The following is a 141861-nucleotide window of genomic DNA, read 5'->3' on the forward strand; positions in this document are numbered from 1 at the left end:
TCTTTCTATTCTCTGGATATATCCATCAATAGCCTTCAAAGGCCTAAACTTCTCTATGGAAGTTGTATGATAGCACAACTCAGACATGGGTCCGTTGGCCCTTATCATAAATCTCCTGGTCAAATTGATAGGGAACTCCAGATTCAGTTCGTTGGCTGCAGACTTCAGCAAATCTCCCAGCTCAGTAAAGTGCAGACTCTTTCAATTATTTTCTCCAGTAGATATATTTATTTCTTCTGTCTGCCACTGATACAGAGAAATCGGCCAGTGATATTGCATCACACTATTAAGTCAATGCAATACAGAATACAGATACTGTAAGAAAAGTAGTGGCAGTCAGTGGACTCAGAGAACAGTTTAAATACTTTTTTTCATATTTGCTGATGCCACTGCGCTCCACTATGCAGTAATTATTGGATATAACCGAATTAGCCTGCTGTCTCTCTTATCCAACAAATAGTACTGTGTAACTCAATGGGTGTAGCGTGGCAACAACACTGCCAGGTGCAGGGGTTCAACTCCCACATGCGACAAAAAGCCATGGTGCAGTAAAGCTGTTTGTACAAAAGCTTCAACCAAACAGAATGCATTCTAATCGTGTTGAAGCTATAGGCTACTGTACTTCAACATAAATAGCTCATAATGTCTTTTGTCATTAATAAATTATTCTCTTCTAGCGGAGGGAAGGGTTCCCTCTGTATATTTGATTAGGAGCAGAAACCTGACCTCTGCGAGACATTTGATCAACCTGCAGGCCAACATAATAACCTATCAATAACACTCTAGCTGCTCGGCGAGGTGGTATGTTATCCATGTTGTCTCAGAGTAAATATCACAGCATGTTGAATTCCTATCGACCCCCCAACAGGTTTGTCTATGGGGGAAAACCCATGTTGGCCACATTTATTTAGATAGTCCAGTGCTGCTGATCATGCTTTCAACAGGTAGTGTTTGGTTAAATAGAATGATTGAAGAAGTATGACTAAACAGTAAACACTACAAGTTGTTCACTCTGGAGGTCTTGTGCAACTGGTCATTTGCTAGTGGGCAGCTAGCTTCACTAAGTTTGTAAACTGTTGAAAATGTTGAGGATCATGGTTTTAAACAAGCTAGAGTGGTTAATTTGAGTCAGAGGTTAAGCTGCTCTTGAATCAAATGGTTGGTGCATCAACAGGGGTCAGTGTAGTCCAATTCAAGTCAAGTCCAGGGCTTTATTACCTCACAAGGGGGAAATTAGGTGCAGTCAAGACCGGACGACGACGACAACATCAACACAACCAACACATTAGAAAGACAATTAAAAAACACAATAAAGGAACAACCAACAGTAAGAAAGATTGAAAAGTAAGCCTGACAGAGGGGCAAAAACCAAACGTTATCTGAGATCTCGGAAAATGCAACTATAAGATTAATAAGAACAATGAACCTGGCTAGTACACAAAAGATGTGTAAAAAACACAAGTGCGGCAAGCATCATGTGTGCCAACTCAGCATATCGATAGCTGTAAAATGCAAAAGTTCTCCGGTGGGACATAGGTCTGGGCCGACAGCTGAGAGCTTTGTGATTGGTTCCTCATGATGATAAATGCTTACCTTATCAGATATGTATCTGTGCTCTGTTTAGGCCACAGGTCAAGACAATCATGCATGAGAGAGACCCTTCCTTTATCCTTTTGTTTTTGCTTTGTGACAAGGCCTCGGTGTTCTTATTCACACAGCCAGGTGAGCTTAAGGTCTTTTATCTTCTAAGTAATGACAACATCACATCACAGGGTTTACTATTTATTTTGAAGACATTGCTTTAGTCTGGCTCAAAACATGGTTAGATTTTGAAACTCTCATGGCAACTGACAGCCTATATCTATTATCACCAGCAATCAAGTTTGATAACAACACCCAAAGCCAAAGCTGTCTGTGCCAATGTTTCAATCTATTTTTGTTTGTTTGTTTTGGTCTACTCTCCAGCTTTTGATTTCTCTGTGATTGAAGCCAATTGTGATTTAATTACCAGCTTACAAAGAGCATTTAGAGATGAAGATAATTTACACACAGCAATTAAATGGTTACTCTCCTGTGTGGATCTTCATGTGTTTCTTCATGTTTCCTTTCTGACCAAAACGTTGACCACAGACTGAGCATTTAAATGGCATCTCTCCTGTGTGGACTAGCATGTGTGTGTGCAAGTTTCCTTTTTGACCAAAACGTTTACCACAGACTGAGCATTTAAATTGCGTCTCTCCTGTGTGCACTATCATGTGTTTCTGCAAGTCTCCTTTCTGACCAAAACCTTTACCACAGACTGAGCATTCAAATTGCCTCTCACCTGTGTGGACTATCATGTGTCTCTGCAAGTCTCCTTTACGACCAAAACCTTTACCAGACTGAGCATTTAAATTGCTTCTGTCCTGTGTGGACTAACGTGTCCCTTTAAGATGTGTTTATGACCAAAACTTTCACCACAGACTGAACAGTTAAATGTCTTCTCTCCTGTGTGGACTCTCATATTTTCATTTCATTTATTTGTTTATTTGAATAGGGACAGGTACACGTACATACAGTATAGTGTTCACAACATAAGATGTCAATAAACCTATGATGTGTTGTATCAAAGCATGTATAGCCCAGGGCTAGTTTGCAATGCCAGTCCCTAGATGTAACCAGACATTCCTGTAAAATAAAAAATAATAATACACAAAAATACAGCAAAATAACTACAATAAAAAGACACATTATCAAAGATCAGATAGGCTACTAAACGTAAAATTCAGGTCAAATTTCAGTACAGTAACAATTCAAATATCACAGTTAAGACAGTTCAAATTATGTTCAGTTTAGTTAAGAGTGTGTGCTTATTGTACACACTCCTAAGAGTGTGTACAAACCTGGTGGAGCTTCAACCAGTCTTTGACGTTTTTATTAAAACCCTTAATTTCTAGGTTTAGTTTTATTTCCTCCGGCAGTGTGTTCCACATTTGAGACCCCTTAATGGAGAACGCGGACTGTCCGAAAGAGGTTTTGCGGCGTGCAATTTTGCAGTTTCCACTAGCCGTGCCCCTGGTAACCCTGATGCCGCTTTGTCGACTGACAAATCGGCTCAGAGGCTCAGGTGCTAAATTATGTAGACATTTAAAAACCAGTTTAAGATTGGAGAATTTTAAAAAGTTATCAAAGCTTAACAGGTTATATTGTTTCAGTATGCGGCAGTGATGCCATCGCATGGTTTTTTTTGCCATTATTTTTAGAGTCTGCTTATAAAGGGTTGCAACTGGTTGAATTATGGTTTGGGAGGCTTGGCTCCACACAGTAATACAGTACGACATATGAGAAAAGACCATGGCATGCATAAACAACTGTGCTGCTTTTAGTGGTATATGATGCCTGATTATTGTAAAGCAACTTAGGTTGCGTTTAACCGACTTTGTCATCTTTTTCACATGTCTCAGCAGTCCCCACTGATCAAATATTTTACCACAAATTGAACAACTGTGTTTTTTCCCAAGAACTTCACTGTTTTTCAGTGAGTCTAAACCTGACTGAGGTTCACCAGTTTCCATCCTATCATCATCAATGTCTTCAGACACAGGTTCAGAAGAGTCTAAAGTCTTGCCAGCACTAGTTGGTTGTAAATGACTACCTGGATCTAAGTCCCCGGTTGGTTCTCCACAGTCCTCTCCATCAACTCCTATTTTCATCTGTTCAGTTGAGCTGCTGGCTAGAGGCTCTGCCTCTCTGTTCTCCTCAGTTTGGCTTTGATTAAGCTGTGAAGACTGAGGTTTCTCCTCATCATCTTCACTCTTCACAGGGACAGCAGTGAATGGGAACTCCTCCAGCCCTTGACGATGCTCCAGCCCTTGACGATGCTCTTGACTGGTCCAGAGTTCCTCCTGTTCCTCTTTTATGTGTGGGGGCTCTGGGTCCTCCTGAAGCTGCTCTCCCTCCTGACTGATACAGAGTTCCTCCTGTTCCGCTTTAATCTGACTGATGCAGAGTTCCTCCTGTTCCTCTTTAATGTGTGGGGGCTCTGGGTCCTCCTGAAGCTGTTCTCCCTCCTGACTGACCCAGAGTCCCTCCTGTTCCCCTTTAATCTGACTGATGCAGAGTTCCTCCTGTTCCTCTTTAATGTGTGGGGGCTCTGGGTCCTCCTGGTTCAGACCGGAGCTCCACTCCTACTGCTCAGGGGGAACCTCTTCTTCACAGAACGGGAGGTCTGGTGGTACGGCTGAAATACAGACACATACACACATTAAGGTAAAGTTTACCTGGTAAACTATGAATGGAAGTCTACCTAAACTTACTGTTACTTCATAATTTTAAGGAGATCCATATGTATCACCAATGGGTTTGGGGGTGGACCCGAGGGGCAACCTCCGCAGCTGAAAAAGTATTTCAAATTTTGAAAGATAAGCTTCCTCCTCATACTCTACTATCATTCTTTCAAACATCACAAATATATCTTCAGTTAGTGTGCATCACAGCTTTCAGCTTCTGGACTTTAGACATTCTCACACACAGTGACAGCAACTTTTCCTCCTCAGCTATTACTGACAAACTTTGTTGCTAGCCCACTTCAGTGTTCAGTCCGCTAGCTCAAGCTAACGTTAGCTTCAGCTAAACCATTCATCTGACGATCTGAGTCCATGAGAGAGAGAAGGCCCTTTCTTCTTCTATCCTCTTAGAAGTAAACGGCTTCAGTTACCACCCATACATAAGCTACAGAGTCTTCTGTTAGTCAAATAAAGTTGTAAACTAGGCTTGAAAAGCATTCTTGAAAGGAAAAAATCTGCAAGCATGCTTACAGGCCGCCATCTTGCGCAATTGCATGCATTACCGCCACCTACCGGACTGAATTTCCTGAGTCGCTTCTTCTTCTTCTTCTTCTGCTTCCATAATTTGCGGTGGTTTAGAGGCATTATGTGATGTTGACTGATGTGTTTTATCTACAGTAGGCTAATGTGCATTTGTTTTCCTTTGGTCTCCAAAACAGATCTTGGCTGTCCAGCAGCAGCTGCATAGTGTTTGGTCCAAGATTGAGCTAGATTAGCAACAAACAAAAAACAAACAAACAACTATTCTGCCCTATGTGAGTAATAAGCTATATCCAAAAAAGAAAAGTAATAGGCTACATTTAGATCAAGGAACTATGCATTATAGTGTTCATATACACTTTGTCCATCTTTAAATTAAACAGAATTTCATGGTTTTCCTGCTCTTATAGTTTAAACGACCCTGCCTATATTCTCTTCAATAACAGATATGAGCACGTGCGTGATTGTGCCTTCAGTCAAATGTTCCTCAGAGCTGCTTTAAAGATGCATTTATTCATTCATTCATTCATTCATTTAGACTTTTATAGAACCAATCTCTCTTTCTTTCTTTCTCTCTCTCTCTCTCTCTGCAGTGGTTTGGACCTATTTCACAGTAAACATATTTCAAATTGTGTGTGTGTGTGTGTGTGTGTGTGTGTGTGTGTGTGTGTGTGTGTGTGTGTGTGTGTGTGTGTGTGTGCGTGCGTGCGCGCGCGCGCGCGCGTGCGTGCGTGCGTGCGTGTGTGTGTGTGGTGTGCACACAGTTACTTCACAGTAAACGTTATCCAAATTGTGTGCGTACGTGGAGGGGATATGGGATTATGTACATGGGGTAGGGTACTGCGGTAGGTGCTACAGGTCTCTGCACAGGGATATTTCTGTCCCTGGTCTTGAGTGTTCAAACTGGTAAAGGGTCAAAAGTAAAGGGGCTCCAGTGTTCAGCTAATTATTCAGAAGTGACTGGCCTGTCGGTGGAAACTGTTTTTGTGTCTGGTGGTTTTGGTGTACAGTGCTCTGTAGCACCTGCCAGTGGGGAGGAGTTGGAACAGATCAGGTCCAGGGTGAGATGGGTCTGTGATGATCTTTCCTGCCCATTTCTTGACTCTGGAGGAGTACAAGTCCTGAATGGAGGGCAGGTTGGCACTGATGATTTTCTCTGCAGTCCTGACTGTCCGTTGCAGTCTGTGCCTGTCCTGTTTGGTGGCAGACCCAAACCAGTGATGGAGTTGCAAAGAGACTGGATGATGGCAGTGTAGAACTGGATCAGCAGCTGCTGAGTGTGCTTGCTAAGCTGGCGTAGGAAGTACAACCTCTGGGCCTAGGCAAGTTAAATTGCTTCTTAAAAGGCTGCAGGCCCTTTTGTGTCAAAGCTGCTCCATCTGGGCCCTTCTTGAACTAACTTCTTGAACTAACTTCTTCCTCTCTCTCTCTCTAAAAAAAATAAATCTAAACTAACCTAAACTAAACTTGTACCACTGGCCTATTCCTTACAGAAGTTGTAGTTGTCATAGACTGTGTTGCATAGTTGATTGCTCTATTGCTGACAAAAATGTGTTATTGTAAATCGCTTTGGATAAAAGCGTCTGCCAAATGACGTAATGTAATGTAAAGCTGCATCTGGCTGCAGGGTCTTTGTTCAGAAGAAGTTGTTCTTGTTGTGAATGGGGGGAGGGTAGGAAGGCCTAGTTCCAGGCCTAAACACCAACCATATGTAGCTCTGCAGAAACCTCATGAACCTCATGAACTCAGCAGTAAAAAAAAAAAAAAAAAAAAAAAAAAAAAAAAAAATCTGCAAAAGTGGGTGTAAACCTTCAAACTGTTTTTTTTTCTCAAAGATGGCTCTTCACAAAACATACATTTTAGCTCTGGAAACGTTTGGTTTGCACATACATTGGTCTTTTAACCATAGTCTCTGTCAGTGGAGTGCACAGACTCTCTAAGGCAGTGGTTCTCAAAGTGAGGACCGGGGATCCCCAGGGGTCCTTGACGGGGTTCCAGGGGGTCCCCAGCAATAGACCCTTCTCACGGGGGCCATTTTGTGTCGAGAAGCCAGGGTAAACACAGGTGCAAGCAAAACACTAATGAGGGTTTCCAAATTCCAATCATGGAAGTTGGAAACCCTCATTAGTGTTTTGCTTGCACCTGTGTTTACCCTGGCTTCTCGACACAAAATGGCCCCCGTGAGAAGGGTCTATTCTTAAGGACAAGCTAGACTTACTCCTGGTGTTGCTGCTATGCAACGCTGGGGGTACGGGGCTTGCTCTCTTACGGCCCGGCCACATCTACGCGTCGTTTGACGCGGGCTGACGCTGCTGCCCATCCACTTTGTATTGGAACATGCTGCTCGACGCCTCGCAAAGCATGCTGGGAGACCAGACGACGCGTGCAGCATGTTCCAATACAAAGTGGATGGGCAGCAGCGTCAGCCCGCGTCAAACGACGCGTAGATGTGGCCGGGCCGTTATGGGTTACGCCCACTGACACCAAACTCAATACAAAAGCCTCTCAGTTTTACTGTTGTCTTGCTTGTCACTAAATGCGCCCGACTGCTATAACATGACTTTAACCTGTTATGAATCAGTGGGGTCTGTCATATTTGGGCTAAAAACCGAAGCTCTGCAGATCACTATTCTTCCACGCATAACACAATGACCTAATGTATATGACTATTTTGGCATGATGAGTGTCATGTTCTGTAATAGCCTGTAAAACATCTAAAAGCAAAAATCTTATCAAGACCTTGTGACCCTGGGTCCATGGTCTAATTTGTGTCAGTTTAGGGGTCCTTGATGTGAAAATGTTTAAGAACCACTATTTGAGAAAGAAGGGGCACCTCACCTCACCAACCATTTTATATCAACCTGCTAAATACAATTAATTAAAAACTGACCTATAAAGGCAACATCATTTCAAATCTAAATAGATCGAATAGAATGACACAGGCCTAGAGGTCTGCTAAACATTAACAGTTAAGATCATTTTCAAATGGCACGACACTTACTACACTACTGTGAACACACACATGTGAATAGACAGACAACACATATGTATCTACAACACACACACACACACACACACACACACACACACACACACACACACACACACACATATATACACCTACACACAATTTTTGTGTTGTAGTGTATCCTCATATGCGAACAAAAAGAAAAACCAATAAAAACTTGGTCACAAAAAAATATATACACCTACACACACACCTAGCTACACACACACGCCCGCACACGCACGCACACACACACACACACACACACACACACACACACACACACACACACACACACACACACACACACACACACACACACACACACACACACACACACACACACACACACAGATACAGGGAGGCCAGGCCACTATGAAAAAAGACACCTTTGTGGTATGGGGAAGTAGGGTGGGGAAGTAGAGTGAGAACCTTTGGCTTCTTCTTACATGCTCTGGCCTAGCGCCAGTCAAGTTTGTATCGGTCCCGACCCCGTTTAGTTCTACACGGTGACAGCTCTAGCAACCGGTTGGTCACGTCACCGGTAGGATGACGTCAGAGTGATAAGGGGAATTCCGTCCCCTACTACAGACAGCCCAGCCCAGCCCGTGGACGAGCTGGAGCTCCTCAGGCTGCTGGAGGGAGGGAGACAGACAACACGCGCTGACACGTGAGGAGACCGGCCGGCGTCATTCTACACCACCATGTGTACTGCCCGCACACAGTGTTCTTCATTCAGCTGAGACGGGCTGAGACACGCTCTGCTCTGCTCTGCTCCGGACGAAGATGTGAGAAAGTCACCTAGCGGGTTTAATGGCAAAACAAAACTTAAAAGGTGTCATGCGTAAAACGCCATCCGGGTCATAAAGCCAAGATCTAAACAACACGAGCACAGCACCAGCCGAACTGCATGTAAGTGAATTTTGAATGAAAACTTTATCCATACTAGGCTACCTGCTGTAGTAGCTACTACCACTTGTTGATGGTTAGTATCATGGTGATGATATGACGGTGATATTAATTGATCAAGTAGATCCATATTGATGAATATTATAAAGGAAATGTATTTTTGTTTTGTTTTGTTAATTTAGTCTAGCTGTGGGACAGCTAGTGCACATTAATTAACATTATAATGCCAGCTAGGTAGCTAATTTCAACTGCGCTCCCCCCTGGGCAACGTGTTGATTTCCAATTAAGCTCAGTTAAGCATTATTAATAAACACTTCTAGCCATGGTGGTACGGAAGTAAGTAATAATCTACACTGTTAAAAGTTCTGCTCTTCAACACGTGCATAGCCTATCCCCCTGAATTACCTTGAACCAGAAGACAGAAATGAGGGAAAATACATTAATAAATGCCTTATTGTGTGCTCTATGACCTTTTCATAATTGGTCTGTTTGCAGTGGGAATAGGCTATTGATCATACACTGACTGACACTGACACACTGACACATAATGACAAAGTCAGCCAAAAATGCAGGTGGAAGAGCAATCATGACATCTTTATCTTTGCTAAAGTCCATCTTCCCTGAGTGAGCAGATCACTTCTTTGTGTACAGTCGTACATAAACTTATTCATTTGCTCTGCCCTCATTTAGATGTTTGGTATCAGTTTGTAAACACCAGTATTTCCACTGAATTCTGGAGCCACACCAGTTGCCAGTAAACAGTTACCTACTGTTTTTGGTCAGTGTTCTTGACTAGCAGGTGTTAAAGCAATGCCCCAGGCACCACTGGAATGCTGCATTACACAGTTTTGGGCTCTGAACAGCTCACAGCCTGATGCCAAACTTCACACGATAAAGGCAGAGAGGGTTTTGGTGTCGAAAACACAAGGTGTTTCTTTGCATTCTGTCCAAATCTGCCTTTGGTTCCCATAGCACTCCAGCAGCGCCTGCTTGTTGCGATGTGTTTTATCAGAGGAGCCTATCCTCTTATCCTCTGTTATGTTATTCTGTCCCTGAGCCTACTGAGTGCTCTGTATTGAATCTCGTCAGCGCTGGACATGCTCTCTGGACAGTGGATCCGCACCACACGCTGAGCATGGCTGACCTCTCTCTGGACAGTGGATCCGCACCACACGCTGAGCATGGCTGACCTCGTCATGGAGCTTTGCCACAGAAGGGATCAGTGACAGTGCGAGGAGGATGTAGTGCTAGCTCAAATGTCCGCTGCCTCCAAATGCTCCCAAGCTCCTGAGGTGGCCCGCCGGCGCCGGGGGTCGTCTTTAAATAGGAAAAAAGCACTTGAGTTGAATGCCAGAGAGGGGCAGCGACCTCTGACCTCTGAGCAAGGTGATCTCAAGCCTATCTGTGTCTCAGAGGGTGATTCAGCAGAAACACAAGGCTTGTTGTCCTCCAGCTGCCTGGGTAGAGGAAGAAGGAACAGATCTGTGAGGGTCAGCTGATCAGCTCAGACTGAGTTTTCAATATAGACGGTTTTCATGGGATTGTGCTGCTAGGGAACAGTTTGGAACCTAGCTTACGTCCTGTGACTGTCAGTTATTGCACTAGCAAACACTGCAACAGGAAGTAAGTTTGGGGCAATTTAGAATACACCTTTCCTAACCTAACCGTGTGTGTGTGTGTGTGTGTGTGTGTGTGTGTGTGTGTGTGTGTGTGTGTGTGTGTGTGTGTGTGTGTGTGTGTGTGTGTGTGTGTGTGTGTGTGTGTGTGTGTGTGTGTGTGTGCAAATCTCATACTATATAACTCCCAATTTCTGAGACTTTCATAACTATAGCATATAGGATTATGAAACCCTTTCAAAACCCATTGGATAATGTGGGAAAAACTGCCATGTCATCGAGCTGGGCAAAAAAAGCTTCTTAGTTCCTGAAAAGCAGATTTCACCCAACCGTGACGATACGGAAGTAGCGTTGAGGAAACATGTAACTCCTGTTTAGACCTGTCCTACAGGTCGCTCTATGCACAGTTGTCAACGTTAATTTTGGTACTAAAGCGGTTGTGTTGCTCTCTCCGCAGATTAATTTTGGTACTAAAGCGGTTGCGTTGCTCTCTCCGCAGATTAATTTTGGTACTAAAGCGGTTGCGTTGCTCTCTCCGCAGATTAATTTTGGTACTAAAGCGGTTGTGTTGCTCTCTCCGCAGATTAATTTTGGTACTAAAGCGGTTGTGTTGCTCTCTCCGCAGATTCATTTTGGTACTAAAGCGGTTGTGTTGCTCTCTCCGCAGATTCATTTTGGTACTAAAGCGGTTGTGTTGCTCTCTCTGCAGATTCATTTTGGTACTAAAGCGGTTGTGTTGCTCTCTCCGCAGATTCATTTTGGTACTAAAGCGGTTGTGTTGCTCTCTCCGCAGATTAATTTTGGTACTAAAGCGGTTGTGTTGCTCTCTCTGCAGATTAATTTTGGTACTGAAGCGGTTGTGTTGCTCTCTCCGCAGATTCATTTTGGTACTAAAGCGGTTGTGTTGCTCTCTCCGCAGATTCATTTTGGTACTAAAGCGGTTGCGTTGCTCTCTCCGCAGATTCATTTTGGTACTAAAGCGGTTGTGTTGCTCTCTCCGCAGATTCATTTTGGTACTAAAGCGGTTGTGTTGCTCTCTCCGCAGATTCATTTTGGTACTAAAGCGGTTGCGTTGCTCTCTCCGCAGATTCATTTTGGTACTAAAGCGGTTGTGTTGCTCTCTCCGCAGATTAATTTTGGTACTAAAGCGGTTGTGTTGCTCTCTCTGCAGATTAATTTTGGTACTAAAGCGGTTGTGTTGCTCTCTCCGCAGATTCATTTTGGTATTAAAGCGGTTGTGTTGCTCTCTCCGCAGATTAATTTTGGTACTAAAGCGGTTGTGTTGCTCTCTCTGCAGATTAATTTTGGTACTGAAGCGGTTGTGTTGCTCTCTCCGCAGATTCATTTTGGTACTAAAGCGGTTGTGTTGCTCTCTCCGCAGATTCATTTTGGTACTGAAGCGGTTGTGTTGCTCTCTCCGCAGATTCATTTTGGTACTAAAGCGGTTGTGTTGCTCTCTCCGCAGATTAATTTTGGTACTAAAGCGGTTGTGTTGCTCTCTCTGCAGATTAATTTTGGTACTAAAGCGGTTGTGTTGCTCTCTCCGCAGATTAATTTTGGTACTAAAGCGGTTGTGTTGCTCTCTCTGCAGATTAATTTTGGTACTGAAGCGGTTGTGTTGCTCTCTCCGCAGATTAATTTTGGTACTAAAGCGGTTGTGTTGCTCTCTCTGCAGATTCATTTTGGTACTGAAGCGGTTGTGTTGCTCTCTCCGCAGATTAGAACAGCAGCCATGTTCCCCGACGCCCTGGAAGCAGCTGGTCGGGTGGAGGGCTTGACTCTGTCCGGCCCGCAGCCCGACCTGCCCGAGCCCGAGGAAGAGGAGGCGGAAACAGGAGCGGCCAGAGGGCCGAAGAGGAGAGGCCGCTACCGACACAGCCTGCAGCTACTGAAGCCCTTCAGGATAACACACAAGTAAACCAGCAAACCATGTCACCTGTTCGTCTGGGGCGGCTGTCTGACTGACTGTCAACCAAACAGGCAGATTCACACTGCCAAAAAACAACAACTTCTTAACAAACATTTATCTCATATTCACTCTATACATCTTGTGAAACTTGTGTACTTGTGCAGTTTACATTGGAATAAGGCAGATCACTGCGTACTAGGGGTGGGAATCACCAGATGCCCACGATATGATACTAAAACGATACTTGAGTCACGATACGATAGTATTGCGATATCGCCGATATTGCGATATATTGAATATTGATCGATATATTGCGATTTCTTACTTTTTTAACTGCAAATGATGTCCCCAAAGGAAAACTTTGTCAACATCTGGTTTATATAAGAACAATTTTCCAGTCTGTACATCTGACTTCAACCATTTTATTGCAGCAACATTGTCAAGTAGACAGACCAACAACTTTCATAAAGTCATGTCATAGTTGCATGCACCTGACAAACTGAACTGTTTGTTACAGTCTACTTACAGTCCACCTTAACTGGATGTGTGTGTGGCTACTGTACTTAGGTAGTTTTTGAACAATGCAACTTCACTTCACTTGCACAAAACATCTTGTGCAGCCCATTCAGTAACTGGGGAATTTGTAAATTACTGTTATGACAAAACTGTTACTGTTAAAACAAAATGAAAATATCTTACCGTTTGTTTACTGCTGGCCTTGGAACGAACGTTTATAGCAGCCCGGTGGCATGCCATGGCCTGCAATTTTTTTTTTTTTTTTTGCAATATCGATACTTGGCGTCCAAATATCGATACAATATCGTCAGGCAAAATATCACGATACTATGGTGTATCGATTTTTCGCCCACCCCTACTGCGTACTGTCAAGAAAATGACACTTGATTCTACAAAAGACACGAAACAAGTTGCATTTGCACCACTGCAATATTCCCCCCCTTGTTTCAAGAAAGTGAAAGATTTTAGGACTCAATAATAATAAGACTGGATGACTTGTTAAGATGGATATGTTTTGCAGTGTATAGACAGATGGACAAACACACATACACACTCAAAGATACACACATACACACTCAAAGATACACACGTTGAGGCAATTCTTGCTGTAGTTGTGTTTGCTGGCCGTCTGAGGTCCTGACTGCAGCAGGACTCAGGCCATGATAAGGAAAAGGGAACTTATCCGTCGGCAGCAGACGGGCTGTTTGAACAGCGGCTGATAAAAGGCTCCTCAACTTCTTCTTTCTTCTTTCTTCTTTTTTCTTTCGCTGCTCCCTCACATTTTTGTGAAGGTCGTGCAAATTGCTGTTCAAACATCGTGGCCATGAGTCACCTTCTCGTCCACTTTGGCCAGCAAAGGCGCCGGCACTCTGCAGGGGCCTGTGGGTGCACACACTCCCAACATAGCACCTGTGTGTGTGTGTGTGTGTGTGTGTGTGTGTGTGTGTGTGTGTGTGTGTGTGTGTGTGTGTGTGTGTGTGTGTGTGTGTGTGTGTGTGTGTGTGTGTGTGTGTGTGTGTGTGTGCGTGCGTGCGGGCGGGCGTGCGTGTGCGCGTGCGCGTGCGTGTGCGTGTGCGTGCGTGTGTGCGTGTGTGTCGTGTCTTATTTCTCTGTGCTCTTCCTCATTCCAGGCACCAGCACCCAGTGGATAACGCTGGCTTCTTGTCCTTTATGACTCTGCACTGGCTCTCCCCGCTGGCACTGAAGGCCTACAAGGCGTCCAGCCTGTCTATAGACGATGTGTGGGGGCTGTCCTGCCACGAAGCCTCCCAAATCAACTGCCAGAGGTGAGCTCACCCAGGTGCTATAATAAGCTGTACCTGCTGAAAGTCACCTGTGCTGCCTGCGCAAGTGATGCTGAACTTTGGTAGTTCCTGACCAGCATATAACCCCAATATGTGTGATTCTCTCTGTTGCTCCGGTAGTGGAGAATGGCCAATTAAATTTTTCCTCTCTCCGTTCACTGCTATTGTATTGAGGAACAGGTCTGAAAATCAGATTCTGACAATATATAAAAACATGAGTACATGTTTCACCTTGAAAAAGTTAAACTGAAATTCAGTCGGAGGAAAATTATGGAAAGAAGAAAATAATATGCTGATCAGTAATTGTAAAATAAATCTAAAAGAAAAGAAAAGTGGGAGACAGGACTTGGACAAAGCAGATGATTTTCTTTGTACTGCCAAAGTTCAAGATGGAAACAGCATTTGGACAGTGTCTAACTGGGCGAAGCGAGACGTTGGGGTGGTGTATGGTGATATTGATACTGGAGCACAGGAACAGACGGGAGTCAATCTGATCAGTTAGAGATCTTAGTGATGCGTCAGCCGAGAGAAATGACGTCAGCGATATTAGTTAGTGGTCTTTCCTCGTACTGAGAGAGAGAGACATGTGATCTATATAGTGCTCAGTTAGGTCAAGGGCTCCCAAACCTTTCAGCAGCCAACCCCCAAACAGTGCCAGAGGCTCGCAAGCCTCACTATCCCCGGAGGTGGTTGAAGCATACAAACCTTCGTGTGCACATGGTGAGAATTTTGTGGACAAAAGAAGCAAAATGTAACACTCATGGTTCAAATGTGTTCTTTCTAATAATTTTCAAATTGTATTTGACACATTCTGTAGTTCATACATTATTTAGGCCAATTTCAATCATTCTGAAATAATCTTGTGACCCACCTAGGGGTGTCCCGCGACCCCCCGAGGGGTCCCGACACCCACTTTGGGAACCACCGAGTTAGGCAATGATATGCTATCTGTCAGTTAGATGACAGATAGATATTCAAATGACAAGGTTTGGCTCCTGCATGTCTCCACTTGCTTTGGTAAAATAACACAGGTTTGGTGTAACAAACCATCTGGCCGCGTCGGGTTAATACCATGAAGTAACGACTAAAAAGATGCAGTGATTTTGCACCTTTCTCTGGCATGTCTTGTTCAATTCACCTGGATTTGCGCAAGATCATGAGATCACAATCACACGACAAATCCATCTTACCACCAATCTATTGGTTTGAATCTGACACCAGGGGTTCGCACCAATCAGCATCCTATGAGGCAGTTATGGGCGGGCTTTGGTGTGGCGAGAGCGAGCCTGTGATAGACGGATGGTTCATCCAATCACCTGCCACTGCCAGGTATTTCTTCAAAGTGTCTGCCCTTTGAAACGGTTTCCCGTGTGTCTCGTTCCCAAATGGTTATTCGAAAAGAAACCATCTGGCAGCGTCGGGTTATTGTTAAATAGCGGTACGCTATAATACAGAGACTTTTTTCTAAAGGTGAAAAAGTCATTTTTTCATTTCCTCGTAACTAGCCCCAGGTGCAGATGCCCAGCTGTGCTTGCTGTGCTTGGGCCGAGGTGAAGCTGATATCATATACCACTAACCTACTGTACTTTAATCTCACTCTGTGGGTTCACAGGGATTGTTTTCCACCCATAAACAAATATTGAGGAAGCTGCTTGACTTTGCGTGCCCTGCATGTGAGCCAGATGAATGTGGGGACAACACTGTTCAAACACAGACAGCAGCAGGGAGACAGGTGTCAGGCCAAGGCCAAACGGGTTGCATTCTGGGTAATCCTAGTGTGGGAGTTTACAATGCTAAGGGTGAGATTCCCCTCTGTGTGTGTGTGTGTGTGTGTGTGTGTGTGTGTGTGTGTGTGTGTGTGTGTGTGTGTGTGTGTGTGTGCGTGTGCGTGTGCGTGTGCGTGTGTGTGTGAGACACTGTTATGGGCAAGCCTGTAACATGTTCAGTTTAAATTGGTCCTAAACAATATAGTGTTGCTTGACACAGGGGACGATTGTCGCCATTCTGAAGTAATGGAAGTCCCTCTCGCCACCTTCCTTTCAGCTGTGGTTGATGGACATTGCCTCAGTTGTACAGATGGAGAGTGAGTTAGTCCTCAGGTTCCTGAGGACTAACTCACTTAAGAGATTTTCGCCCAACTGGTTTCACGTGGACCCCTTGCGTGGTATCCTATGTACAACATCTCTTGCAAGCACATAAGCACCTCACGCGGCTGGTAGCACCACGTTGTAATGCAATACATGGCTTTTCTTTTTTCTTTTTTCGCTCCTTTTCCTGTGTCTGAGACTGTTTGATTTTGTTCTTTGTATTCCGAAAAACATTGAAAAATAAAATATTGGCGGGAAAAAACAATATAGTGTTGTATATGCTTGCCTATTAATAATAAGATTAAAACAAAGTAGCCTACAAAAGGCGAATGAAAATCAAAATAAATTAATAAAATAATAATAAATAAAATTAGGCTATTAAAGCCCAGCACAGGCAAGGACACTTGCGACTATTTTGGCTGAACAAAAAAGACAGAAAAGGTTTTGACGGTATTGAAAATCATACCGTCGGTATTTCTAAGTACCCCGGGAATACGGTAATAATACCTTAATACCACCCAAGCCTACTTTTGTGTGTTTGTGCTTTCTATGAACTGGTTTGTTTGCACTGTGTTGCATGTGGTCTGCCCACGTGTGTGATGATTGATGAACATCCCGTCTTTATTTACCAGGACTAATGGCGGGACGGGAGGCGGCTAAGAATAGCAGGATTTAGGAGCTTACAGTGAGAGTTAGTTATGTCATTAACCCGTCTACTCAGGAGGACGCACTGTCTCGCTCTCAGTCACACGCTCATTAGCTGTCTTTGGCTCAGGCCAGGCTAGACCAGACCATAAGCCAAAAGGCATGGTGTGCCTGCTAAACTATACCCAGGGAAAGACATGGTGTGCCTGCTAAACGATACCCAGGGAAAGGCATGGTGTGCCTGCTAAACGATACCCAGGGAAAGACATGGTGTGCCTGCTAAACTATACCCAGGGAAAGACATGGTGTGCCTGCTAAACTATACCCAGGGAAAGGCATGGTGTGCCTGCTAAACTATACCCAGGGAAAGACATGGTGTGCCTGCTAAACTATACCCAGGGAAAGGCATGGTGTGCCTGCTAAACTATACCCAGTGAAAGACATGGTGTGCCTGCTAAACTATACCCAGGGAAAGGCATGGTGTGCCTGCTAAACTATACCCAGTGAAATGCCCAGTTGTAACTCAAAACCCCTTCTGGAAGTGGCTTTCATCAACGGGCTTTAATGATTGGCAAGAAGAGTGTGAGGGAGCGCTGCGGCTGCGTTGTTGAGTGCTTGCTCAAAATAGAACCAATGCTTTTTCCATTGCTCGTGCTGCAAATGAAGGCCTCATGACTTGACAGTATAGAGGAGGGGCATGTGAGAGAGTCTACTCTTGTATCTATCTAGTGACAACTGTGTTTAGTAAATGAGCAGGCCATGGCTTTGACCAGGGCTAGAAGGGAGGGATGTGCTACTAGGGGTTCACCATTCAATAAAACTACAATACGATGCAATATACAGTGGAATCCGCTTATAGTGATCACGGTTATAGTGATCAACCGCTTATATTGATCAAAAAGCGTCGTCCCGAATCATTCCTACTATACACATGCTGTTTAAATAATTTGCTTATAGTGATCAATACTCCGCTTACAGTGATCATTTTGGGCCTTGTCCCACCTGAGAACAATGGAAGAAATGTTTAAAACAGTAATTTTTCTTTTTTTTTTACTCAACAACTGCCAAAAATGAGCCAACGAGATACAGCAGCGAATCGCGATACTTGATGCATGTCTGTATGAGGAGAGATCACGGCATCTCTGTCTGTGGAGAGATGGCGGTGTCTCCGTCTATGCGAGACCGCATAGACGGGCTGGAGGCCTAACTTACTGTATGGATTTTTAAAGTCAATAACATTACTTTACTTTATATGTACAGTATTCATGGAACACATATACAAATGTCAATTAGATGGTGATCTGCGTGAGAAATAAAGACATTTTTGTTTGTTTGTTATAATGATCATCTGCTTAGCCTATAGTATTTTTATTTATTTATCTTTGATTATAATTTGACCCGTCCAAAGGTAATCACTATAAGACGAGTGCACTGTAGAACATTTCAGTATTGCTGTACAGAATTGTGTTTATTTCTGAGGCAGAAATATTTTTAGCAATGGTATTGGCTTGCTGGAATGTACAGTAAACAACAATTAAAACATGTCACGTGTGGAGAAGCACATGAGGAAAGCATCAAAGGGGCTCAAAAGTCTGAAGTTGGCTGGCTGATATTGTGGTATAATGGCTGGTATGCGTGAGCTGAGTAGCTGCGGTGGAGGGGGGGGGGGGGGGGGGGGGGGGGCTTTGCTTTGTGTTTACATAGCAAGAACAGTTATGCAACGGCGATGCACAGCCCAGACGATAGCGAGCGGGGAATGGGAGAAGCGCCCTGGGAGAGTTGACACTTGACGGTGCTCAGTGAGGTGCGAACACACTCTTGGAACATCACCTTCTTTTGCCATCTATCAAACTCGGAGATGGCTGTTATGAACGTTTCAGGCATATCTGAAAGCAAATCATTTCTCTTGCGGACTGCTGTGGTTCCCAGGTGATCTGTGCACGTGCGCACACACACACACACACACACACACACACACAATTCTGGCCCCCACATATTGCCATTTTTGTGAGTCTTTGTTGTTGCTTGTATTTATTGTTGCTAATGGTACACGTGTCCTCTGACTTTACAACTGTGCGTCCTGGTGGCTCGCCTCATAGCACGTGTACCACGGAGGCTCGGTCCTTCGCGTGGTCGACGCGGGTTTGAATCCGACCCGAGGTCCCATGCCGCATGTCATCCCCTCTCTCTCTCCTGACCTTTCCTGTCTGCCTACTGTCCTATCTAATAAAGGCAAAAAATGTAAAAAAAAATAATTAAACAAAAAACAAAAACTTTACCTTGGCTGGACATGCTGTGTAAATATATGCTATAGTTCAGATGCATGTTAATATGGGAGATTCTTATTTAGTTCTGGCTACTTTTCAGTAAATTGCTCACGGTGTTTCGCATTGACAGACTTCTGCAACATGTCAGAAAGACGTCCATTTATTGCTCACTCTTGAAGCCTCGTTAGCAGTCAATCAAGCTGTGTACTGTGTGCAGGAAGCTATTCGTTGTAACTTCTCAGCTGGATTCAGCACCATTTCACTTCAAGTAGTGTTAATTATCAAGCTATGTGAGAATCTAGTTGGTTTAATGCTCTTTCTATCTCTGATACGTTTTTAATAAAGCCATTAAAGCGTAAATTAGTTCCTGCAGCTGCTGCTGCTGCTGCTGCTTTACCGAGTCATTAGCAACAATGCATTTAGCCAACAAGATATTTGACCCTCGTCACATTATACAGCGATAAGAGTACGTTAGCAGATCTTTAACATGTTTGGTAGTTTTCTAATTAGGTAATGCATCGTTCGTTAAAAAATATTGTACGTTTGTAGGTCACCTTTAAAGTACTAATTATCTCCACGATGACTCATTACATCATGTATCCACATTATCAGCCTACCTGCTGCTTTCATTGTATTTTGTGCTTCTCGGCTGTCTTGATTGCCAGCCTGTTTTTCTCCTACTGTTCTTGTATCATCTTCACTTCCCTCTGGACTTGAAAGACTGATTAATTGGCGGTTTCTGTGGAGTGCTGTAGTGTTTAATTACCAGATTTACGGAAAAGTAACAAGTACAAGAAGTATTTTTATAACTTGTAATTTTGCCCGTCGCAAATGCTCATTTCCATGCACAGTTAATTGGTACCATGACAGCACTTTGCATAGCAGTAATGAGGGAGGGAAATAGTTGGACTAACTATTGAGTCTCAGCATTCAGGTGCATGAAGTGAAACAACAATAGAATAGAATAGAAGAGTTTCAGTGGAGTTGAATAGTTGATGAAGTGGTCATTGTCTTGTGTGCTCCTGCTCAGGCTGGAGTCTCTGTGGCACGACGAGTTGAAGAGACGAGGGCGAGAGGGGGCGTCCCTGACCAGAGTCTTCTGGAGGTTCTGCCAGACGCGCATGCTGGTGGCCATCTTCTCCCTCCTCCTCACAATGGTGGCAGGCTTCGTGGGGCCCGTGAGTACCCTCCAAATCCTCCTCTCTCTCTCTCTTTATTCTGCTGATTTGGCTAATGCGCCTTTCAGCATGGTCGCTGGCTCCCAAGTCCGGGTGTCTTTTTCTGAAAATGGCTTCATCCCGTTTCACGCTGGTCTGGGAATTGAAATGAAAACATACTGGGAGATTACAAAGCCTTAGATAGTGAAACCCTTATTAATACCACAGATTAGCTGCTTTCTACCCAGTCACGCTTTGCCTCAGAAATGTGCTGTTTTTTCCCCATCTGCCACACTTTTTGGCTTCATGTCCTAAAATGGCTTCAGCCTCAGACAATAGAGAAATACAAAGTGCAGAGATATTGCAGAACAATGTTGATGAGGCACGTTTAATAATTGATTTTAAACGGAAGGGTAATTATGTCTCCATGTCCATGTCTGTGATGTTATTGAGTGGGTTCCATTATTCCCTGCATCCTAAGCTGTTTGTTTTGATGCCATGCTATGTGCACAATACTGTATGTGCTAGCACCTACCCGCAACTAATAGCATTAGCTGGATTTAGTTGTTACACAATGACACACTTGACATTTGTCTCGCATTCCTGCTTGCTTTAGTACACTGACTGTGCACCGCCTGGTATATATTGCTCCGCAATTCATGGATTGCAATCTTACCGTATATAATTTACTTCCCGTTCCATCTTTTTCTAATTATCAGTGTTTATAATCACACAACTCTCTCTGCATTCTCAAGGTCATCCCAGTTAGGCCTTTAAATTGTCCGTTTCCGCTACCAGCCCTTCTTCTTCTATCGACCTTTTGATGCTCATTTTACTGATATGATCTCTAATCTGTTGATTCAAAATGTTCCTTTCTTCCCCTCCTTCCCTCTCATCCCCAGGCTCTGCTGGTCCGGGCTTTGCTGGAATACTCTCAGAGCCCCGAGGGCTGGCTGCTCTACGGCCTGTCTCTGGTTGCCGGGATCTTCCTCATGGAGCTGATGCGCTCCTGGTCCCTGGCTCTCATGTGGGCCGTCAACTACCGCACCGCAGCACGCCTCCGAGGGGCGGCGCTCACCTTCGCCTTCCACAAGATCCTCCGCCTGCGCAGCACTAAAGACGTCGGTCCAGGAGAGGTAGGTGGTGTCACCCCGGAGAGAGACTCTGCTCCAAATGAACTAAACCATCCGTCGCCTCAGGGAGACACATTCACGTGATTGAAATGGATTTAATTTGCACTACTGTAGCACACCCTTTCTGCCCAGAGCGCCCCAAATCCCATAGCCTGAGGGAAGGGAGGTTGTCTAAGATTAGTAATTTGAGCGGATTAGCAGGAATCATCAGTACATGGGAATGACATGTTCGCTGGTGAGATTAAGTGCTGATGTCTTAATCGGTGTTGTTCAGGGTAGATTTTGTTCTGATTTGTTAGGTGAATGTTGCGTGTCACTTTGTCTCTTTCCGCCCAGTTGATCAACATCTGCACCAGTGATGGCCAGCGGCTGTCTGAGGCGGTGTCAGTGGGCTGCCTGCTGGCCGGGGGCCCAGTGGTGGGGATACTGGGTCTGTCCTATACTGCCTACTTCCTGGGACCCACCGCACTGGTGGGGTCGGCCATTTTTATCATCTTCTACCCAGCCATGGTATGACTTCAGCTCGAACATCTCTAACATTGAGTTCAATCAAAAGAGAGCATGAAAACCTTGTTCAGATGGAGTTTGAAGGTTTTTGTGTAAAAGCTGCTCTAACACTAGTATAATAGATAAATAACAACACAAATGTGTGCATACGCACTACGCACACATACACAGAGGCACACACTTTCAGTATTTTCAGAGTTTTTAATATACTGTAAATTGTTGTCGGTACAGCGGTAAAGGAAAGCATTTTCATTACAGAATGTTCATTACGTTACAGAAAGTCCTACCAAAAGTAATGATCAGAGGCAATACGGCAATGAATGATGTTTTCCCAGTGTTTTCATTAGAGCATGTTGTAAACCTTTTATCACAAATAATGTTCAGGGACGGCGTGAGTGCAGCAGTGAAGAGCATTTTCTAAAAGTTCTCCCTAAAGTAATGACTCATTGTTCAACTTTGGGTGTGTTCAATTTGGTTCATCATTGCCAGTCAGCTTTTTAAACATGAAAAATCTGCAAGTTAATTGGAGTTGTTGCAGAGCACAACCAGTGTTTTTAGCAGCACCATATCTCTCTCTCCCAGGCCATCAATCTCTTGTCAACTTTGTTGCTGTTCCCTTCTAAATGGTGTTCAGTCTAAGCCAGAGTCTGACAGTTGGAGACCTTGATATTGATGTGAGAGACATTTATCACTCTTGCCTCCCAGACAGGCCTGCGGCGTCGCTGATGTGATTGTGTCTGCTTTCATTTCCTCTCCTGCCACTTATTTCTCTTGTCATCGTTTCCCCTCTTCCTGTCTGGACAGATGCTCGCATCGCGGCTGACGGCGTATTTCCGCAAGAAGTGTGTGGTGGTGACCGACCGCCGCGTGAGGCTGATGAACGAGATCTTGGGCTGTATAAAGTTCATCAAGATGTACTGCTGGGAGGACGCCTTCGCTCAGAACATCCACAGTGAGTGGCCGCCGTGTCGCCCGGGCGACTCTGGCGATATCATATATGCACCGCTCATTTCCTGCTTTTGGTCGGGACCAAGCGGTTCCTGGGTTCCATTTATTGCTGCTTTTTATTATGCTTATTATTATTTATTTATTTTTATTATGGTTTGGGGTTGTCTGTACGTACGTACGTCCGTACATCCATCCATCCGTCCGTCCGATGTTCGTTAACGCGATATCTGAGGAAAACCTTAACGGAATTTCATCAAATTTGCCTCAAACATCTACTTGGACTCAAGGATGAACTGATTAGATTTTGGTGGTCAAAGGCCAATGTCACTCTGACCTCTCGAATGCCATTTTCAAGCTCGTTAACGCGATATCGCAGGAACGCCTTGACGGAATTTCTTCGAATTTGCCTCAAACGTCCACTTGGACTCAAGGATGAACTGATTACATTTTGCTGGTCAAAGGCCAAAGTTCAAGGTCACTGTGACCTCACGAACGCCATTTTCAACCTCGGTAATGCCATACCTCAGTAACGCCTTGACGGAATTTCTTCGCATTTTGCTCAAACGTCAAAGTCTGGACAGACATGGATGTCGACTACTCACTTGTTGGCGGAGGCGTATATTCCCGGGGCGCTCGTTCTAGTCGCCGACTTTCTCTGAGTAAAGGGTGAGCTCATTTGGACCTAAATGAGTAATAATCATCAGTTTATCCCCTGAAATTAGGCTTATCCTCTGAGCGAACTGGCAGGATACCCCTGACCCTACATCTATTTTCATTAGCTCCCTCTGGTTAAGCCATCCACTATAATCAAGGCCAGTTTGAATCCCGCGGCTTCAAGGTTAATGTGCAAGGTGTTGAGAGCTGTTTGATACCTTGAAGGGCCTGTCAACAACGCTCTACTTAGCCACAAATTACAGATGGCCTTTTCTCTTGGCTGTATGTGGGTAAGGATACATTTCCCCCTTTAATCACACTCCAAATTAGCCAGGTGGGACTCGTTTCTACACCGCTCTTCTGTGATTACCTATTGTAATGACGATTAATTGGTATTCATCTTAACGGCCAGCGAGTCTTACAACACAGCGTCTCTCTACTTCCACCCGTATAAAACCAGTCCATTTACTTTCAATCTCCATTGTTGTTAACTGGATGATGGCGGTGTTTCTGCTGATTGGGCTGAGGCGTTTGCTTTGTTATCCGAGCAGCATGGAGGAAAACACATAGCATCCAAATAGGAATCCCCACAGGGAATGAAAGGTGTTTAGGGGGGAGGCTCGTATGTCACACACATTGCTGCCTGCGCTGAATACAAGGCCTATTTGCTTCAGTGTTTGCACCCGGTGAACTGGGTGAGCAAAGCAGCCAACACATGCATTTGGGAGATATACACAAACATGGAGCAGGGAGGGCAGGACGAGGGCACTAGACTTGGATGCTTTTCAAGCTCCCGCAGGTTTTTAAAGTCCTTTTCATGCCATGTATGGATGTGGGGCCCTTCTGTTCCCTCGAGGCTCGTGAGTCTATTTCCGTCCCCACTGTGTGTGTGTGTGTGTGTGTGTGTGTGTGTGTGTGTGTGTGTGTGTGTGTTGTTAGTGGCTCTTATGGTGGTGTTGGTTGAATGTTCACAGGGGATCCTTTGGGGAGTCACTTAAAAGTTTCTCTCTCTCTCTCTCTCTCTCTCTCTCTCTCTCTCTCGCTTTCCTTGATCTCTCTCTCTCTCTCTCTCTCGTTCTCTGTCTCCCTCCCTCTCCTCACCAGAGGTGCGATCGAAAGAGAGGGGCATCCTGGAGCGGGCTGGGGTTGTCCAGAGCCTCACAGTGGGCGTGGCTCCCATCGTCGTGGTGATAGCCTGCGTGTGCACGTTCACCCTACACATGACCTTGGGCTATGACCTCACTGCGGCCGAGGTATTGTTTTTATATGAGGAGCCGATAGTCGCCATGTCGTCTAAATATTTCCCCATGTTGGCTACACCTACTTGTAAAATGTCATGAATTACTCTTTACTTATGACTCATTTAAAGGTAATCATACGTACTAATTACTCAACAGGAGCAGTAATTAGTTGCATTACTTCTTGCAGTAAAGGCTCCTTGTTTTTCCCTGAGTTTCACAAGGCTGATAAATTGGGTGTTGTGTTTTTTGTAGTGGAAAGTGTTTTGCTGCCCACACAAAGTTTACGAGGGCCGATAAATGCTAACACTTCATTTTGATATTCCACCTACAGAGAGTCAGAATATTTGTTCTATAATATTAGTTGACATTCAACAATTATTATTATTTCTCCCCCGCTTTGTCTGTAGCTGTTTAACAGATTCTGTTTGCTTCACATTCCATACACCTGATTCTCATCACCTGGAGCTACTAAATTATTCAGAGAATATGTAGGTATGTTCATGAATTGTCACATATATACACATATTGACATATATATATATAGATCATCTGTTAAACATCTACAGACAAAGCAAATACATTTAAATTGTTGAATGTCAACTAATAACGTGTTGAAACGTTACAAATACTCTGTGGACTCCCTGTAGGCCGACTATCCGCTTACACTGACTGAAATAAATTAAAAGAAATGTGAATCCTTCAAGCTAACAACCAAACAGGGATTTATGTGAAGAAAGGAGGAAAAAGGAGAGAAAAGAAAAGGTTCATGGGCAGATGATTAAGTAATACAGTAACAGTATGTGTGTGTTACTGGGATTGGTAACTTATCCGGGATTGGATCGTGGAAGTAGCAGTTCCAGCAAACTTCCCTTTCCCGCTTAGCCAGCCCTGCCTGGGGGATCCCGAGGCATTCCCAGGCCAGGGTGGAGATATAATCTCTCCACCTAGCCCTTGGTCTGCCCTGTGGGCTCCTCTCAGCTGCACGTGCCTGGAACACCTCCTTAGGGAGGCGCCCAGGTGGCATCCTTACCAGATGCCCGAACCACCTCAACTGGCTCCTTTCTACCCAAAGGAGCAGCGGCTCTACTCCGAGTCCCTCACAGATGACTGAGCTTCTCACCTTGTCCCTAAAGGAGATGCCAGCCACCCTCCTGAGAAAACCCATTTCAGCCGCGATTTAATGACTACATTTTAAATTGTAATCCGTCACACTACGCGTTACTGAAAAAAGTGATCACATTACTGTAACTTGTTCATCACTGGAAACATACTCTGTGTTCTATTTCCCACGTTTCCTTGTTTGTTAAAGAGAGTTAACAGAAAGATAATATCTGTGTTGAGGTAATCACATTTGAGAGCTAACCAAAGGGATAATTTTTCAACAAGCAGCTGTTATGAACTTGATCAAAGAAGAGGCTGTCTCCAGCTGTGATGTGTGTGTTTCTATGTTGTGTGTGTATTTTACAAAGCGCTTCATGAATTTCTTGTTGTGTGTTAGAACTGGGCTCTCTTTTCAGTAGCTCGTACTGTTGTTTACTCAGGAGATAATTCAAAGAATAACTGCCTCCATTTCTGCGATCCCTGCCCCAGGCTTTCACTGTGGTTGCCGTTTTCAACTCCATGACTTTTGCCCTGAAAGTCACACCTTTGGCTGTGAGGTCGCTATCGGAGGGCGCTGTGGCAGTCAAAAGATTTCAGGTAGGAAATATGGACAAGTGCTGCCATTATGTTTAACGTATGGCTCAAGTTTTAGACACATGGTAAAAGTCGCACATTAGTGGGAGATTGTTTCCGAGTCAGAGAGAGAGTGAAGTCAGCAGGCCTTTCTGCCAAGGCTGGACCAAAATACTCTGTGGAATCTGTGTATAATGCATAATAAACAATACCCCATCATTTCTATGTCCACAGAGGCTCTTCATGATGGAAGAGAGAGAGGTTGTTTTGGCCAAAATGGAGGATCCTAGCAATGCGGTGGAATTTCGGGACGCCACGCTGGCATGGGAGAAAGCCCGCCCTCCAGCCGCGCTCAAACCCAACGCTCCCCCCAAGACAGCGTTTCAGAGAGGGGGCATGAAGAGGGTGCTGCGCAGAGAGAAGCTCAGCCTGTATATGATCACAGAGGAGGGCAAAGGAAACGGCCAGGGCCCCAACGGCCAGAGTCTCCTCACTAACATGGAGCAAGAGAGTCCACAAAGCACCATCTCCTCCACCCAGAGCATACGACCGCCACTGCACAAGACCCTGCACCGCATTGACCTGCGTGTTAAGAGGGTAAAAGCACGCATACACACGCACGCACGCACGCACGCACACACACACACACACACACACACACACACACACACACACACACACACACACACACACACACACACACCAAGTGGATTAAGCACAGTTTTATTCCCATAGTTGGAATCAAAAAAAGGGAAAGTTGCAACGTATGTCCTGTGACCTGACAAAACATACTCTTTTCTTGTCCGTTTGCCCAGCTGTATGTATATTTTTTGAAACATGTAAATTAATCAATCAAGATATTCTTTTTAGAGTGCGTCTTTCCCTTCTTCTTTTTTTTATTCTTGAATTTGAAATTTGAAATCAACGCACCAGAGAAGCCATATATTTTATACATCTTCTTTCCCACTATTATGAACTTTCTCGGTTATTCCCATAGTTGGACTCACATACTGTTGCACCACATTCACATAATGGTATTATTGTTTCCTTCTGTAGGGGGCGCTGGTGGGAATCTGTGGAAGTGTTGGGAGCGGAAAGAGCTCTCTACTGTCTGCTCTACTGGGCCAGGTGAGATTCTACTGGACATTCAAGTAGTTATTTTATTCAGTGTCAGTTTTCTCATGAGACAGTGCAGACATGGAGAATTGAGTTTAAAAGTGGAAAGTTAGACGATTCTATAGTATACATCTTCGACTACATCTTCTGTGGTATATGACAGCAATGAAGCGTTATCTTGTTCATTGTTCATAATGTATGGACTTATCTGGTTCTTATTTTTTATATTTACCGCTGTTTATGCATTGTCTAAATATGTCATATTTACTGCTAGTGTCTGATAAATGTTTGGAAAGAAATGTATCAACTCTCTGCCTCCAACCATCTGTGTTTGTGTTGCAGATGACTCTGCTGGAGGGGAACGTAGCAGTCAGCGGTGGTTTTGCCTACGTTTCCCAGCAGGCCTGGATCCTCAATGACTCACTGAAGGAGAACATCCTGTTCGGGAAGGAGTATGACCAAGACAAGTAAGCTCACCCAGCATGAGCACAGTGAACGAACTCAACCACCATGACCGCATTGAATGAGCTCAACCACCATGACCGCAGTGAACGAGCTCAACCACCGTCCATGACTGCAGAGAACCAGAGCCAAACGGGCTTGTGCTTTATCCGTAATGTTGCATCCCTGTTTCCTCATCAGATACAACGCTGTCCTGGAGGCCTGCTGTCTCATCCCCGACCTGCTAGAACTGCCATATGGAGACATGACTGAGGTATCTGTAGAAAACTGATTTTTCAGCAAATGCTTGGTACTTCAGTATATGTCTGTACTCTCACTTAGTGCAGCGACCTTGGATTTTGCCAAATAATGTGCACACAGGCATTTCAGTTCATGCAAATGCCGTTTCACAACTCAGTGCAACCGCAGCAAGAGACAGGTGCTTTGCTGAACGCTTGTCTTGCCTTCTCCTCCCAGATCGGGGAGAGAGGGGCCAACCTGAGCGGCGGGCAGCGTCAGAGGGTGAGCCTGGCGCGAGCCCTCTACAGCCAGCGGCCCATACTGCTCCTGGACGACCCTCTCAGTGCTGTCGATGCTCACGTGGGTTCCCACCTCTTCTACCATGCCATCCGCGGCACTGCCAAGGGCAAGACTGTGCTCTTTGTAACACACCAGCTGCAGGTAAGGGGACGTCTGGATTAGTCATGATAAGTACAGGAACTGTCCCTAATAGTTCCTCAAATGGTTACCAAATCAAATGTCCCTTTTGTGTAAGTTATCCATAAACAAACACCGCTGTTACCACCACTTGCTCTAGTTTCAGCTGTATAGAACTGGTTGCATTTCCTTGTTTCACTGCCAATCTGTTTTTCATCTCCTGTCACTTCCTCCTCTCCTGTCACTTCCTCCTCTCCTGTCACTTCCTCCTCTCCTGTCACTTCCTCCTCTCCTGTCACTTCCTCCTCTCCAGGGCACTTCTAAAAGTAACCATGATTAGACAAGATAAAAAAAATATACTGCACCAAAAGTCTCTGCAGAGTCTGTAGCATTAAATCACGCCTGTGTGTGTGTATGTGTGTGTGTGTGTGTGTGTGTGTGTGTGTGTGTGTGTGTGTGTGTGTGTGCGCGTGCTTGCGTGTGTGCGTGTTTCCCCCTAGTATCTGTCGGAGTGTGACTACGTAATTCAGATGAAGGACGGGCAGATTGCCGAGCATGGCACCCATGCTCAGCTAATGGGCAAAGAGCGAGACTATGCCACCCTATTCAACAGCGTGCAACAGGAGGTAATGCCAGGGGCACATGAGGCACCAGGCCAGCTCTTTTGTGAATAAGATTGGCTTTGCCCTCCGACACAATAACATTGTACATTACAAGCTGAATAATTCATGAGCCCAGAGAGGCAGGCCCGGCCCGGCGCCTGGGAAATGTTAATGCATACAGGCCCTTTCATTATTTATGCGGGCATTGATTTACTGGTGAGCTGCTAAAGAGCCTGTCACCGATATCTCTGTTTAAATGACTTACTGGTTATTGTTACAGCTGCCATGATTTGTGGGGGGGGGGCTGTTCTCAAAGCTGGCTAACCTCTCTCTGGCTTTCTTCCCCTCCCTCTCTGTCTCTCAGAATCTGGTGAAAAAGAATTTGAAAAACAAGCAGCAGAGAGCAGGAGAGCAGAAGACTGAGACCGCCGGTGCTGTTGCCAACGTCACAAGACCACAGGTGGAGAAGGAGAAAGGAGGTGATATACCCTACTACCCCCCCCCCCCCCCCCACCCCATGATATCTGCCATGCTACCCCCCATGCTATCTGCCATGCTACCCCCCATAGGTTGAGGCGATGTCTCGTCATAGACGCTGGGTTAGCTGGCTGGGGGCATGGTCAGGGTGGGGTAAATCCTCCCGTTCTATCCATTCAGCAAAGTTAGTATTTAGCTGCTAGCCCAGCCCAGGCAGACATGATCGGGGATTTAACCCCCGCAGTAAACGCACATCTGAACAGATGTCTGTACCTGCTCAATATCCCCAAACCTGTAGTTTAGAGCCGCAGCACCGTCCTTTGGTGAGTCAGCCCAATGAGATATATGGGCGCCGGGTGGTTTTACCCCTATCTGCCATGCTACCCACCATGCTACCCCCATGCTATCCACCATGCTACCCACCATGCTACCCCCATGCTATCCACCATGCTACCCACCATGCTACCCCCATGCTATCCACCATGCTATCCACCATGCTACCCCCATGCTATCCACCATGCTACCCACCATGCTACCCCCATGCTACCCACCATGCTACCCACCATAATAATAATAATAATAATAATGCATTTTATTTTAAAGCGCCTTTCAGGTCACTCAAGGACACCATGCTACCCACCATGCTACCCCCATGCTACCCCCATGCTATCCACCATGCTACCCACCATGCTACCCCCATGCTATCCACCATGCTACCCACCATGCTACCCCCATGCTACCCACCATGCTACCCCCATGCTATCCACCATGCTACCCACCATGCTACCCCCATGCTACCCACCATGCTACCCCCATGCTATCCACCATGCTACCCCCCATGCTATCCATCATGCTAACCCCCATGCTACCCCTGTGCTATCCACCATGCCACCCCCCGTGTTATCCACCATGCTACCCCCCATGCTATCCATCATGCTAACCCCCATGCTATCTGCCATGCTAACCCCTGTGCTATCTGCCATGCTAACCTCCATGCTGTTTCTTCCTATCTTCCTTCCTTCCTACTCTGTCTTCACTCAGAACAACTGATGAAAGCGGAAGAGAAGGGTTCTGGTGCAGTGGCCTGGTCTGTGTACGGTGCCTACATCAGAGCAGCTGGAGGTCCGATAGCCTTCATGGTCAACATGTTCCTGTTCCTCTCCACCACAGGCAGCATAGCCTTCAGTAACTGGTGGCTGAGCCACTGGATCAGGCAGGGCAGCGGGGTGAGTTTGGCTCGCTTCCTCCCTCACTATAAAAGAGGCCTCTCTTTATTCTGAAAGTGGCTCCGCCAAGAAAAATAACTACTATGCTTCACTGAATTGTGGCAGCTGACTGAACATTAATCTCAATGTGCCTGATTAAAAAAGTAACAGCACTACGGTAAACTTAATTAAAAACAAGCACGAGCAGCGAGGAAACAGATGTGCAGGAGAGCTGCCGCTGTCTGCTATTGAGAAATGTGCTTGGCATAGAAAACATCATTGAACTGACTGCTTTTCCTGTGCTTTTTGTATGCTGTTGTGTGGTTTTCTCTAATTCATTAGACAAAATCCTACTTGGAAAGCAGTGTATTTCCCCCCCATTCATAGTAATTGGTTGCTCCATCTGCCTTCAGAACACATCATTAATCTTGGTGAATGAAACGGTGCAAAGCAACAGTATGAGGCTCAACCCACACATTCAGTACTATTCCACTGTTTACGTCTCGTCCATGGGAGCTGCTTTAGTCCTGAAGACAATGAGAGGCCTGGTGTTTGTGAAGGTAAGCTCCCCCAAAAACATTTCCCCCTATTTGTCTTGAGCTCTCTTGTGCTTTGTCCACTTAATAACCACTGATGAACTTTGAAGGGAACATGAAAACTGACTATATATACTTACTAGATATACTGTTGTTGTTGTACAACTTTGCAGCACTCCTCCCTAATTGTCTATTTTGTCATTTGTTTGCACTCTTATAGTTCCAGCGCTATAATTGAAAGTGCCTGTGGGCCAAATCCATTTATCTGACTGCTGCCATGACTCACAGCTTTAGAGTGTGTACTGTGTGTGTGTGTGTGTGTGTGTGTGTGTGTGTGTGTGTGTGTGTGTGTGTGTGTGTGTGTGTGTGTGTGTGTGTGTGCGTGTGCGTGCGCTGTGTGTGTGTGCATTGACTGTGCGCTCTGTGGTACGTGCATGTCACTTTCCCTTAGGCTGTGTCCCCTTTTTCCAGCTAACCCTTTCTGACAGTGCATTGCAGAGGTTAGGTCCCCACGTTGTTGTGTGCCACTTGAAATTGCAATTCTTTTCAAAGATGCCTTTTTTTTTTTTTTTTACCCCAAGCTGTGATGAGATCTTGAATATTCCATTAATATAATGAATGTGTTCTCTGCTGTCACAAGTCATTTCTGTCCAATTGGTGAGATGTGTCTCATGCAGTAGGTTATGACCTGTGACCTTTACACCTCAGCCTCCAAGATACTCATTATGTGAGATAGACATTCAGGGGATGAACCTAGCTTACATTCTCTGCTGCTTTGCCCGCTAACATTTGTGCACGGGGTTAGAAATCATGGACGATTGAATTCAGAATTCACATTTTTTTCTTCAGGAACTATTTTATTTCTGGCTGAGGCATACATTTGTTTGTCTAGGATAGAAAGCATTTCTGAGTTCTCTAGAGAGGAAATGTGCATTCCTGTGCTATCGGATAAATCAGAAAAACGTTTTTCCCCCTATTTTAGCCAGACTAACTAACTTTTGAAAAGCAAGAAGCAGAATGCACTTGAAGATCTGTAGACTTTTCAATCAAACTTTTCAACTAAACAAAAAGAAACCCATTCAAGACCTCATGCCATGGATTAGCTACCTATCTTAAGCAAGTTTCAAGTCACTGCTAGTTGATTTTTGTACTGAACTGAAATGAATGGAAGCCTGGAAGGTGCAAAAGTGCATCCAAACAGCTAAATAAAAGGTATACCGGTATATGGTAAATGGTAAATGGTAAATGGCCTGCGCTTTTATCCAAAGCGCTTTACAGTCAGTAGGTACATTCACCCATGCTTTGGGTGCTTTGGAAATAATAATAAACAGGCTACAACATGCAATAAAACCGGTAAGGTCCTTTAACATGTAGCAAGGCCTTGACTACCCATAGCAGCATGTGGCGAGGCGGAGCTCGTAACATTCAATTGAATTCAATTTTATATTTATATAGCGCCAAATCATAACAAGCGTTATCTCAAGGCACTTCATGGCTAACAACGTATGCACGCTGCTACTATAGCTTCCCATCATTTGTTTCCGTCCAACTGTCTGTTTACCCCGAGCTGTGACTGTTTCATAAGGTTGTTTGTTGACACTGTTGTGACTCTGCCACGCTCACACACACACTGCTGTTGTGTCTGATGACAGTGCACGGTGAAAGCTGCCTCTGTGCTGCACGACAAGCTGTTCCGCAGGCTCCTCCTCAGCCCCATGCACTTCTTTGATACCACACCTCTGGGTCGCATCCTGACCCGCTTCTCCAAAGACATGGACGAGGGTGAGGCCTGATTTGTCTTGACTGCGAAAGCCCCCACCCCCCCCCCCTCCTCTCCCTAGAGAGCGCTCAGTCAGTGAAGACATAGTGTAGTGCCAAGACAGTGGGATTTGACAAAGAGACTTTTCCCTAGGGAGTCTCTCTCTGTTATCCACTTCACTTGTGTCTTTGCTTGACATCTTGATTTGTGGGTGTTGTGGGACTTGTTTGTTTGGATGCTTGGTTTTGTCCCGAGGCATGATGTTTTTATAGGGGTGCTTAGTTTATTTTTTCATCTTACCTGCACAAATTAGAATTGTACTCCTCCCTCTGTGGTTTATCATTGGGTTATATCACCTCTGATAGTTTCACTGTGCAAATAAATATAATGTCCCCATATAAGCAGACCATAATGGGACACAGTCGGGGGGGGGGGGGTCAGAAAACATAATAAAACATATGTGCAATATTTCAGTTTTTAAAGTGAAATGAAAAAGCTAGTGTTTGTGCAGGAATGTGCAAAATATTGACGAGAGAATGTGCACAGGTATAGAGAATAATGTTCACTGTACAGAGAAAAAAAAAAAAAAAAAAGATGTCCAGAAGATGTGCGTTAATGTAACGCATTGAGTCAGATGTGGAGACCATTAATGTAACTTGTAGTGTCTATGGGGGAGGGGAGAAGGTCTGTGTCAGTCATACAGTATGGATAGATCCAGGGCTGCAGTGTGTCTGATGCCGTTTGTCTCTCCTCCCCAAAGTGGACGTGCGTCTGACCATGCAGGCTGAAATGCTGCTGCAGAACCTGACCCTGGTGCTCTTTTGCTTGGGCATGGTGGGCGTCGTCTTCCCCTGGTTCCTGCTCTCCATCCTGCCCCTGGGAGCCTTCCTCTGCATTGTGAACCGCGTCTCCAGGTCAGACTTACATCAGCACTGTCATTGTTATGGCTGTGCACAATTGCTCAAGTGACATCACTGATGACATCCCTGATGATGTCACAACTACGCATCACTGATGACATCACAATTGCTCTTATGACATCACTTCTGGGATGACATCACTGATGACATCATCAATGATGTCACAATGCATAATTGCTCTTATGACATCACTTCTGGGATGACATCACTGATGACATCATCAATGATGTCACAATGCATAATTGCTCAAGTGACATCACTGATGACATCACTTCTGGGATGACATCACTGATGACATCATCACTGATGTCACAGTGCCGGGACTTTATGACATCACAGTGATGACATCATCAGTGGGACAAAAATTGAAACAAACAAACAGAGAAACATTGCCCATATGCTGCCTTTTTATATACTAGGAATCTCGCGCGCTACGCACGCTCGATTCCTACAGTAGGCTCGACCGAAACTAATGGAAGGGGAAGGGTAAACCCCCATTACTTGAACCTGGTGAAAAACGCCGATGTCCCTTGGAGAAAAGGCACACTTGTCTGTGAAGGAAAATGTTTCAAGTCAAGTTAGTAGTCAAATAGTTTGATAGTAGTTATTCATTTTTTGCAGTTACATGTTATAAATGAAATGAGACTGGCTTAGTGTTCTAAAAACAGAGCAACAGTCTTGCACTGGAATCTAAAATCTAAAATCTAAAACAATGATTGACAATACGCTTGGTAGCACAAGCCATATCACTCTAACAAGTTACTTTTAATAAAGGGTAACTATGTAATGTAACTAGTTACTTTTAAAGGCAAATGAAGCGACAGCAGAATATTGCTGTCTCAGAGGATGTAGGCTGTTAGCCGTGATGGAATTGATTTTTATCAGCCTCTGGTTTGTTGTAAATGTTGTTGGAATACCCCTGGATTATTTGATGACTCAGCTGTAGCCATTATTTAGGGTGTTGTAGCAATTGTGTAATAAAAATGGCCCACCAAGGAGAAGAACAACTTACGGGCACCGAGGGAAATAAGAACAGTATCTTATGTCCTGCATCAGAAAGTTCAAGAAAAACATGACTCTGAGTCTTATTGCTATGCTGGTGGTGCAACGTTAGAAAGTACCAAAACAAGATACCAGTACTGTACATTAAGGTTCTAAATGCCAGTACACTATACAGTTAAATTGATTCAAAATATTAGTATTAATACTTTAAAGGGCACTTGGTGTATGCAACGCAAATGAAATTAATGCTAATATTTGTGTTAAAGAGATTATTAAGTAATATTCCCTGAGTTCAGTATTCCCAAAAAGCAATGATCACCCATGATATCAGACACTTGGGAAAGGATGAAATATCTTAAAGTCACAAAGTCACTGGATTTGAATAACTCATGTATGTTACATCAAACTGCATCTCCCATTGAAATTAGCCACTTCTAAAACACTTTATTGAATTGTGAAATGAAAGTGCCCGCGGCATAAACATGTTTGTCTGGAACGGCGCCTCGGAGCGAGGAAGTGTCATGTTCTTTCCCTCTCTCTTCCCCGCTTTTATGAGAAAAGCAAAATGATTCATGGGAGACTTGTTATTCACATACGCCATCCATCCTTTCTTTGCGTCTAAAAGTAGAAAGACACCCCACCTTTGCAAATAAAGCCCTCTCTCTCACACCTCCTCGTGGACTGGGAGTCTGCTGTTCCTCCGGCTGCCCGGCGCATCGCCGTCTGCATGTGACGCTGCTCGTAATAACGGACATAAATCAGACAGTGGGAAAATGAACAGAGTTCTGTTAGGAAAAGCGGTTGCTCTCTCCGTCCCACCTGTGCTCTGCTGTCATGTCCATCTGTCTGGCACACGAATGCACCATCATTGGAGTTGATGCTTTTTCCATTCCATCATCCTTCCGTGGTGCCTCACTTCTCAGTTGTAACGTCTACACTCCTTCCAGGATCTCACAAATTGGATAAGGCGAGGAAGGCAGCGAAAGTGTGAAGTGCAGACAGTGACGTTGACCCTAAAAAAAGACCAAAGTCACCTTAAAAGTGCTACTTCTAAAAATAATAATGTAAGTTTATAAACAATATGAGGGCTTGAACCCAGGTCTACACTGCCCTAAGCGAAATTATTATTTAGCGATTATTTTATTTTAAGTTTATTTTAAGTTCCAATATTCTCCTGTCACTATTTTGTTTTCATACATACTGTGGCTCAGGAAAAGAAACGTGCAAATAAAGTAGTTTAGTCAGGACTGGAGTTTGATTGACAGACAATACCATCTACGGTACTTTAATTGAAATGAGGCAAGCCTGCTGAGAAAAGCTTTTCCAGTTCAACTGCAGCAAACTTGCCTGATTAGAGAGTTTAGTGATTGTTGTGTGCAGGGAGCCAATCAAGACCAACTTCAACTTCATTTTTGAAAAAGCAATAACTTAAAAGGATAATGCTGTTGTTGTTGTTGTTTTTAGTGTGTGAGCTACCTTCACAAGAAGCTATTTGCAGCCACTCATTCTTGTACAGTATGAAAAACAACTTCCACCGATGTGGAAATTGCCCTGCGCTAGATAATCCATCCCGGTTGACATGAAGCCTTAATTTGGTTTTGTCAAAGTTTCTGTTTTGTCCTGATTTCATTTTGCCTGAGCTGAGTGTTTTCAGATACGTGCACCCATTACGTTACTCTGAGCTCACTGTCAATCACCTGACACCCACAGGAAGAGATGGAAGTCCCCACCTGGAAATAATACCTTAAAAACATGTCTCCTTACAAACCTTATTTTCACATTCATGTCTTGCCCGCACAACAGTTTCCAGTTTCAAGTTCGATGAAGTTGACAGTGTAAAGTTTATAATTTAAAAACACTAAAAACAAGTACTGTAAATGTAAAATAATAATAATAATAATAATAATAATAATAATAATAATAATAATAAAGCTGGGTTTAACTACTTATTTTTTTTAGTAATATCTCTACTACTGTATGAATTCCTATAATAGGTCCCCCTTTAAGTTAAAGGTCCCATTCCGTGCAAAAGCTGTTTTTACTTGTAAATGCATATATACTGCTGTCAGCCCTCCCTGTAATGAGTGGTCACACGCTCAGAACTGCCACAGTTGGATTTGTCCCTATCCAGCGTCCCTCTGCAGTCTCCTCCAAGCCACACCCCCAAACGCTTCGTTTGCCCAGAGGGGAATCTGGGGGAATCGGGACGTCACTAGCTTCCTCCTGCATACTGCGCGGGTCTCTCTCACACAAGCTACCTGCACCATTTAGTCTATAGCCACAAAATTAACACTTCTAGCTGGAGCGACGCCAACTGTACGTGATCCAGCAACTGCAGAGGTGCATTCGGTAAGTCTAGGCATTTTGAGATGTCCTCTTTAGCGTAGTACCGTTTAGTTAACGATAACTCGCAACCTAGCGTGCTGGTCCACAGACGCTAATCTGATTGGCCGCTGGGAGCCTGGGGCGGGCTCTCCCTCAGCGGCCAATGGGAACTGTTAGTTCTGAATATATTATAGAAACAGGCCGTTCTTGGGAAGCACCAGAAGAGGGAGTGAGAACTCCGTCACAACAAACGGGGTTGCTATATTTTCGACAGATTAATCCAGAATCATGTTTTATGGACCAGAGACACACGTTTTTAAGAGGTTACAGCTGCACGAATTGGGACCTTTAAACACACAACATCTTCTGCATTTCCAGGGTTCTGATTCGTGAGCTGAAGCGCCTGGAGAACATCAGCCAATCACCATTCACCTCACACATCACCAGCAGTCTGCAGGGCCTCTCCACCATCCACGCCTATGGAAGAGGACAGCACTTTCTGGGCAGGTGAGGAAAGCAGTTTCTATCAGAGGCACTGTGTCCTTACCCCATTCTTACAGCTTACAGGATTCACCTATTTGCCATCTCCCTGATAGTAAGACCAGAAGATAGATGCATGTAGTAGAAAAATAGCGACCCGCCCCTCCCACTAGTTAGCTTAGCACAATGAATGGTAGTCATTGGTACTGGATAGCTTACCCCTCGTTAACATGAGCAAAAACATAAAAAAAAGAAAAGTCAAATGCTTCCATACTGCTCACCTGGCGTGATCCAAGTCTCCACAAGCCCTGAGATGCCAAGTTGACTTGAAAAGACAATTTACACCCTGTTTTTAGTTGAAACCTTCACTGTAGCCAGGTGCTGCACGATGGTGGCCGGCGCATACTGTAGCCTGTTATTTTTCTACTACACACACAGAGAAGAGAAGGCCATCTATCTTCTCCTCTTACTATCAGGAGGATGACAAATAGGCGAATCTCCCAAAATGTTGGCGTGTCCTTTTAATTACAGAGGTGTTGTGTGTGTTTTCTTTGTCCCAGTAAGTTGCTACTATTTTGCACACACCTACAGTATGCTATAATTCACACTTTCTCCCCATTCATTTCTACTTGACACATATAGTCTTGAAATTGACAGTTGCATTATGTTTATATAACCCTGTCGCTATATTGCTATATTGTTATATTTTTATTTTACACATTTTTCTTTGGCATATCCTATAACTGTTTGCTGGTGCCATGACTGTTTCCCTGCGGGGATCATTAAAGTCTCATCTCATCTCATCTCATCTTCTCTCATCTTATTTTATTTGTAGTTCACGCCTACAAATATGAGCCTACATTAGTAAACATACCAAACTTTAAACCAGAAAAATGTACAGTCAGCAAGCATGGGACAAGTTCTGCCTGTTTTTGCTGCATCTTAAAAAGAGTTTGTCTTTCTGTTCAGATATCAGGAATTGTTGGACACCAACCAGGCCTCCCACTACCTCTTCAGCTGCGCTATGCGTTGGCTGGCTGTCCGACTCGACCTCATCAGCATCGCTCTCATCACTACTGTGGCACTCCTCATTGTCTTCATGCACCAGCAGATTCCTCCAGCATATGCAGGCCTCGCCATATCCTACGCAGTGCAGGTTTGTAAACATAGTACCTAAAGGGTTGAGATGCCATATCCTACGCAGTGCAGGTTTGTAAACATAGTACCTAAAGAGTTGAGATGCCGTATCATACGCAGTGCAGGTTTGTAAACATAGTACCTAAAGGGTTGAGAGATGCCGTATCATACGCAGTGCAGGTTTGTAAACATAGTACCTAAAGGGTTGAGATGCCATATCCTACCATACGCAGTGCAGGTTTGTAAACATAGTACCTAAAGGGTTGAGATGCCGTATCATACGCAGTGCAGGTTTGTAAACATAGTACCTAAAGGGTTGAGATGCCATATCCTACGCAGTGCAGGTTTGTAAACATAGTACCTAAAGGGTTGAGATGCCGTATCATACGCAGTGCAGGTTTGTAAACATAGTACCTAAAGGGTTGAGATGCCATATCCTACGCAGTGCAGGTTTGTAAACATAGTACCTAAAGGGTTGAGATGCCGTATCATACGCAGTCCAGGTTTGTAAACATAGTACCTAAAGGGTTGAGAGGCCGTATCATACGCAGTGCAGGTTTGTAAACATAGTACCTAAAGGGTTGAGATGCCGTATCATACGCAGTGCAGGTTTGTAAACATAGTACCTAAAGGGTTGAGATGCCGTATCATACGCAGTGCAGGTTTGTAAACATAGTACCTAAAGGGTTGAGATGCCGTATCCTATCATACGCAGTGCAGGTTTGTAAACATAGTACCTAAAGGGTTGAGAGGAGGGCCTGCGATAGGAAAAGGTGGATGGGCAAAGTGAACAGTCTCTGTTCCTCAACTGCTAACATCAAGGTGGCCTTGAATGAAGCGCTTACTGGAAAAATTCACACTTGGTTGCCCTTGCTTTCAGATATTGATTTCTGATGTTCAATTAATTTGTGATGAAATGTTGTAAATTACTTTTTTGGCATACACACACTTTCTCTCAACCTACCTTGTTTACTTCTCCATCTTGCTCTCTGCCTCTTCTGGATTTCTCCCTGTGTGATTGTTGAACTAAGCTTTTGCTTTTTTATTTTGAAGGGCTGACAGCAAAACCTGATAATGTTCTAGATAGCTGAAACGTTTTTCTGCTATCTAACTACCGGTACTGTATTGTATCTGCGCCGGAAATATCTCGACTCTCGTCTATATTTGTCCAGTGATCTATGGGAATGGAAAAAATACCCCATGAGACAACAAAATAGGCCCGGAAATTCAATAAGTTTTTTTTAAGTGTTGCAAAAGTTTTGTATGAGTAGTTTGTGCTCATTGTGAGGAGGTATAATACAGGTGCTTTGGTTGCCAATGAAAATGTAGGAAAAATTAAAGAAACCCACATATAAAATAACAAGAAACTCCAAACTGAGGTTTACCTATGTAGATTTATTTACATCATGTGTCCATGGAGAAAAAAAGTGCAAATCTAAAAAGGGAAATATTGAGAAGACATTCCAGACTCATTTCTCTCCAATGAGATTCATTTCACTTTATATTTTTGCACTTTTTTGTGCAATGCTTTCATCTGTGGGTTTCTCCAACATGTCATACACATTCAAATTCAGTCTTTCTCTTCCTCGGTGGAGGTTGCATCATATTGCTGCACACAAGGGGACGCCCAGACCTTTTGTCCTTTAGAAGTGTTTGTTTGTTAAGCTCTCTGAGGTATTTTATTCCCTATTAAATTGCGCTTAGTGCGGTCATGATGGAGAAATATGAATGGAAATTGATTGACTTGACAGTGAAAGGAGCCATGTCAGCAAATCTGTGTACTGGGTTGTAAATTATAGGTTTTACTGTTCGTTCATTGTAGCACAGATTTTATTGAGAGCATTTTTATAGTAATTGGGCGTGAGGGTGTTTATCATTAACCTTCCACCTTTCTATCTCTCCCTCCCTCTCTCTCTCTCTCTCTCTCTCTCTCTCTCTCTCTCTCTCTCTCTCACCTTCAGCTGACCGGCTTGTTTCAGTTTACGGTGAGGCTGCTGGCAGAGACTGAGGCTCGGTTTACGTCAGTAGAGAGGATCAATCATTATATAAAGGTAAGAGCACCACAGCTAATGACATCAGTCTGTACCAGATGCACATTGGGAAGGTGGATCAAGTCGATGATGTACACGCACACACGCTCGGACAAAAGGCTTTTGCACACCAAGTCCGTATTTTTCGTCCGAAATTGTCGCACGATTTTCTGCGTTTTTCGCATCAGTCAATAGATTTTTGCGAGCTGGGACCCATCTGTGCTTTCAGATGACGGCTTAAAAAAAACGCATACGAAAACAATCTGACTGTGTGTGCAAAGACCTAAAGTCTGGAAACACACAGACCAGCCCAATATAACAGAGCAGTTGGATTCAGCACCATCGTGCACGCACCATCGTGCACGTACGCGCGCGTGCGTGCGTGCATGTGTGTGTGTCTCGCACGCGCACCAGATAAGCGCAGCAGGAAGCAGATGGAACACAGTGAGCCCTCTACACACTTCACAGCACATGGCAGGGCTTGTTTCACATAACAGCCATCATCAAACCATAAAGAGGCGAATACCAACTTTTTTCGCTCTGTCTCAAGTGCCAAGAAAAGCTCCTAGAGACAAAGAAATCTATGAATTACATTTCAAGTGCAGCAGGGGACTTACACCTCCGCAGAGATTAATACCAGATTTCATCACTACTTCTTATCTCAGCGTCTGGAGAGCGAAGCGCCAAGACGAAGTCCCGGGACGTCCGCTCCTGCCCTCGCCTGGCCTCAGCAGGGAAGGATCACCTTCCAGGATGTGGAGATGCGTTACCGTGATGATCTGCCACTGGTGCTCAAGAAGCTGTCCTTCAACATCCTGCCTGAAGAGACCGTCGGTATTGTCGGGCGTACAGGGTCAGGTACGAGCCTTTTTTTTTTTACCCCAGCTCTTTCACCGGGTGTAACCTGCGTTGTGTAGTCCCCCGCAGTTGGGGATCGAACCGGGAACCTCCGGTATGGGAGACGGACACTCTAGCAAGGAGGCTAAAACCCATGGGCTCTACTATCTGTCGCTAGGCTAGAGCGTCTCGTGATGTGTGGGGAAGTGAAGTTTAGTCACTGCACAGCACCACCCGCTGGCAATGCAATACAGTACAATTCATCTGCTCTCTTCTCTACCAAGAATAGATGCCTCAACAGTTCACTCTGCCAAGTCAATGTAAATTACTGGTAATTAGATGAAATTACAGTTTTGCATGAATTCTAGATTTTCAGCACAGACTGTCAGAGAAGACTTTATTTTGTTCTTTCCTTTCGCTTAGTTTCTTGTAAGTAATATTTGTATATTTATTCACACAGCATCTCTTCCCCCCCCATGTGTTTACAGGAAAGTCGTCTCTAGGCGTAGCTCTGTTCAGGCTTGTGGAGCTGACAGGAGGCTCCATTACTATTGACGGAATCAATATTGCCCAGATTGGCCTGGATGACCTGCGGAGCAAGCTAGCCATCATCCCCCAAGAGCCTGTACTCTTCATCGGCACCATCAGGTAATCCACTGATGATTAGTATTTAACTAGAACAGTAACGTATGTACTCCTCTGGCTTTAGAAAATTAGAACCCCCCTCCCTCAGCAATTACCCTTAAAGTGCACTTAAGCTCCAGTGGAGATGCTCAGAGTTCAGCAGTACAGGAATGTGGTTGAAGTTGACAGCTCCCAGGTGTATTGTTTCTATATGCATAGGGATCTCTTCTAATGCAATTACTCCCCAGGTCAATGCTACAAATAGGGATGTGCTTCCAGCTCACTTGCCTGTGTTAAGCTACAATGTGCAACTTTTTTCAACAAAAATAAATAAATACGATATCTATATATATATATATATATATATATATATATATATATATATATATATATATATATATATATATATATATATATATACATACTAATGTGTGTGTGTGTGTGTGTGTGTGTGTATGTATATATATATATATATATATATATACACACACACATTAGCAGTCTGTAACCCTATTTATACATTGATGTTTGAGATGCTTTGGGGCATATACAGTATATTTCCCTCAGGGAGGGAAATGATAGCAGCAACAACAATGGTGGAATGCAGTAAGAAATGAAAGAATATCTATCGCTAATGTGTGGCAGATAAGACCCGTTCAAAAACATGGGTGGGCATTGATTTAATTTAAATTGCAGATTGCCTGGATCCACCAGCTGCTTCTTCAATGGCTGTAATAGCTTTACAGATTACCACTGGCTACCTCTGCCCCAGGCAAGGAAGCAGACAGCTCATCAAGATGAGTGACAAGTTTTAGGGTGTGTGAACTTGACCAACAGAGGGGAGGAGGGCAGGGCTAACATTACACTTCTTGTCTTAAAGGATAATTTCTGTGTTTTTTTTCAACCTGAACCCTATTTTCTTTTCCTTTGTTTTGTTCAATAGGACCAATTTAGACCCATGGGATCAATACTCTGATTTCCAGATATGGGAAGCACTTGAGAAGACTCACATAAAAGAGATGGTAGGTGGAAAGTTGGTTAAACATTGTCAATGCTACATAGTTGCAATGCATAATTCATGAATACGCGCATTACAGCCGTTTGTCATAACTCTACTCAGGTCAGCCTGTTGCCTCACTCCCTCCACTCAGAGGTAACAGAGAACGGTGAGAACTTCTCCGTGGGAGAGCGCCAGCTGCTCTGTGTGGCCAGAGCCCTGCTGAGGCACAGTAAGGTACTGAGTGTATAATAGCCCTACATTTACACCCTGCAGAACATTGTTTTTGGATGGCTGATGATAGCTGCTTGCTGCAAGATATCATTCTCTCATAAGTGTGTGGCTGTATGGCATAACATTGCCACCCAGTGGCTTACATTGTAACTTCATCTCATGAACTGTCTGTGTCAACTGATGTGTGTATCAACAGCACATATGATGTGTGTATGTTTTGATCAAGAACTACACTAGCAGTCAAAAGTTTGGACACACCACATTTTGCTTAATTTTTTACAATTTTCCACATTTTAGAATGACTTGAAATATGGCGCGCTCATTTTGAGCGTGCCTCGCACACTTTGCATGCTCAACTGGCAGTTGAGCAATTGTGCTCCACCACAGAAAACGGCCGCCTTATTATAGTAGTGAGATATTAAAGACATCAATATATAAATTAGTATACAGTAGGCCCACTCAAGACACATTTTCTTTGGGACAGTTAATTCTCTCATCTTGTCCTTTGTTGTCTTACATTATCTAGTATATAAATTGTGGTATTATTTATATTTTGTTTATATTTTACTTTTTATATTTGATTTTATGGTTGACTTTCTGTCAAATTTGCCATTTTATAGATTCTTATATTGGACGAGGCAACGGCCGCCATTGACACTGAGACAGACCGTCTGATCCAGGAGACCATTCGCAACGCGTTTGGCGGCTGCACCACTCTCATCATTGCCCACCGTCTCAACACAGTGATGAGCTGCAGCAGGGTCCTTGTCCTGGACAGTGGCCAGGTGGGTGTTAACATGCTGCACGGTTTGGCCCCTGGGTGTAAACCCACGCCTGAATTGAAATACCCCTGATTCGCCATTTCAATTGGGTCATTTTCCAGTGGTGGGATAAGGCATTGCACATTTAACTTGTCTTGTGGCTGACTGTTCACTCAGGCAAGGACATGAAGTGCCTACCAGTGATTGTCAGTAATCGAGCACCGCAGTAATGAGTCCGGAAGTATACTTCCGGGTTTGTAAGAGGAAAAGTGAATGAGGTTTTAGAATGGGGATTTCACTTAAATGCATAAAATAAGGTCTGTGGTTAACAAAATTTATGGGAATGCGAATTTGGGTTCAGCAGGATAAACTTCACAAACATGAATAACTTTTATGACTTTTGGAACATAAATGTGTTTTTTTTAAACAGGTTTTTTAGAAAATGCTTCAAAAGGCATAAAAGTGATTAACATTTGTGAAGATTATCCTGCTGAACCCAAATTCGCGTTCCTATCAACTTTTGTTACCCACAGACCTTATTTTATACATTTAAGTGAAATCCCCATTCTAAACCCCCATAGACTTTTCCCCTGACAAGCCAAAATGGCGGTGATTTCTAGTTAAGCCTACAAAAGTATGTCATCCCTGCGGTACTCTATAGTGATTCCTATTAGCCTTGATAATATATTTGAGTCCTCATCACCAGCTGGGGATTCAGGAGTGTAGAGGGATAAGTGTAACTGGGTAGATACATCAAAATATAGCTCCATGGTGTGAACTTACTCCAACTTAGTTGTAGTAGCTCTTCTGTGTCTGATCCTAAACTTTGTAGAAAGGGGCAAGTAAAAAGAGAATTTCCATATATGGATCAATACACTATTACATTATATTATTATTAAATATACCCAGCTTTCCCATTTTAATTTGGTCCTGTGCTGGTGATGGATTGTGTTAGACAGCAAATATTAATCTTTCATGGCCAGGGGCGTCCTGCAGGCTCAGCTGGCACAGACCATGTACCTGCAACACCCTGGGTTTGAATGTAGCTCAGCACTTTTGTTGCAAGTCTGTCTGTGTGTGTGTATGTGTCTCTGTGCTATTCTTTAGTATCTTTCCACAGTAAGCTGCCCGAAAAAACTCACGATCAGTGAACATCGGTTACATAAACTTTTTTGTCATTCAGACGTTTCAATGCTAAATACGTTAAATGCCTTGATGTTCCCCCTCCCCACACACACACAAACTCATTGACCGAGCACGTGGTACTTCTGATGTTGTAACTGGTGTGCTAATGCATTTACTCATCATTTGTTTCATCCTTTTCATTCTGGCAGATCTTGGAGTTTGACAGTCCCGCTGCCTTGCTGGCAGATGAAAACTCCAGATTCAGAGCCATGATAGAAGCATCAGACACCAAACTGGATCAAAGCTGAAGTCACCGTCGTGACACGATGCAGAAAATACAGCAGAATACCCGAGTTGCACACAAAAAGGCAACAAAATCAAACCCAATTCTGCCATGGAATGAACGTGTTCTGTTGACAAATACAGAGGCTGATGCAGAGGCTGCTCTGTGTAACAAACAATCTCTGTTCATTTCAAAACCAAAGAATTGGTGAAGGTGTTTCTGAGGGGCACAAGTGAAAATGGAAAAATCTAACTATGCAAAGAAAGACATGATAGCCTCCTGTTCTTTGCTGCTGTGCTGCAGGAGTTTAGTTCTTGGAGGCCAAAGAATTATCTGCAAGAGAAATAGAGCAACGACTCTAACAATGGCACTTTATATTTCATGGAGATGCATGGAAGTGTATGTGGTGCTTATTTTCCCCGTACTGTATCTCCAGGAGGTAGGCTAATGACAATGGGACTAACATTTTTGTTTTTGTTTTCATTAACCAAGAACTGCACAGTATAGAAATGTATAAGTAGAGAATGGTGGCTTACTGCCCCATGAGTGTTCTTGACCAGATTGACGACTAAGGTTTATATTTTCTAACATTATTGATATGTTTGATTGTAAGTATTACAGTAATCAGCCAATACACCATACCTCAAAAAACTAACAAACTTAGTAACCTTTCCACTGAGGCACTGTTTGAAAAATGCAGAGTTGTTAAATGTTTTAATTGCATTTTAGTTTGATATACCTAGCTCATTCACTTTCATGGTTCAGTAGTTAGTATCCAACCGTCAACATTTACAGGTCATATAATGGTGTTTGCATTGTATTATTATAAAATTGTATTATTATCATTTTAGAATGAACCAATGTTCCCTCTAAATCCAAATGCTGGAGTTTGAAATCTGCACATTTTATATTACAGCAATGTCTGTGGTGTATAATTTTGTATGTTACAGTTTAACATAGGTGAAATGGAAGATCAGGTACGTTGAGGCTGTAAAACAAATGTTACAGTAGATTATTTAAACGAAAAGCTAAAATTGATCAACATCAACAGCTGTTTTCAAAATCTGTGCTTTTAGAAAGCTGGGAATTGTAAACATCTGCCTTATAATCATGTGCATGTTGATCGATCATGAGGAGTGCAATATCTTTCTTTTGCAATGATATTGCAATGACTTATCAAGATTGCCTTAGTTTCTACAACACTTGATTGTAATTTTGCAATATATTTTATTTGTAAATGTTTGATTTTTATTATAAAAAATCTTTTTCAATAAAGATATTTTCATACAAGCTGATGCTCACTTGTCTTAGATATTGCATGAGAAATTGTCGATGGATAATAATTTGAAATTATTTATAAGCATGCAAGCCCTTCCCGTAGACTCGGTCTAGTCTAATATACTTACAAACTTGTCACTAAGTGAAATAGGCCAGCAATTACCCCCCTGCCCCTACAATATGTGAGTAAAGCAGAAGGCAGAGATTCCTCCTGGTTTCATCACAGATCAACAGCAATGCAAAGGAGTAGTGACAGACTGTGGATTTAATTGATAACAAGCTCCCAATGACACCCACTGTACATTAACACTGTACTGCTACCAGGCCATATGTATAGTGTGTGTGTGTGTGTGTGTGTGTGTGTGTGTGTGTGTGTGTGTGTGTGTGTGTGTGTGTGTGTGTGTGTGTGAAAACTGGTCCGTTTTATGAGTCAATTGGTGAAACGCACACCTGTAGTGGTGAGGTGCCTGCTGACGAAAAACACTTAACCAAAATAATAAAAGCCACACACTCAGCTCCGATGCAAAAGTTTAATAAGGCACTAGGCCAACATTTCGGCAGCAAAACTGCCTTCATCAGGTCAGGGTTGATCAGCTTATTATTCTACAAATCAAAGTTCAGTTGACAAACTCAGTATAGGGTCGCTGTGGCTGAAGTTGGGGATGGCTGGTCTGGGTCCCCTGTAGGTTTGCTCAGCTACAGCTGCTAGGCCACAGAGAGGCTGAACCGGTGGATGCCCAGACTGGTGTAACGTCCGAGCGGATACGAACCTGGGACCTCTGACTCAGACCCCATACACTGCGCAACACTTAACCACTCGAGCTAAAGGGCCAGCCCGATAGCCCGAGTGGGAGTGAAGCTGCGCATCCGGAGCCGTGTATTTCTGACCCTTACAGTCTTATCTTTCTAGAGGCGCGTCCACGTGCCAGGATCCGCTCGCTCAGGATCGCTCACCGTCTTGGGGGGACTCCTGGGGGGACTCCTGGCGAGGACGGCCAATCTGCAAAGACTTTCCAAGGGGAGCTATTCTCCCAAAGGCACACTACAGGGAATCCCACCGCTGCCACCAATGTAACGTCCGAGCGGATACGAACCTGGGACCTTTAGCTCGAGTGGTTAAGTGTTGCGCAGTGTATGGGGTCTGAGTCAGAGGTCCCAGGTTCGTATCCGCTCGGACGTTACACTGGTACCAATTTGGAGACTGTTGAGGTAAGAGAGCTGCTGGATAGCTAGGAGCCCTGGGAGGTGGTGGCTGCAAGGTAGGGACGCCTCGACAGTGTGGGTATTGCGCTGTGATGGACTGGCCATCAGACTCATCAAAAGACAGGTGTGGAGGCTCCCAGGCTGGAATATTGGTGGCTCCTCTCTGCTGCCCATCATCATCTTTGTCCTCACTGTCATAAATCACTGCTGATCGAGATCTTTTCTTCTTCGTAGTGATAATCGAGGTGTCCATTGACCCATCCCATTCAAGCTCTTCTTTATCTCTTCTCTCACAGAGGGATGTATCCACATTCAAACTAACTCTTGGTTTCTTCTCATTTGTCCGCTCCCTGTTGGCTGGCTCTGTGCTCGGTGCCATAGCCCTAACCTCTGTGCTCGGTGCCATAGCCCTAACCCGGTGCAACTCACACTCGGCCTTCATCAATGCCTGAGCCTTCTGGGCCCTCCGCTCGATGTAGTGGTGTGTTTCCTGGTCCACGGGGGCCTCGTCATGGTTGTTGACGTCGAGAGAGAACATGAGGTCATGATCAGAGATGCCGAAAATATTCATGGTGTGGAGGTAGGCGATGTGTTCATCCAACTCAGGATCTGTCCTCCGGTATCTGGAGTGCAGGGATTGGAGCTGCATCTGGGTGGAAGAGGACCGTGTCTCCTGCAGTGTGAAAAGCACCCGCAGCTCCTCCTGGCTGAAGTAGCGGAATGGATTCTTCATGTCTCCAGTGGCCTGCCTGACGAGGGAATCTTTAAAAATTTGCCGTCTGTAGATCTTCTCCTCCACCGTTCCACAGGTGATCAGCCTGTAGATGACCACGTTTTCAGTCTGGCCTATGCGGTACGCTCTGTCAACAGCCTGAGCATCTGTGGCTGGGTTCCAGCTGGGGTCGAAGATCACAACTCTGTTTGCTGCCGTCAAGCTGAGTCCCACTCCGCCTACCTGGGTGGTCAGAAGGAAGACGGAATAGCACTTGTCTGTCTGGAAGAGCGAGATGCACCTCTCTCTCTCAGCGAGCTGAGTTATCGTACCGTCCATTTTCAATATTTGGAAGCCTCTGTTCACCAGGATGCGCTCAATGATGTTAAGAACCTTTCTGGAACGAGAAAAGACGAGCGTGCGGTGACCTTCCTGTTTGAGCCTCTCGAGAAGCGCAATCAGAAACACAAGCTTTCCAGAATCCGATATTAATGTTTCATCCGTAACCTTGGCCAAGCTATGATCATTGCCTAACTGATCATTCTTCATGCCTAACTGAGATAAAGTCGCATTGGAGAGCAGTCTTGGGTGGTCACACAACTTCTTCAGGATGTCCAATTCAGCGAAAGGTGACATGTTGGTCATCCACAGCTCCTTGATGTGGTCCAGTGAAAGAAACCACCTGTATGTGTCTTCCTGGATCTTGCTCAGGTATGTCCAGACGATTAGGTCGTTCTTCCTCGTCAGTCTTGGCATGACCGCTCCAACTTCTGGATTATTTGGGACTTGGCCATCCTTGTCTGAGTATTGTTCTTTCAACTGTGCGCTGATCATGTTCTTCTTCTGCACTTCAGCTTTTGTCCTGCGGAGGAAGTAGGGATGTATAATGGTCATCAGGTTCTCAGACATCTTGAACCCGAGAGCCTTCTCCCAATGATCTGCGTCCTTCTCCCTGGCTCGCGTGATGGGGTACTCATACTCAGTTTTGAACGTTTTAGAGGTGCCAAGGAGTGTGCCTTGGCAAGCAAAGTCAAAGAGAGCCCACATTTCTCTCAGTTTGTTCATGACTGGAGTGCCTGTTAGAAGAACACGGTTTCTGGTGGGTATGGCGTCTGCACTTTTCGCTGTTTTTGTGGATCTGTTTTTTATCTTGTGTGCTTCATCCAAGATCATGTAGTCCCATTTGAACTCTTGGCCACAGTGGGATGTCAGGAGCTGCAAGTTGTTGAAAAGCATTGTGTATGAGGTGATGATCACGCCACCCAGGCTCTGAATTTCCTCCAAATTCCTGTTCCGCTCCACTTTGCCTGTGCCATGAAACTCCTTAACCCTCATGTCAGGAGTCCACTTGGCAAACTCTTTGGTCCAGTTTGTGATTAGTGTTGTTGGCATGACAAGCAGCGTGTGTTTCACCAGCTCAGCATTGTACATGCCGGAGAGGAAGGAGATGACCTGGATGGTCTTCCCGAGGCCCATGTCATCTGCCAGGATCCCCCCCTTACGGCCGTCTCTGTACAGACTGTACAAGAAGGCTACTCCGGCTCTCTGGTGCTCATACAGATTGTCATGCAATTCCCTGAAAAGCATTAAGCCGCCGTTGTTGATGTTGACAAACTCTTCATCCTTGCTCTCTGAGCCTTGCTGTGCCATAAGCTCATCGATTCTCTTTATTTTGTTAATGTTCTCATTTGAGTGAAAGCCATCTGACTCAGGAGATTCGCTAGGTGGCGCCAATTTCCTGCACTTGGCTTCGGGATTGGAGAGTGGTGATCCCTTACTTTTTAGCATTGTTGGAGTTTGTCCTTTGTGCAGAGTCCAGTTCATGTTCCTCCGCTCCTCATCCCTCCTGAGCAACGCACCTTCGTGAAGGGGTCCTCCATTAATAGAGATTTCAGCCATGGGACAGAAGCCATCGTCTGGTTCCCACTCCTACTCGTCCTATTTATACATCAGCAGGGGAGGATTTATGACATCACTGATGATGTCACAGAATAGGTGCAGAGAAAGTTATGACATCACTGCTGATGTCACAATGATGTCACAATGCGTGAGTAGAGAGGGATTTATTCACTGATACTATGGAAGGAGATACCATCATCATCATTATCTATCCAGTAAAACGTGTTAGAAAGATTCTTGACTGGATATTGATTATAAGTGTGATTTTTGTGGACTAGAAAAAATATTGCCCATCTATTCCCATCAAGGATCCAGAGATTGATGCAACCAACTTTCTAAAAAAGAAAAAGAAGAAAAATTAAAACTAAAGGTGAATGTTGAAATAGATGGGTTATGTTTGATGTAACGTTATATTTTTGCAAAGATAATAAATAATTTTGGAAAATTCCATGTTCATCATCAGCATATAAATGGGAGCTAGGGCTCTGTCTGGGCTCTGTCTGTCTGTCTGTAACTCTGTCTGTCCCACTGTGATGTCATAAATCCCACTGTGACATCATCAGTGATGTCATAAATCCTACTCTGACATAATCAGTGATGTCATAAATCCCCGTGATGTCATAAATCCCACTGTGACATCATCAGTGATGTCATAAATCCCACTGTGACATCATCAGTGATGTCATAATTCCCACTAATGAAATCCCACTGTGACATCATCAGTGATGTCATAAATCCCACTGTGACATCATCAGTGATGTCATAAATCCCACTGTGACATCATCAGTGATGTCATAAATCCCACTGATGACATCATCAGTGATGTCATAAATCTGACATCATCAGTGATGCTGGTCTCATTGGCCACACAGCAGCCGAGCTGCGAATGCGACCTGCAGGGCCAGCTTGGCGAGCTGCAGGACGGGCGAGGCCGCGCAGCGGGCAAGCCTAGGAATCGAGCACGCATAGCGCGTGAGATCCCTTGTAACAAAAATGGTCAGGAACCAACGCTGCCCTATTAGTAGTAAGTTTGTAATTGCTCGAATGACATCACTTGTGACATCGTCTCTGATGACATCATCTGTGATTTAGGACCTCATCAGCGTGAGGAAGAAGCCCAACAAATCCACGAGAGGCCTTTTAGGAGGGCCATTCAAGCCGCTAGTGGAGCCTGCAGTACCAACACGGCCCAAGAAACATCATACCGGAATGAAATGTTGGGAGCGGGGGAGTCTGGTGCAACGCACAGGTCCTGGACCTGGTGAGATGTAGGAGGAGCCCGGACAGGAGTCAACCCACAGAGCCCAGTCCCTCCAAGTGCCAGAGCCTCCCGGTCCCGGCAGAGTAGTTCCGGAGCAGCGGATTGAGTGGCCCTGTCTTTCCCTAGAGGGCTGACCGTGGGTACTGGGACTTAAGTCGGGGCTTGATCACCTCCGGCTGGGTCACCTGGGTGAGGGTGTCTGATGTCGCAGTACCCGAAACATCCTATGACCCCAGGGTACATCACTGATGATACGTCCCAGTTGCATCCATGTGATGTTTTTTTCTATATAGTTAGTCTGGCCTAGCCAGTGACTCCTAGGAATAGACTACGTGACAACCAGGAATAGATTGGTGACCACTGGAGAGACAGTTGACAGCCGGAATGTAGACGGAACCCGGGAGCAGTATGGGTTAGCGCCCCAGCCTGCGTCTTCCGTGAGGAAGAAGCCCAACAAATCCACGAGAGGCCTTTTAGGAGGGCCATTCAAGCCGCTAGTGGAGCCTGCAGTACCAACACGGCCCAAGAAACATCATACCGGAATGAAATGTTGGGAGCGGGGGAGTCTGGTGCAACGCACAGGTCCTGGACCTGGTGAGACGTAGGAGGAGCCCGGACAGGAGTCAACCCACAGAGCCCAGTCCCTCCAAGTGCCAGAGCCTTCCGGTCCCGGCAGAGTAGTTCCGGAGCAGCGGATTGAGTGGCCCTGTCTTTCCCTAGAGGGCTGACCATGGGTAGCTACTGGGACGTAAGTCGGGGCTTGATCACCTCCGGCTGGGTCACCTGGGTGAGGGTGTCTGATGTCGCAGTACCCGAAACATCCTATGACCCCAGGGTACATCACTGATACGTCCCAGTTGCATCCATGTGATGTTTTTTTCTATCATAGCAGCGTGAGCTGTGATTGGTTTACCTAAAATATTGCTGCAGTGATATGATAGCAGCATGAGCTGTGATTTGTTTACCAGCTCGTAACCAGTTTAATCTTCACATTAAAATTTATATTTGTTTTATTACTTTTTCTTTAAAAAATATGCATACATTTGCATATAAACTGTTGTAACTATGGATTGTTCAGAATGGCAACTTATTACCAGACAACTAACAACACACAGAACACTACGCGCACTCAATTCCTAGGCTCGCCTGCAGCTCGGCTGATGTGTGGCCTTGCCTGCCCTATTGACGCGCACACAATAATGTCTCCATCTCTCCCTCAGTCTCTCTCCCTCTCCTCTCCCTCAGTCTCTGTCCCTCTCCTCTCTCCCCCTCTCCTTCAGTCTCTCTCTTTGCTCTCTCTCTCCCTCAGTCTCTCTCGTGAGCCTCAGACTGATGACATCACATCATCACTAATGACATCAGTGATGTCACTGATCAGTGTGTGTGTGTGTGTGTGTGTGTGTGTGTGTGTGTGTGTGTGTGTGTGTGTGTGTGTGTGTGTGTGTGTGTGTCTGTCTCGTGTGTGTTTGTGTGCGCATGTGTGTGCCTGTCTGTCTCTTGTTGTGTGTAGACAGAGTCCCAGCTCCCTTGCCTAAATTGCATATAATGTTGTTGTTGTTTTTTACAAAAAGTGTAATACAAAAAATATTTATTTTAATGTGACGATTAAACTGGTAGAAAGAAATTCATGAGGATATATTTGAATGGGTGGGGGGGAATCTTATATACTTATACTTATATATATTTTAAAAAATCTATTTTGGCCATTTTCGGGTTTTTCGTCCAGGATAGAGATTTTGGCACACATCCCAAGTTGTTCGCATGGGTCATATTAGTCTATAACAGTTGAGATATGCTCTCTTAAATTAAGTGCATTATGAGCCAGGTCCTAGACTAGCTGCAAACCGTAATTTAGGATTTGAGAGCTTTTACTTTGAAGTTCGAACGAGCAAAATGTGAGCGGAAGTGTGTTTCGTTGTTGTCGCTAGGTTCAAGGAAGCTGCTGCTGCCTGGAGAGAGGAAAGCCTTGGCTGTGTGTGATGCCGCTGGATGATGGCTGCTTTCGGGATCCTAAGTTACGAACACCGGCCCCTAAAGCGGCCCCGGCTCGGTCCTCCGGACGTTTATCCACAAGATCCAAAGCAAAAAGAGGTCAGGTTTTGGAATGTGCAACCTAAAACGACAATCATATATTTTGGGGGAAGGAATCTCCAAGCCAAGTCGCTATACAAGCTAGCTAGCCTGTTCAGCAAGCACTCCAGGCGATTGGGGCCTAGCAATAACAATGAACAGCACCTAACGTTAGTTGTCAGTTTGTTAGCCATCTCGCCAGCTTACTTAAAAAACAACCGGTTAGCTAGGAACCAGAGTTAGCTAGCTCATCGGCTGCTGAATGCTAGTTTGTTATACGCTGAAGCCATCATTTTGTGTTTGCGATGAAATAATATGCGTTGCCAATTGGTTCTTTCTGCCGTGCCCGGTCCGTTAGTGCGTGACTAGTTAACGTTAGTTGGCTTGATGTTGGCCCTGCGTAACGTTAACGTTACCTAGTTAACGTTAGCTAAAGTGGCAGAGCCAACCTACATCATGGGTTGCGAATGGTTGCGACCCATAACTACCTGTGTCGCAATTTTCCCATGATCTCTATGATCTCTATCTCACGTCAGAGATAACGTTAATCTGTTATTGAGTTGATGCGGTTGTCTAGATGGAAAAGACTGAAGGGCTATTCTGAAGTTGCTGTGCCAGTATTAAATGCACATTTACAATGGGATCGCACATCACTTGACTCTCCATCTACTGTACTTATCGTCACCTCCTTTATTCACCACTCTTTCTTTCTTAATTTGTTTTGAAAACAGATTGATGTGGTTTTATAGTTCAGCAATAAGACATTCTCATGAATGTTTGAATATGTTATCCATAATGAAAATTTTCATTTTCATTTCAGGATGAATTGACTGCATTGAATGTGAAGCAAGGATTCAACAATCAACCCGCTGTGTCTGGTGATGAACATGGCAGTGCAAAAAATGTCAACTTCAACCCTTCAAAGGTAATTAGTCCCTTTTTAAATCAGTTCCTCTATTAATACTGTAGGTTTTGCATTTTTGTATGAATCATTTTTGTTTCATTTAGCCACGATGTTTCACTGCAATGTTTTCCCTCAATGCTTCATAGATCAGTTCAAATTTCAGCAGCATCATCGCTGAGAAACTACGTTACAACACATTCCCAGACACAGGGAAGCGTAAGCCACAGGTCAACCAGAAGGATAACTTCTGGCTCGTCACAGCAAGGTCACAGAGCTCCATCAACAACTGGTTCACCGATTTAGCTGGGACTAAACCCCTAACACAGCTAGCAAAAAAGGTAAGACTGTGGAATAGCTCCTCCTTTACTCATGCAAATTCTCTTCACATGAGTCAAACTGGCAGTGTATCGCACAAACAAAATGAATCTGGTTTGTATGAACAAAAGGACACATTTGTCATGAAAACCAGCTCTGCAACGACTGGGATCATCCCCCCATGGACATTATCCCACTGACAATATCCTACACCCCCACCCCCCGTTACATATCACTTAAAGGACTTTTACTGGACATTTTACATGGACATTATCCCACAGGCACTATTCTATCTCCCCACCCCCCTTCCCCCATTATATGTCACTTTAAAATTAATCTTGAATCTTGAAAACAAAGTACCGCTTTGGCCACCACAGTTTTCACAGGCTTGCTGGCCAAGCTTGAGGAATTGAGGAATTCTTTGTGTTGTTTACATCTCCATGCTATCTCGCCGTCAACTCTTGAAAATAAACCGTTGTGAAGCTGGGCTTGCTGAGGTTGAGAGGACATCTGCACGTTTATGACCGATCAAGAAGCGATTGTAAAGATGGCAAATTTGTATACAATTCCTGTGGAGAAGTTGTCAAGGCTATTTCTGAATAGGCCAATTTTCACTCACAAAGTCTGAAGTCTCCCAACAAGTTGTGGATGATGATGATCCCAAATTGTGCAAGACCACTTGGCAAAATGTCTGTGCCGGTTTTGTGAAAGCCAAGAAGAGAGTGAAGGATAATAGTGGGGATGAAACGGTCGCTAAATTATACATACTCTGCCGGATCACTCAATTTGTTCAACTGCAACATGGAGACAATTTTGAAGAGGTAAGTGAAGCTCTTTTTTCACCCAGTACTGTAAGCAAGTGGCGCTTGTGCATAGATCAGCTCTATTGCTTGTCCTGTTTAGGACCGTGTAAAAAATGTGATGTAAAAACTAAAAACAGGCACTTACACAACAAATCTCATCTAATAAGTGCCAGGAAATGACTCTTGAATTTTGAATACTACAAGCTACATAAAGATATGCTTAGGCTCGCTATCCGTTCTTAACTGTGTCAATCCTCCTGTTACATTGTCGTGTGTGTTTTAGTATTTCTGTTTTGTTTCATTCTGACTGCCATAACCAATTTCTTCTTCTCGTTATACAGTTTGATGACACCGCTGAGCCTTTCTCAAAGCCAAATCTCAAATTCTTCATCTGCATCTACCTTATCTGTTGACATCATGTTTCCAGCTGTCTGCGCTGATGACTTTGTTAGCTCAGTTTTCCAAAGGCTCTTCTTCTCCATCTCATTCTGCCAATTGGTCAGACCAGGGAAGAAAAAGAAAACACCAGGAAACTGCAAAGGATCCTGACAGTCTACATTTTTGATGAGCTGAGAATATAGAGTTAAAACCTGTAGGTCTGTTTGATTGTTATGTATAGCATATAGCAGGAATCATGCGCATGCTGCCTCCAGAGCAGCGATTCCCAACCTGTGAGCCGCGGCCCTCTGGTGGTCTGCAGAGGTATTTCAAGGCCGCCATATTTTCTTTATATATATATTTTTTACATTAAACTAACCTTGCTGATGGATAGCTCATTGAAAACTGTAACATTGAAAATGCTGGAACACATTTCAAATGCTGTGTTAGTGACTGTGGAAAATAAAAAAGTGCTCTGAGAATGCAGTATTTGGCCTCCGTATTTTTTATGGGGTCGGAGGTGGGCCGCGAAAGGTTTTTGCGATTTTCAAGTGGGCCCTGAGTTGGAAAAAGTTATGAACCGCTGCTCCAGAGCATTGCTGCAAGTTTACCATCCAAAAATTAATGTTTGAAACAGAGCAGGCAGTGTTGGCAAGCAAATCCACAAGCTCAAATGTGTGTGTTTCAATTTCCTGGAACCTACTTTGCAAAACAGGAATTTCTGGAGCTGGTGTTTAGATTATTTTTTGAACTTGTATGCATTAGAGTACATTCACCCTTTTATTTATTTTTTAATTTATTTTGCACATTACAGGACAATTCCGATCTTATTTGTACACTAAAATAGTCAGCTGGTTGCAAAGGAGTGTTTTAAGACTACCATGTTATACTGCTCTTGTATCATGTGCATCAGAATGAATTATGAATACATTACTTTGAGTTAAATGTACTGTTTCTGTGTTTTTAGCTGTTTTACCATAAACACATTTCCCTGCAAATTACTTGCTAATTATGTTGCCACCTTCAGTCTATTCTTTATACAATTCTCAGTCTCAGAGCATTAGTTATTTATAGTTTGTCATGATGAGAAACAAGGGTGTAATTTTCATTTATGTTGGTTCATGCTTTTTGTGTTGTTCTGAAAGATATTCTAATGTGCACAATAATGTATGCAATGTTTCACTCATCACCGATGCTATTAAAATCTTGTTACAGGTTCCAATCTTCAGCAAAAAGGAAGAGGTTTTTGGATACTTGGCCAAGTACTCAGTCCCTGTCATGCGTTCAGCATGGATGATCAAGATGACCTGTGCATATCATGCTGCCATTACAGAAACTAAAGTGAAAAAGAGACATGTGACTGATCCCTGTGCAGGTAAGCAAACAGCATCACTGTTAACAGCCCCTTTAAGGAAACCTTAATGAACAAAAAGGTTCTATCGTCACTGCCATGGGAGGCCATGCGATTGCTTTCACTAGAAGGTGCAGCCATTCATCAGAGCACTCCGTGCCTTGAAAATACATTTGTGTGTGTGTGTGTAGAGTGGACCCAGATCATCACTAAGTACCTGTGGGAGCAGCTCCAGAAGGTGGCTGAGTTTTACAGGCAGTCTTCCAGCCAAGGCTGCAGCTCTCCCCTGCCAGCCACCCCTGCTGAGGTGGAGACAGCTATGAAGCAGTGGGAATACAACGAGAAGTTAGCCATGTTCATGTTTCAGGTGAGTTGAGTTTCCAAAGTACACTTCTGGCTGCTTCACTCACTTGAGTCCTGATCCTCCGCTTTGCTTCTCATACAAGTGCTGCTGCGCTGTTCTTGCCAGTTGGAGGAAGCTCATTTTTACATCTGTAATTGGAAACAAGTTCTGAAATGGAAATCACTACGTTAAAAATCCTGGAATACTGCAATTACTGTGGTCACTTTGTTGAAGACCAACATGATATAAAGATGTAATTGTGTTTTGTTTGTGTGTTCAGGACGGAATGCTTGACAGACATGAGTTCCTGACATGGGTGCTGGAGTGCTTTGAGAAGGTCCGACCTGGGGAAGATGAACTTCTCAGACTGCTGCTGCCTCTTTTACTACAGGTAGGCTATATCTATCTATCCATCCACTAGGGATGGGACAATATATTGTAATTCAATATATAACAGTACAAAAATGTGACAATACATATCATGGGCAGAACAATGAACTAGTCTGCTGCTCTAGTAATCACAAATGAGATGGCTGGGCATCCGGGTAGTGTAGCGGTAGATTCCTTTCCTACCAACACGAGGGTCGCAGGTTCGCACCCCCGTATTACCTCCGGCGTCCATACAGGCACGATTGGCTGGTATCTGCTGGTGGGAAACCGGATTGGTGGTATGTGGGAACTGGTGGGAATAGTGTGATCCTCCCACGTGCTACAGTGTACGTCCTGCCGGTGAAGCTCTCCCTGTCAGGGGAAAAGAAGCGGCTGGCAACTGCGCATGTGTCGGAGGCAGCATGGTGCTAGTCTCGGCTCTCCCCAGATTGGCAGAGGGTGGAGCAGCGACCGGGGCAGCAGGGGGGAAAATTGGCCAAGTACAATTTGGGAGAAAATGCGGGGGGAAATCAGAAAAATAATAATAAAATGAGATGGCTTGCCTGTCACGGCCAGTGCTTCTAGACTCTCACAATAACATTAACATCAGGTTTCGTTATCCAGGAATTTCTAGCAAACACTGGATCTGTAACACATAATCGGCTGTCACATCAAATAGAGGTGATAGCTCACCTGGTTAGCAGTCCTGAGCGGCTTGGCAGATATGTGAATATGTGAATGTGCATGTTGTTTTTCAGCAATGTTCTGCTTCACACAGTTATACATATTCATATCTGGCTGCTGCACTGCTTATAGTCTTTTACAGTCGGCCCACAGTTAACACAGGGTCTCCGCGGGGTCTTGAAAACTATCACAATCACTTTAGGGAAAATTAAGGCCCTTAAAAAGTCTTAATCGCCATTTGATGAGGTATTACACTTTGTAGCTGAGAGCTTTGTAAATGAGCATATATCTCATATCGCTTGCAGACCCCTGAATTGAATCAAAATCGTATCATGACAGACTTTGTGACATCAGCAAATATCGTATCGTTGCCCAAAGAATCTATTTAATATCATATCGCAGAGGTTTTCAAAGTGGGAGGCGGGCCTCCCCAGGGGGCTCCAAGCCATTTCAGGGGAGGCTTAGTGAATGGAAGTGAAAAAATAGTTATCAAAAGGAAATCACAGAATAGGTGTGTGATTTGGTTAAAGAGATAGTTCAGAGATACAGTTTGTGGGGGATTTGACCGTTTTTCCACTTTCCCAGAGTCAGAAACAAATAAATGCCTTCAGACAGACCTTGCCGTCTGAAGTATCTAAACGGCAATATCAGGCTGTCTTGGTTCAATTGTTGAGTGTCTATGGGATCAAATAATATGATCATGATCCCATAGGCATCCAGGAATTGAGCGAGGGGGGCGCCTTTTCCGAAGCTTTCAAGCTTTGTCTGGGGGGAGGCCCACAGTCTCAGACTTTGAAAACCTCTGTCGTATCGTGATGAAACTTGTGATTTACACCCCTGTCGCTGATGTGATGAAAGTGTGTCGCGGTCTTAAAATATATTGAAAAGGTCTTCAGAGTTATTGCAATTAACTTCAGGACTCCTGCATATACCCTGTAACAGCAGTTGAGCAGGTCAATTAGAGCAGTCCGTGTCCGTCATTGTGTACCTAGCTGTGAAGCTAACAGGTTGTAATCTTGTCAATCTTCCCACAGTACTCAGGGGAGTTTGTGCAGTCGGCCTACTTGTCTCGGAGACTGGCTTACTTCTGCACACGCCGCCTCAACCTGCTGCTAAGCGACGGGAGCCTGGGCCCTGGCACAGGAGGGCACCCCGCCCACGGGAGCCTGGGCCCTGGCACAGGAGGGCACCCGGCCCACGGCATCGGGAGCCTGGGCCCTGGCACAGGAGGGCACCCGGCCCAGCCCCCCACACCCACCTCCCAGCCTGCTGGAGGAAACCAGCCCCAGACACCCTTCACAGACTTCTACATCTGTCCCCAGCACAGGCCTCTGGTGTTTGGGCTCAGCTGCATGTTACAGGTACTGTATTACACGCCATGTAGATTTGTTTAAATACATACATTGTTGAGATTCACTGACTGTCTGATATATTATGGAACTCTCCTTGCTTTGATACATGATGAAGATGAACTTTTGAAAATGTCAAGATCGAAGTCGAGTGTTTGGCTCATTAATTCTGACATTTCTCTCCCCGCTTTGTCAATGTTCTGTTCTGGCTGCTTCAGAGCATCGTGTTGTGCTGCCCCAGTGCTCTGGTGTGGCACTACTCTCTAACAGACAGCAGGAATAAGACCGGCTCCCCTCTGGACCTCCTGCCCATCGCCCCTTCCAACTTACCAATGCCAGGGGGCAACACTGCCTTCACACAGCAGGTACCTTCCAACTTACCAATGCCAGGAGGCAACACTGCCTTCACACAGCAGGTACTGCCTTCCAACTTACCAATGCCAGGGGGCAACACTGCCTTCACACAGCAGGTACCTTCCAACTTACCAATGCCAGGGGGCAACACTGCCTTCACACAGCAGGTACCTTCCAACTTACCAATGCCAGGGGGCAACACTGCCTTCACACAGCAGGTACCTTCCAACTTACCAATGCCAGGGGGCAACACTGCCTTCACACAGCAGGTACCTTCCAACTTACCAATGCCAGGGGGCAACACTGCCTTCACACAGCAGGTACCTTCCAACTTACCAATGCCAGGGGGCAACACTGCCTTCACACAGCAGGTACCTTCCAACTTACCAATGCCAGGGGGCAACACTGCCTTCACACAGCAGGTACCTTCCAACTTACCAATGCCAGGGGGCAACACTGCCTTCACACAGCAGGTACCTTCCAACTTACCAATGCCAGGGGGCAACACTGCCTTCACACAGCAGGTACCTTCCAACTTACCAATGCCAGGGGGCAACACTGCCTTCACACAGCAGGTACCTTCCAACTTACCAATGCCAGGGGGCAACACTGCCTTCACACAGCAGGTACCTTCCAACTTACCAATGCCAGGGGGCAACACTGCCTTCACACAGCAGGTACCTTCCAACTTACCAATGCCAGGGGGCAACACTGCCTTCACACAGCAGGTACCTTCCAACTTACCAATGCCAGGGGGCAACACTGCCTTCACACAGCAGGTACCTTCCAACTTACCAATGCCAGGGGGCAACACTGCCTTCACACAGCAGGTACCTTCCAACTTACCAATGCCAGGGGGCAACACTGCCTTCACACAGCAGGTACCTTCCAACTTACCAATGCCAGGGGGCAACACTGCCTTCACACAGCAGGTACCTTCCAACTTACCAATGCCAGGGGGCAACACTGCCTTCACACAGCAGGTACCTTCCAACTTACCAATGCCAGGGGGCAACACTGCCTTCACACAGCAGGTACCTTCCAACTTACCAATGCCAGGGGGCAACACTGCCTTCACACAGCAGGTACCTTCCAACTTACCAATGCCAGGGGGCAACACTGCCTTCACACAGCAGGTACCTTCCAACTTACCAATGCCAGGGGGCAACACTGCCTTCACACAGCAGGTACCTTCCAACTTACCAATGCCAGGGGGCAACACTGCCTTCACACAGCAGGTACCTTCCAACTTACCAATGCCAGGAGGCAACACTGCCTTCACACAGCAGGTACCTTCCAACTTACCAATGCCAGGGGGCAACACTGCCTTCACACAGCAGGTACCTTCCAACTTACCAATGCCAGGGGGCAACACTGCCTTCACACAGCAGGTACCTTCCAACTTACCAATGCCAGGGGGCAACACTGCCTTCACACAGCAGGTACTGCCTTCCAACTTACCAATGCCAGGGGGCAACACTGCCTTCACACAGCAGGTACTGCTATCCTTCCAACTTACCAATGCCAGGGGGCAACACTGCCTTCACACAGCAGGTACTGCTATCCTTCCAACTTACCAATGCCAGGGGGCAACACTGCCTTCACACAGCAGGTACCTTCCAACTTACCAATGCCAGGGGGCAACACTGCCTTCACACAGCAGGTACCTTCCAACTTACCAATGCCAGGGGGCAACACTGCCTTCACACAGCAGGTACCTTCCAACTTACCAATGCCAGGGGGCAACACTGCCTTCACACAGCAGGTACCTTCCAACTTACCAATGCCAGGGGGCAACACTGCCTTCACACAGCAGGTACTGCCTTCACACAGCAGGTACTGCCTTCACACAGCAGGTACTGCTATCGCTGGTCATGTCGTTTTCCGCGTCATTTATTCCAAGACTTCCTGTAGATGTGTGAGCACAGCCTAGAAAAGATCTTGGATGTGTTCTCCTTTTTGTTGGACGTTTCTTTAATTTGTGTTTTCTTGCCAGATGATAAAGGTACCTCTTCACTTGTTCCTCCACTTCAGGTCCGTGCAAAGGTGCGAGAAATTGAGGAGCAAATCAAGGAGAGGGGGCAGGCTGTGGAGTTCAGGTGGTCGTTTGATAAGTGCCAGGAGACCACGGCAGGTCAGAAAACTCATCCGTCATCCGCGGCAGTGAACAGGTTTTTGGTATGCATAATTGGATCTATGTTTGTATCTCTGAGACAATTGTTTTCTGTGATCTGTCCGCAGGATTCACGATCGGGAGGGTTCTCCACACCCTGGAGGTCTTAGACAACCACAGCTTTGAGAAGTCTGACTTCAGCAACTCACTGGACTCTCTCTACAACCGAATATTTGGCTCAGGCCAGAGTAAAGACGGTCATGAGGTAAGGGTTGATCAAAGTGGGTTCTTGCCCTTTCCCTCTAGTCTCTCATTTGATCATGCATAAAAGGGCAAAAACTTTAAAGCTTTTACAACTTGAACATGAACAAGAGGCTTGCAAAGGTTACCCACATAATGTCAGGACTCAAGGTGTTTTTTTTTGCCAGAACCAGACTGACTCATTGGTGCATTTTAGTTCAATGTCTTAGCAACCTTTGACTGAAAAGTGGACCAAGAGAAAAACTTTCCTCATGGTACTATGTCCTTAGCTGAATGCCACATGATGAATTCCTATGATCAAATGACAGAAGGTGGAGAACATACAGATTGTCTTTTTAGCCATATTGTCTCATAACTCATGCTTGTGTCCAGATGTCACCAGATGATGATGCGGTGGTGACCCTGCTCTGTGAATGGGCAGTGTGCTGTAAGCGTTCTGGCAGACACAGGGCCATGGTGGTCGCCAAGCTACTGGAGAAGAGACAGGCTGAAATAGAGGCAGAGGTGAGAGACCCCCCCCCCCCCCCCCCCCCACCCACACACACACACGAACACACACACACAAAGGATATCAGACTCGGTGTATTGCATAGCACTTAATTTATATTTTACAAATGAACAGGTCAATGTGTGCATCAACTGAATAAGCAGTTGAGTCAGAAGTACTTGAGTGTAAAACAAAATGGTAGGCTACTGGACACACAGATGGCTACCGCTGTCAGTGAGAGCCAGGAAATATTTTTGATCACCTAGAGAGAGACTTTGGGTTTCAGGTGAGGGCAGAATGACGTCACCTCTGACCGCGAGTGGCCTACATTCTAATAGCTTAGAAAACACAAATCATTGCTTGACAGTTGGAGAAGTCTCTGAATTGGAGCAAGGACAGGAAGCACACTGGAGATTTTCAGTCGTTTTCCATATTTTACTTTGGGAACTTCATAGAGCTCAGCATGCGCTCCACAGAATTACTAGAATTACTTTCCCCCTGTTTGGGGTTAACTTCCCAACAGTTTTTGTAACTGACTAGCCTTTTCAGGCAGTAGTGGAAAGTTGGACACCGCCAGGCCAGCAGCCTACTGAAACACATCAGCCAGGCCAGCAGCCTACTGAAACACATCAGCCAGGCCAGCAGCCTACTGAAACACATCCACATGTACGCGGTAGGCCTCTCATTGGCCGGCCGGGATAGCTGCTGGCTCTCTGCTTGTCCTGACCCATGGCTCAACCCCCACATGTTGCCACACACTACTTTAGTTACTCTTTCTCTGAAGGAAAATTGTGAGTCAAAATTCCAGAGACTTGACAGTTTTTTCTTTTTCTACTGGCACAAATGTGGGAGGAAATATTTGAAAGTGGACAGTGACACTCTGCAGTGCTGTATCTTCTTGTGCTCACTCCCCCTCTGTCGCCTGCTCGCTCCTCCATCCTATACACCTAACCTCAGCTGTGCTGCTGCTAAAAAGGCCCAGGATGCCCCTCAACACTGTGATAACGTTTGGAATACTCACACTACATGATTTATAAGGCTTTTTTCCCTTGTCTTTTGTGACTTCTGTATTAACATTTCAAATAAGGGGAGATTGTAAAATCATTGCTATACAGCTAACACTCACAGACTGTTTGCTTGATCCAAGTGTTTTCACATAGGGCTGTCCCCGAATACCATTTTTGGACTTGGAAGCTTCGCTGAGAAGTATTCAAAAAGATTCTCAGCTTTGACCGAGGGGAGGGGGGGACAATGTTACGTATCTCAATGTTGCGTAATAACATTGAGAGGTGAAGGGGCGAAATGAAATGAAAATGGATACAAGATGTGCAATAATCATCACATCAAATAAATTACAGCCATAGCTCATAAAAATAATAATGTTGATGCATAATGAATAATGTTGTATTACGATTTAAAAATAAATGTAAAAAAACCAACAACGAAGCATTCGAATACTGATTTGAAAGTTGATTACAAGCATTCAGATCAGCCCTGGTTTCACACACTGGGTATGTGTGGGTGTATATCCACACAGTATATATAGATAGGTGTATGTATACACAGTATATATAGATAGGTGTATGTGTGTACAGTATACACAGTATATATAGATAGGTGAATGTGTGTGTATTTGTTTGCAGAGGTGTGGCGAGTCGGAGGTGGTGGATGAGAAGGGCTCTGTGTCGTCAGGCTCCCTCTCAGCAGCCACGCTACCAGTCTTTCAGGATGTTCTGCTACAGTTCCTCGACACTCAGGCTCCTATACTGAGTGAGGCTCTTTCTTTACATCTACTGGAGCTCCAGTTCTCTGCTATCACTTATGTGACTCTCAAAGGTGTCAAATTGTTCCTGAGTCTATATTGAAGTTACATTGAGTCCTTTTTCTTTACCACGAAATAACAGCCAGGCAGAAAAATGACTTATTTATTGTACATGAATTTGCCAGGAACAATGGAATATTTTAGTTGCTTGTAATGTTGTTAATTTAGGAAATAATAACATTTATTGTACAGTTGTACCTGCTGGGTTCCCATGGGTCCTTGAAACCCTTGAAAGTTTGTGAAATTGAAATTGAAATATAAAGATGAGGGACGGCAGACGTGCAGAGTAGAAAATCAGGGCAGATCGTGCTTTAGACACAAGTAGATGAAATCCTCTTTGTTCCCTCTGTAGCTGAGCCAGGGAACGAGAGTGAAAGAGTGGAGTTCTCCAACCTGGTGCTGCTCTTCTGCGAGCTCATCCGCCATGACGTCTTCTCCCACAACATCTACATGTGCACGCTCATCTCCCGCGGCGACCTGGCCTCCGACTCCCACCTGCCCCGCCCACGCTCGCCCAGCGACGAGCCCTCCGATGAGTCAGAGCGCAAGGAGCAGGACGCAGGCAGCAGTGTCAAGATGGAGGCATGTTGGAGGCATCTGTTACCGTTTATGTCGATGGTCATGAGTCATTATGTGGAAATAAACAACTGTGAAAAAAATGCACACCAGAGTTGGTGAGGTGCTGGCCAAGGTGGACAGCAGAGGATGTCAAAATAAAGCCCCAACGAAGTATATTACAGGGTGTCTGCGGGGTCTTAAAAAGTATTAAAAGGTGATGAATCAATTTAGTGAAAATGAAGGCCCTTAAAAAGTATACAAGTCTTAAACACCATTTTACGAGGCATTCAATTGTGTAACCTATTTGTCCAAAGAGTTTGTGATAAAGGTTTGCGTGTATTTATTTATTTTGCCCCTCCTTTATTTAGCGCATTACTGTTAACAAACCTTGCTTTTGGGTTCGTCACTCCAGTGTTTGCGGTATAGATTTTCCTTGGGTGCGTATATTTGCCGACCCATTTTAGCACTTTGTTCATTCTTTTTTATCCGTCCGAGAGAATGCCGCCATCTGCGGTTGATTATCTAGTGGATGATCTCCCCTCGCTCTACCCCTCCCGTACCGGTTTGCTCTGCTATCATGAGAATCTCTTGAGCTTTGTTCCTTCCTGTCCTGTCTGAATTCTGTTGTATTGATACAGTGTCCATAGAAGCTACCGCTAACAAAGACTGTTTAGTTTCCCAATCTCAAAATCAATGTATAAATGAAGATAAATGTGTGTCGCTGATGTGACAAATGTGGCATTGATGTCTTAAAATATATTGAATTTAACTTCAGGATTCCTGCATATACCCTGTATTATTTATTAGTTAAACACCACCGTACCCCGAATGATTTCATGTTGAAATGTTGCTTTTTAACGTTAACGTTTAAGTAATATACTGCACTTGCTTTATCAGAGCAGGAGTGTGCAGCATCTCTTAATTGTACAATAACCTTTTGGTTTAAAAAGGTAATATAAGGCCATTGTTTGCTCTTCAACAGGATACCGGCCTGTCGGAGTCAATGGAGATCGATCACAATTCCAGTGCTAATTTTGACGAGGTAGACACACTATTTACCTTAAGTACTGTCCGTTGACTTATAGACACACTATTTACCCTAAGTACTGTCCGTTGACTTATGCACTGCTGCTGAAAATGCCTGCATTGTTCTTGTGCTGTTGCCCTCAGTCATTTTAGCCGTCTTTTTGCCTGGCAGATGTTCTCTCCTCCCATGCACGAGTCTAAGGGCAGCCCGTCTCCTGAGAAGCCAGCCCCAGAGCAGGACAGCAAGGCCTCTTGCAAAGACAAGGGCATGGACCCTGCCTTCCCACAAGTGTACGAGCAACCCCGCCACATTCAATATGCCACTCACTTCCCTATCCCTCAGGTAAGCAACTCGCAGCATAGCATTTCAAAAGGAATTCCGCCGCATTTCACTTTCAGGTTGTTTGTTACCTGCAAGAGTAGACATGTTCCTAGAATTGACCAAATTCTTGGCTATTTTATGAGTTCAGATCAAAAGGGATTGCAGCCCAGGTGTCCTACACAGGTGTTGAAAGTCTGGAAGTAAAAGATCAATAAAAACTCATTTGAATCATTGGCAAGTGTGGAAAAGTTTGCTATTTGGGCAAAAAGTCTGGAAAAGAATGGAAAATTGTTCGGGCTTCACACCCGGTGGCGAATACACTGCAAAAAGACACATAATGTCTTTGTGCAGAATAATCTTCAGTTTTAGAGTGATATTGCCTTCCAATCTGAAGTTTACCAGTATTAAACATGTCCCACTTCTTTTGTTTTGTTAATATTGATTTGTTCCCTTTTTTCCCAACCCTCACAGACGATGCAGTTAATCACTTTTCCTTGCTCTTGAGAACTCGGAACTCAACACATTTGGGAAAATTATTGTAGGATATAGTTCATTCCGATGGGTTTTCCCCTGAAGCATAGCCAAGTCAGATGTGTTTTTCTTCTTCTTTTCTTTGCTTTACTCTGTGATAGTGTCTTTTCACAGTGCCTAGTTTGTCAGATCCATCCAGTTTATGAGGGTGGCCTCCTTCTCTTTTCCTAGGAGGAGAGTGCCAGTCACGAGTGCAACCAGCGCCTAGTGGTCCTCTATGGCGTAGGCAAGCAGAGAGACGAAGCACGACACGCCATCAAGAAAATTACCAAAGACATCTTGAAGGTGCTCAACCGCAAAAGCACAGCAGAGACAGGTAACCATGTCCCTCCGTTCCATCACCTTTTCACCGATGGCTTAACATCCTGCGTTTGCCATTTTCACTTCTGTTTTGCTTTCTTAATCTGAACTACAGGCTTGCAGTTTGTCTGGCAGTCAACTTAGAAATGGCTTTGGGTGAAGCCTTGATGTGTCCCCAAATGGACTGACTGTGGTTATTTTCCGACATCTCTCTCCAGAATAATCTTTATATAGCATACACAAGAGACAGTGTTTCTCTCTCCAGAATAATCTTTATATAGCATACACAAGAGACAGTGTTTCGCCAGAGAGCAGTTTGGAAAGCAGAAGCTTTGTCATGCTGGCATTTTGATTTGATTTGATTTGATCTTAATTTATCTTGAACAGATCAAACGTATAAAATCACAGTAAAGACATAAACAAATAAGTCACTCTTCATCAAAGAAAAACAAACAAGGATGAGTATGAGAAGGGGCAGAATGAAGCAGTGCTTATCTGGTCCTGTCCCCTTTCATGTGTGAAACACTGTTCAGATGCAAGCCCAGTATTTGCTTTCCCACTGTGGCTCTTCCAGCTGTTATCTGACCCTCATAAGAACTCTGCCAAGTTCAATAGTCATTAATAGTCCTCATTTATTTCCCCCTTTACTTCTTTTGCCCTTCTTTAGAGAACAACCTTCTTTTCCTTTCTTTATCGACCCTAGGGGGCGGCATCACTCAATATTCATTGCACCCAATTTCTATGCTAATAAGTGCCTGTCATCTATTCACAGCCATTTTATCTCGGATGCGTGTGACCGTATTAAGGTGATAAGTTAAAAAACAAGTTATAATTACATAGATTGAAGTGGTTTTGTGTCAGCGTAGCACATTCCTGTTAGCTGGTGATGACCTTCAAGTTCCAATTGTGTTTCACCTAAATGGAAAGGACTGTTTCCCTTTCCTTACAGTGCCTTTATAGCAGTGTCCTTTGCACCAAAGATTCAAATCGAAGGAACCTGTGAAAAAAAAAAAAAAAGACCATTGTTGGCTTAACTTGATTTCACACCTGGCGTGTTCAGCGGACTGGGAGGAAAGCCCTGAGCAGTTATGAGTTGTTGCTTCATCTTGCCCTCCCACATACGTAGGAGGAGAGGAAGGACAGAAGAGGAAGAGGAGTAAGCCTGAGGCCTTCCCCACTGCAGAGGATATCTTCTCCAAATTCCAGCACCTCTCCCACTTTGACCAGCACCAGGTCACCTCTCAGGTTAGACCACACGACCTGAGCCTTCAGTGCCCTATTTCTCGTTTCACAGCATGTAGGAATCAGTTGATTGTTTGGGACTAACCATAGGGTTTATTAATGGAAATACTTTAGCAGCCCAGAAGCATCTACCTCCCAGGGTGACTCATTTGAATCTAAATGGAATTTCAATGCAAATTGATTTTCTGCTCTGTAGTGTTTGAATACTATTTGAATAGATAATGCACTCAAGTGGCAATATACCCTGTAAAATACAGTAGAAGCTTATTCTAGATTTCTCTGTAATAGTTTGTTCAGGAGGATGATGGCGCCTAACTGAAATACACTGAAATGCGCATTCTCTGTGGATTTCAAATCTGCAATTACACCTTCAGTTGAAATGCTTTTAATTAATATAGCTGCAAGTAACGAGTCCAGGTTGCAAGGCAATGTGAGACTGTTAAAGATTTAAGACTCTGTAGAAGACAAGAGCTATGTGAGAGTGTTCAGGAAGTTGAGCCTAGTTTCATTGATTTGATTGAAGGACTACATTTTAAAAATGTGTAAACGGTTGTGAAGATATGGCCTTTAAAATGACCTTTTGATTGTAATGCCTCCATCTGTCCAGTTTGTCCCCCTCTAACAAGACAATTTGAGTGGCCGGCAAGCTGAATATGTTGGCATAACTGTATGTTTTTGCTCATTATAAATGTAGATACTAGATCGGCTGTGTTGGAGCTCTGCTGCTTGGCAGGATGATGTTCTTTTTCAGCCCATGTTTGGAGAGTCATAACCAAGACCAAAAATCATTGCTATTTTATGATATTATTAATGTGTGATATTTTGTGTGTGTGCAGGTGTCCAGGAATGTGCTGGAACAGATCACCAGCTTTGCCTTAGGGATGTCCTATCACCTGCCCCTTGTCCAGCACATACAGTTCATTTTTGACCTCATGGAGTACTCCCTCAATATTAGTGGCCTCATAGACTTTGCTATTCAGGTATGATCTTTACCACAGTTGCCATTTAATGTAGAAACTAAATCATCCATTTCTTTTTCTAGAATCGCATTCCATGATTAATCTGTCTATTTTGCAATCCTGACTGTCTTTCTCTCACTGTTATGACACTAATTTCGCCCCCCAATCAGCCTTTCAAATGAGATTCCCATTTTGTGTTGCAGCTGCTAAATGAGTTGAGCCTGGTGGAAGCGGAGCTGTTGCTGAAGTCGTCCAGCCTGGTGGGCAGCTACACCACCGGCCTGTGTCTGTGTATTGTTGCAGTGCTGAGGAGGTACCACTCTTGCCTCATCCTCAATCCTGAGCAGACGGCACAGGTCTTTGATGGGTATGTCACTTAGACATCGCTAACATTTGATGTAATACGTGTAAAAAATATTCGCTAATTAGTACCTTTGATCACCATTCCCCCACTGAATCCTGTCCACTCTCCTTTACTCTATTTACTCTCACAAAGTCCCCTCTCTCTCCTTAACTCCTATTAAGAATTTAAGCTGCTTCTACTGTTGAACTCATTGTAAATCATTCCGGATGAAAGCATCGGCGAAATGCCTTAAGTGTCATATCTAAAGATAGCTTATAATAAAGCTTCGAATTTGAATATGCTTGGTAAAATGTTTAAATGGTCATACATTAAAAACCCTCATCTAGATGAATCCTGACTGTGTGTAAACATGTTCTCAGGTTACGTATCGTGGTGAAATCGGGCGTGAACCCGGCAGACTGTTCCTCCGCAGAACGCTGTATCCTGGCTTACCTGTATGACCTCTACACCTCCTGCAGTCACCTCAAGAGCAAGTTTGGAGAGATCTTCAGGTAGATGTTTTTTTTTAAATCAATGCTTCACTATGCCACAACAAAATCACGTGGAAAATGAATAGCTGCAGTAGAAAACCCTCAAGGAGGAGAATGTGTAGAATAGTGAACTGTATTGAAATGCCAAATCTAATTTAAAATATTGCACATTCATAACATTTGAATATAGGTGTATTTGCAGTAAACTTGCTTTTAATTGCATATATCAACTAGGAAAATCCAACAATTATGTGCTCACTGAAATGTCATTTTGCATATTATACCAGATCTACTTAAGCAGGTATTGTTGCTTATAATGCCTAGTGTGAGGTTTGAATAAACAAAGTATGAGTTCATTGCCTTTCCCTTTCGTGTATGAGGATCACGTCCCCTTGCCCTCCCATTCTGAGCTCTTGAGAAATGCTTCTTTCCCCGTTTGCCTTCTCTCTCTCAGCGAGTTCTGCTCCAAAGTGAAGAACTCCATCTATTGCAACATCGACCCGTCAGACTCCAACATGCTGTGGGATCCCGTGTTCATGATGGAGGCCATCGCCAACCCTTCGGCCCACAACTTCGACCACTCCAGGGTGGGCAAGATCCTTAACGACAGCCCGGCCAACCGCTACAGCTTCGTCTGCAACGTGCTCATGGACGTGTGCGTGGACCACCGAGACCCTGAGAGGTGTGTTAGTTTTGTTCTATCGGTGTTGGTTGATTGTGGGTCTTTGGTCTCCATCAAAAGGCACCATCGATTTCTGGCTCCGATTACTACCTTTTTTTAGATGATTGTCTCATGTGATGACGTGTGTTTTCAGGGTGAACGACATCGGGATCCTGTGTGCAGAGTTGACGGCCTACTGTCGCTCCCTGAGTGCAGAGTGGCTTGGCATCCTCAAGGCCCTCTGCTGCTCCTCCAACAACGGCAACTGTGGCTTCAATGACCTGCTGTGTAATGTAGATGTAAGGGCTTTGACTTTCTATATCTCGTAGGGCTTTCACAGACTAGTCGTCTATCAAAACCACTAGTCCACACTGCATCATAGTCGGCTAATCGTTCATCTATGGTTAGAAATAAGCAATATAAATAAATTGACAAGAGATTTGTTTGTACAATCATTTTCTACATTATACCATGTTAAATAAACAGAATTGAAGGTACAGTATTTAGAGATGGAAAGACTCCTGTCTATGTAGTTACTGCAGTCAAACAGATGGTATCTCCAGCTCAGAGAAGTCACTGGGGTTTAGCGACTCAACTGCCTCTCAGAGCCAATCAGGACTCTGCTACAGTATTTCACATAGTTAACCCTTTAATGGCTGTTTTGGAGACCTTTTTGACAACACATTTTTATTGGGGGGGAGGGGCGGGGGATATCCCCTGCGACTAGTCGACTGCGACTAGTCGACTGCTTTTTGGGAGTAGACGATGACTGCTAAAATGCAATAGTCGTGAATGCCCTCATATCTAGCACATCTCTTTTGCGGACACAGTAATATTTGTTACATCTTCTCTCCATGCACCGTGGCATTGATTTTTACTATTGTTGCTTGTGTGGGTTGAATGATTTAAACGAACAAAACAAAACCGGGGACAAGGATGCTTGTCTTTATTGCGTCACACAACACATGCATGCATTTAAGCTATTCTGCTGTTGTACTCACTGTTTGTCATTCTGGATAACAGCCAAATGTGTTTACTCTCACCTACCTGATGCCAAAGCTCCACCATTTGTGAATTCTCATGTTCAGTCATGATCTCATTTGTGGACATAGTGTTCTAGTCTCACAGTAATACATCCTCAAATTGATCTCTGTGCACTGCTGTCCCTTAGGTGAGTGATTTGTCCTTCCACGATTCCCTGGCCACCTTCGTAGCCATTCTTATTGCTAGACAGTGCCTGCTCCTAGAGGACCTGGTTCGCTGTGTGGCCATCCCCTCCCTCCTCAACGCTGGTAAGGAGTGTTCATGCTCTACATTAATAAAGCCACTTCAAAATGCAGAAAAGTTTTCATATATATTTGCGATCCTCGTACAGTGCGGTGACTGATTTAATTGCCCCGATAAACCTCTCTAGTAATGCTATCATTGGAGTCGTTTCTCGCTGTGATATGGCTGTGCCATGGTTTTCCACGCCACCGTGGTTAAATCTCACAGCCCCTAGGCTTGTTATAAATGAGTTAGCAGTATATTGCAGCTTGGTCTCGTAGGTCTTTGAAGGAACACCGAGCCGTATAATGCATTACTTCTATCAAAGAGGGGAGTAAACACAGAGAACATTTGATCTGCTTCCATGAAGCCTGTGTGTGTTTTGTGCACTGGCCAGAGAAGTGCCTCGTTCTCCCCACTGTTCATCTGTTTCTCCCAGCGTGGAGACAAAGACTCATGCAGCCATACTGTCTGGTTGAGTTTGGCTCGTTTTATTACGCTGCTACATGTGCCAAATGCCAACAGCACTCTTATGTGGCAAATGCTTTGTTCTCATTCCCTCTTTCACATCAGCTCTATGAAAATGCCACTTCGTTCTGGCTGTCTAGAAGCCTATCTATCTAGGACACGGGTTTAAATTTAGATGTCACTTTGATGATGTAGATTGTGTAACTTGTGCGAAAAAAGGAAGAAGCTCAATTGTGTGATCTGAGGACACTCCACTTTGACCGTTGTGTTTGCATCCAAACTCACCTCCAGCCTGCAGTGAGCAGGACTCTGAGCCAGGAGCCAGACTCACCTGCAGGATTCTGTTGCACCTTTTCAAGACGCCCCAGCGCAACCCTGTCCCCCAAGATGGCGCCAAGTCAGGTAGCATGTAACCTCCTAAACATGTCTGTTTCTCTGTCTAATTGGCAGATTTGTCACTTTTTGTCTTATACTGATGCTATGGTATGATTTTGTGCAGATAAATCCTCAGTTGGTATCCGGTCATCGTGTGATCGCCACCTTCTTGCTGCCTCTCAAAACAGCATAGTTGTGGGAGCAGTGTTTGCTGTCCTCAAGGCTGTCTTTATGCTGGGTAAGCCTTTTTGCAGTACTATCAGGGCCTCAAATTCGGCGCAGGATTGCGGGTATTGCGCATAATTTCATCAATTCCCACAAATCTAGCACTTACAATAACAATAATAGCTATATACTTCCCGCACACATTTACAGCGATGTCTAATAATATAATGTTCAACTAACGTTTGCACCAGTGTGGAACGTGTGGAATGCGGGAGACTGGTCGGACACGCTGCATCAACGGACCGAGTCCGATTTCCTCTGACAACACACGTGGCGCGCTCCTCCCTCTACAAGCCCCCTCTGCTGTTGCAGTAGGCTCCTCCCTCTACAAACTCCCTCTGCTGTTGCAGTAGGCTCCTCCCTCTCTACAAGCCCCCTCTGCTGTTGCAGTAGGCTCCTCCCTCTCTACAAGCCCCCTCTGCTGTTGCAGTAGGCTGTCTCTACAAGGCTAGAAGCCCCCTCTGCTGTTTCTCGCAAGCATAGACTAGTTACAATCATGTGAACTTGAAAGCATGCAAACATGGACCGCTCGCTAAAACCTAAATCTCGCGCTTGCCCCTTAGTGCAAACGGCAGCAACGTTACCAGTGATGTTAACAATGTTAATCGTCCCGATCCTCAGACACGCAACGGTAGTTTTGCTCAGGTGATGCAGCAGATGAGTTTTAGAGTAACTGGCTCAGAATATATCCATGGCTTGTGAAAGTGAAAAGAGCTGCTCGATTTATAATGTGCGCTCTGCTGTGCCTTTCACCAGCTGATGTTAGAAGACGTTAACTTCGATGGCGTTTCTTTCTCATACAGCAGACCGTGAGGCAGATTCAGCAAAGACTGTGAGGTTGTGATTTTTTTTTTAACAAAGTTGTTAGGGAAAGAGATGAAGCGGAGGTGACAGAGTACACAGAAAGAATAGAGCATGGAGACAAGACAGAAGACACCAAAGACTTAAGGAGACAGAGAGAAGCAGAAAGAGACAGCCAGCTACAGCATAGTTCAGAGAACCCCTCAAATTGGAGGAGAGCTACAAAATGCATCTGAGGTAAGAATAGGACAATGTGGGCCCAGCAGTTAAGCTCACTGTTACAGTCAGTCATTCTCAACATTCTCCATATTAAGGACCTCAAATTTAGTACACATCAGGGCCACAGACCCCCATTTGATGATATTGTGCCTCTCGGACCCAGATGTAAAAATGTTTGTATTGTTAAATATGATTTTGTCCAGAATTCCCATACAAACCCCCGAAGTTTAACAATCCATAAATTTGCTGGGGACCCCGTCGAAGCCCCTTAAAGACCCCTGGTGGTCAGCGGACCCCATGTTGAGAACCTCCAGTATCCACTCCCCCCAAAGTCTATAAATCCCCCCTATCTGAAGCATTTAAAAGGGGTGTTGTAGAATTCCCTCCCAATTTGCAAGATGAATTTTAGGCCCTGAATGAGCTCAAGATGAGAACGCTGCAGTCCTTAAATCATGTCACTCCTTGTCTGGAGCATGATCTTATTGGTCTGAATAGAAGAAGGTTTTTACTGGAAATATGTCTGAAAAAGGGGTTTACCGACAAACACGTTCGCTCTCTCTCTCTCTCTCTCTTTCTCTCACTCTCTCACTCCACCTGCGTACCTGCTCTGATTCGCAGGGTGAACAGACAGGCAGACAAGGGCTGAGTTCAGCCCCTGTAAAACATAGCAAAATGTTTATTTAAAATGGAAACGGTTGTGCGTTAAACACCCTGACGTGGTAACCATGAAAACATTAGCATAATCATAAAGTTTGCAATTTCATTTAAAGCACATTGAAAATATGATTTTATTTAACGGAGACAGTAAAAAAAAAAGCTTACCTTGTTAATGTGTTTTATTATAATTTTCAAATAAAATTATTTTCTTTCTAAAAACAAGATTTGGCCTTCAAAAACTATTTCCCCCAAAAAATGAGTCTGGGTCGTCTTACAATCAGGGTTGTCTTATATTCGGAGGAATACAGTAGGTAATCCCTTGTGCTAAACACAGGATGTATACACATCTGATTTTGATCATGTGATAAGGTAACGGCCAAAGGATATTGCCCTGTATGAACCTCGGTGTCAGTTACCTCCTACATGAGACAGATGCAGATAAGCATACCGTGAAATACTCCATCATGTCGAGGACAGAAATGACTGTCTTCCCTCTCTCCATGTTGTTTTTAGGTGATGCGGAGCTAAGGGGCTCAGGACTGTCGCACCCTGCTGGCCTGGAGGACATCTCTGGGGGGCGCACCGTCTCCATAGAAACAGCCAGCCTGGATGTATATGCAAAGTATGTGCTGAAGAGCATCTGCCAGCAGGTGAGCATATCATGTCAAATTAGGTCAATGAGATGAGAACAGAAATTAAATATTCAGTTGTCCACCATCACAGGCAGCCACCATTATAGCATTTGACTTTGTTTTAGTGTGACATGGAAAAGGTTGTAAATGAAGGTGGTGAGCTAACAGAAATTGCTTTCTACTGCTTATATGCTACGTTTCTTCCTTTTTTACTGACTTTAGCAATCCTGCTTTTCTCACATACTTGTGGATGCAGCCAAAGATGCAAAAGAAGTGTGAATGTATGAGATCATTTTCAGCGGCAGATGCCACTCAGTATGTCACACACAGATACCAAGGCCAGTAGCCCAGATGGCTGGACATGGCGTCGGCTCTCAAGAGACTTCAAAAACACTTTCTCCTTAGAATGTGTTGCTGTTCTATTCCCGAGAGAGGAAAAGTGACCCTGTGCCCGCTTTTCAGCACAGCCCGCCTTTGGTTATGCTCGTTTTGCATGACTCATGAGTTTCCAAGATACTCGGGCTTAAGCTTCAGACTGAATCAGTGTCACTGGAGCCCTGTTACTTCAAACAAGATTCCATAACTCAATCCCTCATGTTAGGAACTGTTATATTCCGGACTATTTTCACATTCCCCCCTCCGCTACTTTTGCCTTTTCCTTGTTCCCTTCTCAACCCGACTGTGTTTCCCCCCCATCTGTGCTACAGGAATGGGTTGGCGAGCGCTGTCTTAAGTCTCTGTCTGAGGACAGCAGTGCCCTCCAGGACCCGGTACTGGTCAACATTCAGGCCCAGCGGCTTCTACAGCTCATTTGCTATCCACACCGCCAGCTGGACAGTGATGATGGCGACAACCCCCAGAGGCAGCGCATCAAACGCATACTACAGGTCCGGAATACTCACAAACTCACATGTTGTTTAAATTGAGCCTGAGAAGTACAAAGTACCTTTTTGTTCATTTATGTTAAGCTTGAGAAGAATCTTTTTCTTTGAATAGTTTATGGCGCAAACCTCAAACAGCTGGATTTAAGATGTGGTTAAGCCTTGGCCATTTGTGATCTTAGTTGTTTTGAAACAGTTTGATCAGTACATACCGCTTTATTGAACCCGGACTGTGAAGTATCGCTGCCCTCTGCTGGTTGAAGCAGGGGTATAGGACATGTTTATTACCAGTCACATCAAATGTGTATGGTGACGGTCACACAGCTCTCTTTTAGATAATATACGTGAATGTATGTGACTAACAGTAATCCTGTCCATTTTGTAGAACATGGACCAATGGACGATGAGACAATCATCCCTGGAGCTGCAGCTGATGATCAAGCAGAGCACCAACAATGTAAGTTCTATCACCGCTTCATTTTCAGAGCATCTAACTATCTTTTTGGCATAAGATATTTTTGACATCTGTCATTTTATGGTATTATGGACTGCAACACAGCATTGAATGCGTTTGAATGAATCTGATCATCCCTGGCCTTGATTACCCCTCGTGTCTTTTCCAATAGGAGCTCTACTCTCTGCTAGAAAACATAGCCAAGGCCACCATCGAGGTGTTCCAGAAATCAGCTGAGATGAACTCCAGTAACCCCTCAGGGAATGGAGCAATGGCTGCAGGCGGCTCTGCATCCAACAACACGGCCAACAAAATAAAGCCTATTTTAAGGTGCGTCTTTTCCCTGCACTTCTCCCTTACATTGAATGTCATCGATAGCAACACATGCACCCATGTTATTCTCACATATCTCACACATTTTGAGCTCATCAGCATATTGTCAGGTCACTATGGCTCCAACCCCTGCACTCCTTACTGTTGATTATGTGTAATTTTGGTGATGTAGAAACTTATTCTACCGTTGCCGCATTGATTGTAAGTTGGATAAGAACATCAGCTAAGTGCCTGAAACACAAAGCGTAAAATTTCATATAGGATATTTTAAGTGTGAACAGAGGTGGTGGTGTACTCAAAGGATTGATCTTGGTGTCTCAAGGAGAAAAACGTAAGTGCTCTTGAAGAATAGGGTTTAAAAACATCACTGGAGCAGAGGCAGACTTAAGGCACTCATACGTGGAGCAGAAACAAATGAGATACTTCATCAGGGCTTCAAAGCCTGATGAAGACCTTGCAGGTCGAAACCGGTCTGGTTTTTTTAAATTGTATTTTGTAACCTTTAAGTCATGATAGAATAAAGGCTTTCTAACTTTATTCCAGTATCTCACTTTTTCCTTGCTTGTATGAGTGCCTGAAGTCTGCCTCTGCTCCATTGAGGATATTTTAAGTGCCCGAATGTGAAACACCTACACCTTTTTGTCAACATAACGTTTACAATCCTTGCCTGTTTGGTTGAGCCTTAACATTTGTGTTTTTGCTGTGTGCCCAGCTCATCGGAGCGGTCGGGTGTGTGGTTGGTGGCTCCATTGATAGCCAAGCTGAACTCCTCAGTACAGGGCCATGTACTGAAAGCAGCAGGGGAGGAACTGGAGAAGGGACAGCACCTGGGCTCATCTTCACGCAAGGAGCGAGACCGGCAGAAACAGAAAAGGTACCATGCTACAACAGATCATATTTTATTTACTCTTTATTTAACCGGGTCGAGCCATCCATGCATAGAAGATACAGAAAACAACAATCAACCGTCTGAACATGATGTGTTTCTTCATCACTTCTGTTTATTCTCCACCAGTATGTCTCTGCTGAGCCAGCAGCCATTCCTGTCTCTGGTGCTGACCTGTCTGAAGGGCCAGGATGAACAGAGGGAGGGCCTGCTCACCTCGCTCTACAGCCAAGTGCAGCAGATTGTCACCAACTGGAGAGAAGACCAATACCAGGATGACTGCAAGGCGAAGCAGATGATGCATGAGGCTCTGAAACTACGACTGAATCTTGTGAGAGCCTCTCGATCACCATGATCATCTGCATAGTGACGTGTCCCTGACTACAGAAACTCCACTCCCAATCTTCATCATTATCATCATCGTTTTTATTAACTAACCATTTAAATTGACAAATTGTAGATACAGCCAGTAATGCATATTGATCCTCCTTACCTCTACCATCTGTCAAAGAGAACTAGTTGATGAATATTATTCTGAGGCCAGAAGTGTTATTAATTTCAGTAAGTAGCCAGCGTAATTAAAACACTAAAATGCTTAACAATTAGAAGTATTTGACATTGAAGAAGGCAGCCCTTGTAATGATAACCCTTCCTCTTATTACTCATCTACTAATGTCCGTTTTATATTGGATTGGATCAGACATGTTCTGAGGAGTGACAGTGTTTTTTTGTGTGCCTCTGCTAACAAGGTGGGGGGGATGTTTGACACGGTCCAGCGCAGCACCCAGCAGACCACTGAGTGGGCGGTACTACTCCTCGACATCATCAGCAGCGGCACAGTGGACATGCAGTCCAATAAGTAAGTGTCAAGGGACGAATCCATTCTAAAGTGCAATCTACACATTAGTCCTCTAACCTTGTACAGTTCAGTTATTATATTTAAGCACAAATTCTATAATGGTCACAGTCAACAGGTATCAATCACATGATCAGCCTCTTTGATTAACGTTTGTGTCTTTCCAACAGTGAGCTCTTCACCACAGTCCTGGACATGCTGAGTGTGCTGATTAATGGCACACTGGCTGCTGACATGTCCAGCATCTCTCAGGGCAGCATGGAAGAGAACAAGAGGGCCTACATGAACCTGGTCAAGAAGCTCAGGGTAAGAACAGTGCAGCTAGATGTGCTCCTAATTTTATTTGATTTTTATTTGATTTGATTTGATTTTATTTTATTTGATTTTATTTGATTTTATTTTATTTTATTTTATTTTATTTTATTTTACTGCCTCAATGAAATTGGTAAGAAATGGGCATTAGGTCATGGTAAAACAATGGCCAGCAATGTTGTAGCATCATCAGGAAAAGACACATTCAGAATGAAATGCAACCAGTTGTGTGTTCCAGTTAGAACTTCACCTGCCAAAATTGTCTGTGGACATCAAAGCAATGAAGGCTGGTCGCACAACAGGAAGAAGGTACAAAAATAATTGATTTATTTAGTCGCACAAAGCGCTTTCGGCCATCCGGCACACTGATGAAGGCCAGATGGCCGAAAGCGCTTTGTGCGACTAAATAATTACGTTTTTTTTGTACGTTCTTCCTGTTGTGTCGACCATCCGTCATTCCATGGATTTCCACATTTGATCACGCAGCAGGAGGTTCCGAGCGCAGAGGTATAAACAATCCTGTGGAAATCAAAGAAATCAGGGTAGAAAAAAAGTGAAATCATAGCACTTCCAATCTACAGTCATACAATCAAATTCTTCTACATTTAATGCAACCGAGCTAAGCTCTACAACCTAACTACCCCTGTCTTGAATAGCTGAATGATTTGTTTAAAACAAAGGTTTTAAACAGATATGCTGGTGTCGGAAAAAGGCAGTTCACCGCTTCCTTATTGAGAACAGCTAGTAATTTAATTGTTTCCCACAATGTGTCGTTTTTGCTTCACAGAAAGAGCTTGGCGACCGGCAGTCAGAAAGTTTGGAGAAAGTTCGCCAGCTACTGCCACTGCCCAAGCAGACCCGTGATGTCATTACCTGTGAACCCCAAGGCTCACTAATAGACACTAAGGGTAACAAGATTGCTGGCTTTGAGAAGGAGGTAAGGGCTTTCTCACATGCTCATGTTTCATAATGTCCACATGTAAGGCTATACTCGTTTCAGTCCAACAAACTTCGGATAAATTACATAAAAAAAACCAAGACAAGACATGCCAATCTCATTAGCAACAGCATGCCTTTCATATAAAACTATGTCTCTGTTCCACCAGGGCCTTCAAGTTTCAACCAAACAGAAGATCTCTCCCTGGGATGTGTTTGAGGGTCTGAAACACTCTGCCCCTCTCTCCTGGGGCTGGTTTGGCACAGTGCGAGTGGACCGCAAGGTCACCAAATTTGAGGAACAGCAGCGCTTCCTGCTTTATCACACCCACCTGAAGCCCAAACCTCGTAGTTATTACCTGGAGCCCCTCCCCCTGCCCCCAGAAGAGGAGGAGCCACCGACACCTGTTTCCCAGGAACCAGAAAAGAAGATGGTGGAGGCAGTTAAGCCAGAGAAGAATGTGCCCACTGTGCCGACTGATTCAAACAAGAAGAAATCCAACAAGAAGAAGAAAACTCCCTCGACCAAGACTGAGGTCAGTTATTTGGTCCACATCTGATGATTTTGGATTAGTATGATTTGACTGCCTGGCATTCTCTATACACTTTATTTTCAGGTTAGAAATTGCTACGATCAGATCATCAGAAGAAAGCAATGAAATATTTTTGTTTTTCCTGTTCTCACTAGGACTATGTGAACCGCACACCAAGCGGCGTGCCCTATGGAACAGGTATGCCACCTGAGCTGATCATAGGACAGCAGAACCACCCATATAGGATGGGCTATGGCCAGCCAGGCATATACGCACAGAACCAGCCTCTACCTCCAGGTCAGTTTCCTTTTTCTTCATCATCATCACCGTCATCACGAGCAGGAAGCATTAAGACTTGGAATGAAGAGTTTCGCTGTTTGGTTGGAGAAAAAAAGATCTTCAATGAAGTAACGGATTTGGATTGTGTTTTACATCTTTTCCCTTCCGACAGGAGGTCCAGGTTTAGATCCTCCATATAGACCGGCCCGGAACCCCCAAATGAACAAAATGATGCCCACGCGGCCCAGCTACCCGGCCATGATGCCCGGCATGCCGGGCAATATGCCTGGCATGATGGGAATGGACAAGCAATACCCAATGGGTTACAAGCCCCAGCCTACCATACCACAAGGCCAGATACTGCGCCAGCAGCTACAGGTCAGACTGGTGAGTCAGGTGAGAGCTTCACTCAGGATAGTGGCGAGTCTGTTTGATGCCTAGTTTTTGGTTTTGTGTGTCTAAGACAAGCATGCGGAGACTGTTGTTAAGTAGTAGAGTAATGTACTTGTGTAGAGAAATCAGTTTTAAGTGTCATCTTGACCTTCCCATGGAGGACAGAGGGGTTCACTGCTTTACTGACTTCCTATTGTTTTCAGAATCAGAGCATCATGGGGCAGCAGATGAGACAAATGGCACCCAACCAACCATACAGTTCCATGCAGCCATCTCAGGTAAGATGTCTATTTTTATTTGCTGCTTGTTGTTGTTGTAGTAGTAGTAGTAGTAGTAGTAGTAGTAGTAGTAGTATTTTTAAGTCTTAAAATGCAGGTGTTATCTGACACCTTTCTTTAAGTCCAGAGTCAAGAACTCCTGTGTTCACCACAGCCTACAAGCTATCTTAACACTATGCTGCAGTCTGTCACCTCTCCTTTAGACTGCCCAGTATACTCTCATATCCACTCTCACACATGCGGACGGACACACACACACACACACACACACACACACACACACACACACACACACACACACACACACACACACACACACACTCTTAATTCCCTCCCCATTTTTTTTTTCTTGATAAAATGGCTCAATGAGTGAACTACACTATCAGTATATCAATGACGGTTTCCGTCTATGTCTCAGTTTGTCTTATCCGCATCCTCTCTGTGTTTGTTCAGAACATATCTCAGGGCTATACCCACACACACACGCACATGGGGATGCAGCAGCATCCGTCCCAAGGTGGTGGTATAGGTCCTTCCTCCTATGGGAACCAGAACTTTCAGGCCGCCCATCCTGGAACCAACCCGGCCGTGGTGGACCCTCTGAGGCAAATGCAGCCCAGGCCCAGCGGCTATGTCCACCAGCAGGCCCCAGGCTACGCACACAATATGCAGAACACACAGAGGTATGCAAGGCTGATGCTTTGTTCTCATGCCTTTTTTATAAGAATGCTGAAGGTTAGTATTGTATTTGAAAATGTTGTTACAAAGTAGCACTTTGAAAGTATATTCAGGGTTTCCACGGGTCTTTGAAATCCTTCAAACTTTGTGAATTTGAGAAGAAAAATCAAGACCTTGAAAGTTTTTTAAATAGACATAAATAGATCTGGGTCATTGAAAGTGCTTGGAGTTATATATTTTGTGCAAGAATAAAAATAGAAGTTATTTTGATATATATATATATATATATATATATGTATATATATATATGTATATATACAGAGATGTTAATGTTAGTAAATCAGTTTAACACACCACAGTTGAGAACTGTTCACACATTCAAGCATCTCTCTTTAGTTTTTGTCTGTGAGTTTCTGTAAAGCTGGCTAGTTCTCATTATAATGTAATGTAATTAACCTTGATCCTTGTCTCAAATTATGCTGTGTTGGGTCCCTGAATCTGACAGAATTGGGCCTTGGAAGGTTTATGAAGGTGTGGGTACCCTGTATATTATAATGCTCCTGTAGCAGCAAGCTCAAGTGTCTCGTCAATTTAGCTTCATTCCAGTTGCTGTGGCGTTTTTGTGCTTGATTTCATATTAATGACATCCGTCCCTGACCGTGACCCCCTATCTGCCTTCGACTCCTCCAAACATTAGGTTTGCCCACCAGCCCATCCAGCAGAACCCCAACATGCATGGTGGTCTGGGCCACATGGGAGGCCAGGCGGTCCACCTGGGCATGAGGCCCAATCCGATGCTGGCAGAACAGCAGCAGCAACAAGCACAGCAGCAGCAGCAGCAGCAGTACCTCAGACAACAAGCACTCAGAGTATGTCCTTTCTCTCGCCGTCCATTTAGCCAATTCCTTGCCATTACTTCAGTTCATCAGTAACTGACTGTTTAGATGCACTGATAGTTGTAATAGCATTAGTTTAAATGTTGGCCTTTTAATCGAAAGTTTATCCTTGAAAGCTACCCACTCTGTATAGTAATAATAATAATAATAATGATAATAACGTGAATTCCACTGCGCACAGTTGCTCAACTGCGCATGCGCAAAGCCACTGCCAATACTGATAGAACATTTTCTTCGTTGAGCATTTAGTCAAGCATTGAGCATTTGGGCATAGGCTAATTAAAGCGTCATCTTATCGGCCTGTCATATCGGTAGAAATGTACGTTTCGTGCCGATGCCGATATTTTATCCATTATCAGCCGATACGATTGCGTTCCGATATCATCATTCATACCTAGTCTTAAGTGATTTAAAAGATGATACTGAATTAGTGAAGCTAGCTTCCTTGGGCAGGCTGTTACACACTGTAGGATCCCTGTGGTTTAAACATACCGGTAATTGGTAAAGAAAGAAAAAAGTCTTCACCTTCAGATATTCACCTTCATCTTCATCTCTTCTCTATGTACGCCCAACAGCAGCAACAGGCCCAACAACAAGTTCAACAACAACAACAGCAACAGCAGCAGCAGCAGCAACAACAACAACAACAACAACAGCAACAACAACAACAACAACAACAGCAGCAGCAGCAGCAGCAACAACAACAACAACAGCAGCAGCAGCAGCAGGTCCAGCCACAGCAGGTCACACCCCAGCAACAGGTCCAGCAGCAGCAGCAGCAGCAACAACAGGTAGCAGCGGCACAGCCACCAGCCCAGGCACAGAGCCAGGCCCTGGGAAGCATGCAGCCACTGCCCCCGCAGCAACCTATGGTAGGTCCCGTCCATAAGCATATTGTCAAAAGTTTACTATGACAATAGAGTACCGCAGGGATGATGTATTTTTGGAGGCTTACCCAGAAGTCCATACACTTCCTGGTTCCTACGTGTAAAAGTCAATGGGATTTTCGGATACATTTTGATGAATTTCGGTTAAATGCATGAAAAAGTAAGGTCTGTGGTTAACAAAAGTTTATGGAACAGCAAACTTTGTTCAGCAAGATAATCTTTGCAAATGAGGACCACTCTTATGACTTTTGAAGCATTTTCTGAAAATCATGTTTAAAAAAAGGCATTTACGCTTTGAAAATCATAACGGTGGTCCTCATTTGTGGTGATTATCTTGCTGGACACACATTTAGCTGTTTCATATTTTATGCATTTAACCAGAACAAAAATCCCATAGATTCTTTACATTTAGGAACCGAATTGCTAACCAGGGTACCCGTGAGGTCTTAAAAGTATTAATAAAAAAGCATTGAACTTAATATTCTCAAAATAAGGCCTTAAAAGTATTGAATTTTCTTCACAAATTCTTGAATTTTGTTTAAAAAGGTCTTAAATTTGTTTGTCTCCCTTCATAGGGATACGTTTTTTTTCATTTGGAAAATGTCAGCTGAGCCGACTGTCTCACTGGCAAACGATGCAGGCCTTTTTGAGCATGTGTGCAGTCAGAAGTGTTGCCAGATTGGGTGGGCTTCGGCCACTTGGGCTGTTTTGGGTTGCGTTGTGCAGGGGGAAATGGGCTTGGGCGGTTTTTGAACAGCCTTTAGGCTGGAAACCATCAGCTGTATCTGGCAAGATGACTCGGAGTGTGGCTTGTTGATTAAATATCCATAAAATTACTCCATAAAGCTTGTGTAGTACTGTGTAATCAGAGTAATCGTTCTATGAGTCGGGAAAAAGTAATTTGATCCATTACTTCTTGAAAATGCGAGTCGATGGGCTCCGCTTTACCAAACTAAGAGATGGAAGTTGCGTATCGCACATACAAACCTTGCACATCCACGGTGGCCTCACGAGGCTTGGTAAGTGGTGTCATGGCCACTGCTTCTAGCATTAACAGTAACATTAGCATCAGAGCTCGTCCAGGAATTTCTAGCAAAACACTGGAACTATGACACATAAATGGCTGTCACATCAAACAGTTCAACGGAGCTCACCTGGTTAGCAGTCCTGCATAGCTCGGCTGCTGTATCTCTGTTTGGCTTGTCTGGACAGCTCGGTCAAGTGTGTTGGTAGGGCTTGGCGGTGATGAGCATTACGCTGTTCGTTTATATATTTAACACACAATAAAAGGTGCCTACGAACACGTAATGTTACATGATAACAAACTAAAGAGCACGCTTGTCACAAACGACCACGTCCGTCTTCTGTATGAACCATGTGATAAGGGGGAAATAACACTACTACTGAAGCCACTTCTTCAGCTACGCCTCCCTCTGATGAACAGCAAAGTACCAAATCGTATACAAGCAGGACTGTGACAGTAGTAATTACTGTAATAGGCTATCTATTAAACACCTGTAAAGTTAATAACGACTTGTGTGTGTCTTCATTTCAGTTCCCACGACAAGGTATGCAGCAGACTCAGCAGCAGCAGCAGACTGCAGCACTGGTCAGACAACTCCAACAACAACTTTCAAGTAAGACGACAAACTTGTCATGTTTTCATTTGTGTGTAATGATACACTATGTGTGTACAGTTGTCATTGTGTATATTGATGAACAGATGCTATATTGACATGATGGTTGATTTTTTTTCTCTTCCTTTTTCAGATACAAACCCAGGACAGAGCACCAATTCATATTACTGATACTGCTTGTTTATAGTTGTGTGTGGAGAATAGAGACCCTCAGCGTGTGGGAGTGTCCCCAATCTGTAGATTGGCAGGTGAAGGTGTCCAATGCCGTGCAGGCCCTGTTTGTAGAGGTTTAAGCTGTTAGGAGGCACAAAGGGGCGACCAATGGGCGAACCAAACCCCAACTTGAGGCAACATGTTCAGAAAATATCTCTTCAGTCATGTAATTATGGAATATCCGAGGAGGGATCGTGCTGTGAAATAAACAGATCATGGAGAATAATGGAAGTTTATGTAAAAAAGTACCAGAAATTATAAGAATAATGCAATTTTTTATTTTATTTCAATTTGTACAATTTTTTCAGTTTCGTGTATTTCTCATTAAAAAAATCATGTCAGTTTTTATGCCTTGTATTTGTGTTGCTTGCCTGTATACTATCTTTTAAAACTTTCAATGAAAAAGGGGCAATCAGATGAATTACTTTATGGGTTGCATTGCATAATACTTCCTAACTTCAGTTTAAATTGCAGGGTTAAAGGTCATGATCTAATTTAAATATCTTTACACAGTCCTTTGTGTGCTCAGTAAGTTTCATAGTCCCAACCCAGACAAGATCATTGGCCACTTTAATATCTGAAGCATTCAATTCAGCCTGTGTAGACGGCAATGACGACACCTTAGCTTCATCTACATGTAGCCGTAGGTCTCTTTTTTTCAGAGCCTGGGATCTCCCTTTAGCTTAGGGACCGTTTGTTATTTAGAGGGGGGGGGGGGCGGGGTCACTGGAGGGATTTGGGGTGCTCTGAATTAAAAAGCTGTGACCCTTCTCTGACCAAAATATATTTTTCCTTGAACCTCCACAAGTGATTAGAAAAATATGATTGACACTCCCTGACAAAATGTTCTAACCAGAGATGGGAAGTAACAAAGCATTTAAGTGCACTGCACTTAAGTAGAATTTTCAGGTGTACTTTAGGGAGTATTTTTCTGACAACCTTTTACTCCCACTCCCTACATTTTAACAAAGATCTGTACTTTCTACTCCTTACATTTTCAAAACGCGTTATTTTAATCCTAATGCACGACAGGCAAAAACGATGTAACGTTTGCCTCTCGTCCGTCATACCACTACCACTCCATCTCTTCATGCACGGTCTAGCTCACTCGACTGCTCCCCCTCTCTAGCGTAGAGTCTCACATCAACAATGTCATGAGAAAGAGTAGTTGTCATTTTAAGGATTTGAATGAGATAATTGTACTCTTATGAGAAACATCACACAAACTGGTCCCATAGTCTAGAATAGATCAGTGGTTCCCAACCATTTTTGTGTTATGTACCCCTTGAGCTGTTTTACCATGCCGATAGTACCCCCTCACTCATGTGTGTCCATAATTCTCCTAAAGTTGTTATATTAAACTTATAAACTTTTAGTAGGCCTCTCTAACACATCTCATTAAATGAAAATAATTTGAATGACTCCTCTTTAGTTTTCAATTGGGAAAAAGTCACCAGTTTTTATCATTTTGGAAATACATTGTAATCCCAATCTTTCCAAGTACCCCCTGCAAGCTGCTCAAGTACCCCTGGTTGGGAATCACTGGATGTACGCATAGGGGTCCATCAGGTTAACCAAATGAGACTATTACCAGTGTGCCAAACTATTTGGAAAGTATTGTTTTCTATAATAGAACCATAGAAAGCATGAATATTTGTTCTACAAATATAAATACCAAATCGATATCACACAAAAAAAAGCAGGACGACCAACATGCAATGTATTTAATCCCTAAAACACAATCACTCCACAGGGGGGCATAGCACTGCACATAATTATTTTATCTTAATTTTGCAACCTTTTTTGGTTTTATAGGTTTTCCTTTATCTGCGTTTGGACTCTCCAGCAGACGACTAAACAGCACTCCAGAGTCTGATCCTAGCGCTCTCCCTTCAAAGGGACAGTCCATTCCCTGATACCTCGGCAGGAAGTTGAGAGCAGCCCAGCTCCTCTCGCCTCGTCGCACCCCTAACCTGGACAGGAGCTTGTTGGACATCTCTGGCACTACGGGCTGGAGGAGCGTGCCATAAATCCTCAAGCATTCGAGGGACACATGGATGATGGTGTCCAACCAGCGCTGGTCTTTACTGTCCCCTCTGTCCAACTTCCAAGGTGTGTGACGCTGAACAAACCCATTCGTCTGCCTCACACACCCGCCGACGGCCTCCAGGGCTTTGTATACATGCATGCTCTCGTAGTGCTGAGCCACCACAGCCGGGAGGCTTCTGACAGCATCCAGCATGTGGTAGTCTTCGGCCACGGCCCTGCCACTCTGGTCACTGGGGAAGGAGTCAGGGCAGAAGGAGGGGTAGACCTGGGCTGCGTTGAGAGAAGGAGCTGTGCAGCGGTTCAGAAGACCGCCCAGAGTGTCAGCCAGCTCTGCATTGAGCAGCTTGACCACTTTGTCGTCGTTGTAATCGCAGTCCGAGTCTGGGACGCCCTGACGTAGAAGGAAGTACCTCATACCATCAGTTGTGAACCTCTGCGAACGTTCGAGGGGATCAACCACGTTGCCCAAACTTTTGGACATCTTCTTGCCCCCTACTGTCCAATGAGAGTGCACATGTATCGCCTGTGGTAGCGGCAGTCCGGCCCCTAGAAGAAAAGATGGCCAATAGATGGCATGAAATTTTAAGATATCCTTTCCTACAACATGATGGGCCTCATTCCACCATTGGTCGTATTTATCTGGATATCCAGCCACTGTGAGGTAGTTGACCAGAGCATCCAGCCACACATAGATTGTTTGTTCAGGGTCGTCTGGGACCGGGATGCCCCACTGAAGACGGCTTCTCTGACGGGACACTGAGAGGTCAGGAAGGTCCTCCTGGAGCCACTGCAGCGCCACCTGGTGGAAACGCTCAGGCTGTACAGCCTTGGGATTTCCTCTCAGCCAGTCGAGCAGCTGGGGCCGAAAGTCAGACAGACGGAACATATAGTTCTCCTCCTTCATCCAGTCCGCCTATGAAAGCAGGATGGATTAGATTAGATCAGTGGAGTGAGGACAGCTTGCAGGAACTGTGAATGTTGTGTTAACTAATAACGAACATGTTTGACCACACGTGACATATTTGGATCTTGTGTGGTGTCTGCTGCTTAGACAACTTTGCATTCATTCATCTCAAATGGAAAGCACCATGGGTGGAAGTAACTAATTACATTTACTCATGTCACTGTAATTGAGTACTGTAAGGAATTGTACTTGGTTTTTGCTGAAGTATTGTACTTCGCTACATTTTAAATCACATCCATTACAGAGTGCAGAGAAATCTGGCTTTGACATTTTGACTTTTATTACTCAAGGGGATTTTTACTACTTCTACTTGGAGTAGGAAATTATAGTACTCTTTCCACCACTGGACCTCACACCTCCATGTCTGTCACTCACCCTGTGGCCACTCTCCAGAGAAATCTTGATCTGCTTCCCCGATGAGTCCAAAGCATCTCCCACCTGTGTCGGAGTCAGGAAGCTTTCATCTGGCGTGGAGTACCAGCCTTCATAACTTCCCTTGTAGATGAGCCCTCTGTCCTGCAGCACTGACCAGAATTGCTGCACGGCAAGCTGGTGTCTCTGCTCTGTGGTTCTTATAAAGTCTGTGTGTGAGATGCTGCAGCTCCTGAAGAGATGGCTGAACCTCTCCGACACTTCGGTGCAGAAGCTTTGGGGATCTTTCCCGGCAGCATCAGCAGCTTGTTGGATTTTTAGGCCATGTTCGTCTGTACCTGAAATACAATATCGCATGTATTATTAAAAATTCTCCTGGCATAGATTTGCATTTTAGACATTAAGCCAAGTCTCTCACTGTACATATTTGTTGAAATCAATTGTAGAAAGGGGTTAAATTCCTAGATTGGCAATACTACACGCTACGAAACCAAACCCCTTCATTTGACCCCTAATTTCTCATTACATAAACATTAATGATCCATTAAAAATAGGGGTATCGGGGTGTTTAAAGTGGTTTTGATGGGGTCGCCATTAATAAATAACTCCCTTAACCCATTTTAATGGGATTTTCCATGAATTAAGGGGTGAATTATATGAGGATGTACATGCAACCAATTGTAAGGAGTGAAAAGGTCAACATTCATCCCACACAGCATGCATGTGTCAATGGGAGATTTACCTGTGGCAAACTTTGAGTTGAAGCCCTGCAGCAGCTTGTACCTGTGCAAGCAGTCAGCTATCACAGCTGAATACAAATGTCCCAAATGAGGGGAAGCGTTGACATAGAAGATGGGAGTGGTGATGTAATAATTCCTTTCGTTTTTGGACAGATGTGTGCACATGCATCTCAGCATTATCCGTTGGTGATTCCATTGAGGTGAGATTGGTGTCGAAAATGCACTTCGTCGCACAGCCTTACAGTTTCTGACAATGCACAGGTATGGACTCCTCATCATTGGATAGCAGGTGATGTTCACGTGAAGTCCAATCGGAGATTATGAAAATGATTTTAATCCCAGACCATGTTTAGTCCACGGAGTGCAGTAGATTTGGTAACGCAGTCACTCATTTCCGAGAGATTTCGTTTGGCAGGCAAACAGGCAAGGATAAAATAACACACACCACTATCCTAGAATAGTCTTATTCGTTATCGATAAACATAGTATGTCATGTGCGATTTGTTTCCTTGTCAAGGTTAGGTCTTCTTCCGGTTTGTACGCGTAAGGTTTAATAGTCCAATCAAAACGCTGAACTATGAATTGGGAGGGGGTTTTACGAGTGGCAACAACCAATCATATTTCTTTCCGCTCAGTGGTTCTGAGCAGAGCTGCAGAGCAATCTGAGTGGCAGCAATGGTGGCAGCAAAAGGGTGGAAGGAAGGACCCCCCCCCCAAAAAGAAGGATAAGACATCACTCACATCACAGCGTTCGAATGTTGCATTGGGGCCAGTTAGGGCAGGCAGGGTAAACAATGGGACCATAAAACAAACAGAAGCCTGTAACCTAATATAAACGTGCTTACATTACAAGATTGCCCGGCTATATAATAAAATCATAAAATGTGATTAAACTGTTGCATTCAAAAGGACAAGGGAGTGCTGCAAATATACCTCGGTGGTTGGTTGGGTGATGTCTTATCCTTCTTTTTAAGGGTCCAGTAACCGAGGAAGTGACTAACAGCCAATCACAAATCAGCTCCTAGGCTGCAACGAAAACTTTGGCGTGACTGACAGTGACAACTAAGGTAAAAACACGGATTTCTTGTAAAATTGTAAGCAAATATAGCGTTAGCGTATTGAATTAAACTAATTTAGCTGAAGTCATCATCGAGCTTGAAAAGTGTTGCTTTTTATATCTCATGAGATATAGACACTGTCTATAGCGGTTTCACGTAGCAGCATGTCAGTCATGTGATTTGAAGGCTACTTGTTGCTAGAACACAAAAGTTCACAAACAAGCTTTGTTGCCTATATGATTCGAGATGAATACAGCACATTTGTGTCACTTTGTTTCAGATGGATGTGAACCGTAAGGATTTCTACATTGGTCTTTCTCTGGCTGTAAGCTCCAGTGTTTTTATCGGCGCAAGCTTCATCTTGAAGAAGAAAGGCCTTCTGCGATTGGCCAGCAAGGGTTCAATGCGAGCAGGTACCTTGAAGAAACAATCTACTAAACAACACGTCCTACATTTTAGAAAGTTGAACTACCGGTATACAAACATGCAACACAGAAAAAACTTTCATGTTGGAACATAATACATGTAAGGAATATAGGAGATCAACTTCACACTTCATAAACATAACAACAACTTAAGTAGTTAGATATGTATGTACTGTAGTTGTGGTAAGAGAGTTGGTGAAAGAAGGTACTGACTTTCTCACTTAAAATCAGTGAGGAAATGTGGAGTTATGGGGAAAACTGCCATCTACTTTTTGTTTCTGTCTCAGGTCAAGGCGGGTATGCTTACCTCAAGGAATGGCTATGGTGGGCAGGACTTATTTCAAGTAAGTGAATGATTTGCGATCTCATTTGGACTAAAACAGAATACTTTAGTCTGTTGCTTAACTGTGTGACCATTGACTCAGTGTGTGTGACACGGTCAACTGTGTTTGATTTGGCCGCCCCTCCCTATAACATTAAGGTCTTTGTTTTCAAAGGGAACACGAGGCTCTTGTGGGTTTGGTATTTTTTGCTGCTGGTCTTTTCAGTATAGCGCCCACAATATTCCTTTGAAGTACACATTCCTCAAAAGAGCACATTTGCACATGTGGGTTGGAAGAGAATAATTTGTCAAAACTCACCAACTGCTACTACAGCTGTGAATTTATTTTCCCCTAGTGGTGGCAGTATGTCCTAATGTTTATGGTCTGCATTTCAGTGGGAGCTGGAGAGGCTGCTAACTTTGCTGCATATGCATTTGCACCCGCCACACTTGTGACTCCGCTCGGTGCAATGAGCGTACTTGTAAGGTAATTTTCTCACAAGTTGGTTTTGAAAAGCTGACGCGTCTGCTGCAGTTTTTCACACTTGTCAGGCTGTCGTCATCTGTCATTCTCTTGGTGTGATACAGACGTGAAGAAGAATAGCACATCCAACTTCTCCATTTTTGTTTTTATAGTTTTCATCTGCAGCAGCATTTGTGAGCATGCAGCATCTGACAGGTTTGTTTCTTCTTCCAGTGCTGTGCTCTCCGCCTACTTCCTGAATGAGAGGTTGAATGTGCATGGGAAGATTGGGTGCTTGATGTGCATCTTGGGCTCCACAGTGATGGTGATCCATGCCCCGCAGGAGGAGGAGGTGGCCTCTCTCAGTGCCATGGCCGAAAAGCTGAAAGACCCAGGTAAGGATAGTGGGTGTTTACATTTAATTGAAAAAGCTCCAGAAAATGATTCCCAGATAAGAGCTGGAACTGTTTTTAAGGACACTAACTTATGTCAAATACTCCCACATAGGTTTCATTGTGTTTGCTGCGTGCGTTGTGGCAAGCAGCCTGGTTCTTATCTTTGCTGTGGCCCCACGGTATGGACAGAAAAATGTGCTGGTCTACATCCTGATCTGCTCTGTGATTGGCTCCCTGTCTGTGTCTTGTGTCAAAGGCCTGGGCATTGGCATTAAGGAGCTGTTCGCTGGGACAGCAGTCCTGAAGGAACCCCTGTTCTGGTCCCTAGTCGTCTGCCTGGTAGTCTGTGTCAGCATTCAGATCAGTTACCTGAACAAAGCCCTCGACATCTATAACACCTCCATTGTCACGCCCATCTACTATGTCTTCTTCACCACGTCGGTCATGGCCTGCTCAGCCATCCTCTTCAAGGAATGGCTGAGAATGACCACCGATGGAGTGGTGGGAACTATCAGTGGTTTTCTCACGATCATCTTGGGGATCTTCCTCCTCCATGCCTTCAAGGACATTCCCTTTACATTGGATTCCCTCCCACTGTACCTGCCGAAGGGTCTTCAGGGCTTCCCACGGGGCCACCAGCCCTATGTGGCCCTTCCCAACCATGACGGCCAAGCAGAGGATGAGGTTAAGATGCCCAGAGATGGGAGCTCGAAGGGGGGATACCCACCAGAAAGCTCCGTGAGGCGGAACAACAGCTTTGTCACTACTTAGCAATGTTTCCACTGACCCTTATGAAGCCATATTTCACTGACAAGCTTTACAATGTGACAAGTTAAAAGTGACAATTTACTAAATCTGAAGTTCCGAGTATAGACACTGGATGATGAGCAAAGTTGCTTTGAGAAGAGCATACTGTTGCTGAGCCTGTGGGATTTTATTACAACAAAAGGGTATTTTATCATCTGTCACGTTGGTAGAGCCAACTCATTTTACTGTGGTTAAAGATGGTACAGGATTATAATCTGTAGTATAATTTATTCGAATTTATCTGAATGTCTGTGAATGCCTGCTGTTACGGTGTTTAGTGTATAGTGTTATACATTTAAAAGCTTATACAAATACACAATCTTTTAAAAATATGATCATACTGTTAAATTCAAAATTGAATAGTAAGTAAGCCAAATTGTGCCTTATGTTACTCATATTACCTATGCGTATTTTTGCACTTTTTTTTTAACCTGCATCAAATATTGTACAATGTTTTTTTTACTTTATGACCAATGATAAGGCAAAAGCTTTAATTTCCCTGAATGTGTTTCAATCATTTGTTGTCCTCAGCTCTGACATATTACTGTAATACCTCAGTATTATTTACACAGGTCACTGAAGAACTTTCTTTCCTCATGTAAATGCATTCCCCTGATGTGCCAAGCTGTAACATCTTTCCATGATGTAATGGTATTTTTGTTGTTGTTGATAGTAATGTTAATTAAAGGCTAACTACAATATTACCTGACTACACTGAGAAAAAAAATAGACTGGGTTAGTTGGCATTTTCTTTATTGCATTATGTACATTTCAAAGCCTTTAGCCATAGATCATGCCTCTTGTCAATCAAGACATTGTCCTTTTATTTTGGAACAATGTGGTGAACTCCTTGTCGCTGTCAAACACAGGAGACAAGATGAATGTCCCAGATATTTGGATCTTGCCGCAGTCCCCGGCCTTGCAAGCTCCCACACTTTACCCACTAGTTACTGCAGCGGATATCAAGACACTCCAATGCAGCTTCACAATATGAGCAGGGAATAGACTTGAATTCCATGTGTATGATCCGACTTAAAACCAAACCAACATGAAGTCATTCATAGCGACCATAGACTGTTAGTCTATGATAGCAACTGACCACAATTAAAACTTCGTACACATCCGACTGAGTGAAGGACAAATCAAACCCAAGACTTGCATGACAGATGGTGTTAACCTGAGGCACTTGTATCAAAAGTAACACTTCTTGTTCCTATTTCCAGATGAATGGTCAGCTCTCATATTGCACCATACAGAAAGATGGCAGGACCGAAGGGCCTTGTCTTGGATCAGTGGCTGTGTGCTCCTGTCTTGTCAGTTCTTTCAGTGACAGAGTTTAGTCTGACATCGTCTCTGAAAACGAGCCCCTACTTCGCTGGGTCTGCTCCAGCCTGTTCAGGATGAACTGGCTGGTGTCGATAAAGCGCTCTACACAGTTAACAAAGCACACTTCTGTCCTGGAGTCCAACTTTGGCCCGGGTTTATCCATGCATTTCTCCTGGAGAGAGACCACAGATACACAAGTTAAATACAACGGTATTGCAAGCAATACATTTTGCTATTTTAACACAATAAATGTTAATAAACTGTACTTATGTATAATAAACTAAACAAAACAAAAAACTGATACCCACAATGCTACAGTAACATGATTCGCAACCTTTTTCATATCAAAGACCCTCCTGAGTTTGAGTCAGACCAATAATACTTTTTGATATGATTTGGTCCATGCCTATCTGGATTATAGGCAGAGATGAACTAATGTACAAACTATGATCAAAATAGTCATTATTGTATATAATATTTTGCAGTTGTGTTAACTTCAACTTGAACATATCGACAATTTGCCAAAGAACCCGGACCCCACATTGAGAAACAAGGCGCTCAAGGCGCTGGCTATTTGCTTTAACGTTACGCCCCAAGTTACACCACTTGCCCATCATCAATAAACCGGCTTTATGTGGCTACTACAATAATCTAAACGCGTTTCTGGAAAGTATAGCCTACTAGGACTATACAAGTAATGACAAGTAAAACGTACTAGCAAATCTACGTTAAATTAAAATATGCTGCTAGCTGACATTTACGTTATATATTATGATATACTGTGCTAGCTGGAGAGCTAACGGCAGGCTTAGCTTACCCAGCAGACCTCAGTCATCTGATGCACCAGCTGCTGAAATCTTTGTTTTTGAGACTCCACTTCGATGAACTGCTGAAGCTGCGGGTCCGCTGTCGCTCCCTGGCCGTCCATATTCCAATAGAAACAGACTGTTAATGCAGAATTGTATTTATGAATGTCTGATAGCTGACCTTCACGTGTGTGGATCGGTGTCGGGATCGGTGTGGATGGGTAGACACGACGGGAAACAGGAAGTAATTCGACCAATCAGAGAGAGCGCTGGCACTGCTTTTTGTGAAGTGTTTCTCATTGGATAGTCTGGGCACCTTTCACATAGATATATATAAAGGCTAGATAGCTTACCCGCGCTGCCGGCCAATGGAGAGCGACGTCGTCGCATGGCGGCCATCTTGCTACAGGGAGCTACTAGGAGTTATGAGCATCTGTTGTTGGGTTAGTATGGCAACATCATATGATCATAACTCCTAGGGAAATGGATGAAACTGCATGAAACTTTGTGCCTGAATCCCTCTCATGGCATAGATGCTTCGGTTTAATTTTGGTGTAATTTGGAGCCCATCAAAAAAATAGTGTTTTTAGTGGGTTTTTTTTTTTTTTTGGTCTATCTCGGGAAAGGAATATCCTTGTAATAAACCAAACCGTTTGTAAATCCGTCAAGATTTCAGCGAGTTATGAGTATTTTTGTCTGTGCAGGTCACCAGCTACCATAGAACGTACCAGAAAGGCACTGTAGCAAGATGGCGGCCGTTCAACGACGCTGCTGACTCCGCCTTAAGCCATCTAGCCTTTATATATATCTATGACCTTTCACCCCGCTTTTTGTCATGGGGGCGTAAACCCCGGAACCAGAATTAACACCGGAAAGCAGTGCGCCAAAAAACGTCTTTGTTGCCGTTAGCTTGACGTCTCTTTCCTCGATTAATTGTCTGATGCAAAGCTTCTGTATTGGCTTAAAATATGTGAGATTGTGAATCCGCAATGTTTCGAAAATAACTTCTTCAAAAACTTCGTTCGGTACGGCCATCTTTTGTTTTGTTGTTTGCCGTTCTGATACTTGTGTCAAATTGTCAAGTTAACGTAAAAGTTGACGAGCTAGAAACGCTGCCCTTCCTGTCTAGGGCGGGCTCTAGGCCGGAACCAGGTAGGGTGACAAAATCAATTGTGAACGGAAGCCAGGCTCTTCTCATTGGATGTCATTTCTGTGCACCCGCCCATGGGGTCCGGGGACCCCCAGAAGTCCTTGAGGGAGGTTCCAGGGGGTCCCCAACAAAAAAGGGAATCATTTATTTTGACTAAATTCCATACATAAGTAACACAATGACAGAATGCATGACTATTTTGGCCATGGGTTTCGTACGCTTTTTGTATAAAACATGTAAAGGCAAAAATCTTATCATATGGGGGATCCTGGGACAAAATATTATCAAATGGTGGTGCGTGGTCTAATTTGTGTCAGTTTAGGGATGTGAAAAAGTTTGAAAACCTGGCTTAGACCATAAAATACATAAGACATATGCAAAAATAATGTTCACGTCCAAAAATCCATTGGGAGTAGAGTTGCATTTCAAGACTATCAGGTGTTTTTACAGTCATTAAAGGAACACTCCGCCCATTTTCAACCAGCTTTGTATCATTAGAACATCAGTAGTATATCAGAAAACTGTAAACTGTTTTGAAGTCTGTCATTTAATTTGACAGTTATTGAGTGTTAAAGTGTGGACCAGTGACATCACTGGTCCACACTAACTCAAATTAATAACTCATTAACTCAAATCAACTCTCAATAACTGTCAAACTAGATGAATGATGAATAGTTTGACAGTTATTGAGAGTTGATTTGAGTTAATGAGTTATTTTTTTTTTTTTTTTTTTTATTCAAACAGACAAGAGAACATTGAATATTGGAACAGACATGTGCTCATTACAGAAAATAAATTAAGATGGACAAGTATGAAGGTACAAATTACAGTCGAGAATCAAGTAGCAATGACAAAAGTGAAAACAAAAACAAATTATTCCTCTTTAAATAGTTCACAATATAATTTGACAGTTTTATTACTCTTATTACCATCTATACGTTTAAGAGTCCTAATGTAATCATTAAACTCACAAAGAAACCTTATGAAATTGGGGGAAGATTTTAGCACTCTGGCCTTATGTATATGAAATTTACCATATAAAATCCACAGGTTAACAATGAATTCAATTACACTATTCTCATGATCAAAGTAGGTAATGACATGTATACATTCAATCCTGATGTTATATTTAGTTTTCCTTAGAATGTAATCCTGCATTTGAGTCCAGAACGCAAGTGAGTGCAAACAATGGTAGAATAAATGAACAAAAGTTTCAGGGTCAACACTGCAAAAATTACATTTGTTATCTACTTCTAAAAATTTTGAAAAATACAGGTTTGTTGGATACATACTGTGCAAAATTTTGATGTGTACTTCTTTAATCTTATTATTGATACAGAATCTATGTGGTAAAAGCCATGCTCTCTGCCAGTCAATGTCAGCAAAAATACTGTTCCAGTAAGCCTTCCCTCTAGGAGTAATTTTCTTTTTTTCATAGAAAGCATTACGGATATGTTTATTGTTACATTTAGCATTCAAAATGTCAATACCATTTATCTTCAAAAGGGTTTCCAATCGCAATGCTTCTTGATATTGAAGATGAGTTTTCATTAGATGGGAAAGACCGTTAGGGATGGCTTTCATCACATAGTTGAATTCCTTGCTTGTTACTGGAAAAGCTTTACGCAGGAGGAAATGCTCATAGCTAAATAATAAACCGTTTGCATCAAAAAGATCACTTACAAAAATAATATCTTTATCAATCCAGCTTTGCTTAAAGATTGATTTTTTCCTCACAAGAATGTCTCCATTATTCCATATGATGGTTTTGTGTGGGGAGAAGTTATGTACATAACATAATTTCCATGCTAGGAGGGCCTGTTGGTAAAACTTAGACAACTTTATAGGTAGTTTTGTGATGTTAAAGTTACAGGAAAGTAGAAAATAGAGACCACCAACATTTTTGAAAATCTTGTTTGGAATAAAATACCAAATAGACTCAGGGGCTTGCAGACATTGCTTAATCCATTTCACTTTAAATGTATTATTCAAATCAATAAAATCTATCAGTTCAAATCCACCCTCCTTCCTGTTTCCAGAAAGTATTTCTTTTTTTAAGTGGTGGTGTTTATTTTTCCAAGCAAAATTTGTGAGTATGCTGTTGATTTTCTTAGATGTTGAGTCTTGGACAAACAATGAAAGGGCTGGATAAACAAGTCTTGAAATACCTTCCGCCTTGGTTAAAAGAACTCTACCAAAAATAGATAGATCACGTTGAAGCCACATATTCATAATATTTTTTGTCTTTTTGATTCTAGGAAGAAAGTTTAGTTGTTGTCTAGTTAACATATCTTTAGTTACATCAATACCCAAATATTTAACTGTTTTTTTCACTGGAATGTTGGATATGCTTACCTCATCTGTATCATATAAGGTCAAGATTTCACATTTCCCTATATTAAGGTGCAACCCCGAAGCCTTCGAAAATTCTTTAATAAGTTGAATAGATGGTTGAATTTGGTGTTTATCTCTCAGAAATAAGGCCGTATCATCTGCTAGTTGTGTAATTCGAATTTCCCTCTGAAATATAGATAAACCATTTATATTGGGACTGTTCAAAATCTTTAAAGAAAGTAATTCTGTGACGATTAAAAATAAAAATGGAGAAATTGGACAACCTTGACGCACCGATCTATTAACAGAAAATCTTTTTGAGGTATTGGGATAGATCATTACACTACTATTGATGTCCTTGTATAACATTTTGACTACTGAAATAAATTTTCGCCCAAACCCAAACAAATCTAAAACCTTATATATAAATGAGTGTTCTACTGTATCAAACGCTTTATAAAAGTCAAGAAATACAATGACCGCCTGTGATTCTACATACTCTGAGTAGTCAAGTATATCCATAACCAATCTTATATTGTTACTTATATGACGATTAGCCATGAAACCCGTTTGGGTTTCATTTATAATTTCTCCAAGGTTTTTTTTCAGGCGTCTGGCAAATACAAGTGCAAATAATTTATAATCCACATTTAGAAGTGTGATCGGTCTCCAGTTTTCAATAGAAAGAGAGTCTTTGTTTGGTTTAGGAATTAAACTAATTAATCCCTGTTTCATTGTCGATGTCATTTCCTCCTTGTCAATACATTCTTTATACATTTCCATAAGTGGGGTTTCAATAACTTCCCAAAAAAACAGATAAAATTCAGTAGATAAACCATCAATCCCAGGAGATTTTCCCATCTTCATGTGTTTCAAGGCCTCCACAAATTCACAATTTAGAATTGTTTTTTCACAGTTACTTTTAAATTGTTCTGAAATTGTAGGAACATAATCTTTAACAGTTTCCAGAAATTCTTCACAGCATATGGATTCATATTTAGATTTGTATAATTCTTCATAAAATGATCTTACATGCTCTGCTATTTCTCTGGGATTAGTACTAATAGTATTGTCTATTTTCAGTGTTGAGATATTGTTCCTTTTGCAATTACGTTTTTCTAGTGCAAAGAAATAGGAGGTGTTTTTCTCACCATTTTCTAACCATTTTGCCCTGGATCGTATAAAGGCTCCTTTAGCAGCATCAACATATAGTTTATCTATTTCAATCTGGAGTTGTATTAGTTTAATTTTCTCATTTTCTAGAAGATTTTCTTTACTTAATAAGATCTTCAAATCGTCCATAATTTCCCTTTCCTTTGCATTGCTGGCTTTTTTGATGTCCTTGCTACGCTTGATAGCCATTTCTCTAATCTTAAATTTGAAGTACTCCCACTTCTGAGTATGACTCATTTCGTTTTCTTTAAAAATATTTTGTGCCAACTGTTTGACTGAGTCTTGAAAGGTTTTGTCTTTGAGTAAGTTATTATTTAGTTTCCAGTATCCACGTAGTTTGTTATTATTTTCTTTGGATCCAACTAAATGCACAGAAATCATCTTATGATCTGATAAAGGAGCATAGCAGTGTGAAATTTCAGATATGTATTGCATGCAAGATGAAGAAGTTAACCATAAGTCTATCCTAGATTGCTGTGTAAGTCTAGCATTACACCAAGTAAACTCTTTACAGCTAGGGTTGAAAAAGCGCCATGCATCTACTACTGACAACTTGTCGCTCAGAAAAGCTGTGGCTTTAAACTGAGAGTTCTGGGAACTTCTTTCTGGAATTCTATCCACCAAATCATTTGGTGCATCATTTAAGTCCCCTCCTATAATCAAAAATGCCTCTTTATATTTATCTTGTAAATCCTTAATCTTTGAGTAAATGTGAGTAAACATAGGTTTAGACTGGGCCACCACATTGTGACCATAAACATTACAGATTATGAAAAAGGAATTATCTAGTTTTGCAACAGCTAGAATCCATCTGCCATCTTCTGAACTGGAAGTTTCTAGAATATCTCCTGTAAATTTGTTAAGAAGAAGAGCCACCCCTGCAGAGTGATGAGAGGCATGTGAAAAGAATGCTTGATCCCCCCATTGTCCTTTCCAAAATTTACTGTCAGTATCACAAGAGTGAGTTTCTTGTAAAAAGATGAAGTTGGCATTAGTTTTTCTAATAAAGAGGAATATAGCCTTTCTTTTAGTACCATCTCGGAGTCCCCTAACATTCAGGGAAACAATTTTCAAAGAACTGAACTTAAAATCGGCCATTTAAAATAATAGGTGGAGCACAGTGTCTGAGAACTAAAACAAAAATAAGCCTTAGTAAGAATAGGCTAATTATATGTAAATTCCTCAAGGAATATAGTGTAGAAGAACCTCTTGAGGTTTGAGTACCATTGCAGTACCAGAACAAAGTCTTATAAACTACAAATGAACAGTGTGTTAATTAGCAAATCAACATCTCTTTATAATAGTCTCATAGAAACCAAACCAATATAGACCAACCTGATGTCTTCGGTCCATGCTAAAAGAGAACAGAATATATGGTAGGACCGTGATAGATTAGGCTACTTATGCGTCTTTAATTGTCTCTGCAGCAATTCTTTTGCCGTCGATGATTGCCTCAGGGCCGCGCCAGGTAGCTTTCTTCCCCTCCTTGCGTGCCTTGTCAACCAGTGGCCAAAGTTTGTTGCGACATTGTCTCTCCAGGTATGTTAGATCCTCTGCGAATCGAAGTTTCTTCTCCTTCATCACTGCAGCACTCATTGAAGCCCTCCAGATTTTCTGCCTGAAGGTGCGCATGGTGAACTGTATTATCACTGGACGAGCGCTCCTGTCTTCCCTCGGGCGTCCGACGCGGTGTACAGTGTCAACGAGAAAGCCAAGCTTGCCTTTCTCCTCTGGAGCGATGTGAGCAAGAATTTCAAAGACTTGTTTCCTTGCATCCTCTGCGGTTTCGTTGATAGCTTCAGGGAGGTTGAATAGCTTTAGATTCCAACGTCGACTGTAGCGTTCAGCTTCTTCAATCTTCGTATCTTGATCCACGATCCGCCGGCTCACATCAATCACCTTCTCATTTGTTATCTTCGTCTGGTGATCTATCCCTTCGACATTTTCTTTGATCGTTACGATGTCCGCCGTGTTTTTATTTATATTTTGCTCGAGGGAAGTAAATCTGCCTGACAACTCCTGGATAGCTTTCATTATGTCAGCATTGGACACATCTTCCTTTTCGCTGCTGGTGTTGACAGTCGGCATATTAGCACGGGCCTGTTCGGAGCAAGCTTTCTTGTGAATAGGGCTCGCCGTGGGAGTATCAGGTACTGGTCTGCACAATGGGCTCTTGTTATCCGCGTTTTCAAAGTCCATTAAAAGGTTCCCTCTTCTGTCCTTATTCTTCCTTGGTTGTGTCCCCATGCTGGACTTCACGTGTTCGCTAGCAAAATAGCTTGTAGCTAGCTGCTAGCTGTCACAATATTTACGGAAGGCTAATTAGCTTGTAGCAAGCTAGTTAGCTGAGCGAAGCTGTGCTGATCACAATGGTTTTTTCCGCAAATAGTGGTTCACACTGTGTTGGACAAATTCGTTTTCTCGTCGATGCTAGTCCTTTAGGTTGACATCACGTAGTTTATATCATTAGTTTATCAATTGGTACTCAAAACCCATTCGGAGCTCAGAGCAAAACAGCCGCACCGGTCGCCATCTTGTCGACCCCCCGAGTTAATGAGTTATTAATTTGAGTTAGTGTGGACCAGTGATGTCACTGGTCCACACTTTAACACTCAATAACTGTCAAATTAAATGACAGACTTCAAAACCGTTTACAGTTTTCTGATATACTACTGATGTTCTAATGATACAAAGCTGGTTGAAAATGGGCGGAGTGTTCCTTTAAGTCCCCGAGCTTGGAAAAGCCTGGTATTGTCTATTCCCCATGCACAGCCAATATTTCCCCCAATGATTCAACAACAGAGCCAGTATACATAAACATACAATACACTTTTAATTCAAACTTCTTCAATAAAATATACATGAATATATGTGAACTGACCCGAAACACCTTACGACCCCAGTCAACATCACTGATGACGCGTCCCAGCGCATGCTGAAGTATGTTTAATGTAACTATATAGCTTTGGGTTCTCTGACCAGTGACAACTAGGAATAGACTAGGTGACAACCAGGTATAGATTGGTGACAAACTGGAGAGACAGTTGACGGTCGGAGAGACGGCAACCCGGTACGGGATGGGTTAGCACCCCAGACTGGTTCTCTCGTGAGGGAGAAATCCACAAACGCTACGGATTAGTCTCCCGAAAATCTGTGTAAACATCGGCGCGGCCTGGGGTCCTCCAGGCTAGAGCGAGGTGCTCGGCGCAGCCGGATGATGTGCAGCGCACAGGCCTTCTTGAGGTTTCTTTTCCACTGGATGCCTGACAACCAGGCATATAGTCCGATGCCTGTGTTGCTGGGAGGGCCTGGTAAGACGAAGGAGGAGAGCGGCTGGGAGACAACCCACAATGGCTTAGCCTCCATGCACTGAAGGGTTTTTCAATGCTGCAGCGTAGCACTAGCTTTATTGCAGCGGATTGGGCATGATCAACCCTTCCGCGGGCAACGTTGCAGACAGAGTAGGAGGGCTGATCCGTGTGCGGCTGCTTCTGGGATGCGGGTCGCGGTCTTAATCGGCCTCGGCTGGGTCAACTGGGCGAGGGTGTATGATGTTGAACTGACCCGAAACACCTTACGACCCCAGTCAACATCACTGATGACGCGTCCCAGCGCATGCTGAAGTATGTTTAATGTAACTACACATTTTTAACACTAGAACAGCCATGGCGGTCATTTTGACCTTTTTGAAATTTATTTGGGCAATAACTTTGTTGAATTAAAAAATATTGCCCGTATCAATTACTTGTGAAGATGTACACTGTATGTTAACTCTGTGAAGCACGCAGGTACAATTACTTCTTATTAAATGTATTCATCGTTAAACTCTAAGCAGCTCATTTTTTCGCTTTGATATTCTAGTTGCCTGCTGAGTTGCTTTGGTCCACACCTTTTTGTGCGTTCCTATATGACACAAAAGGCAAAGATAATATGAGAATTTTTACTTAGAACAGCCATAGGTGGTCATTTTGATCTCACTGACTTCCCAGGGTTCTAGGCCTATTTTGTAGCCCGTCTTTCCACATGTTGGTGTTGTTTTGGTGTTGTTTAAAATATATCTTAACACAATAAATACTTTAATCTCTCAATTGGGTATTTATCATGAGAGATTATGGAGTTTGGAAACTAGCGGTCAAAATGACCGCTTACGGCCGTTCTATAGTTATGGAATTCTGGCACTTCTTTAAACTTGTTAAAATGCACATATGGCACTTCTTTAAACTTGTTAAATAAAGATTTTGGTGTTATTTGATCTTTTTAAAAGATATCTTAACACAGTAAATGCATTCATCTCTCAATTGGGTAGGCTATTTATCATGAGAGATTATAGAGTTTGGAATCTAGAGGTCAAAATGACCGCTTACGGCTGTTCTAGTATATGGAATTCTGGCTCTTCTAGTGTTAAAATGCTGCTCAACTGGGCAATAATTGTACTTCTAATAATGTGATGGATTATTCCATCCAATTAGTAAAAACATGAGAAGTAGCATAACATTCACATTACAGATAGAGAACAGTTTATGCATTCACATTACAGAGGATCTCAAAATGGCCATTCAGTCCCATGTCCAGAATGTGGAGCGAGCTTCCTGGAATTTTTGGGGATATGAGAGTCAACTGTGTGTGTGTGTGTGTGTGTGTGTGTGTGTGTGTGTGTGTGTGTGCGCGTGCGTGCGTGTCGGTCTATGGTGTGTGTGTGTGTGTGTGTGTGTGTGTGTGTGTGTGTGTGTGTGTGTGTGTGTGTGTGTGTGTGTGTGTGTGTGTGTGTGCGCGTGCGTGCGTGCGTGTCGGTCTATGGTGTGTGTGTGTGTGTGTGTGTGTGTGTGTGTGTGTGTGTGCGCGTGCACACATATTTTGAGATCTACTGGAGCTCATATAACAAATCCTGAACGGTCAATGCCAGCTCCTGGAAGGTGGGTCTCTCATCTGCCTTCTAGAAGAGCAGAAACAGGAAAAGAGGAACTGTGAGAAAAGCACTCAATAAACACCTATCATCAGTGTACACTGTATCCACTTGCACTGAGTATTTGTTTAGTGACTTCCTGCTCATGCTGTCTGTCCAAGTGTCATCGATTAGGAATTTCTCTTGTTACGGATATTTAAATAAAACCTGCAACTAAAAACACAAAACACAACAGCCACAGGTTTCTTACTCACATCAATCCAACAGCTTGTCATAATGCTGTAGACCTTGTCATTGGCCAGCTGGGGGCGGTAGAGGCGCAGGCCCCGGGACACCTGTTCCACTATCTCTGTGTTGTTCAGCCGTTCGTACGGAAGCCGTCCCAAGGTGTACACCTCCCACATTAGAACCCCTAATAAAGGACATGAGGTAACGCTATAAAAAAACACATACATGATTTACGATGTGTAAACAATGCTATAAAGCCATCGACTTTGTAAAGAAATAAAACCCATTACTCACCGTACGCCCAGATGTCTGACTTGCTGCTGAATTTACAGTAGAGCAGGACCTCAGGAGGCGACCAGCGGACTGGGAATTTGGAACCTGCTGAGCTCGTGTACTCGTCATCCAAGACGTACCTGAAACCACCGGGAGATGGGTTTCTTTCTTATAACACTGTTTAGGTGGAACCAATGTGTATTATGTGTACTTTAATTAAATATTTTACCTAGATAGTCCAAAGTCAGTCACTTTGACGGCGCCATTGTTATCTACTAAGCAGTTTCTGGCAGCCTGAGGACAAAATAAACAATACTCTTGTATCGTGTGTATAATTATTGAACATCTTGCAGCAGTTCATCATCCCCAGTGTATCTCAACATAACATGATGCGGTATTATAGGAGTGTAGTGTTGCACCATCACTGTCTCTCACCAGATCTCTGTGGATGTACTGGTAGGACTCTAGGTAGGCCATGCCCTCTGACACGTCCTTACACATCTCCAGGAGCTCGACGGTGGTCGGGTGCTGCTTCAGGCCCTCCCTCAGGTAGGTCAGCAGACAGCCGTTGGCGAGGAACTCCGTCACGATATATATGGGCCTTTGTTTGGTGCAGACCCCATACAGCTGAACCAAGTTCTCATGGCGGAGCTTCCTGGTTTCAACCGAGGAGAGAAGGCCGTCTGTGTGACTGTGACATTGTGACAAGTAAAAATGACTTTGATGTTCTAGCACAGAGAATGGTCACATGCTTACATCATGATTTTGGCTTCTTCGATGAAATCATCCTCGGACATGGAGCCCTCTTTAATCATCTTAATGGCCACGTCATGCTGGCCCTGCCACTTGCCGTACTTCACCACGCCGAACTGACCGTTGCCCAGCTCCTTGATGAAGGTGAGATGGCGGGGGTCGATCTCCCACACGCCTGGAGCATACAGCAGAGAACAGAGAGTCACTTTTCTAACTTGCTACATCCAAGAGACATGAAATCAGCATGGTGAAATGTAACAAGTATGTGCATACACATAAGAGCACATACATCATACACTCATGCAATTTTTGTTAACACATGCGCAAACAAATGAACGGCCCCACCACCACCACCACTATCCTTATTTGCCAGAAGTACCTAGTCTCTGCTCATAGCCTCTGGTGATAATTAGCCAAGATAATTTTTCTATGCAAGTTATAAATACATCCAGCTCCAAAGGGAGGCAGGCAAGTCAAATTAGTTGGCGTTAGTCATAATATTGCCATCCTCAGTCTTACCATAGCCAAGCCCTGCTGTTGATGGAGGCTGTGCCCGGTTTGACACTATGTATTTCAGTCTGCTGACCATACCTAGTGTGGGAGATAAACAAGTCATATCTTTTTGTAGATAGATAGATAGATAGATAGATAGATAGATAGATAGATAGATAGATAGATAGATAGATAGATAGATAGATAGATAGATAGATAGATAGATAGATAGATACTGTAGATAGATAGATAGATAGATAGATAGATAGATAGATAGATAGATAGATAGATAGATAGATAGATAGATAGATAGATAGATAGATTGATAGCAGAAAATTATGTGGGGATATGTATTTGAGATGTATATCCTCAGTGATAAACCTGCTGCATTGTGCTGGTGGTAGTTGATGAGATCTGGGATGCTGTTGAAGAAATGCTTCTCTGCCAGGTAAAACTGGCCTTGCTCGGTTGTGCAGACGTTGTAATGTCTGCAGCATCCACTGGTCTCCCTATAGAGAGAGAGAGGGAGAGAGAGAGAGAGAGAGAGAGAGAGAGAAAGAGCAACAGAAAGAGTGACTTACAGTAGATTAGTCAACAAGTTTAGGCTTTGATCGACACAGTATCCTGGATCCATAATGTGTAAGAAGAACGTGAATGCGTCCTTAGTGTTATCCGTAATAGCTCGCTCACCCATGATGCCATTGAAAGCTCTGCAGACAGATTAAGCCTGGTTTTGCATACAGTATATGATTACATCTTTCTCCCTCTGCAGGCTACAGTTTCCGCTTTCATTACAAATCGTTTTTCTTTTGATGTGTCCACACATGACTGGGCCTGGTGGATACAATATAGGTGGTGCGCCATGCAGTGCAGTTTAACATCAGAGAGCCTTACTCACCCGCCAACCTTGCTGAACAGAGAGACAGTGTACTTCCCAGCCAGCTTGCTTGAATCCCGTACCAAGAACCCTCCATCTTTGCTCTAAGAATGGGAAACAATGCACAAGCTTTAAAACAAGAGGACTTTTGTGTTGTACCAGAGGTATAAGAGCAGAGTACAGCAGATTCAATAGAGTATGCCAACACAAATATATCCAAGATGTCTTCTTAAAGTTGTAAGGCGTAACATTGTTGATGTCACTCATTGAATTTACCTCAGTCTTCAACAATTTTTCTGCCTGGCTGCGATTCATGTTCTTGCAGTACCAACTGTTAAAATAAGTAATACGTAAATTATAAAATAATAAATCATAAATTATCATGTTTCAGAGTGCAGGGAAGGAGGGGGAGCAGCAACAACAGATTTTGTATTTGGTTCACTGGGAGCTTTACTTTACAAAGGATTAAGATGCTTACAAAACACTTATAAATAAGCTTATAAACACTGATATAAGATACTGTCTAATGAATGTTATGACTGATTTGCAGACAAGTACAACAGAAAACATACTCACTCAAATCTTTCTAGCCCGTTTCCTGCCTCCACAACATAATTACTTGGTATATATCCTTCTTTTCTGCAAAGAACAAGACAAAAAAGGTAAAAAAAAAAAAAAAAAAAGTAAGGAAAAAGAAAGTAAGAAAAAAGTACAAACGCATACACGCAGACGCACGCACGCACGCATAGCACGCATGCGCACGTGCGCAGATACACACACACACACACACACACACACACACACACACACACACGCACATGCACACACACACACACACACACACACACACACACACACACACACACACACACACACACACACACACATAGCCTAGGGATTCCAGACCATAGTGACTGAGAACAGGTCTGAGAGCAGGTCACGTGGGGGATGGGTTTACCCAGGCTAACACACACACACTTTGCTGATCTGCACTGGACACCAAATTAATCAGTTCAAGTATCTAAGTATCAGTTCAATCTAATAAACAAATCCCTGTCATGTGAAAACCTCTTAAAGCTAATTTAAGTGATTTTCATATTTTAACCTCACTTGAAGGATCACATGGTTATCTGTGGGTTGAGAACATTTACCTTGGGCCTATGAAATCCTTTATAACCCCACTGGATGAACAAAAAAATACACAGTGGTCAAGCTAGAAACAAAAGTTTACAGGTACCACTTTACATTACAGATCCGTAACAACATGGTAATAGGGGTGTAATAGTGAATACCATGTAATTACCAAAGTAATCACCAGGTAATAGCTTGGTACTTACACAGACATTTATGTAATAGGCTAGGGTAACAGGGCCAGAAACAATTGGTAACTAGAAAAGTGCACTCAGTAGAGTAGAGTACCTGGTTATTACTTTGGTAATTACATCGTATTGCCTAATTATTAATTATTTTATTATCACACTATTACACCCTATCACCATGTTGTTACCAAGCTGTAATATAGAGTGCTACCCTATGCTCATATTTTTCCTTGTTTACATGGCACACAATATGAGGTATGAGGTTATGACTACAGCAAAATGATTTTGCTCAGATGCAGTAAAAACAGGATGTTGCAACTATCCGTGCGTAAACGAGCGCACTTGGAGAGGCGCGCTTGGACAGGCGCGCTCACGACCACAGGAGTACATCTATATGCACGCGCCCAGGCACGAGCGTCAAGAGCGCACCCAGCGCACCTTAGCAGTGACGTCAAGTCACACCTACACATGTTTTCTCAATGGACTCATTAACGGGGGGTGGGGTTTTCTATTTACTATGCTACTCAAATGATTTCTTGTCATTGACGAAAGAGAACACCACTCTCAGTCTGCCTTCTTTCAAACAAAATGATGTCTGCAAAACAGGACATTGCCTACAGATAAAACCTTGCCACTAATACCTCTGGTCTCATGGGCTGTTCATATCTAATCTTAGGTGACTGTTATAGCTATAGATCATGGGTTGTGTTCATTTTTGGGCCCCACACACAAACACGCACATGCGCATGCACGCGCGCACACACACACGCGCGCGCACACACACACACGCACGCACGCACGCACGCACGCACGCACACACACACACACACACACACACACACACACACACACACACACACACACACACACACACACACACACACACACACACACACACACACACACACACACACACACACACAGCCACAGGCAGTGATGCTGCCCTTCCTGGTAACCGCCCATCTCACCCGTATTTGTCGCGGGCCCTCCACCAGTTGGCGTCGGACATCTCGAGGATGGTGTACTCTTCGTCCTTCCTCAGCTCCAGGTCCTGGGGCGTCACGGGCGAATATTCGTACTCGGCTATGACCGTCATCCCCACGGAGCGGGCGGGCTGCTCAGGAGGCTGTGGAGGTAAAGGCCTGGGCGGCTTCTCCTGAAACAACATGAGTTCAGGGGCTGTGCTGTAACAGTTCTATCTGTTTCTGATCCATAGGTATTATTGTTCTAAAAGTGTGAATACCTCTTTTGGGGTCGGAGGAAGTGGTTTCCTAGATCCCCTTCTTCGAGATGTTTTGGATGCAAAGCCTATGAACGATATAATTTGATTTGTGAATGGACCAATTTAGTGACAGAGTGATGTTAATTTGTTGATTTTGCTGCAGATTTCAAACCATATCTCTCACCGTTCTTACGATCCAGAACCATGCATCCCATAGCTTGTTTAACTTCTTGCTGGCAACATTGCCACATGCCATCCAACCAGAAACAAGGGTGGTACTTCGGCATCAGATCCTTGTTATCGCGCACCACTATAGAATTATGGGTGCACGTACACGCATACGCACACGCAGACACACACACACACACACACACACCGCACGCACGCAGACACGCACGCAGACGTGGGCAGACATTTACATTGAATCAACATTTATATTTGCATAGCCACCCAGATCTTCCGCTGTGCAGCAGGCACTGGCTGGTCAGCGTGAAATATTTGGTTGTGATATATTCCATGATGTATACTTGATGTGTTTCGTCAATCTAGTCTAATTCTGCATAGTTATTACTGTGACTATGGCATGAAAACAAGACCTTACATCAATATAAATATTCATACTAACTTTCTTTCAACTTCTTTATCCACTCATCCCGAATATCTTCGTTCTTTGCAAAGACGTACAGCGGACCTTCATCATAAATGATCTATGGCAAAAAGAAAAGAAATGAAAAGAAACAGCCATCAACTGTTGTTGTTATAGTCACGTCATTTCAAGACATGAAGTGGCTTTCTTTCTTCAGGATATGGATACATGTGGTACCTCCTATTCCACACATACTGTATACCTGAACATATCGCTGTAAGTGTGAGAAAAATGGAAACAAAACGAAAGCAAATGGCGGGATACGATAGTTCAGCCAGCTCCAGATGGAACGTTGAAGTCTTCAAGCTCTAACTTCTGTCATGTCACCTTGTCTTTGACTTTTCAAATGTCATGCCTGCCGTGGCAACACCTGGATAGTCATCGAAAGACCCATGTTCATCTGGGTGTGAGAGATGGTTTCACTTCTTACAATGGACTTTCACAACATTAACAATGCAACGACTCAACTGTTTTGTCTGCCAGGTGAAAAATTGCCTCAGTATTTCTCAGTAAAAGCATGTTGCTTCTCACAACTTCTCAATTATTTTTTTAGAAAAGTGAGACACTGTCAAAGAAGAAACACATTCCACGTGCTGCATTATTCATCTAAAGTGGCCTAAATTGAAAATGCAATAACTGCATGAACATCTTGCTGTCACACATTCTGAGTTACAGTAACTTGGCAATATTTTGTGCTTGCTCAAAAACACCTCATGAACACCAAAGGAGGCGGGCGTGAAAGCGCGCACACATGCACACACACACACACACACACACACACACACACACACACACACACACACACACACCACATCTCGCGTATAGATCATAAACACGTGAGAAAGTAGTTTCACTGTGAGGTGTTTGTTTGATAGGTGATATACTGTAGTCCCACCCAGAATTCATTACTTCTTGCACATATTTAAAAAAGAAAAACAAGAGAAAAGAAAGCGAACAATAAATAAGAAAGGGAAAAGCAACAGTAAATAAAGAAAGAAACGAACAAAGAGAAAGGAAAACAAAAGGGCAAAAGTAGACAGTTAGACAAGTAGACAGTTAAAATGGCAGTGTGTGGTGTATGTGTGACGTCGGGGCTATGGCAGTGTGTGGTGTATGTGTGATGTGTGGGTGTATGTATGCCTCATCAGGGAGATTTCGAGTCTGGATTTGAAGGAGTTAAGAGATAGAGATGTTTTGCAATATTCATATGAGTGTTCCATAGTACAGCACCTCTGCAGCAAGTCTGTGCGCAACTTTTTATAATAAAAATATAAAAGAATATATGTTTTCATCTCCGTGGGATTTTACATAGATAAAGAAGTTAATTAAATGGTGTCTACCTGGAATGCATACAGGCGCTCTGGTGGGGTGTTTTGCTCTGGCCGGACCGACTCCACACACTTGATCTTCTCTAGGTCAACCGATCCCCTCAGTCCTTTCCGTTTCTGCTCAACAGAGGGGGGAAACGGTGAAGTACCTCAGGGGTAAACAGATGTGTGAACCTGCATTGCTCTTCAAAACCAGCCAGCAAACATCAGTCCAAGACTAAGCACTTCACAAGTCAATTGAAAGTGTGTGATGATTTTGTGTAAAATACCTATTACATGCCATTAATGTACAGTGCATGAATTCTGCAGTTGCATACAGTACGTACCCCTTTGTCGAGATCATAATCATAGTAGGCTATTTTTTCCTTTGTGAGAACAAACAATCGCTCCTTGTAGTTCAAGGGGGAGGTCTTCTTCTTCTGTTGAGATCGTTTGATGAAGATCTCTTCCAGTACATGGTCTGACATGGTTCAATCTGTATGAATCCTACATGGGAAGAAGGCATCATATTTTGTAAAGCGTAATAGTGAATTTAAAGCAAAGAGCAACAGAGCCTAGATCTCCTTACTGTTTGCGTCGTAGCACAGTTCATTAGTCAAAGACAAAGTAGTTTCTGGATTGTTGATCCAGAAACCTTTACTTTGTACAGTAGGTGCATGGAGAAAGGACTGGAAAGGTCTCCCTGACCCTGAAGAAGGTGACAAGCGCGTGGGTCTAATTAAAGTTGTTGTTCTCTTTACTACCAGTGTTGCTGGAGCTTCTGACCTCCACAGTACATTTAGTCAGCCCATTCGCACATAAACGGATCGTTTCACCTCTGCCCAGGCAATATTCACATTGCTCAGAGCAGTGACTGACTCAAGCAATAACACAATGCTTAGCCAGGGAAAGGAGCCAGCCTTGGCTAATGTTGCCCTTCACACTGCATGAATCACTTTGTTCATATCCTTTGCAAACGTTAAGTGTGGATTTAAGGCTTCTTTGACCGAATTCAGCTCAGTTACTACTTGTCTTCACTTACCCGCTCTTCATAGACTCTGAGCGATGCCACTACAACAGGTGCGAGTGTAGATCTGGAAAGAGATGACGAGTGTTAACAGGTATCAGAGTGAGATTAACAGGTTTGCATAGGCCCTCCTTTTCATGTCAATCCCAGCCTTTGTTTCCAGAGTTTCCTCCATAGGCACATCTGTTTCCTTCAGCTGTATCTTCTGTCTGCACCCTGCTCAGTGACCCACAGGCCCTGTAGGCCTGCACAATGGCTCCGGCATGGCACTAACACCGCCAGGGTTAAGAATTCAATTCCCAACGGGGCCGCCCATACTGGAAACATATGCATTTGTATTAAGTGATTTGGCTGCAATTTCATATGTATGTAGTACAATATGTAGCCCCATCACAACAAGTGATGCCATCACAGTAATTAATGACAGCAGGTACTTGCATCCAAACACATTTGCTTTTCCAAAGTTTTGCGGTGAGTTTATTAAATGCCATGAAATTGCAGATGGTCTAAGGCATTGCTTCCCAAACAGTGGGACCCCTGGTGGTCTGCGGTTTTTACATACACATTAACCCTTAGCAGTTGCCGGACTGGGCCGATTTTCAGAAATATTGCGATATTTGGGAAACATCACAATTTTTAACATTTACTTTCAGAGGCTGCAGCAGGCTCAGTTTTACTAGAAACTAGAAGAAACTAGAAGACTTAAGGAATCGATTTGCTGCTATTGCATGGTTAAATCAGCAAAGTTTATTTTATGGGGGGGGGGGGGGGTATACGCAGTGGAATTGGTCCCTGGGAAATTTGGTTTGGTACGTAGTGGTATTTGGTCAGAAAAGTTTGGGAACCCCTGGTCTAAGCGACAAATCTTTCTCTCTCACAGTGCGTACACACACACAGCATGCACGCACGCATACGCGCACACACGTATGTACGTACGCACACACACACACACACACACACACACACACACACACACACACACACACACACACACACACACACACACACACACACATTTAATTACATTGTCCTGCATTATAAAATACAGAGGCAAATGAATAACCCTATACTGTATCTCCTCTGACTTTTATGACAGGCTTACGGGAGCATGGTTTCAGTTCCTGGCACCTGTGGTATCAATAGAGGCCTCTATTGATACCACAGGTAGGTGGAAGTGTCAGAGAGTTTGGCACATAATTGTTCATGTCTGTTATACTGTATATTTAGGGATGAGGAAATACCCTCTGTGGTGTCACATTAACAGCACCCAAAGGGCCAAAACCATTGTTTACTGAGAGTAACAAAAACACACAACAAACAAACAGAAACTCTCAGGAGGCCGATCTTGTCATGTTGGATCAGATCAGTGTGTGGGGTGTGTGTGTGGGGGGAGGGGGGGGGGGGGATGCCACCATTGCAAAATGAAAAATTCAGAGTGATGTATTATAGTTTTAGCACATTCTAACCTCACATTAAGATACACCAGTGTAGAATCGGTTATTTTAACATTTAGCGAGTAAAATGGACAAATAAGAACAGCTTTAGCACTGCAACCGGCACTAATAGAGCCAAAGCCTGGGCCAAAACTAAACTAAAACGGATCAGTCATAACCACCTCTCCTATACCAACATTTGTGGAGGAAGCACTGATACTTATAGAATCACACACACACTTCCATCAAATACAACCACGCTTTAACATCTAAATAACACATAAGTCAGTGGCTTAAACTCACCCTGGTCACGCAGCTGAATCCTTATTGTCTATCTCTCTGTCAGAAGTGTTTGTAGTTCAGCTCAGCCTATTTTCAGCTTGTGAGCACTTCCTTCTATCATCTGAACTGTAACAGCAGCAGAGGCTTCAGTCACTCCCCGCTAACCAGGTCTGTGGCATTTCTTCACACTACAGTGACAATGGCTAGTTGGTTTTTGTTTTGTGCTGTCATATACGACACCAATGTTCCCCATTCCCTCAAACACTAGGTCTACTCATTCCGCATTCGCTGACATATTAAACAAAACAAACACATCGTTTTTTCACACTAGTGGTCATTAGTGGAGTAGAACTAACCCTGAGGATAATGAACATCACCCCCCCCCCCCCCCTCCCTCCCCCTCCTCTCTGCCTCTCTCTCTCTCTCTCTCTCTCTTTCCCTGACCTGGTGGTGCAAATGTCTTATCTGTCCACTATCTATAACTGCATGTATTTCCATATTCCGTTTTATCATGGCTACCAGAAGGACTGCTTTTTTATTTGAAGGGTTGTGACTCACAGCGACTGACAGAGACCATCTCATAGGGAAGTTGCATCAGTGTTGTACTGCAATATGGAGGGAGAAGAAACTCAGTGGCCCTGCAGCGCTTCAGCCTGACACTGTTATCTAGCATTTGCATGGCAAAACGTATGGATTTACGCGTGGCATTTAACAATTACATTCGACCACAACAACAAACACCAAGCTACAATGTGACATTTGATGTGCCTTTCAAGGGGAATTATGCAGGGCAATCAGGCAACTCGGTTGGGCAACAGCGCCCAGAGAGTATCCTCAACAATACATTGCTGCTTTATTAACAGCAGGAAAACCTTTTTTCATCTGAATATATGTTTTGCATCACTTGGTTGCCTGTCATTCAGTGTGTTCCCTATCTGTACGCCCCCCAATAAATAAATACATTAAAAATTGTTATATCATGTGCAAACACGACATGTTTAAATGTAAACGTCCAAAAGTCTAATATGGAAGTGTTTTATTGTTTTATGTTGGAATGCAAGTGTGTCTTGTGTCTTGCTTGCACTTTGACTACTACATGTATGCATGATACAGCAAAACTGTCCGATGAAATACTTTAGTCTAGCAGGAAACTTGTAAGATGCTCTGTTTGGACGTTTCCTGACAGATAAGTGTGTGATGTGTGTGGGCGAGTGGACAAGAGAGATGGAGAGAGAGAGAGAGAGAGACAGAGAGAGAGAGAGAGAGAGAGAGAGAGAGAGAGAGAGAGAGAGAGAGAGAGAGCAAAGTTATGGAGGACTTTAAAGGTTAAATAACCACACAGGAATACTCACCAACCATATTAAGATACCACATCAATTAAGCTTTCTACTATTCACTTATTCACCTATCAGAATACACAAAAATACACAAACAGAATAAATCACGTGCATTTTTAGAGCTATGTGCAATGAGCTATGTGCAATGAAGCCAGTTTTTTGGGGAAACTACTTCAAATGTGAAGTTAAAAACACAGTGCTGTAGACTAGATTCATGGCAGTATTAGCTACTCATTTGTATAGTGTACCATTCTGTTAAACTCTGAATTGGGCCTCTATATGAATGCTCACCTTGGATTATGGCACATGGGATACTAACAACACATCAAATATGATGAATCTTTTTAGCATTAGCATAGCATGCATAATCTGTTTGTTAAAAGTATGTTAAGCCTGTTCTAGGCCTCTACAGTTAGTCCCACAACATACCATTTGGATTTGGATGAGGGGAATACAATGAAGCCATATCCAGGTTACCACCAAATTATTTCTTTGTCAAGGTTTGCCTCAACATCAACTGAAAGTGTTTTTACTGACTGGGAACAGACAGAACACTAATGTCCAGTTTAGAGTCTATATGACTTGAGGACAATGGATTACCCATAGGTTTACAATCCTATAATTTGACAGGAAAATGAAGCTAGAATTATGGGAGGAATAGGACACAGAAATATTGTAAAACATGCAAACCCATAGGTGGCATTAATTATTAATATATTAATATTTGAATTTATATCCACCATACAACTAAACCACTGTACTACTGCAGAACATAGCTACACAAGTATTTGTAACAACTCTCCATCATTGCATAGCACAGCATAACAAACCATAGTGCATAACAAGTATCAAAACATACTGTAAGAAATATAGTAATGCCACATCAATTTGGCTTATATCAATTATCTATCTTTCTGTTTTTCAGGGGAGGGGTCCCACTAAACGTAGTATTTGCAAATTTTGCATGCAAACTTGATGCATATTGATGGACTTCCATCACACTTCAATGTCTCCACCAAATATTACAGAGCTATAAAGATTACTTTGAATTAATATATTTTGAGTGTTAGAAATAAGCCAATTGTGACTATTCAGCTAAATGCTTTGTCTTCCAAATGTATTTACTTATGAAACTGCTTCCATCACCACAAATACTAATTGACCTTTAATAGCCTTCAATCCAACAGCCTCACTACTTACCCACACACCAAAAACAGTGACCACAGATGCTGAGGGTTCAGGCGATGGCATGGACCTCTGCCTTAGTGGCTTGCCTTCCATAAAATGTGTTAGTCTGTGATGCAAGAAACTAAACCCCACCCATAGAGAGGAATTGACTCCACTTACTTCCCCTTTTTCTTCCTGCTCATTTTCATATCAGCTATCTGCAGTTTTGGTGATAACTGAAAGAGGGCTAAACATTAACACAGGAAGTTCCTAAATGTAGCCTACTTCAACTATTCCACTTTTCTTGGGGGAATTCTATTCAATCTATTGCCAAATTGAATTTTGCAGGGCCATGGCATTACTTGTAATAAAGCAGACTAGTGTGAATGCATGTGGATTAAAATGTAGACTATGGGGCAGTCCCCCATGCTCTTGTGTGCTTTAAAATAAAATAAATATACATTTGATCACATTTTCAAGTAGTCATTTAATACAAGAGATGTGTAGAGTTTTTGCTATTTTCCCCATCTAATGTTTTCATTTCGACAAGCCACTAGGGGGCAGACTATAAAAAGTGCACCACAAAAGTCGTCCGCAGAGGTCTTTATTAGACGGTTTCCGAGTTCATCCTTCCTCTTTTCCTCTGCATCGGGACGCAACCATGGTATGAGAAAATACACGAATACATTTTTACAGAATCGACCTCAATCCTAGCGATTTGAGACATTTCATTTGATTTCCTTAATCGATTTGTGTAAACCTTCTTTCGATAAACACATTCAAGGCAGTATTAGCCGCCATACGGTTAGTTTATTGCTATTTAATGTCCATGAACGATACTCATGTAGCTAGCCTAAATGTTGCTATCGTTGCTAGTGGCCTGGCCCGTGTTTAAGATTAAATACATGTCATTCACATTAGACATTATGACTAACGTAACTGCCTTCAGCGAAATAAGAAAAAATAATGGAGCTAGTGTTTACCAGTATGTTATGTCCGTTCTCACTTGGTCACTTGCTTGGCTAACAGCTAGCTTAGAGCAATTTGCCAGTCACCTGGTGAAGGATGTTTGCAATTCTCATTCACTGCATCCTGATCCTATATATTCCCCCAAACTGGGTAACATAAGTGACTTAGCTAGCTGCCATGTTGATGTATCTCTGCCTAAACGTTTCTCTTGCGTGGTTTTAAGGTGAACGTCCCGAAGACCCGCAGGACCTACTGCAAAAAGTGCAAGAAGCACCAGCCCCACAAAGTGACCCAGTACAAGAAGGGAAAGGATTCTCTTTACGCACAGGGTAAGCAAAGTCTGGTTCACTGTAGTGCTGCACGATTAATCGAATCGCGATGTCAGCACGTGCGATTACATAACCGCAAAAGTGTGCGATTATTTTATTTTTTTCACGTCTTTTTGAGTGTGTGTGTGTGTGAGAGAGCCTCCTCTAAACTAACGTTACACGTGACGCAGCAAACGCACGTTTATCTGCCATCACACTGGGCATCAATACTAGCGGGAGACTTCTCCCATGCACTCCCGCAAATAAGTAATGTTATGTGCAGCAAGGTTACATATCTACCGAGAGGGCGAGAGAGAACATCCATGATCGCTAACAGCAAGCTATGCTAATAACTAGCTAGCCGTTCGTTCAGAAACGCATGTAAACAGCCATGTGATCAGTGAGAACGTCAGTAAAATAAGGAGAGAGCTGCAGGTGCTTATGCAGAACTAGTGCGCGATTAAGTACACAGTGGGGATGACCCGCTGTGATGAAGAATATAACGAGATTAACAAGGTTGATAGCAAAACACTGTCGCAGCTGCCAGCACTGGCAGCATCACCTCCAGGCTAGCTAACTAGCCTGTCACATGACGCCTTCATGGTCCCTCGTTAAAAGTCTGCAGATGCACGTTCTCACCTCTCTCTCTCAAGAAGCGACACGTGAGTGGCGTTTAAGGCCATCTGTCGCTACAAAATAAATAAACGGGGTGTATCATTCATTAGTATTGCTGGACAGACATGTAACTAACTTTGCAACTTTGCTGAGCCATCTTCTATGTGCTGTAACACAGTGCAGTTTCTATTTGACTGGTGTTTCTTTTTTACATGTTTGGGACAGGCAAATGTCTCAAAATGTTTTATTTTTTTGTAAAGATAATTTAATTTCAAATTGTTTTATTTTTTTAGTTTTAATATATTTTAAATTGTAACGTATTTCATGTATTTTAGTCTGTGATATGTGAAACCGTGGTATTTTTGTCCAAGGTTATCATACCGTCAAAAACTCATGCCGGCACATCCCTAGATACCTCTTGTTTATTATATCGCAATCGCAATATTGTCCACCCTAATCGCACCTTTTCCCCAAATCGTGCAGCACTAGTTCACTGCCAACTTGGTATTAGCCTTTTCCACTTCCAACCCAGTTCACCCATTTTGTGTCTAAAATCCAGGAAGTAACACTGGTGCATGCAAAACAGTGACAAGGGCCCCAGCACTGGATCACCAAATTGATTGGAAATTGGAAACCTTCATTAATGTTCTGCTTGCACCTGTTACTTCCTGCCTTTTAGACACAAAATGGGTGAATTTGGTGGGAAGTGAAAAGGGCTAATTGGGTGTCGCTATAAATGAGGTGTGCCATGAATTGTGGCTAAACTATTGTTCTGCAGGTAAGAGGAGATACGACAGAAAGCAGAGTGGGTACGGTGGTCAGACCAAGCCTATTTTCCGTAAAAAGGTAAATATCTTCTGATGGTTTCTGACTTGGGTTGTCCAATATTGTACTGGTATAACGTATGTAATCTTACACCAATGCACACACTACACAGGCTAAGACTACAAAGAAGATCGTGTTGAGGCTGGAGTGTGTGGAGCCCAACTGCAGATCCAAGAGAATGCTGGCCATCAAACGGTGCAAGCACTTTGAGTTGGGTGGTGACAAGAAGAGAAAGGTAAGCCATTAATATCTGTGTATGCATTCCCACCATGTGGTCTACAGTTAAGTGGGTAATTTGTGAGTCCTCTGGTAGTTATACAGTAGATTTATTAGAGTAGGGATAGATTGAGTATCGAGGCCGCTATCCAGCATTTTTAAGATATGTATACCCCCGATGTAATACATTTCTTAGAAAAAATTGCTACTTTGGCTCTGATGCAGTCACCTCTTTCTGTCTGTATTAGATTTAGTCCACCCCAAAACTATTGAGATGGTAACAGGCAATGTACAACAGATGCGTTACGGCTGCGTTGCGTATCCGGCAAAACTGCCGGATTGACTCTCGCCCATGTTAATTGATGCACGATACATGCGGTACGAAAAAATTACGCATCTGTTCTATTTTTGTCAGATCCCGCATACGTCTGACAGATTACATGAGTGGGTCTGTTCGCAGCCGTACCACATCTGTTCGGGAGGCAGTGTACATTAGCCCTAAGAGTTGTGTCATCGCCATTCACTCCAATGGGCCATTATTATTATTTTTATCTCGCAATAGTTCTCGAAATATTGTAGTAATGGTAACATTTTAACATTAATATATGTTAAATGTTAATTCCTAAACATGAGTATAATTGCTTTAAATGAAAAACCACTGCTGAGATTTGTTCAATTCTATTCAATTCTATATAACTCAGTAAAACAAAATTTGTGCTTATCAGATTCAGTTACCGTAATCTGTTTCAGGGTGAATGGGCCATGTGTAAATACAGTAGCTTGTCAGCCTCATGGTTTACATCATTCCCTTCTGCCCATCTCACAGTGCAACACTTGCTCTAAATCTGGGTCAGACTAAGAGGGTTGAAGTAGATTCAGTTGTACTGTGGGTGGGTTTGATGGACTGTCAACCCAAGAGGTTGAAAATATTTTTTTCTCTTACTGCGGAGTTCCCATGGTCAGTCACAAAATAGTCTTTAACGTAAACTGTAAATGTCTTGCATTGCTGTTGGTAGAGCTAATGCATTCTGGGTGTTAAAATAGACTGTTCAACATTTCAATACAGATTCAATAGTTGTGGGGTTCAGTAAACAAATGTGCAGGAAACCTGTAGATTATAAAGCATATCTTACTGGTTCAGAAAGTGACATTCCATTTCAACAAGTGCTTGAATGCCATGATTTAATAATCAACCTAATTGAGGATTATAAATGTATTGCTGTTTCTTGGATGAAAGGAAATTAAAGACATGTATACTTGTAGTTCTGAGTTGAATATTTTTTAACCATGATTTTCATGTTCTCTTTCAGGGCCAGGTCATCCAGTTTTAAACTGTGGTCCACTCTTGTTGTGTTCTGTTTTCAATAAATGAGATTTGAAAGGTACTGTGGAGTTTGGTGTCACTATGCTTTTTTAGATGGACAAGACTAGAACTTGTTGGTTATATGCTAGTTTTACTTATTTTGAGATGGTATTTTCACTTTGTGCTCAATTTGGTACTAGAGCATGGTGCAGGTATGAATTTACATTTGGGACTCATGATTGGAGAAAAATGTGGCAAAATGTGGCATTCTAAATAGACATCGAACACCTGTGACATCACTTGTTGCTGGACGTTCTGCTGGGGCTGACACTGATGCAAAGTCATGGATAATGAAGAAGCTGACAGATGCCAGGGCAGACTTTAACCACATTTTGAAAGAAAAGGTGACTAGTTTGCATCTGACATCACAGGTGTACTAGTACCCCCCTACACTTTACAAAAATGAGTAAATGCAGCTGTGATTAACACCCCACCCCAAATCCCATTGCTATACTTGTATACCCCTCACATATTAATGCAATGTGTCCAACCTGCACCATGCTAAAGATTTGACACAATTTCATAGAAACAGCAAACCAGATTCAGTAGTAATTTATTCAATGATCAGCAATAACTGGTACGGTAAAGCTTTTTGGGTCCCAGTTCCCACATCAGCATGTCCAGTAACTGTAAAATAGTGGTTTAACATTATTTAAAATTCAAACATTTAATGCAAAAAAAAAGTTAAAATTACAAAAACACCTGTCAGAGTAGCTGTCCTTTCAGGCAAGACCGAACCATACAGGGAAATAAAGTGCATAACTGCAGCCACCCATGGACTACAAAACGGTGCGGTGCTTGTCTTTGACAGATGTGTCCTGCCAGTGCAGGTTGTGATGGCTGTTGAAGTTACTACTGATGGGATTGACTGTTAAAAGAACAGTGCCTGAAGGGTTTACTAGTACAACCAGTTTGCCGTGTAGAGGCTGAACACCCATCTCTTTGTATTGAGGCAGGATCTGGGTGACGTTACACTGGGGGTCGCAGACCTTCCAGCCAGGCACTGAGCTGATGGCCAGCCCTCGTGGGCCACCTATCTCCTGCTTGTTCAGCACAGCTACTGCCAGCCTTTTCTTGGACAGAGGCCTCTCCCACACTTCAAAACTATTCACCTGTGAGACAACAAAATGCTACATTACAATCAGTCATAAAATGCTTGGTATGCTACACAGCCATAATCAAGTCGATGTAGCCCATGCTTGTTTGCGTTGTAACTACATTGATCCATTTAATAAATGTTGCATCTGCATACATAATTTATATTACTAAACAAGTTCATGTAAGCCTTCCCAAGCCCATCCCACAGTATCCAGCATTTCCAAATCAGACAACCCAGTAACCTCAAGCCTACCTTGGCAGTGCGGTATCCCTGCTTGCCCAGTGGGTCCTGGCTGATGGCTATGATGTGTCTGTTCTGCAGCAGCTCCTTGGAGCGGGGGCATATGTCCCTTAGGTCATTCGACATGAGCAAAGGGGCAGCCATGATGGCCCAAAAGGCCATCTGAGACTCCTGCTGATCATGACTCAGGCCAAAGTTCCCAATCACCAGCTGGAGGGCAGAAACAAGCCAATTTCATACCAGTACCATTTAGGTTTACAGACAAACTCCTACCGTATATTTCATCAACCTCCTTGATTGAGGACTAGGCTATTTTTAATCTATGCGTTGCTGTTAATACTTTACTCACATCCATTTGCTAACACTAACTCAGAAGAACCTTAAGGAATGAATACTTCAGAGTAGCGACATCTTAAACCTAAGCTAAGCTTGATCAAAAAGGGATGGTGTCATCACAAAAGCCTGATGTAAGGTGTTGAAACCTCTCAGCTCTGTATTGTCTTCAACATTTATATTCAGTGAGCTTCCCATGACTTAACAGAAAACCCACAGTAGTGGGTAACAAAGGTTACTGCTACTGGGTTCGGTTTGCGGTCACAGTGAAGATGAGAGGGGTGTCTTGAGTAGAGCAGGGTACCATATCGGGGTCGTTCCAGCCCCCAGGTCCAGCCGAGGGGACGATGACGTCCTGATGAGAAGCAGTCCAGTCCAAGATGGACTTGACACTGCTCCAGGAGTCGTATACGTCAGCGAAGTTGCGCCAGTGGTTACACGTCTCACGGATGGCTGTGTAGTTAGGCTGGTGATGTAGAATTACTATATTATAACAGATGGTCTATGGCGACATTATGCGATTGTGATCACTTTCTATTTCTTGTTTGTGTTATGTGCTGTAGTATTATAAATCACACCCTGATAATGTGTTGTGTGTTGATTTTTTAAGCAGGTCAAAGTCATATGATCACTTACCTTATGGAAGGGCCACTCATATAATGGCCACTCACAGGAGTACAGGATACTTCTTCCTGTTCTGTTCAGTGCGTTTGACATATTCACGTAGCCTTGACCAAAACAGAAAGAAAAAGAAAAGGCCCTCATTAGACCAAGTCTAAGAGTCCACAAGGTTTCTCACTTATTATGAGAACCTGGAAATGGACATATAACATGGATGAAGATGTCTTTTAAAGGTCTGATCCAGTCAAAATCATGTTTCTAATACTTTAACATGAATTCACACTTTATTTTACCACTGGTGGCACACTATACAAAGATGTCCTTTACAAATAGTTCCAACTACAACTTCAACTACCTAGCAGTAACCAGGGGGTAAGTTAACAGCTTTTGAAGGGAGTGACATTCCCGTTAGAGAACTTACAAGCAAGCACACCCTCTGGTTATTTAGATGTAAAAGCTCACCTTCTCCCAGTAAGGTCCAGTCCATGTAGCAGCCGTCAAATTTGAGCAGATCCACACCCCAGTCGGCAAAGGTCTGAGCATCTGTCTCATAGTAGCCCAGACTGCCGGGGTAGCCAGCACAGGTCTTTTTCCCCACATCTGCATAGATACCCAGCTTCAAGCCCCTGGAATGGATCTAAACATAGCAAATTAATTAGTCAGATATTTTGCTGGGCAAGTGACACAATCTTACCACTAGATGGCGGTGTTACACAGCTGAAAAATGAATGAATGAATTCTGTCACAGGAGACAGTCTCAGCCTACCTTAGACCTTGCAGGCCTAAATATATCCCTGCCTGATATGTGCCTCCTGTATGTGAGACCTGGGTTTGAAGTCGGCCTGTCATACTGGTGTTCAGCTCAGAAAGGCCTCTTCACTGTGGGAGTCAAAGGGTTTTGTGTGTGTGTGTGTGTGTGTGTGTCTGTGTGTCTGTGTGTCTGTGTGTGTGTGTGTGTGTGTGTGTGATGGTTGGATGGCAGCATCTCCTGCCTGAGACAATATATGCCAAAAGATCTCCCTGGGCCAGAGGGTGCAGGATGTGTGTACCGGTACTCTGAGACCTGGGTTCCACAGCTGGTCCTTCACTTCATTATGCACATAGTTGCAGGTCTGTTTAGATGGGTTTCTAATAGGGATGGGCATCGAATTTTGAATTTTCGAATAATCGTTGTTATTATCAAGGTCGACTTTTATTATTGAAAGTCGAAATTCGGAAAAAAAATAATAATAATAATAATTGTGAGTGAAATGTTGCATTGTCTCCCCTGATTCTAAGTATAGTCGAATCGCTTGGTTTGAGCAAGTAAAACAATTTTTATAAGCATTTTAAGCAAGGTTTATGGAAAAATGAATGGCGGATGAAATCCCATGAAGAGGGAGAGGGGGTGACTTTGGCACCCCTTTGGCACTCAGACCTGAGCCTACTAAATATTTAATGAACCACTCATGATTGTCAAAACAGTTTTTTATTTTCAAAAATGTCAATGTCATGTAACATGTTCTTTACTTCAGTGGTGCAATGCTTGTTTGAGCTAAAAATCCACAGCAGAAGCTTTTTCTATTAAATAATAAAGCCTTAGACTTAGAATCAGGGGAGACAATGCAACATTTCACTCACCAAAAAAAAAAAAAAAATTATTTTCGAATTTCGATTAAAAGTCGACTTTGGCCAGCGAATTTCGAATAGTGTTTTTGCTAGAAATGCCCATCCCTAGTTTCTAATGAATGCAAGACCTGTGTGTGGAATCACATTTCCTTCTAGAGTTGTTAGACCAGGGGCTTCCTTTTTTGTCAAGGACCCCCTAACATATTCTGTCAATACATCTGTTGCTAGATTTGACTTGGTGCAGAATTATGTAACTATACTGTAGGTAAATGGAAATAGTGTAAACTATGAGCAAAACAGTTGCCCTTAATACATACCGGTACTCTCATTTTGGAAGTGTTATCCAAATACCCCACTTGATGAATGATGCATTTTAAAAACCAAATAAATAAGTAAGATATTATCTGAAGACTTGTCTTTTTAAACTATGCTCCCAGTCCCAGACATACAGTAGGGCATTTATTTTATGCAACTTGTCTGCTTCATATACATTTTAGAGCAAATAAAACAAAACAAAGTATTCCCTCAAGTAATTATTTTGAAAGACAGTTAAGTGTATTTAGAATACCACCTATTTAAAGTGTAACTGTAATGGAATACATTTACTCATATTTTGTATTTTAAATACTGTATTCTGAATACATGTATTGTGTTACTCCCCAACCCTGAGTATATGTAAAGCCCAGTTTACACCAAAGATTCGCAACGAGACAAAACCGTTTTAGAACACTGCAGGTGGAAAGTTGCAGTGGTGTAAACTGGCAAATCTCACCTCGACTCCAGCCGGCTGATGGCGTCGCCAGCAATTCAGCTTGTCAAGTCGCACGGGCTGGTTGCAAGTAGTCGCAAGTTGCAACTTGCCTCGTCTTGAATCTTTTGTCTAAATTGGGCTTAAGAGAGTTGCAGAGTTTTCATGCGGCTCTTCTCCCTACTCACATAGTCGGCTAGTTTCCTGATGCCTCCTGGGAATCTCTTGGGGTCGGCCTCCAGGCGGCCCTGGGCGTCTCGTTGGTGGGAGGGCCAGCAGTCATCGATGCAGATGTACTCATAGCCAGCGTCTCGCCAGCCCTCCTTCACCATCACATCTGCCATCTGCATGTACAAACGCTCACTGCCAGAGCGCAGGAGGAGACAGATGGGGGTGATAGTATCAGTTAGATGCCAGTCTTCCAATAGCCTATTTCACATCCCACCCAAATCACCCATTTTGTGTCTAAAAGGCAGGAAGTAAAGCAGGTGCAAGCAGAACACTAAATGAGGGTTTCCAACTTCCAATCCATTTAGGTGGCTCTAATGTCTTGCTTGCATCTGTTTTACTTCCTGCCTTTTAGACACACAATGGGTGATTTGGGTGGAATGTGAAATAGGCTAATGTTATGCCAAGAAGACTGCAGGACCAAATACATGTTAAAGAATGACAATTATGCAACATTTTCTTATAAACAAAATCTTAATCTTGTTTAAACATCCGGTGTCTGGTTTGTCGTTCCTGGTGTAATAATAATAATAATAAAATAATCCCCTGTGCAGAGTGCGTGTTATGGTTCACCAGCAGCAGCAATTTATTTGGATTAAATACAAGAACTGGATAGTTACGCTACTGTATATGAGCTACGATAGCCACCATGGCTATAGTCAATGGGCTTAACAGACAAGGAAGAGAGCGCCACCAAAATTAAAAAATCATCAACAGAAATAATCCAAGGAAAAACATTGCTGGAAACAGTTTGATTGACAGGTGATTTGTGGGAGGGGAGGGGAAGGGAGTGCAAAACACTTTCCATCTGCAAGTTGTTGTTATTTTATGATGTAAAACTTAAAACGCATCACTTCTTGTGCATGGTGGATGCAGGAAGTGCTCAGACACTGGATGTTTAAAACAGCAAATGTAAAAGCTTTCATGAGTACATGTTGAATCACTATTGTCTGTGATATACTAGCAAAACAACAGACGTTTATGTATTTATTATTACGTCGTTATAAGTCCCCATGGGCTTCAGTTTATTTATCATAAAGGCCAGAAAAGGACTGAATTCCCTAGTGTTTTACTCACTGATACGTCAGATTGTCCTGTATCCTTATCATCTGAACAGTGCAGTGATGTCTTTATTGTCTTAGTGCCCTGTATCGTTATCATGTGAACAGTGCAGTGGATGTCTTATTGTCTTACCTTATGCAATTATCGGGATCCGTGTCACAGTCGATATTACACATGAATCTCTCCCAGTGCAGCCAGCCCATAGTGGGTTTTAGCGCCAGACCATTGTCCAAGCCTTGAGCAACATGACTGACTAAAACGACCAGCGTAAGCACAGACACAGCTGTGTACATTTTAGCAGCAACAACAACAACAAACACGGTCTTATTAGACTATTTTAGCGCACAATAGGACCATGGCATGAGTGGAACGGTTAACGACGCTGGCACGTTAACGACTGTGTTTTTTTGAGAGGGTGATCTACTTCCTCGTGCAGGTGATCAGCCCGCCCCCTTGATGATTGACGTCCACCTGGACCACTAAAATCAAAGCGCGTCTGCAACGGTCCAATAGCGTGCCAACTGCTTTCTCATTATAAAGAAGCACCGAGGTTCATGGTTCAACCGCAAGCCAAACAGGTGAGGAAGTTAAGCACATGACACCACCACCCCCCCTATATATTGGCATATTCACCCCTGGGCTATATCATTTTATATGATAGATAGCCTACTGTAACTGTTACAGTATCTATCATGTATCCGCTCTATCAGCAAAACTAGGTTGCTGCTGGGATATTATAGTGATAAAGCAACCATAAAATAACTTTAAACTTAGGCTACTATTTTGAGATAAGTGCTTATGCAGGGTGTAGGTGGTAAATACAGAGGTAGGACTATCCAAGGTGAGTAGTTTACCCACCTAAAAGTTGTTTCCCCTCATTGGTCAATACAGTTGATCTGAAAATAGGTGAGCAAACTCTCTGCCACATTTCAAAGAGGTGGGTAAACTGTGTTTACCCTCCACTATGCCTCTGCAGTTTATGAGAATATTGTGATGAATGTACCCTTGGGTAGTGTACCATCCTCTGTTGGGACAGTGTCCAAAAGAAAGCACGTTTTTTTTTTCATATACAAGAGCATAAAGTAGAAACCAGAGATGGGGACTTGGACTTGGGACTTGGACTTGAGTCGCACTCACAGTGACTTGAGACTTGACTTGAGACTCGTCCTCAAAGACTTGAGACTTGACTTGGACTTGAGTTTTGGGACTTGTGAACCATCTTTATTTTTTATTTAAAAAAATGGTGCATTAACATTAAGGAAATCTATACTGATGTCATCCAATCAATGCTGATAATGTATGCTAATAGATAAAGGAGTGAGGATAATACAGTACATGCTTTGAATTCCTTGGTTTTAGCTATGCAGTGTTCTAAGCAGACCAGATGGCATGTAACAGATGATAGACCGCTCATCCATAAGAGACTTGAGACTTGACTTGGACTTGTGACCAAAGACTTGAGACTTGACTTGGACTTGAGCTCAAAGACTTTAGACTTGACTTAGACTTGCAAAAAATGACTTGTGAGCATCTCTGGTAGAAACCTGACAGCCTGCATTTCTTTGTACAGAAACTCACAATGCAGGAAGTGGCCTGAGGAGACTATAGCTAATCAGAAACTTCACACACGCTGTCAGCAACAATGTAGGACTATGTATCGAACCAGCTTTAAGCTGTTTATTGGCTCCGGATCCAAGCCACTAATTTGTTTGGTGCAGACTAGACATTATATGAATTAAAGATACATTTCATAATCCAGTCATACAGTAAAGGGACGCACCCTGAACCAAAATAACCCTGGACTTTCCCCCTCTCGTCAGAGATCATTCTTCTCACACAAGGAGAGTGATCAAAAGAGTTGAATTCTGCATGTATGTATTGTGATGCTATGAACTGCTACTGTTTTTGCAGACATTGCAGGGAGGACACAGTTGCAACACGTTTATTTGCCTATTGAGTCAACTGTGAGAATTTGTGCAGAGCTAGGTTAAAGTACAAAAGAACTGAAGCTTTATCCAAGGGGACACATATTTAGCAGACGGCCTGACCAAGCTCTGACTGTCTCGATATGGAGAGTACACACATGACGGAGCATTCATCGTGATTTGGCATAACCCCAGATTATGACAATAATCCTCGTCTCCGCTGTGGTCTGTATGTCAAAATGGAGCATTAATGAACACAAAAACTGACCTTTCAGAAAATGTCAAGAGTGTGTATTTCAACCCTAAACATGATCAGAGGCTTCACCCCAGGGACAGGCCTGATACAAACAATGTGTCACTTGCTGTAGTTCATATCGGTGCCAGTGAGCAAAGGCGTTGAGGCTCTAAATGTCAGATTTCAATTTGACTCACCCCCCCTCCTGATGGATGGACCAATCCAACTGACTTGGATACAAATCTAGTTTCCTCATTGTAAAAATGAGATCCCCCTCACCATTGTGATAGATACTCCTTTCTTTTCTTTTTTTCCCCAGCAGAACATGAAAGAGGGCTGTACTCTACCTCTATCTGAACAGTGGTTAATTGAGATTGTTGACAGATGGGCAGCCAATGGTTGCTGCCTGCAGCTCCTTCCTCCCCAGAGCTTTGACACCAATCCATCAACTTCCTTTCTTCGCCAGTGTCACATAATTGAAGAGAATGTCATGGCTGACTTATGCTGGCGACTTTGTTATGGAGTGGACAGGGACGAAATGAAAAAGAAAGCTGTGATATGCTGTGCCTTCTTGCCAAGAAGTTACATGATTGTATTGATCTATAGGGGCAGGTGGCCACACCATCAAATGTCATCAAACAGTTCTGCCTCTTTTAATACAGTTTCTATATGGCACAAATACCCTCAATGGTCAACCATTTAGGTGTCTTGTGGTTAGCTATCAGATGTTTGTATGATTGCCAGAGGGGAAGGTGCTGATAGACTGTAGTATTTTCATTTGGTACTTGTTGAACTGCACATCTGAAATGTCGTTGGCCTTTATAGGCCAGCTGATGACCTGTACTTCTTCTATAATATGACAAATCTTTCAGTGCACTTGCATATTGGAATATTGTTTTCCCACATTTCTCTGCCATTCAAATGGCTTGTGAAGCATTTTGCAAACAGGTAGAATATTAGGTAGAAAAGTAGAATTCTCTGGTTTCCTGATGTTACTTAACAATGTCAGATTGTTGATTTGGGTTTTGCATGTTGTTTGTGGGACCTCTTCATTCTCAGCAGGACTAATCCTTTGTTGAGGATGTCAACTTGCCATAGTAGACCTTGCTAAGGGTAGGTTATGTAACATTATTTAAGGTTTGGGTTAGTAGTAGTTGTAGTAGTGAGTTATTACTGGTGATGTGATTTGATTTTTAATGTGTTTATTTGAGAGATTGATTACATTTATTCTCACAGAGGGACCACAATGTTGCATCGATGCCAGTGTTCATAGAGCAGCCACCCATTCCAACAGATGAAGACATTCTGGACAGTGAAGAGGGACATGCATCAAATTATACAGATATGAATTCTTTATCATATATTTAGTCAGCTCTTTAGAGAGTTCAATATTTTCTCTCCATAATGATGTTCTCTCCGAGTGATGAATTCATTGACTTGACTGTACATCGCTACACATTAACATGCAGGGAATTAATTTGCTTTTTGATGTAGGAATGGGTGTCACGGTCTGTGCATCTCTGTAGCTGCCCTGCACATGTTTAGGCGCTCCACTGGAGGCAAGTCGTTTTTATCAATAAACCATTATAAATTATTCACCAAATACATCCACCGCCCGCTCGATAAAGTGTTTGATAGACAGAAGCAAGCCCTTCTCTCAAACACGCTCTCTATTCCAGCAATTGTCATTGTAGAGTTATTTATGTTATGCCGCATCCCAAAAGAGGCAGTAAAGACCGGTGCCCAGACACTGCATCAAACAGTAATTTCTAACCTGGAAATGATGTCCCTAATTACAATTTTACTCTGCCGCCAATACGAAAATGGTATTCAATAATGGTTTCCTGGTGATTACATGGGAAATATTATTAGTAATGATCTTAGGGCCAAGTACCCCAGCAGAGAGCGTTACGGGGCCTCAGCACAGGGTAGTGCAGTATATTTGGAGAAAATCCATTTTAATAGTGTAATCGATACATGATTCAGTTTGTAGTCCTTTAAGAAGTCAGGCAGTACACAAAGACTGACCTTCGCTGTGACTGTTATTACAAAAAGCTCCGTGGGGGCGGCCTGCCACAACTAATCCTGCCTTTGTGCAGACTTGACGATCCCATGTTCCCTATAATAATTAGATAGAACAGGGCATTGCCTGTTGGTGTGGCCGAGCTGGTAAACTAAGTGCATTGCAAAATCAATATGAGGCAAAGAGAAGGCAGTGCATTTTTAATGAAATCTATGATTTTTCCTGCTCAGTATGCAGGAGATTTACTCAAGGATATTTTCAGTCTGTCTACTTGGGTTCTCTTGTTTGTCATGTCTAGGCCTATAAAGTAGATGGACAATAGGGCGCCTCAAATCATATTCTGCCCGTTTTTGCTCAAAGCCTTCAAAGTCATTTATTAAAAAACTTAAGGTTATGAATATAACACAGGTTTTATGAATGATAGGAGTGAGGTGAGCATCCTGCTGCCCTATACAAAAGGCCTATATCACTACGTCAATCTTTGATTGGGTCAGAGAGTCGAATCCCTCCGCATCGCAAGGGGGCAGGTCCCTCGTATATACATTATTTTCTCCGCAGAAGAGCACCATCTCATTTTCGTTTTGTAAGGAAACCCAGCTTTTCCGACCCAATAAATGACTTGTTAAGAAAGGACATAATTTGCAGTGTACCACTTAACTGTTTATTGGAATGTCTTACAGTTACAAGCAAGGCTTTTAGCCCTCCATCCATCCATGCCACTCACTGTTCTTCACCAGTTTTGCTGCACAAGTCACAGACTGACCTTTGACCTTTGTTTAGGTGTTTGCTCGCTTACAGAGTTATTCAAATCTGCAGGTTGTTTTTGATTGCAGGTCATTTTTATAGGGTAGGGTAGAATGACAGACCTATAGGCTGGACACTGCAAGGCTTCTTCCCGTACATAAAGTCAGGATGAAGTCAACCTTTTTACCAGTTCAAACTCATCTTTCATGGTTCACATGAAATGTCAGGACTGACATTTTCACATAGAGATAAACTGTGATGCCAGTAATGCCCCCTGAAGTTTTGATAAGAGAAATTAACCACGTACCTAACAGTTTGCCAGTTGAAATCTTAGGCTTGGAGGGGGCTTCACATTCTCGCCTACCTGAATCTAAAAACCCTAAAGTTCTTATTAAAGTAAAAGGTAAAGTCCCACTGATTGTCACACAACGTGTGAAATTTGTTCTCCGCATTTGACCCATCCCCTGGGGGAGCGGTGAGCGGCAGCAGCACCGCGCTTGGGAATCATATGGTGATCTAACCCCCCAATTCCAACCCTTTTGATGCTGAGTGCCAAGCAGGGAGGCAAATGGGTCCCATTTTTATAGTCTTTGGTATGACTCGGCCAGGGATCGAACTCACAACCTCCCAGTCTCAGGGCGGACCCTCAGACCACAAGGCCACTGAGCTGGTTGATTACGTTGTTTTATAGTCAGGTACTTTCCACAAAAGAATAGAATCAATGTTGCCTTTTATGGTCTTTTCTTTAAAGATCTACTTTCTGTGTGTGTGGTTGAGATTGAAAAATAAATTCACCTCCCGTTTTCTTTGAGACATTGCCTCTGTATTACCTGAAGAGAATGTTCTGTAAAGAAGTTCATTGTCTCAGGTTACTACAGTACCAAACTGCAAATGCATTTCTCTGGGTGGGTATGCAGCCTGGAGCAGATTTTTAATTCTCTTTGCTCTGAGAGGGAAACAAATAATGTCAGACACGGCTGTTCTTCTTTGTTATCACATCAAATATACGTATACCCCTCTATGGTTTATATTTATATTGCTCTATTTGGTGATGGAAACAGGTGATAGCCTAAGGGGAGCAGGTTATCAAGCCAAATCCCCTCTGGTTACGTACAGTATGCAGAAGGGAAAGCAGTGAGAGCCTATTTATTGTCTTTCTATAATCAGCTGCATTATCTTTTGTGATAGCAAGAGAACACATGACTTCGTCGACCAATAGTACGTGTGTGTGTGAGCAAGAAGACGTAGCTTCCTCATGAATTTATAATGGGTCAAGACCTACACAAGAAATCATGGTCGATAAGAAGGCTACACGATTGGTTTATAAAAAGTGTCACCATAGCAACAAGACGGGATCACTATCACTAGGCATTTAGGAGATCCCGTGGTTGCAATTCCATGCCCAAGTACCAAGAGATTAGATTTCCAGTCTCAAAACATCCCCCCATTGTTTCCCGAGCTGTGACATCTCTATCGTGATAAGGGTTCAATTCATGATGTTACACTTGAATCATAAGGCAGAAGCAAACATATTTTCTGTGTGCTGGAAGATGTTCCAACATTTGTTTTCAGTAAATGTTAATGAGGAATAGATTGGTCAGTGCAAGCCTATTCACAGGTCTTTAATTATCTGATACAGTTTAAAGGCTGCTATTACTTGCAGCAAAATGTCATTTTGAAAATTGGGAGAAGCATTAGCATTCCAACCTGGTTATGGGAGACGTTTGATGTGTAGAACCATGCAGTGCAACATCCTATTTAATTTAATGTCTTTAAATTATTTCAATACAGCGAAGAGGAAAAAAACATGCAGACATTTCGGCCTTCTTTAAGGTCGAAAAACCCATCTGCATTTCCTCACAACAATTTCTCCGCCTGGATCTCAAATTGAATTTCATGAATCAAAACCTATAACATTGAAGGTGAAACAGACTAAGGAGTTTAAAATGTATTATTCCTACAAGTAATTTATAGTCCTGCTTTTTTCTAGTACGAGACCCTCCGGTTACATATATATATTTTACTGAATATCTTTTCATTCAGCAAATCATTTTCCACTAGCAGACTGTTTTTATGAAATGTTAACCAAAGAAACTGAAATGCCTATGTCAGAGATGCAAACTAGTCGTCACCTTTAGGTGACAGTCACCTTTTTCACCCCAAAGTAGGAGGATTTCTTAGTGGTTTTATGTTGTCTGCCCCTGGGTATCTGTCACGTTTTTCTCTATCCATGACTTTGCATCCCTGCTATGTACTTGGAAGTCAGTGAAAGATTGACCAATTTTCTACATGTTTGACTATAAATCAAGGCCGGCTCTCTGAGGCTGAAGAAGCCACTGGTCTCGACATGAATTAATCACAAGTAAAGACATTGTTATTCTTTTGTGAGGTTGCTGAAATATTCATGTCTTGTTAAATGAAGTATGTCAACATCAACTAGGCGACCCTACTTACTCTGAATTGTGAATGTGGCTCTGAAATGTGTTGCTTTTTGTTTAGCTCAACTTCTCGGAAATGAAACGAGATGCAGGTGACAATGGGGAAAGGTTGTCACTTTCAGCACTCACAGCAGGGTTGAGTGCTTGACAAATGGCATTGGGAGGGGACATTTTATGTAGGCTATCAAAACACATATATTTATCATGAACAATGGCGGGCCTCAGGAAATTTTTTACGTTTGTGCAGCAGTTTTTATGCCCATGTAGTTAAAGTGACACGGTATACACACACGGGATGAAGTGTGTGTAGTGGGGGGTAACTGCTGGATGGGTCAGAGCAGCACTCAGCAGGCAGTGGACAGTATAAAGGGGTGTAGATAACATGAGCAGCACCTGCAAAGTCTTTCCTCCTGGGTCTCACCTTTCACATATCAGCACATTGAATAGTTTTCCACCCACAACACTCCACTAACACACCAAGAGTAGTGATGCAACACTCAACACGAAAGGTAATAAAGATGTTGTTTTATTGAGTTGGAGTCTCCTGCAGAGCTTGTTCATCGTGATGGGAGCGTTGGGAGCTTTGGAGTAGAGAGGGAGAGGGGAAGGTGAGAAAACGGTATAAGAAATCAACTCACCGGCGCTGCTCCTCTTCAAACACCAGAGTCCCTACCCTCCGACGCAAGCATGCATCGAGGTCGCTCACACAACACACACACACACACACACACACACACACACAAACAAACACAAACAAACACACACACAAACACACACACACACACACACACACACACACACACACACACACACACACACACACACCTTCATGCTCTAACCCTCGGCCGGTCGCCTCCCCGCCCCTTGCCACCTCACACAGGATGATTAGATCTTGGCTTCTCAACGTGCCCTTGTTTCCACGGCAACAAGCCTTGCTGGGTGTGTTGGATTCACTCTCGTCTAGACATCATCACTATTATGGCTCCACAGCTTGATAGGAAGAAATTAATGGTCAAATGTTTATTAGAAAGAGCTTTTTTTTTTAATATCATTTCTAACTGACAGAGCAAACTAACACATGGCTTCTATCATCTCTGAGAGAAAGTAAGAATCATTTGAATTGCCTTTTGTAATTAATGCCGTGTGTCTATTATTGATAGCAAAGTAGACTATCTTGAACACTGCAACAAGATAAAAACACTGTAGTACCTGACACTGGGGAATGTTTCACACCTCGGTAGGCTAGACTATCAAAAAAAGGCACCTCAAAGACAAAACAAATGAATGAAAGCCTTACGACTCTCTCAACAAATCTCCATGCAGCTTGCTTCAGTTTGTAATGAACATCCAAGCAGAGAGAGAGAGAGAGAGAGAGAGCGAGAGAGAGAGAGAGAGAGAGAGATTTGGAAGGTGCTAAATGAGGTTGACTTACAGAGAAGTCTGGTTAAAAAAATGGATTTCAGGTCAATGTGATAAGACATCAGCTGTCAAACTATTTTCCTCTGCTCTGTAAAAAGCATCCCATCATGTCTGACATTTAGGACTTTCAGATTCCACACTGGACATTTTAGTATAGGCGCTTGATCTATCTATCTATCTATCTATCTATCTAATCTATCTATCTATCTATCTATCTATCTATCTATCTATCTATCTATCTATCTAATCTATCTATCTATCTATCTATCTATCTATCTATCTACCTATGTATCTATGTATCTATCTAATCTATCTATCTATCTATCTATCTATCTATCTACCTATGTATCTATGTATCTATCTATCTATCTATCTATCTATCTATCTATCTATCTATCTATCTATCTATCTATCGTCTCTGTCTGTCTGTCCGTCCGTCCGTCCGTCCGTCCGTCTGTCCGTCTGTCTGTGTGTGTTACATTCTTTAAACTTAAAGAATGTAACACACACAGACCGTTGTTGATCTGGTTGTTGATATCTCTTTAAAGAGCATGGAGCAGGGTAATTCCTTTGCTAAATGTATACTTAACCTTGTCCCTATGTCCATTTGAAAAGTTAATGCATCATTAAAAAAAAAAAAAAAAAAAGTTTGAAAAAAAATATGGAGAAAAACACCTTCCTTTTTCAGAAGTTTTTTGAGTGTAAGACATTAGCCTAATTTAGTGAGTTTTGGGATCCAAGATGTCAAAATAAAAGCTCAAAAAGTAAAACGACCCCAGAAGTCACTGTAGTGTCTTAATGTGAAAATCGAGTTCCTCCATAATTCACCTACACATTGACTGATTGGGGTCTCTAACCTGCCCCATGCTCTTTAAAGTTTAAAGAGATATCAACAACCAGATATCATCAACAACCAATTGAAAAATATTGAAGTTATTAGCCAGAGACTTTTGATTAGAAAATAGTACTGTAAATACTAACACTTTTGTGGAGTTAAACTTCATTTATTAAACTTTTATTAAACTCGAGGTATAATTTTGTTTCTAAATTGTTCCAGTATTTTTGGATTAAACCCTTCATTTCTGACAAAATATATATATATATCTCGGGATGGATGAGGTCAAACTCTGTGTGTGTGTGTGTGTGTGTGTGTGTGTGTGTGTGTGTGTGTGTGTGTGGTGTGTGTGTGTGTGTGTGTGTGTGTGTGTGTGTGTGTGTGTGTTTCTCATTGCATTTCACTTCTTAATATCACGTGTGTGTGTGTGTGTGTGTGTGTGTGTGTGTGTGTGTGTGTGTGTGTGTGTGTGTGTGTGTGTGTGTGTGTGTGTGTGTGTGTGTGTGTGTGTGTGTGTGTTTTGCAGTTACTTTGGATGACTTTTACCTATTGCATCCATCGTTCTTCCGTATTGATTTTGAGCAGAAACAGAGGCAGCAGAATGCTGTCTCATTGTTGCCTTTGACCTGCCAGGGAAAGCAAGTCATGAAGATGGAAAAGCTAACCTTAAGAGACATCACAAGCATTCATTATCATGCTGGCTTTGGCATTCTCAGGGATACGTGATCTTTAACAAAGGGACTTTTTTTTAAACCCCACTTTTAATTAGCACAGAAGAATGACCTTTTTGAATGGTCACAGCCTCTGTCATCCTGGAAGATGTTTGGGAATATCCAAATTACATCTGTTTGTGCCACTGTGGCTGGATTGTGTTCAGACTACAATGCATTGAATTCTAATCACACTGCAAGTCTGACGACTTCAATATCTGACTTTGAGGATCTGATAGCTTCTGTGACTTTATGCCTGGACTCATTGAGTGCCATAGATGCATAAAGATCACATTTTGTTGACATTGCTAAGGGGTTGCCAAATCCAGAAATAAGTTGCTGCACTTCTGGGGGGATTTTGGTAAGGGTCCTTGTCAGCCCTGTATTTGTTGTCTATGGATTCAAGATTCAAGCTGAACATTAGAGTTTTAGCCATAGCTCTCTGGTTTCTAACTTCAGGAGAGTTATTAAGTTTAAAAATATTAATTGAGCTATCGACCACAGAAATAGAACTGTTATATTGAGTGGTATTCCACTAAAACGGCAGTCAGTCAGTCAGTCAGTCAGTCAGTCAGTCAGTCAGTCAGTCAGATCTCAAAAAGTAACAAATGGATTTGGATGAAATTTGGTCGACAGATAGCCCTTGGCCCAACGATCAGCTGATTCACCATAAGATATACATTTATTTTTTTAAAGCCATAACTATTGACCCATTTCACAGCAACCGTTTTGAGGTGGTAACCAGGAAGTAACGTAGGTGTAATCAATACATTAATGATGGTTCCATTCCATTTAGGTGTTCCAGTGCAGGGCCCTCATTTATGTTTTTGATTACACCTGCTTTAATTCCTGCTTTACCACATCAAAACGGTTGCTGTGAAATTGGCTTATTATGCTGCATTTGTGTTCTGGCAGCAACTTACATTGTGATCAGAGTTCTAGTCCATCAATGTAAAGACATGGAGAGGGAGAATAGTGAAAAATAAAATAAATTGTCAGGTGTTTTCCAGTCGAATTGGATCTAAACATCATTGAAATGAGAAAGTAACCGTAGCCTTTGGCTTCAGGTTTTTACATCTCTGATGCATCATTGAGCTATAGAGTAAACTCAGCACTCAGCATTCAGTTCAGAGTGTTTCTGAGGGAGGAATAGAGAGTTGCATCATCCAGGCTGATGAGCTCCACATACACAGCTACTCCACACAAGACCTCAGAGTCTGTTTTCTCTTCTTCTCACATCCATCTCAAAGTCTTTACTGTCAAATGGTGAGCTTTTCTTTCAGTAACAGAAATAAACAAACATATATAAAAGCATCAACCAGCAACTATATGTGTGTTTGCTGTGTCCAGTCTATAGAAATGGAATTAGAAGCTGTGACGCTGTGGTTTGGGACCTAGGTGCAGAGACGACGTTTAGTCTTTTTACTTGACTCTTCAAAAGCACAAAATAAACAAGAACAACTACCGATGGTCACGGTGGCGCAGTGGTAGTGCTGTCGCCTCACAGCAAGAAGGTCCTGGGTTCGATTCCTGCCTGGGACACTGTGGGCGCTGAGGGTGTGTCCCCATTCCCATGTCCTCAGTGCCTATGGCCGAGGTGGGGTCATCAAAAAGGGCCTTTCTGTGTGGAGTTAGCATGTTCTCCCCGTGCTCCCCTGGGGTTTCCTCCAGATGTGACCACCCCCGCTAAAAACAGAAAAGAAAACGTGCCAAAAACAAGGCAGGAAAACTATAACTATACTGGGTCGGTAGGCCGAAGACAAGACAAACTAAATACACAGTCTCAACTCGGGAATCCTCTCACAGAGGGAGGAGTCAAAACATGAAGGAGCTTGAGTTGCGTGGAGGTAAATCAAGATTCAGCAGCGAGGTCTGAAAGCTGCCAAACACGTGCAGGGAATCACAATCTTACTGTATCGGGAAGAACGCTTGGTGCCTTGGACAGCAGCGGTAGCCTGGGTAAACCCAGCCGCCACGTGACCTGCTCTCAGACCTGCTCTCAGTCACTACCTTGTGACTCGTGAGCAGGGTTAAGCCTGAGAGCAGGTCACTGGGGGCTGGGTTTACCCAGGCTACAGCAGCGGGCCACCACTCTGTCTGCATGCTGGAGATGTGGCCTGTTCAGCACCTCGGATAGCTCCCCTGCCACAGACAGTGGCTGGTCTGCGCTCCAGTGGCCGTGTTAGAAGCATTACCGATCGATCAGAATCAAAGTACAGAAGTGTGTGGTATGAGA

General features: G+C 43.3%; 8 protein-coding genes and 1 pseudogene across 12 annotated transcripts; 4 read left to right on the plus strand and 5 right to left on the minus strand.

Moving 5' to 3' along the window:
* Nucleotides 1–8603: 8603 nt before the first annotated feature.
* Nucleotides 8604–47141, plus strand: LOC310789872 (ATP-binding cassette sub-family C member 5). The gene is made up of 29 exons (XM_083651575.1): nt 8604–8724; nt 12055–12251; nt 13893–14048; nt 20096–20243; nt 21125–21358; nt 21692–21865; nt 22667–22814; nt 24569–24717; nt 26296–26403; nt 26614–26976; nt 27436–27507; nt 27838–27962; nt 28138–28210; nt 28414–28617; nt 29094–29219; nt 29560–29674; nt 30714–30898; nt 31291–31437; nt 33066–33195; nt 33933–34086; nt 37798–37926; nt 38869–39055; nt 40998–41087; nt 41732–41924; nt 42392–42551; nt 43471–43549; nt 43648–43761; nt 44379–44543; nt 45854–47141. Exons 2-29 carry the CDS (start codon nt 12070–12072, stop codon nt 45950–45952), a joined length of 4209 nt encoding a protein of 1402 aa, XP_083507701.1. The 5' UTR covers nt 8604–8724; nt 12055–12069; the 3' UTR covers nt 45953–47141.
* A 970-nt stretch (nt 47142–48111) lies between these two features.
* On the minus strand, nt 48112–50770 carry LOC310790154 (DNA excision repair protein ERCC-6-like pseudogene; annotated as a pseudogene). The gene is made up of 2 exons: nt 48300–50770; nt 48112–48205 (listed from the first exon to the last, which is right to left on the minus strand). The product of its transcript is annotated as a DNA excision repair protein ERCC-6-like pseudogene (transcript).
* Nucleotides 50771–54250: 3480 nt separating this feature from the next.
* med12 (mediator complex subunit 12) lies at nt 54251–87751 on the plus strand. 3 transcript variants are annotated; one of them, XM_083652437.1, is made up of 43 exons: nt 54251–54371; nt 55171–55275; nt 55401–55592; nt 57966–58125; nt 58293–58468; nt 58725–58835; nt 60532–60858; nt 61065–61211; nt 63235–63334; nt 63442–63578; nt 63947–64078; nt 65705–65831; nt 66236–66465; nt 67424–67483; nt 67640–67810; nt 68492–68636; nt 69747–69865; nt 70699–70842; nt 71025–71188; nt 71545–71676; nt 72110–72337; nt 72471–72615; nt 73488–73608; nt 74342–74452; nt 74550–74663; nt 76841–76977; nt 77667–77846; nt 78226–78297; nt 78467–78624; nt 79340–79501; nt 79643–79844; nt 80263–80372; nt 80540–80675; nt 81469–81618; nt 81788–82153; nt 82306–82447; nt 82602–82825; nt 83026–83100; nt 83554–83783; nt 84476–84647; nt 85250–85546; nt 87117–87198; nt 87332–87751. In XM_083652437.1, exons 1-43 carry the CDS (start codon nt 54270–54272, stop codon nt 87367–87369), a joined length of 6633 nt encoding a protein of 2210 aa, XP_083508563.1. In that variant the 5' UTR covers nt 54251–54269; the 3' UTR covers nt 87370–87751. The 3 variants fall into 3 exon arrangements, with proteins under 3 accessions (XP_083508563.1, XP_083508564.1, XP_083508565.1); XM_083652438.1 differs by having other exon boundaries at nt 82602–82816; XM_083652439.1 differs by lacking the exons at nt 54251–54371; nt 55171–55275; nt 55401–55592; ... (3 more) ...; nt 60532–60858; nt 61065–61211 and adding an exon at nt 62979–63016.
* Nucleotides 87752–89191: 1440 nt separating this feature from the next.
* Nucleotides 89192–91978, minus strand: mars2 (methionyl-tRNA synthetase 2, mitochondrial; the record flags this gene model as incomplete). The annotated part of the gene is made up of 3 exons (XM_083651833.1): nt 91539–91978; nt 90800–91134; nt 89192–90373 (listed from the first exon to the last, which is right to left on the minus strand). The coding sequence occupies exons 1-3, from the start codon at nt 91813–91815 to the stop codon at nt 89192–89194; spliced, it is 1794 nt and encodes a 597-aa protein (XP_083507959.1). The 5' UTR covers nt 91816–91978.
* A 530-nt stretch (nt 91979–92508) lies between these two features.
* On the plus strand, nt 92509–95618 carry LOC310790266 (magnesium transporter NIPA2). Its single transcript, XM_083651935.1, has 6 exons — nt 92509–92603; nt 92875–93007; nt 93307–93363; nt 93738–93828; nt 94039–94199; nt 94312–95618. The coding sequence occupies exons 2-6, from the start codon at nt 92875–92877 to the stop codon at nt 94968–94970; spliced, it is 1101 nt and encodes a 366-aa protein (XP_083508061.1). The 5' UTR covers nt 92509–92603; the 3' UTR covers nt 94971–95618.
* A 133-nt stretch (nt 95619–95751) lies between these two features.
* Nucleotides 95752–97337, minus strand: timm8a (translocase of inner mitochondrial membrane 8 homolog A (yeast)). The gene is made up of 2 exons (XM_083651415.1): nt 97150–97337; nt 95752–96504 (listed from the first exon to the last, which is right to left on the minus strand). Exons 1-2 carry the CDS (start codon nt 97258–97260, stop codon nt 96343–96345), a joined length of 273 nt encoding a protein of 90 aa, XP_083507541.1. The 5' UTR covers nt 97261–97337; the 3' UTR covers nt 95752–96342.
* Nucleotides 97338–104637: 7300 nt separating this feature from the next.
* Nucleotides 104638–117956, minus strand: btk (Bruton agammaglobulinemia tyrosine kinase). Of its 2 annotated transcripts, none has more exons than XM_083651561.1 (19): nt 117910–117956; nt 114858–114909; nt 114163–114322; nt 113849–113953; nt 112488–112569; nt 112047–112172; nt 111884–111948; nt 111609–111796; nt 109898–109960; nt 109598–109652; nt 109343–109425; nt 108826–108953; nt 108472–108543; nt 107956–108127; nt 107635–107854; nt 107429–107493; nt 107221–107339; nt 106953–107110; nt 104638–106728 (listed from the first exon to the last, which is right to left on the minus strand). In XM_083651561.1, exons 3-19 carry the CDS (start codon nt 114301–114303, stop codon nt 106657–106659), a joined length of 1914 nt encoding a protein of 637 aa, XP_083507687.1. In that variant the 5' UTR covers nt 114304–114322; nt 114858–114909; nt 117910–117956; the 3' UTR covers nt 104638–106656. The 2 variants fall into 2 exon arrangements, with proteins under 2 accessions (XP_083507687.1, XP_083507688.1); XM_083651562.1 differs by lacking the exon at nt 117910–117956 and adding an exon at nt 116579–116706.
* A 1728-nt stretch (nt 117957–119684) lies between these two features.
* rpl36a (ribosomal protein L36A) lies at nt 119685–123379 on the plus strand. The gene is made up of 5 exons (XM_083651467.1): nt 119685–119725; nt 120254–120359; nt 121732–121799; nt 121891–122013; nt 123305–123379. The coding sequence occupies exons 1-5, from the start codon at nt 119723–119725 to the stop codon at nt 123323–123325; spliced, it is 321 nt and encodes a 106-aa protein (XP_083507593.1). The 5' UTR covers nt 119685–119722; the 3' UTR covers nt 123326–123379.
* A 514-nt stretch (nt 123380–123893) lies between these two features.
* On the minus strand, nt 123894–129680 carry gla (galactosidase, alpha). Its single transcript, XM_083652419.1, has 7 exons — nt 129429–129680; nt 128195–128369; nt 126113–126287; nt 125666–125757; nt 125334–125495; nt 124709–124906; nt 123894–124469 (listed from the first exon to the last, which is right to left on the minus strand). The coding sequence occupies exons 1-7, from the start codon at nt 129587–129589 to the stop codon at nt 124137–124139; spliced, it is 1296 nt and encodes a 431-aa protein (XP_083508545.1). The 5' UTR covers nt 129590–129680; the 3' UTR covers nt 123894–124136.
* Between the last annotated feature and the right edge of the window lie 12181 nt (nt 129681–141861).

Source organism: Poromitra crassiceps (genome assembly GCF_964638095.1).
Source record: "Poromitra crassiceps genome assembly, chromosome: 15".
NCBI lineage: Eukaryota > Metazoa > Chordata > Actinopteri > Beryciformes > Melamphaidae > Poromitra > Poromitra crassiceps.

What these genes read in the sequence shown, in the direction of transcription:
- rpl36a (XM_083651467.1), top strand. An exon ending in GGATTCTCTTTACGCACAGG is followed by an intron (nt 120,360 to 121,731) that starts GTAAGCAAAGTC and finishes ATTGTTCTGCAG; the next exon opens with GTAAGAGGAGATACGACAGA. An exon ending in AGCCTATTTTCCGTAAAAAG is followed by an intron (nt 121,800 to 121,890) that starts GTAAATATCTTC and finishes CACACTACACAG; the next exon opens with GCTAAGACTACAAAGAAGAT.
- LOC310789872 (XM_083651575.1), top strand. Translation starts at nt 12,070, where the DNA reads ATGTTCCCCGACGCCCTGGAAGCAGCTGGTCGGGTGGAGGGCTTGACT. An exon ending in TTGACCTGCGTGTTAAGAGG is followed by an intron (nt 26,977 to 27,435) that starts GTAAAAGCACGC and finishes TTCCTTCTGTAG; the next exon opens with GGGGCGCTGGTGGGAATCTG. An exon ending in AAGGAGTATGACCAAGACAA is followed by an intron (nt 27,963 to 28,137) that starts GTAAGCTCACCC and finishes TTTCCTCATCAG; the next exon opens with ATACAACGCTGTCCTGGAGG.
- LOC310790266 (XM_083651935.1), top strand. Translation starts at nt 92,875, where the DNA reads ATGGATGTGAACCGTAAGGATTTCTACATTGGTCTTTCTCTGGCTGTA. An exon ending in CAAGGGTTCAATGCGAGCAG is followed by an intron (nt 93,008 to 93,306) that starts GTACCTTGAAGA and finishes TTTCTGTCTCAG; the next exon opens with GTCAAGGCGGGTATGCTTAC. An exon ending in GTGGGCAGGACTTATTTCAA is followed by an intron (nt 93,364 to 93,737) that starts GTAAGTGAATGA and finishes TCTGCATTTCAG; the next exon opens with TGGGAGCTGGAGAGGCTGCT.
- timm8a (XM_083651415.1), bottom strand. Translation starts at nt 97,260, where the DNA reads ATGGACGGCCAGGGAGCGACAGCGGACCCGCAGCTTCAGCAGTTCATC. An exon ending in AGATGACTGAGGTCTGCTGG is followed by an intron (nt 96,505 to 97,149) that starts GTAAGCTAAGCC and finishes GTCTCTCTCCAG; the next exon opens with GAGAAATGCATGGATAAACC.
- btk (XM_083651561.1), bottom strand. Translation starts at nt 114,303, where the DNA reads ATGTCAGACCATGTACTGGAAGAGATCTTCATCAAACGATCTCAACAG. An exon ending in AACAGCAGGGCTTGGCTATG is followed by an intron (nt 108,128 to 108,471) that starts GTAAGACTGAGG and finishes TGTATGCTCCAG; the next exon opens with GCGTGTGGGAGATCGACCCC. An exon ending in GAAGAAGCCAAAATCATGAT is followed by an intron (nt 107,855 to 107,955) that starts GTAAGCATGTGA and finishes GGTTGAAACCAG; the next exon opens with GAAGCTCCGCCATGAGAACT.
- gla (XM_083652419.1), bottom strand. Translation starts at nt 129,589, where the DNA reads ATGTACACAGCTGTGTCTGTGCTTACGCTGGTCGTTTTAGTCAGTCAT. An exon ending in GATCCCGATAATTGCATAAG is followed by an intron (nt 128,370 to 129,428) that starts GTAAGACAATAA and finishes GCGCTCTGGCAG; the next exon opens with TGAGCGTTTGTACATGCAGA. An exon ending in TCAGGAAACTAGCCGACTAT is followed by an intron (nt 126,288 to 128,194) that starts GTGAGTAGGGAG and finishes TGCTATGTTTAG; the next exon opens with ATCCATTCCAGGGGCTTGAA.
- med12 (XM_083652437.1), top strand. Translation starts at nt 54,270, where the DNA reads ATGATGGCTGCTTTCGGGATCCTAAGTTACGAACACCGGCCCCTAAAG. An exon ending in AAAATAAAGCCTATTTTAAG is followed by an intron (nt 78,625 to 79,339) that starts GTGCGTCTTTTC and finishes CTGTGTGCCCAG; the next exon opens with CTCATCGGAGCGGTCGGGTG. An exon ending in ACTCCAACAACAACTTTCAA is followed by an intron (nt 87,199 to 87,331) that starts GTAAGACGACAA and finishes TTCCTTTTTCAG; the next exon opens with ATACAAACCCAGGACAGAGC.